Here is a 144,179-nt window from a genome sequence, read left to right as displayed (position 1 = left end):
CAAATTAGAAATGTGTTTAGTATCTTTGAGCAGGTGTTTAACTTCATTCTCCTCCAAGGTAATCACAAGCTTCTAAGAAACTTCCCCAGTTCCATTTTGAGACAGACATAGTGCTAACACTAGATATTTCTTTGCAAAATTTCATCATGAACTATTCGTGAGAAGACTGGCTGCTGAAAAGACTAATCTACCCCATAGTCCCCTCCCCGCCTTTTTTTTTTTTTTTAACAGGAAAGAGGTGAAGCCTTCTGTTTACTGTTGAGATGGCCTCTGCTAAATTCAGGACCAGTGATGGAGAGTATGCAATTGAGGTGTGTGAACAGTTACTTCTGTTAAGGTAAAGTGGCCCAATAGTGTCTATAGCTTTCTATATAACTAATTTCTGTGCATATATTTATGTATTGAGATAATATCTCTTGAATTTTCAATTTAACACTGAGTCATAAATATCCCCACTCCATAAAGTTATTTTATAAGCATTTTAATTGCTGAATGATATTTTACTATATAGATGTGCCATATTTTAACTTAATCATATCCCCGTTATTGTACATTTATACTGTTTACATTTGTATTTCTGTTATCAGAAATAACACACAAAGGTTATTACATCTGTGTATCAACATTTTCCCCATAAATCAAAACTCCAGTTCCAATACCCTTTTAAAAGAGTATAAGAATAGTTTTCTTCCCTTCTGACATCCTTGGATCTAGAGTAAACAAGTAGGCTGAGGCAATAAGAGTCACTTAAAAAATATATATTGAATGAATAAGCAGGTATTGAAAAGATGAGTTAGCCTCATTAAAAACAAATATATATATCACAAATGAAAGAGGAGAAATCACAACAGACACAGCAGAAATCAAAAGAATAATCAGAAACCACTATGAACAGTTATATGGAAACAAACTCAACAATGTAGAAGAGATGGACAAATTCCTACAACTCTATAATCACCCAAAGCTAGATAAAGAAATAGAACACCTAAATAGACCAATTACAAGCAGTGAAATTGAAATGGTAATCAAAATCCTCCCCTAAAGCAAAAGCCCCGGACCAGATGGATTTACAAATGAATTCTACCAAACATTCAGAAATGAATTAGTGCCTATCCTTCACAAACTCTTTCAAAAAATTGAGAAGGAAGGGATAATACCAAACATGTTCTATGAAGCCAACATTACACTAATACCAAAACTGAAAAAGGAGAACACAAAAAGCGAAAATGATAGGCTGATCTCCCTAATGAACCAATAGCATTTTAGCTCTCAGAATCCAACAATGTATCCATAAGATAATTCACCATAACCAAGTAGGATTTATTCTAGGGACACAAGGATGGTTCAACATCCGAAAATCCAACAATGTTATACAACATATCAACAAAAAGAAATATAAAAACCATGTGATAGATGCTGAGAAAGCATCAATAGATGCTGAGAAAGCTTTGTTCGACAAACTACAACTTTGTTCAACAAAGTACAACAACCATTTATGATAAAGGCCCTTGAAATTCTTGGGATACAAGGAACATACCTCAACATCATAAAGGCCATATATGACAAGCCCATAGCCAATATCATTCTCAATGGTGAAAAGCTGTAAGCATTTCCATTAAGATCTGGAACAAGATAAAGATGTCCACTCTCACCACTGCTTTTCAATATAATATTGGAAGTCCTAGCCAGAGCAATAAGACAAGAGAAAGACATATGAGGAATCCAAATAGAGAAGGAAGAAGTCAAACTATCACTATTCGCAGATGATATGATAATATACATAGAGAACCCAAAAACTCCACAGAAAAACTAATCAAACTCATCAATCAGTTTAGTAAAGTTGCAGGATACAAAATCAACACACAAAAACCAGTAGCCTTCCTATACACAAACAATAAATCTGAAGAAGAAGAAATCAAGAAAATCATCCCTTTTATTATTGAAACAAAAAAAAATCAAATACTTGGGAATAAACCTAACAAAAGAGGTAAAGGACCTATACAAAGAAAATTATAAAACTGTTAAAAGAAATAAAAGAAGAGGGCCTCCCCAGTGGCACAGCAGTTGAGCGCTGGGCTGCAAAGTTGCCTGCAGCCCCTGCAGTGCCAGTTCGATCCCCGGCCACCAGTGATCGTCCCACATGGTTCACAGATCTCTCCTGCCACCTGCTGCTCCCCTCAGCAGTGTGCTTCATCAGTCTGCCTGTTCTGCTCCCCGCTCTGGCTCTGGTGAATTCTCTCACCCTCCCACGCTTCTGACTGTACCAGTGCTTGTATAAATAAGTGAATAAATATTTTTTTAAAAAAAAGAAAGAAAGAAATAGAAGAAGACACAAAGAAATGGAAAGACATCCCCTGCCCATGGATTGGAAGAATTAACATTATCAAAATGGCCATCCTACCAAAAGCAATTTACAGATTCAGTGCTAGTCCAATAAAAATTTCAATGGCATTCTTCAAAGAAATAGGACAAATATTGATGAAATTCATATGGAGCCACCCAAAGCCCTGAATAGCCAAGGCTCTCCTGAAAATAAAAGAAGGGAATGGAGGCATCACACACCCAGATTTCAAACTATACTACAAATCCATAATTATCAAAACTGCATGGTATTGGAACAAGAACAGACACATGGACCAATGGAACCAAATAGAAAATCCAGAAATAAACCCTCAGATTTATGGCCAACTAATCTTTGACAAAGGAGCAAAGAATATGCAATGGAGCAAAGAAAGTTTGTTGAATAAATGGTGCTAGGAAAACTGGGTCGCTACATGCAAAAGAATGAAGCTTGACTACTACCTCACCCCATGCACAAAAACCAACACAAAATGGGTTAAAGAACTAGACATAAGACCTGAAACCATAAAATATATACAAGGAAATGTAGGTGAAACACTACATGACATACACCTCAGTAACATCTTTAAAGACTCATCTCCCAAAGCAGAGATAGCGAAGGCAAAGATGAACAGCTGGGACTACATCAAATTAAAGAGCTTCTGTACAGCAAGAGAGACAGTAACCAAAACAAAGAGACACCTCACCGTTTGGGAGAAAATTTTTGCACACAACTCTATTGATAAAAGACTGATCACAAAAATCTACAAAGAGCTGATGAGACTCAACAAAACAAAGTAAATAATCCAGTCAAAAAATGGGAAGAAGAGCTAAAAAGGAACTTCTCCAAAGAGGAAATGCGAATGGCCAACAGGCATATGAAAAAATGTTCAACATCACTTGTAATCAGGGAAACGTAACTCAAAACTACAATGAAATACCATCTTACACCTGCGAGAATGGTGCATATTAAAAAAAACTAGGTACAACAAATGTTGGCGAGGATGTGGAGGAAAAAGAACTATCTTGTACTGCTGGTGGGAGTGCAAACTGGTCCAACCAGTATGGAGAGCTGTGTGGCGATTCCTCACCCTGCTAAAGATGGAGCTTCCATATGATCCAGCAATTCCACTTGTAGGTATTTACCCAAAGGACACAGAAACATTAATTCAAAAGGGCACCTGCACCCCTATGTTTATAGCAACACTATTTCTATAGCTAAGCTATGGAAACAATCCAAATACCCAAAAATAGATGAGTAGATCAAGAATATGTGGTACATATACATAATGGAATATTACTCAGCAATCAAAAAAGATAAACTCATGCAATTTGCAGCAACATGGATGGATCTGGAAGGGATCATGCTCAAAGAAATAAACCAGAAAGAAAAAGAAAAATACCAAATGGTCTCACTCATAGCAGGAATTTAGAAGGCCTAAATAAGGGACCATGAAAAAGACTAATTATAATAAAGTAAAAATCAAAATCAACAAGCAGCTATAAACCAGAGACAAACTATGGGGGAAAAGGGGGAGAGGAATTAGGGTCAAAATAAGGGGGGAATTGTTTGGGGACTATAACCAAGATGAAAATGCATACATTGTGCAAAAATGAAAAATGATGCAAAAATATATATAAAATAAAAAAAAAAACAAGTACGTGTGAGAGACTTAGTAAATGTTCTCCTTGTCCTTGAACATAATAAGTAAAGAAGGTGTACAGAAAAAAAGGGGAAATTAAAAATAAATCTAGGAGTTAGAAAACTGTTCTTTGTTTCAATCGAACACTTCCATTACCCCAGGGAAAAGACTACGCTGAATTTGCTGCTTCCCTTTTAAGGCAAAAGCTGCAAGTTAGTGACTAAACCCTTTGCTTTTCTTCCTGGAAACACAGTTAGACTCTATCTCCCAGTTAATATGGTAGAGCACCCAAATGAAGATGCTTGAATTCCTGAATCTCTGCCTGTCTTCTGGATTATGGAAACCGGAAACTGAGGCTCATTCCCAACATGCAGATTTTCCACACATCCAACCTATCATTAAGTACTTAAATTTATCTCCTGCATGTATTGACTGTTCACTTCTTTTCAAACTCTCTACCAACACTTTAGTCCAACTTAACTCATCATCTTTTCCTAGGCCATTGGCATAGCTGTTTAATCTGCATCCATTCTGCCCCCCTTCTAGTCTTTCTCCAGGTCAAAGGGCATTTTGTCAAAGTACAAATCTGATAACATTACTTAGCTTGACATATTTAAATAGCTTCCCATTGCTCTAAGAATAAAGACTTAGATTCTTCAGTGGTGTTAATTTGGCTCCAGCTTTATCCACTATCAGGCTCAATGAGGTGCATGGCACATTCTCAGAGCCATCCACACTGGTAATTTCTTTTGCTTGGATTCCAGTCCACAAAATGCTCCCTTCTCCAAATGGCCTTTGCATATTCAGATTCCTTTCTGAATATTCCTCTTCTCTCTTTTGCATAGTTACCTCTCACCTATCTTAATGAGCTTTAGATACACTTTTTCAGGGAGACCTGAGGAGGTAACTTGATTTCCTTTTAATATAGGCTTTTGTAGCACCAGATGCCCTTTTTTGGGTAACATCTGTCACAATGGCAATTTCACATTGTTTTTGAGATTTATTAATTTGTTACAATAGGTGGTAAATTCTTGAGAGAAGGCACACTGTCTAAATAGCTATGTTGTCCATGCTTGTGGAAGAATGAAATAAAGAGAGAAATAAAGGAAGAGGGGAAAAGGGTTGAGAAAAGAAGAAATGAGTGGATGGAGTGAGGTTTGTCATCACACGATTCAGGATCTTAACTGATTAGTAGGAACTGTGGCTACTTAAGTTTATTGACTTTATCCCTTGGGTTTCCTTGGGTTTTATTTACTTTTTTGCCTTTGTTTGCAATACCTTCCATTCTTTATATGGAGAAACCGCATTCCACCTTCAGGTCAGCTTAGGTGTGTTTTCTTTGACTTTCCTCAGTCAGGGATAACTAGTCTCCCCTGTACTCCCCTTAGAACAAACTCAGGTTTTGGAGAAAGATGGGTCCTGTTTCCAATTTTGGCACTGGTCCTGCTTGATATTTGTTCCTAAACAAGTCATTGAATCTGCTTTTTCATTAGTAATGTTAAACTAATTGTGACAGGAGAAATTATATATGAGGAGAAATTATACAGGGCAGCAAGGGGCACTAAAACTGGCCAAGGACACTGCCCAAATAGTTTATTGGTCACCAAATGAGTTCTTCACCTGTGCGTGCAATTTCAAGACTACTCAGGTTCAGAAAAAAACAATAATGGGATTTATTTAACAAACTAGGGAAAACAAAGAGTTACCTCACCTGAAGCAGTGTCCACTGTTTTAAAGTCCTAAACACAAATGCTCCCAAGATAGTGTCTTCCTGCAACTGAGGCCTGGCACATGTGGCAGCCAGACTATAGGCCAGGTTCCAACTCATGAAGATAACAGAAGACACAATAGGAGATGCTCACCAGAGCTGCCGAGATGCCCCAGTGCAGCACCAGACAAGTGACACTGGAAACAGCAGTTGCAGGAGCCAAATGAACCATCACAGGGCCACACTCATGAAGCTTAGTGAGGTGCATGGCACTAGGTTTCTGCCTTCTCTGCTAGGCTATAACAGCAGCAAAAAAATTTTCAGTTGCTCGCCCACCTGTAAAGCTTCTGAACTTTTCCTCTGAAAGATTGGCTACTGGAAGCCTCTTCATGTTATTCAGAGGCCCACAATAGCCTTCTGGAAGATTGGCATGGTGGGGGCAGGAATCGCTGACCCCAGAATCACTGAAGATCAGAAAACACCGAAATCCCGAAAGCTGAATGCTGGGGGCTGCTTCTGTAGTGCCTTATACTTCTTATCAATCTCCATCCCCCCACCCCACAAATACTTTTTCGCATTTTCCCTGGAGCTGTCTATTTCACCAGCACCCCCTCCAGGGGCGCCACCCATAACTGTCTTTGGCTTCAGCCACCAGTTACAGAAATATAGATTGCCTTCAATCAGAAATACATACCTCATAAATAATAGGTGCTCAATAATAAATGTTGACTATTTAAAAAAAATCAACTCCAAAACATTATGCTTAATTTTCCAACCATATAACAAGTTCTTTGAGGCCAGGGACTAGTTTTTTTTTTCAAGTTTGTTTCCTGAGAATTTACCTTATTGCCCTGCACATGGTTTATTGAAGTGAATTACACTGGAATTGTAGGGCAGGATCCCAGAGCTGGGATGTAATCAAGGGTTTAGATAGGCTCAGATTGACCTCTCTGCCTTTTTATTAATAGGCATGCAATAGATCCAGGGGGAAATAAAGGCAGATAATTACTGCAAAGGAATAAATAAGGCAACAGGGTGTTGAAACTCTGCAAGAGCACATCTAAAGAGACCAAGTTTGAATTATATTTTTCAGCTTATGAACTTGAGTCAGAATTAAGCAATTATTAAATCTATAATTGATGTTAATATGATTACATAATGCCTTAGATGGTGGTGGTAATTTGAAATAAAGGGTCATCTCCTTTACCTGCAATGTGTAAATTTTTCCCCTTGCTATTCAAATATTTCAGGACTTAGATTGAATGTCCTCTTCTATTTGCACAAAAGCTCCACATATAATAGCTGCAGGGGTACTTTGCACAAAGAGATGTATCCAGGGTTTGAGCAAAGCTTATTCATAGTTGGGAGCTCATTTTAAGGGAAGGAATATAAAATTTAAAAAGCAAAATTAGACACAAAGATAATTTCCATTTAGAACGGCAAAAGAAATTCCAATAAATTACAAATTTTAAAAGCTGATAACATAAATTTGGGAAACTAGCACTAAAATTAATTAACGGCCTGAGACCGTCTTGTGAGATTTTTTCCCTACATTTTTGGCTGCATATTTTTTGGTAGCTATGGCAACAAATTTTTAACATTATTTTATGTACAGAGACTAGAACTATAACTCAATGTTTTTGCTAGAATAATTGAGAAATTTTAAAACTGATAATTTATAAAGGTATCTTTGGTTTCACAAGTCATTATTGATTACAATGTCATGCAAATATTTACGATTGTTGTCCATTTGGAAAAGCTTTATCAAATTTCTATTATACAAAATCTGTGCCTGTTCATATCACTCCAAATTTTCATGTGTAGAGACTTAATTACCCTTTGAAATGGTCTTACACATTTGAGTTGCTGCCCATGTTGTGGTAGTGTACTGTCAGTTTTTACGTTTTCCTTATTGATGTTAGTGTTGTATATTAGTGTTGCATATCAAAATAGTAGGACAATAAATCTTTTCCAAATGTATTCACATGATTCACTCCTTTTCATTAATATGATTAAACCAACAATATTAATTTCTTCTATTTGCAATTTATTTCTTCTCAATAAATTACAATTTTGGTTACTATTCCAAACAGAATTGTTTGCCAGTTGTTTACATAACTATGTAATTTTGGGAGTGTAACTTCATACCGCCATATGTACACATGCCTCACTTACCCTCCACCAAAACTGTAGTGCCAAAACCCTAACACCTTCCCTCCTCAAGACCCCTTTCCCTAAACTTGTTCTCTCTGGTAGTCAGTCCAGGAATTCTCATTTTGCTAGTTTCTTTGGTTTTATTTTCTAAAAAATGAGTGCAACCTCTATGGAAAATAGTATGGGAATTCCTTAAAGACACAAAAATGGAAATACCATATGATCCAAAAATAGGAATGTGTAATTGTCTTTCAATTTCCGAATTATTTTAACTTAGCACAATCACCTCAAGATTTATCTATTTTCCCCCCCAAAAGTACTAATTCATCTGATTGAGTAGCTGAGTACTATTTCATTGAGGTTATATTCACAATTGCTTTATCTGGTTGTCTGTCGATGGGCATTTAGTCTGGTTTCATGATGGCTTTTGTGAACATAGTGGTCCATAAATCTTTTGTATTACTGTTTTCATATTCTCTGGGTAAATACCTAGGAGGAGTATTGAAGGATCATATGGTGTTTCCATTTTTGTGTTTTTAAGGAATTCCCATACCTTTTTCCATAGAGGTTGCACTAAATTACATTGACACCAACAATAGATGAGTGTTCTCTTTCTCCTTGTCCTCACCAATATTTGCTATGTCCAGTCTTTTTGATAACGGCTGTTCTTACGGGGGGGGAGGTGATAACTCACAGTTTTGTTTTGCATTTCCCTTATAATAGATGATGTTAAATTTTATTCATGTGCCTGTATCCATCTATATGTCTTGCTTGGAAAAGTGTGTATTTAGGTCTTTTGTCCATTTTGGGGGGATTTTTTTTTTCCAAAGGGAAATTAACTCTTTGTGGGATGTGTGATGTGCAAATATTTTTTTCCCAGTGCATAGGTTACATTTTTGTTTTTGTGATGTTTTTCTAATGGTACAAAAGTTTTTTTTTTTTTTTTTTTTAGCTTGATTTAGTTCCATTTATTTACTTTTGCTTTTGTTTCCCTTGCTGTTGATTTTTCTTGCTTATTCATATGGGTCATGTTGCTATGTACTTCCCTCTTAATACTACTTTTAGTGCATCCCATAGAATCTGATAATTTGTCTCTTCATTTTTGTTTGTCTCCAGATAATACTTTTTACTGCTCTTTTGATTTCTTCAATAACCCAGGAATTATTCAAAAGCATTTTGTTTTGTCTCCATATGTTTGGGTTTTTTCCACTTTTTTTTAAAGATTTATTTATTTATGCATACAAGAGCTGGGGTACAGGCCAGAGATGTGGGGGGTGAGAGGATTCACCAGAAGCAGAGTGGGGAACAGAACAGGCAGATTGACCGAAGTACACTGCTGAGGGGAGCAGCGGGCGTGTCAGGAGAGGTCTGCTGCGCCATGTGGGTTTCTCCCTGGCTGGCCGGGGATCGACCTCGTCCTGCAGAGGCTGTGGATTCCTTCATAGTGTGGTGCTTAACCCCTTGTACCACCAGGGAGGCCCCCTCTACTTTTCTTTTTTATGATCTATTCATAAATAACCTTATACCATTGTGATAAAAAAGATATTTTGATATAAGTTCAATTTTGATATTTTTTTGAAACCTGTTTGGAGTCACATCAATGTTCATATTATTGACATATGAGATTTATTTGATTTCTGCTTGCTTTATCATTTTGTTGTTTCTTTTTCCTTGTTGCTATCTGCCACTTCATTTGGAAGTTCCAGGAATGGCTTTCCCTGATAGTTCTCTTCAGTTTCATTCCTTCTTCTAGGTGTCTCTATTGTAGGTTTTTGTTTTACGATTACCATTAGGGTTGAAGCAAACTTTCTGTATCTAAAATCGTTCTTTTTGTGCTAGGATGGTTTTCTTAATTTCTTCCTCTTGAGATTGTTTGCATATTTTTGTATTGATTTTGTAACCTGCTACATTACTGAACTGATTTATTGTTTTAGTTAGTTTTTTTGGTGGAGTTTTTAGGGTTCTCTCTATATATTATCATATCATCTGCAAATAATAATAGTTTTACTTCTTTCCCTATTTGGATTCCTTGAATGTCTCTCTTTTACCTACTTATGCTAGCTAGAACTTCCATTATTGCATTGAAAGCAATGGTGAGAGTGGACATCCTTGTTCCAGATCTTAAAAGCAAGGTTTTTCACCATTAAGAATATTAACTGTGGTTTTGTCGTATGTGGGTCAATGATGGCTCTTCACCTGGTATATTGTCCACATGGACCTCTGTCCTATTTCCCCTCCTACTGTCTTTCCTCTCCTTAAATAAAATAAAAGGTGTGTGTGTGGGAACATTTGTGTCTGCTGAATGTAACATACCACACTCTACAAAGCTCCTTTCAAGTTATACAAGAGCAGGATGCTTGATTGCCCTGGGGCAATGGGTATACATCACGAGGTATGACCAGGAATGGGAGACTTTGACTGATACACTTTGCATCCAGGAGACTGATCAGTGGACTACTTTGTTAATAAGATTGGAACCATGGGTGGAGGTTAGGATTATGATTTACCTGATCAGCCGACTCATGTTCCCTGAAGCCGTAAATATATAATCATATTTCCAATATGACCTACACCTTTCTCTTTGTTCTCCTATTAACAAAAAGGTCAGTATCTTGCTCTTTCAGCAGCATCCTGCATTGTACTGCTTGTTCCATTACTCCTATTTCTTTTCTTTATCGGTGTGGTGTTGCTGACACAAGTCATCTATGATTTTATCATGTTATGTTCCTTCTAGCCCTAGAATTTCAAGGGCCTTCATCATAAATGGATGTTGAACTTTATCAAATGCTCTCTCAGCATCTATTGATATGATCATATGGCTTTTATTTTTCTTTTTGTTGATGTGGTGGATTATATTAATTGATATATTCAGATGTTGAACCATCTTTGTGTCCCTGGAATAACTCCCACTTTGTCATAGTGTATTATCCCTTTGATGCATTGTTGGATTTGCTTGCTAATATTTTATTAAGGATTTTTGCATCTGTGTTCATTAGGGAGACTGTTCTGTAGTTTTCTTTTTTGCGTGTTGTCTTTGTTTGTTTTTGGTGTCAGTGTAATGTTGGCTTTGTAAAATGTATTTGGTAGTATTCTTTCTTTCTCAATTCTCTGAAATAGTTTTTATAGTGGACCTCCCTGGTGGCACAAGGGGTTAAGCACAGCACTATGAAGCTATCCACAGCCTCTACAGCACGAGTTCAATCCCTGGCCAGGGAGTAACCCATATGGCGCAGCAGACCCCTCCTGACTCACCCACTGCTCCCCTCAGCAGTGTATTTCAGTCAGTCTGCCTGTTCTGCACCCCACTCTGTCTCTGGTGAATCCTCTCACACCCTGCACCTCTGGCCTGTACCTCAGTTCTTGTATGCATAAATAAATAACTCTTAAAAAAAAAATAGTTTTTGTAGTATAGGTATTAGTTCAGCTTTGAATGTTTGGTAGAGCTCATTTGTGACATCTGGTCCTGGGCTTTTGTTTTTGGGGAGCGTTTGATTACTGTGCCAATTTCACTGCTTGTAATTGGTTTGTTTAAGTTTTCTATTTCTTCTTTGTTCAGCTTTGGGTGATTGTACAGTTCTAAGAATTTATCTATCTCAACTAGATTGTTTAAATTGTTTGCATAGAAATGTTCATAGTAATCTCCTTTTATCCTGGATTTCTGCTATGTCTGTTGTAGTTTCTCCTCTTTCATTTATGATTCTATTTACTTGAGCGTTCTCCTTTTTTCCTTTGTGAGCCTTGCTGGAAGTTTGTCTATTTTGTTTATTTTTTCAACAAACCAGATTTGCGTTTCATCGATCTTTTGGATTTTTTAAATTTCCATTTCATTTATTTCTGCTAGCATTTTTATTATTTTCTTTCTTCTACAGACTTCTTTTTTTGTTGTTCTTTTTCCAGTTCTTTGAAATGGAAGGTTAGGTTTATTTATTTATTTTTTGGAATTCTTTCTTATTTCTTGATGTGGGCCTGTATTGCAATATACATTCTTTTTATTACTGCATTTGTTATGTCCCATACATTCTGGAAATTTGTGTCCTCCTTGCCACTTGTCTCAATATTTTTTAAAAATTGTATTTATTTTTATTTAAAAGAACTGGGGTGTAGGTGAGAGGTACAGAGGGTGAGAGGCTTCACCAGAGACAGAATGGGGAGCAGAACAGGTGGATTTACTGAAATACATTGCTAAGGGGAGCAGCGGGTTAGACAGGAGGGTTCTGCTGTACCATATGTGGGTTAGCTCCCTGGCCTGCAATTAAACTCAGGCAGTCACAACGATAGCGTTGAGACTTAACCCCTAGGCCACCAGGGAGGCCCCTCAATGTATTTTTAAACTTTTTCTTTGATTTCCTCATTAATCCAGTGGTCTTTCAGTAGTTTATTATTCATTTTCCATGTAATGAGGGGTACTTTGCTTTCTTTTTGTATTTCATTTGTAGTTTGATGCCTTTATGGTCTGAGAAGATACTTGGTATGATTTTTCATCTTCATGTGTTTGTTGATATTTGTCTTATGACCTAATATGTGGTTGATCCTGGAGAATGATTCATGTGCATTTGAGAAAAATGTGTATTCAGATTTTGGGGAGATGCAATATCCTGTATCTATCTATTGGGTCCATGTGATCTATATCTTTATTTAGGGCTATGGTGTCCTTATTTAATTTCTGTCTTGTTGATCTATGTCTTGGTGAGAGTGGGGTGTTGAAGTCTCCTACCTCATGTGTACTCTCTCCAATGTCTGTTTTCAGAGCTGATAGTCATTGCCTAATGTATTTTGGTGCTCCCTCATTTGGTAGTATATATCGATGTTATGTCTTCCTGGTATATTGTCCCCTTGATCATAGTGTTCTTTGGTGTCTCTTGTCATCTTTTTTAGTTTGAAGTCTGTTTTATCTTCTATAAGTATGGCTAGGCCCTGCCTTCTTTTGGGGGCCATTTGCTTTCAGAATTGTTTTTCAACCCTTTACTTTCAATTTATGCTTATTTTAGAGCTCAAGTGTGCTTCCTGGAGGCAGCAATAGGTTGTATTCTTTTTTTTTTTTTATCCAGTATAGTACTCTATGTCTTTTTATTGGTGAGTTTAGTCCATCTACATTTCGGGTGATTATTAATACATGGAAGTCTGTACTTGCCATTTTGTTCATCATTTCAGTTCTCTCTATTCATTCCTCTGCTAGTTTGGATTTTAAGTCTTCTTGTAATATTTCTTGGAGAGGGGTTTTAGGAGAAGCAAATATCTGAAGATTTTATTCGTCTGATAAGGTCCTTATTTTTCAGTCCTAGAGGGATGAGAGCTTTGTAGCATAAAATATTCTTGTTTGGCACTTTTTGTCTGATATCAGCCTAATTGGTTTTTCTCTATAGGTTATCTGTTTCTTCCCCCATCGCCTTCATTATTTTTGCTTTGTTTTGGATTCTTAGTAGTTTTACTATTATGTGTCTTGTTGTAGTTTTCCTTTCTTATGGTAGTTTGGTGTCCTTCTGCTTCCTCTGTGTCTATTTTCGTTTCCTTCTTCAAGTTTGGGAAGTTCTCTTCAATTATTTCCTTGAATAGATTTTCAGTTCCGTGTCTCGCTCATCTCCTTCTAGGATTCCTATGACTCATATTTCCTTTCCTCAGGGTGTAAGATCTTAAAGTGTTTCTTCATTCTTTTGTATCTCTCTTTCCTTTTTTGGTTCTTTTATATCTGTATCTTTGACAGTACTAATTCATTCTTCCATTACAATTATTCTATTTTTGTCGCTTTTCCCAGAATTTTTTAATTCCTCCATTGATCCCTTAATACCCTTCAGTTCCTTTCTTTTCTTATTTAAAGATTCATTCTCATTAGTGTTGGGTGCAAAAATGTTCTCCCAGTTGGTGGGGTTTCTCTTTGTTTTTGTTATTGTCTCTTTTGCTGTGCAAAAGCTCTTTAATTTGATGTAGTCCCAGCTGTTTATCTTTGCCTTCACTAGCACTGCTTTGGGTGATGTGTCTGTAAAGATGTCTTTGATATGCAAATCACGTAGTGTTTCACCTATATTTCCTTATATGTATTTTATGGTTTCAGGTCTTATGTCTAGTTCTTTAATCCATTTTGAGTTGATTTTTTGTGTATGGTGTGAGGTAGTGGTCAAGCTTCATTCTTTTGCATGTAGCAACCCAGTTTTCCCAGCACCATTTATTGAACAAACTTTCTTTGCTCCAATGCATAGTCTTTGCTCCTTTGTCAAAGATTAGTTGACCATAAATCTGTGGGTTTATTTCTGGATTTTCTATTTGATTCCATTGGTCTGTATGTCTGTTCTTGTTCCAATACCATGCAGTTTTGATGATTATGGCTTTGTAGTATAGTTTGAAGTCTGGGAGTGTGATGCCTCCATTTCCTTCTTTTTTTTTCAGTAGAGCTTTGGCTATTCGGGGTTTTTGGTGATTCCATATGAATTTCATCAATAATTGTTCTATTTCTTTGAAGAATGACATTGAAATTTTGATTGGAATAGCATTGAATCGGTATATTGTTTTTGTTAGGATGGCCATTTTAATAATGTTTATTCTTCCAATCCATGAGCAGGGGATGTCTTTCCATTTCTTTGTGTCTTCTTCTATTTCTTTTAACAGTGTTTTATAATTTTCTTTGTATAGGTCCTTTACCTCTTTTGTTAGATTTATTCCCAAATATTTGATTTTTTTTGTTTTGATAATAAAAGGGATGGGTTTTTTTATTTCTTCTTCTTCAGATTTATTGTTTGTGTATAGGAAGGCTACTGACTTTTGCGTGTTGATTTTGTATCCTGCCACTTTACTGAACTGATTGATGAGTTGAATTAGTTTTTCTGTGGAGTTTTTGGGGTTCTCTATGTATATTATCATATCATCTGCAAATAGTGATAGTTGGACTTCTTCTTTTCCTATTTAGATTCCTTGTATGTCTTTCTATTGTCTTATTGCTCTGGCTAGGACTTCCAGTATTATATTGAAAAGCAGTGGTGAGAGTGGACATCCTTGTCTTGTTCCAGATCTTAATGGAATTGCTTTCAGCTTTTCACCATTGAGGATGATACTGGCTGTTAGCTTGTCATAGATGGCCTTTATGATGTTGAGGTATGTTCCTTGTATCCCAAGAATTTCAAGGGCTTTTATCATGACTGGGTGTTGCACTTTGTCGAAAGCTTTCTCAGCATCTATTGATATTATCATATGGTTTTTATATTTCTTTTTGTTGATGTGTTGGATAATGTTGATTGATTATCTGATGTTAAACCATCCTTGTGTCCCTGGAATGAATCCTACTTGGTCGTGGTGAATTATCTTATGGATACATTGTTGGATTCTGATAGCTAAAATTTTATTGAGGATTTTTGCATCAGTGTTCATTAGGGAGATTGGCCTGTAGTTTTCCTTTTTTGTTTTGTCCTTATTCGGTTTTGGTATTAGTGTAATGTTGGCTTCATAGAACGTGTTTGGTATTGTCCCTTCCTTCTCAATTTTTTGGAAGAGTTTGTGAAGGATAGGCACTAATTCGTCTCTGAATGTTTGGTAGAATTCATTTGTAAATCCATCAGGTCCACAAAAATCTGCAAAGAGCTGATGAGACTCAACAACAACAAAGAAAATAACCCAGTCAAAAAATGGGCAGAAGAGCTAAAAAGAAACTTCTCTGAAGAGGAAATGCAAATGGCCAACAGACATATGAAAAAATGTTCAACATCACTTGTAATCAGGGAAATGCAAATCAAAACTACAATGAGATACCATCTTACACCAGTGAGAATGGCACATATTAAAAAAACTAGCAACAACAAATGTTGGCGAGGGTGTGGAGAAAAAGGAACTCTTCCTGCACTGTTGGTGGGAATGCAAACTGGTCCAACCACTATGGAGAGCTGTGTGGAGATTTCTGGACCTACTAAACATAGAGCTTCCATATGATCCAGCAATTCCACTCCTAGGTATTTACCCAAAGGACACAGAAATATCAATTCCAAAGAACACCTCCACCCCTATGTTTATAGCAGCACTATTTACAATAGCTAAGCTTTGGAAACAGCCCAAATGCCCAAAAATAGATGACTGGATCAAGAATATGTGGTACATATATACCATGGAATATTACTCAGCATTCAAAAAAGATAAACACATGCAATTTGCAGCAACATGGATGGAGCTGGAAGGGATCATGCTCAGCGAAATAAGCCAAAAAGAAAAAGAAAAATACCGGATGGTCCTACTCATAGCAGGAATCTAGAAAACTTAAATAAGGGATCAGGAAAATGAATAACTATAAGAAAGTGAAAATCAAAATCAACAAAAAACTATGAACCAGAGATACTTTTTGGTGGGTAGGGGCCGGGAGGGGAGGGATTGGGGTCAGAATGGGGCATGTGCAGTTGTATGGGGGAATATAAAAATAAAATTTATTATTTAATAAAAAAAATAAAAGTTAACATTAGAAAGTGAAAAAAGAAAGATTCATTCTCTTTTCTTTCTGTGCCGATAGCGCTCTCACAAGCATGGTGAATGTTCCTAAAACCCGCTGGACCTTCTGTAAGAAGTGTGGCAAGCATCAGCCCCACAAAGTGACACAGTACAAGAAGGGCAACGATTCTCTCTCTGCCCAGGGAAAGCGGCAGTATGACAGGAAACAGAGTGGCTGTGATGGACAGACTGCCAATTTTACAGAAAAAGGCTAAAACTACAAAGAAGAATGTGCTGAGACTTCAATGTGTTGAGCCCAACTGCAGATCTAAGAGAATGTTGGCTATTGAGATGCAAGCATTTTGAACTGGGAGGAGATAAGAAGAGAAAGGGCCAGGTGATCCAGTTCTAAGCTTCATCTTTTATTATAAATAAAATCTTGAGAATTACATTTACTTAAAAAAAATAAAGATTCATTCTCATTCTTCCGTTTGTTGATTATGTTTCTCATAATTCTGTTCCTTTTCTGCTTCTTTTAGTTTTTTAATTAAGGTGATTCTGAATTCTTTATTTGTTAGGCAGAGAAATTCTTTATGTCAGTGTCATTAGGTTCCAGAAGCTGATTTTCTTTCTGTGGTGTATTGTTCCCAGTATGGCTTGCTTGGCCATTTGCATTTTTCATTCTTCACATCATTTGCTTTCAGATTGGTTGTATGCATTGGGCCACTATTCCAATTGTGCTGGCAGGCGTAACTTCTGGATGCTCTTACTGGGGTTGGATGTATCTTCCTTGTGCCTGGGCTGCTGTGGTGGGGCATGTGGCTTCTGGATGTCTGGTGCTAATGGCAGAGGTTTCAGGTGCTCCTGATGGTGCTGGAGATTGCCACTGCTGGTAGTGCTTGAGTGTGAGGGTTTTGCTCCTCTCCACCCTGGACATAGCTTCCTCATGGCTGGAGTCGAAGGGCAGGGTTTCCCAGTACTCCTGGTAAGTACTGGAGGTTGCCCCTACAGAGGGTTTGGGCACAGGGATTTCACTCTTCCCCCACCTGGTCTCAGAGCTTTGAGGTGGCTGGGGATGCAGGGCAGGGCTCACAGGTCACTGGTGATTCCTTTCTAAACCTAAAACAACTCCTCGCTGTATTTGCACATGGGCTAATACTTCATGGGACAAGTCTCTGGGCCTCAGCTTTCTTACCTCGAAGCCAAGTAGTAGTGCTGCTGAGTCTGTGGCAAGAGTGGCGCAAAGCAGGTGATGACTCTGATTTTATGTTCTTTTGTGTTTTCTTTCTATATAGAAGATCTTTCAACAGTTCTTTTTGGGTAGTTCTAGTGGTGGTAAAATTGATTAGCTTTTGTTTGTTTGGAAAAAACCTATTTCTTTATCATATTTGAATGATTATTTTACAGAATAGAATATTCTTGACTGACAATTTTTATCTTTTGGGATTGTGAATATGTCAATCTATTCTCTTTTAGCCTTGATGCATCTGTTAAAAAATATCCTGAGAGTGTAATTGAGGTGTCTTTACATACTATTCTTTTTTCCTAATGGAATTTAATATTTTTCTTTACCATTTTCTTTTGAAAATTTAACACTCATGTTTCTTGGTGAAGATGGTCTTGCATTTAGAAATTAAGGTGTTCTTCTGGCTTCATGAACACCTGTGTTTCTTTCTTTCTTAAGATTTAGGAAGTTCTCAGCTATTATTTTTTGAATCGGGTTTCTGCTCTCTTTCCTTACTTCACCTTCCAGAATACCCATTATTCTCATTTTTCCTCTCTTAATGGAGTCTGATATTTCTCATTGAGTTTCTTCATTTTCCCTAATTATTATTTCTCTCTCTTCTTTCACTTGGGTTATTTGTACATTTGTATCTTCAGTTTCTGAAATTTTCTATTCTCTCAGGTTAAGTGTACTTAAATATGTTTCCTATAGTTTCCTTCAATTCATTTAGCATCTCTGCTTGTGTTTTTAAAATATTTTCAATCTATTATTCATTCCTGGATCTCTTTTCTATGATTCTGTACCTGCCTTTGTATATTTTAATTGCTATGTCATGCTGAGTTTCTACAAAATTATTTTCTGGCTTTTATATATGTATATATATTTATTACCTCATCCTTCATTTTTGTACAATGTATGATTTCCCCATGAAGTTCCCACCATCAATTCATCTGTGCACCATTACCATAGTCCCTTGTGCTTTTCCCACTCCTGTCCTGATCCTTCTCCCTTCTCATCCCCTACAGAATGTCTCCCTTCTCATCCCCTACAGAATGTCTATGGTTGCCTGTTGATTTTGATTTTTACTTTATTATAGTTAATTTTTCCTGATGCCTTATTTGGTTCCTCTACATTCCTCTTACAAGTGAAACCATCCTATATTTTTCTTTTTTTTTTTTTACTTTTTCCTTTTTTTTTTATAGAGGCATGTTTTTTTTTATTTATTTATTTGTTTGTTTTGTTTATACATGCACTGGGTACAGTCAGAAACGCGGGAGGGTGAGAGGATTCGCCAGAGCGGGGAGCAGAGCAGGCAGAAGGACCGAAGTACACTGCTAAGGGGAGCAGCGGGCCGCAGGAGAGTCTGCGCGCCATGCGGGACCCTCCTCCAGTGACCGGGGAGCAGCCGGGGATTGAACCGGCGCTGCAGAGGCTGCGGGCAGCTTTGCAACCCAGCGCTCAACCGCTGCGCCACTGGGGAGGCCCCATCCTATATTTTTCTTTTTCTTTTTCTTTCTGGCTTATTTCGCTGAGCACAATCCCTTCCAACTCCAGCCATGTTGCTGCAAATGGCATGAGTTTATCCTTTTTGATTGTTGAGTAATATTCCATTGTATGTATATATACCACATTGTCTTGATCCAGTCATTTATTCTTGGGCATTTAGGTTGTTTCCATAGCTTACCTATTGTAAATAGTACAGCAATAAACATAGGAGTGCAAGTGTCCTTTTGAAGTAATGTTTTTGTGTCCTTTGGATAGATACCTACGAGTAGAATTGCTGGATAATATGGATTTAGTAGACTGAGGAACAGATAGACAGCTTTCCATAGTGGTTACACCAGTTTGCATTTCCACCAGCAGTGTAGGAGAGTTCCTTTTTCTCCACATCCTCACCAACATTTGTTGGTGCTAGTTTTTTGATATATGCTACTCTCATTGGTGTAAAATTGTGTAAAATGGTGTCTAATTGTGGTTTTTATTTGCATTTCCCTGATTATGAGAGATGTTGAACATTTTTTTCATATGCCTGTTGGCCATTTGCATTTCCTCTTTGGAGAAGTGTCTTTTTAGCTTTTCTGCCCATTTTTTGACTGGGTTGTTTACTTTGTTTTTGTTGAGTTTCCTCAGCTCTTTGTAGATCTTTGTGATCAGCCCCTTATCATTAGTATTGTGTGCAAAATTTTTCTCACAATCAGTGGGGTGTCTCTTTGTTTTGATTAATGTCTCTTTTGTTGTACAGAAGCTCTTTAATTTGATGCAGTCCCAGCTGCTTATCCTTTCCTTCACTGCCTTTGCTTTGGGTGATGTGTCTCTAAAGATGTTATTGAGGTATATGTCATGTTGTTTCTATAAAATTTTTCAAAAATCTTTGTCTATTCAGTCCTCAAAGTCTGTGTCCTTTATATACATCTCTGGAGTTCTATTCTCCTTTTACAACTTTTCTACCTTGTGTTCAGATGCCCTTGTCTCCTAGGCATGTGTGTTACCTTATTTGCATTTTCAATTGGGAAACTGTGTCTTTAATTAAGTTTGCTTATCTTCTTTGTTTAACTCTGAAACAGATGAGGAAGTGGGGGATGCTAGAGCCCAAAGACTTGGTTTCAGTCTTGGTGGAAAGGGAGGGTTATTTCAGGCAGAGAAATTATCATTTTCTCTTTCCCCCTTGCTCTGAAGAACAAAAATTCTAGGGCCCCACCTTCTTGCTGCTCCTCTCTGTGGCACAGGGCATGGAGAATGAGACAGTTCTGTCTCTGAGATATCCCAGTGGGGAAGGGGATAGGATATTCACTTCCATACTGCCTCCAGCCAGTTTCTCCATGACTGGATCAACAATTGTTCCAGTGCCCCTATGCAGTAGGTCTGTATACCCCACTCCTGGAAAAACATTCCCTGAGCACAATCTGTTTGCCCACACTTTCTGTGTCCATTCATTGGGTTGTTTGGTTGACTGTTGTGGCTGCTGCCTGGCCACAACTCCCTGACCATCTCCTTGTTCTGACCCTACAACAAGCTAACAACCTCAGAGCAAGATATCTGTGGCTCAGTCTCCCATTGCTGGTTGTGAACTCGTGAAATATCCAGAGAGTAAAGTATAATTTTTTAAATTTGCATTTTAAGGAAAGGTTTATCAGAACCTCCCTGTTCTGCCGTGCTGTGGTGGAGTGTCCAGAATATTTTTGGTGTTGTTACAATTCACTTCTCAGGGGCCTCCCTGGTGGCACAAGGGGTTAAGCACAGCACTATTAAGCAATTGCAGCCTCTACACATGAGTTTGATCCCCAGCCAAGCAGGGAGCAACCCACATGGTGCAGCAGATCTCTCCTGCTTCGCCCGCTGCTCCCCTTTGCAGTGTATGTCACCCAGTCTGCCTGTTATGTACCCCACTCTGTCTCTGGTGAATCCTCTCACCCCCCCACACCTCTGGCCTGTACCCCAGCTCTTGTATGCATAAATAAATAAATCTTTAGGATAAAAAAAATTCACTTCTCATTGTCAGAGTAATTTCTGCTGAGTTACATAAAAACATATGAAAATATTTTCATGGTATGGCTAATTTATAGTTGTATATGCATATATTATTTACATGCATAAATAAGCATAATCCTTTATAGGTATTGATTAAAAACCAAATCTTAGTATTTTATATCGCTGGTGAATTGAAGATTTTCAATTGATTAGCTTCTGGCAGTGCATATTAGAAAGCTTGGTACTGGATGCTGTAGGACTAATAGGACATATTATATTGGAAAGGACCCCTGGACTTGAACATTTGTTCATGATCTCAGATGAAGTCAACACAGAGAGTGGTAGGAATATTTATGGGAGTTATCCCTACACCAGTCAGGAATTGAAATTAGTTACATGTAGAAGTAACTGTTATCTATAGAAATATGTTCCACTAAATTCAAACTTAATATACCCTCCTAACTCAATTTCCATGGGTTGTATTAAAAAAAAAAGTTTATAACTCTAGTATCATAGTGTGACTATGGGTATATCTAAGAGGAATGAGCAATCTTAATTAAAATAGTATGAAATACATTACTTTTGCAAATTTTACAAATAACTTTACAAAAATAAACATGATTATGTAAACACATTGCTAGTGTTTTCAGCACCTTAAAAAAGAATTATGCAAGGGGAGGGCTCAGAAGCTCTAGCTCCACTAGCTTTGAAAATTCACTTTTGAAAAGCAACTAATTTTATATGGTACTTGCTAGCTGGTCTTGTGATATGCTCTGAAATCAGATGTGCTCTGAAATCAGATAGGCATGTAATAACTTATGTGTCTTTGCATGTAATTCAGTACCATGTGTTTTGGACATGACTTGTGCCTAACTTGCTGAGTGGGCAAAACTCATAGGAAAAGTAAACTAGAGTAGAAGTAAGAATGAAGAAGTGAGAAAAAAGATAGAGAACCAACAGGAGAAAGGTCAAGGAAGAGGTTCATGTGCTTCATTCTTCAGATTTACCTAGCATTTCACTGACCATAATAGATGTTGATGCTGTTCTATATCCCCTCAGCCACATGAGTTTGTTGGGGGCTACAGTAGAATTTCTGGGTAACTGACAGCATCCCATGTTAAGCCTCTGCCTGAAGAATTTTCCAGTGCCGGGAAACTTTACCTGCCGGCAGAGTAAGTGGGTGTGGTACTAGTACTCTTGGGGATAGTCCTCAGCATTGGGGTGGGTGTGGTCTAGGCATCTTTTCATGGGGTGCTTTTGTGTTAGTTCTACACAGTTTCTCAGAGGATCCCCGGGAAAACTGAGTGTCATTTGCCCACAGTGAGTGATCCACTCATTAACTCACTCATTTATTGGTCTTTCCCTATTTTGACTCAATTTCCTTGCTTCCTTGCCTGTGTTTTCTCAGTCCATCTCTCTAACTACTGACTCTCAATTCTTGTGTTAGGGTCTCTTTTGGGGTAACACAGGCCAAGACATCTAGTTGAAGTCATATGAAAGTAACTGTACCATTTAAAGAAGTAAAATCTAAATATTAAAATAGAAAAACATGGGACAGTTTTTAAAGGAAATAAATAATTTGGACATCCCAAACAACTCAACAAAATTATTTACTTGTGTTACATGTGACTGTTTAAAAATAATGCTGATTCTGTAGAAACTAATTTAGTTTCTATGGGCAGATAAAAAAGAACCGAAATATTGTATTCAGGTCCTTAAAATTCCCTTGCATTTATATTCCATCTCTGGCTTATTAAATGGGTCTGTGCTCTGTTAACATACACATGCACTCACAATATAAACAGCTTAACTAGACATCTGTGTTGACTATATATAAAAGGAAGTTAACATTTTTTTGCCTTGTTTCTGTTAAAAAATCTTGGTATTTTAGTCTGCTGGCCAGATGAAAGGAGATTGGATTTTTGGTACCAGATGTGTCACAGTTTGCATTTGTATTTTGCAGGTGCTCCCCCCAGCTGGGAAAATGGAAACTTGCCATCTTTCTGAGATGATGATTCAGGATAGAAATATAGCGTGTTAAAAATAATTCGACATATTAATGGAGGGTTTTGTCCCTTGTGGGCTTTTTATGTATAACATATGAACAGACCAGCAGCTGTTCTGTATTTTTAAAGAGTTTGAAAGTTAGAAGCATACATGACTTCTTAAGACATAAGCAACTGCTTAGAGTCACCATTTGTGAAAATCTCAAAAAATAATCCCACTGGGATGTGTGTTCAGGTGGTTTTAGGGTATTGAACAATGTTTCAATTTCCATCATTTGGATTTCCCTGTAGAGACAGAATGGTATATATGAATACACTTGTTACATATGGGAATTGGTTTTCTAGCTGATAGCCAATATTTATATTTCTAAATCACAATTAAAAAAAAACTCCTACTTATTGGCTTATCTTCACTTAAACACATTATGAAAGAACTGAAAGTCCCATGAAGGGCTAAATTCTTAATAAGATATAGTATTTTATCTTATTTAAGACCACTAATATGAGATTTATTTAGGCGATAATGTTCATTGTTTGCCCCTTCAAAATCACCTAGTGATTACTAGCCAATGCCAAGGAATGGCAGTAATCTCTACATTAACCCCTCACCTTACACCAAGGACTCTCTAAGCCAGTTTCTGCACCAGGAGTGTTAGCCCCATTCCATTGTCATCACTGTTGCTCTTACAATATATTTTTTCACTGCTTTAGCTAGGTTTAACTTACATACAGAAAGCTGCACATGCTTGCTTTATACAATTTAGTGAGCTTGGACCTATGCATACATCAGTGATACTATCACCACAATCGAGGTTATAAACATGTCCATCATTTCCAAAAATTGCTTCCTTGTGTTTCTTTTTTTTTTTTTATATTGTTATGGTAAGAACATATAACATGAGACCTACCTTCTTTTTTAAGTTAAATAATAGTTTATTCTTTTAATTGTGATAACATTGGGATTTGCTCTGTCAGTTATTGCCACAGCAGGGTACCCACCACCAAATCACCCACAGTCCACCATAGTAGTCCATTGTGCTTCCTTCCCTCTTTGTTCTTATTCCTTCCCTACTCCCTCCCCCTTTGGATACTTCAGTTCTATAGTCGGTTTTCAAGGGTTAGTTTTTAAGGTGAAATCTAGCCTCTTAACAATATTTATGCATTTTTAAATTTATATATATATATATATATTTTACACCATTGCTCATTTTTATACAATGTTTGCTTTCTCCTCTCAGGTGTAGTCCCCATAAAATTCCCACCACAGTTCACCTGTGCATCATCACCATAGACCCTTGTGCTCTTCCCTCCCCTGTGCCTCTTAACAATTTTTATGTGTACAGTTTTAATTTAAGCGATAGCTATGTTGTACAGTAAGCAGATCTCTAGAATTCATTCATCGTATATAATTCTAACATTTTGCCCTTTGAACATATCCTTATTTTTAATCTCTATGATATTTTTCCCCAGGTTTAACCATAAAAGTGATATAACATAGCTCTCCATTTGTGGGTTTATTCATTCTATAAAATTCCACTTATCCTCATTATTTTGTTGATACTATTTTATTGCTATTCTTGTATGTTATACAGTTCAAGTGCTATAAATCTATTTTCTGAGTTGTTTCTTGGAATCTCAGTGAAATCCACATAGGCAGGTACCATTATTCTTATTTTGTCCCCCTATAGAGATTTCCATTTGGATATTTAGTAATAGACTTTTTTATTTTGGAATTTGCTGTCCTTTCAAGTTTGGTAAAATCTTTGTGATTGGTTGGTCCTTGATTTCCAGCTTCTATCGTTCAGGGGTATTTTATGTAGCACAATTATTACTCGACTCTCTGATATTTTTTAAAGTGAACAAATCAGCTAAAGCTTTAAAGGGTAAATCAGAATCAGTGTATATCTGTTATTTCAGTGTGACTCCATGAGGTGCCAACTGGCTGTGGTAAGTAGCAAGGTTGGTTCACTATGTGGTGTGGGTATTTTGTAGGAAGCAGCTAGGGAGGACAGAGATTGCTTGTTGGTGATGAAATTTGGAGTAAAGCCAATGAAAAGAGCCTTGGTCTAAGTCATAAGACCTGCACTCTAGGCACAGAGCTCTTGCTTAACAAACAGCGATCTTGAGCAAGCCTTAAAAATAAGATGGTTTGACTAGGTGGCATCTAAATTTAGAATCCTATTATATTTAATAGAAGATTTTATGTTTGGAGAGGATGGAGGTTACAAGTTCAAAAAGAAACCAAGTTAAGAGGAAAACTTGGCGGTTTAAGGGAAGTTGTTCTCCTTTTGCGAAGTCGTAATAATCAAGAGGCCTTTCCTAACTACTGTCAGAAAGTAACTGTCTAGTCAGGGCCCAGTTTCAGGCATCAGAATGGTGAAATGATAGAAATGACTAATTCAGTCCTCAGTACTGATGCTTACAGAGGAAGTCATATGTATTTTCCTGGCAGCATATTCAGAAGTGAGAGAGCTCATGACTGTACCTTTTTCACAAGTAAAACAACTTTCAGTTTAACATGAGTAATCATATTTCAATTAGTATCAGTAAAAAGGAGCAAAAAATGCATTATTTAACAAAATACTAAAAAAATTTAGCGGGTTAAGGCCTATATGTAAATATTTTAGAGCAATTCCTAATTCTTACACAATCTCCTGTGGAGTTACAGATGAGATTTGCTTTCTTATATGAGTGAGAAATCTATAGGCTTTTTTTTGACTCTACCACTTCTAACTCTGACATGTGAACTGTGTCCATATGTAGAAAAAGCACCAGATTGATTAACACTAGAAAAGTTTAGATAAAGTTTTAATTTATCAGGTCTGTGAGTGATCATGTAGATGGGATGCAGGAACGCACTCAAGTATACTGGTATTGTGGCTGGTTGTGTGCTCTGCTTTTTTTTCTGGCCCTGTCATCACTGTCTATATTCCTTTTTAACTTTTAAAAAGTCCATCATCTGTTCTATTTACACAAGAAGTTTGTATTTTGTTCATTGTTTCTCTTGGTGAACTTTGTGATAATTACTGCATATTTATTCAACTCTCTGAGAAATGTTTGTTCAGTGTGAAGGCTCCCTGATACGAGGTTATTCATATATGCTTTGAAATTGGATGTAAGAGAAAACTGACTGCATCCTTTTTTTTTTTTTTTGGTGGCATGATTTTATGTCTTTTTGTTTTTTGTCTCCAAGATTACCTTTTAAAAAAATCAAATGGCTGTTTATGCTCTGGCAACTGTAATTAAGGTTTTCTTAGATGCAAAAATTGTATTGGCTGTCACTGGCTACATTAAAAACCAACCTCTTAATATTGAGTGATCCTCTAAAGAAATTATTTTAAAAAAATAGATCAAAGTGAAGCAGTTACATTTTAAACAAATAAGAGCACATAAAACCTTTTCATGGAATTTGGAGGGAGAGTGATTTGCTTTAGTTCACTGTCCCTCTGGATGCCAGGAAGAAGAACCAGCACAATTTCTTTCTCTGTGAATATTGATTACAAATATAAGAAATTTAGTTACAAGTTAGTAAAGTTTTTTAAATTTTATTGAGAAGTTAAAATTTCCTTAGTAAAATACGCTTTCTTCATTTTGTTCCACATCTTGTGGAAGTCCTGAACTGAGGGATACTATCACATTTACTGAATATTATGAAATTCTTATATTGCAATCCTAACTCCCAGTGTGATGGTAGAGCTGGCTCTCACCAGAACCTGGCCATCCTGGCACCCTAATCTTAGATTGCCAGTCTCTAAATTAGTCAATCTAAAGTATTTGTTTTAGCAGCTCAAACTGACTAAGACACTGAGTTTGCAATTTGGTTCAACTCCAGTGTGGTTTAGAAAGAATTTGTTTTCTCATCTCTTCCCTGTAGGTTTCAGAATATAATAATTTCCAAGGGGATAGCTTATTCATTTTGGGAATTTCTCTTTTTTTTTATAATAAATTTTATTTTTATATTCCCCATACAATTTCAACCCCCCCATTTTGACCCCAATCCCTCCCCTCTCTCCACCCCCCCCCAAAAGTGTCTCTGGTTCATAGATTTTTGTTGATTTTGATTTTCACTTTCTTATAGTTATTCATTTTCCTGGTCCCTTATTTAAGTTTTCTAGATTCCTGCTATGAGTGAGACCATCCGGTATTTTTCTTTTTCTTTCTGGCTTATTTTGCTGAGCATGATCCCTTCCAGCGCCATCCATGTTGCTGCAAATTGCATGTGTTTCTTAACTGTTCTTACATGACAATGAAAATTTCTGACAAAGCTGAAAATATCCTACAGAAACCAGTGTATTATAAAATGATTTATTACTATGTAATAAACAACCACATTTAGATTGCACATTAAAATAAAAACCAACACAAATATGGGAGCTCCTCATTTTCTAAGAAATATATATTTATTGACTTTTTCCATTTTCTTACAAAGCACTTAAAAAACACTTTTATGAAACTTGCATGCTATTCAATACTATAATCACTGACTCATGACACTTTCAGTGGAGCTGCAGTTAAGTTTCCTTAAGCGCCACAGAAGTAATCATTGCTTGGTCCCACTTTTACAGAAAAGAATCCAAGTTCCACCAGACAGAGTATGCTTAACTCTCTTGAAGAAGACCAGTTTAGTGTATTAATGTCTAAATTTACATATGGTTAGAAAGAAAAACTTTGAATCTTTACAGATTAAATACCCACTGTATACTGTGGTATAAATGTTTGATTAATTGGTGAGTGTACAGTATATAGATGTAGATGTACTAGATATATCTATAAATAAAATAGTAGTTTAAGGTAACAATATTCTTTGGCTGATTTAAATGCCTGTAGTGGACTCTTAAAAGACTAAAATGAGAATGGTCCCACTATTATTGTCAATCTTAACACTGAGCTTGTGCGGAAGGTCCCTATGCTGTTGACTGTTAACAACTCCAGGTCCACGATGTATTCTCTTGGTCCTGTTAGTGACTTCACCAGCACAAGCATTGCACTTACAGGACTTGTTTGCTAAAATAAAAGGAAAAAGAAGAAGAAAATAATTTTTCTTGGATGAGAGTTTTTATTATATGTGAATACACTTTCTGTATTTTGTGGGTGGGCTAGCAGTCACTAGTTAGTCCATTCTTGGCTTCAACACTTTTTGGGTCTTATTCCTTGTTCACACATAGTTATTAATTGCAACTTACAAGAACCTGTTTTTTTTTAATAATTCTTTGCTTTCTCTCTGTTAATATTTCCCTTTTACTGTTATGGAGTATTTCCAATCTTTATAGAAACTGTAGTTCATGTGAGATAACTTTTGAATTGGTAAACAGTTGTCACCTTTCACTTTTCAATATTGTACATATGTTCGCATTCTCTAGTAGGTGAAGATACTTATAAATAATAATAATACTTGTAAATAATACTTGTAATAAATAGTAGTTCTTCCTGAACTACTAACCAGTCTTTTCATTTCCATTCTTGCTCATCCCAATCCAGGCTCTATTGTGTACCCTTTCATCTATTTAACATGAAAATCTTTTAGCAACTCCTTCTACTTGAAACCTTAATAAGGTTTGTGAGGCACTGCATGATCTAGGCATGGCAGTTTCTCTCAAGGCACTTCACCGCTAGCATTTAGAATTTGAGAACAATTTATTTGCTTTATTTTCCTTCCATTTGCTATTCTGTGGTTTGTCCTTTGGTTTAAATCCACTTCTTCCAGGAGGCTTCCAGATCACGCCTGTCTTAATTAGGTTAACTTGTTATGCATTCATGAGCAACTTGCCATGCTCAGTGGTAATGCTCAGCATTCTTGTGAGAACTTATTCAATGACTTGATTATAAGCTTCACTGGGGCTGGGATTAATAATTGTTGTATCTCTGGGCTCTAATATGGTGCTTGTCCCATTAGCAATGGTTGTAGGTAACAGTAATACCTTGAAGGCATTGAATAAATAAATTAATTCATTCAAAATATTCTTTGAACATCTGCTTGTGTCAGGTACCATTTGATGGTTGTGGATAGAACAGACAGGTAAAGCATCTGCTCTTATTACACTTATGGTCCAGTGGGCAACACAGACCAGAGAAATCTATGCAAGGTGAAGCTAAGGACTGTGAAGAAAAATAAGACTCAGTAATGGAGGCTAGATCCTGGAAGGGGAATAGGAGCATGGTATTCTACCTTCAATTTCAGGTACTACTTCTTTACAATAAGTTCCCTTTTCTTTTTTTTTTTAAAGATTTATTTATTTATGCATACAAGAACTGGGGTACAGGCCAGAGTTGTGGGGGCAAAGGTGAGAAGGATTCACCAGAGACAGAGCGGGGAACAGAACAGGCAGACTGACTGAAATACACTGCTGAGGGGAACAGTGGGCGAGACAGTAGAGGTCTGCTGCACCATGTGGGTCACCTCCCTGGCTGGGGATTGAACTTGTGCTGCAGTGGCTGCAGATAGCTTCATAGTGCTGTGTCTTAACCCCATTGTGCCACCAGGGCGGCCCCATGTTCCCTTTTCTAAGGAAGATGATTTTCTTAGTCTTCTCCCAAAAGGAAAATAAATAGAATCCTATATTCCGCAGATCTTTTGAAAAATCAGGCTCAGTCTCATGGCCACCAAGAAACAATCCTTACTATTTCAGTCCACATTAATTCTTTGATCTCTTGGATCATGAAATTAAACACAAAATAATCTTTCTTATTTTTTCATAAATGTTAACTTCTGTCACATAGTAATATTTAAAACTTCTTGAAATAAGGAGCTGTGCATTACATACACTTAGAAAAGAGCTAAGCATATTGTAAGTGCTTAATTAAGAACTGCTGTTTGATTCTTTTGCCTTAAATGACATCTGCACAATTGGAATTTCAGTGAAGAAATGTAGGTTTTATCCTACTGTTTTTGAGTTATGAGATAAGACATAGTTAAAATATCTACTCATTTTAAATAGTTTTGTTTTAAATAATTTAATATTTAACTTTGGGATTATCAAAAATCAATAATTTTTAAATATAATTCATGATAAAAGAATATTTCATTTGAGAAAAATACTGTATTTATATATGAAAATATCAAGTTAATAAAATTGCACTGATATGAATCATAAAACTTTTAATGTGTCATGTTTATTAGAAAGAAAAAAACATTCTGGAGTTTTGTTTAACTATTTGTGAAATTCTGCTAGAAAATTTTATTTTCTTAAGGATTCAAAATGGAAATTATTTTTAAAGAAGATTTTGAGGTGAACTTAGTTTATTGCCATGGATTACAAATAATGTTTGGGATAGAATTACTACATTGGTATTATCGGAATGGTGTGAGCGAACTTCTGACAAGAATCTAGTACACCTCAAATTTAAAGTATCAAATGTTAAAGAAGTTTATTCTTAGTTATTAGAAAAAAGAGTGGTAGTAGATTTTATTTTGGGTTGGGTTCCTCTCTTTAGAAGTTGGTCATGAGAAATTAATCATTTCTAATTTACTGGCAAAGAAACAGCATCACATAACTCTGGAGTTGGAATGGAACTTAATCTATCAAAGAACAGAATAAATGTGTAAACATTAAAGATCTGTAAACTTTACCACAGGATGAATTTCCCAATTTACTTTTCATATTTCTCAAAATGAAATATTGACTTTAAAATCTGATTAAAAGTGAAGAGTGCCCAAAGGAGTTTTGAGAAAACTGTAACTGGATGAATAACATCCTTAGTGTGAAACAGTTACCGTAACCCTGCAAAATGTTTGGTGGAGTGCCATCACTTTCACATGAAGTGGTGAGCCGTATTTAAAATATGTTAGAATTTTAACCTAAAATGAACTTTCTGAGATTTTGCAAGGAGGGACTGGAAGGCTGTAGTCAGGGATATTTGCTTAGAAGGTCTGAAGGAACTAAGAAGGTGCTAAGAACCAGTTTAAAAGTTAGGCAGGGGCATGAGGAAGCAAAAATAACTCAGGAGACACTGTGAAGAAACAAAATCAGAGGAAGGTTTCATAAAGCCATTGAAAGCAAGGGAAAACACACCCAAAAGTGACCTTACATTATTTAGAAGTTTGCAAGAATGGCACAATTATTGACAAATGGTACAGGGGATTGGGATCATGGCTCATGGACTTCCAGGTTTCAGTTTTGGTGTGAATGTAAACAATCTTGTGAATGTAGCAATAAGGAATTCACAGTAACTTGAAAATTTTTCCAGTAATTATCTTTTAAAATTTTTTTTAAATTGAAGTAACACTGCATCATAACATAAATTTCAGGCGTGCATTGAGATCAGCATGTGTATTTATTACATTATGTTCACTGCTAATCTTTCCTATGTACAATGAAATAACTTACTGATTTGTAGTATCTATTTGGGGGGGTGTGTGTGTGTGTATGTGTGTGTGCACGCGCACATGTGCACAGGCAGGTGTGAACACATATAGGTTTGTGTTTTGATGGTCACATACAACACTGTAACTCTGTAACCCAGTATCTGAGTGACTTTAGAGACTTAATCTGCATCTCTTCCATAAAAATGTATATAATAATAATATCTATCAGATAGTGTTACCAAGAGGATTAAATGAGAAGATGTATACAATGTCTACACATAAAAACTCTTTGAATGTTAGCTTTCCCATTGCTTCTTAGCCTTTTGGCCAAGATCAAGTGTAAATATAGCTTTCCATATGAATATTACCAAATATCAACAATAACCAGCTTGTATCTTTCTCGACAGCTAAGGCTGCTCTAAGGATACTTACTCTTAGGTAGAACTCTCCATTTTCATTTCCAGACTTAATCCGAAAAGTATTGATAGTGTTGGCATAAATGGTTGTGGCCTGTATCTGGAAGATGTCTGATGGCACTGACCTATCAGATCGGATGCTCATGTACTTGTACACTATGGACTGGGGAAGTTCTCGGCACACAGCATTTGAGACTGGGCAAACACATCGGCTGCAGAAACAAAAGTATTCACCAGTTTAGTTTGGCAAGACCAAAAATTTCTCATTTTCAAAAGTTCTGGTTTCCTTACTTCTCTGATGTTAGGACGTAGGGCTCTTGACAAGGATTTCTTGGATAGCAACGGAAGCCGCCATGGTAATTCCAACACATTTCATCATCTCGACATTCATTTGTGGTCTCACATTCATTTATGTCTGTAAAGATGTATGGGTGAAGAGTTTACTGATCTAAGTAAATTGTGAAAGTGGCAGATTCAGGTTGGCAAGGAAGGAGGTGCATGGGAATCTGGAGTATTCAATTTGCCTTTAGATACAACTCAGTGAACCTGAGTTCACTGCATTTAATTCAGTACAGATGTAGCTGAGCTATTCTAGAAAGATTAATATGTGCCATTTCATATTTAATTAAGCATCTATTGTTCATGTGTTGAATTCAAAACCAAATGCTAGCCACTGAACCTGCCTATATAAACCACTTCTTGTCTCCAGGGAGAATATAATTTAGTTAGGAATATAGATATGATAATCAATAATTATAAAACAAAATGGATTTCAAAAAGAGATAGATTAGTGGACTGTAACATTAGAAGTAGGACTGATTAATTATGCTAGGGCGATTAGGAAAGGCTGAAGGAAGGAAAGGAGGCATCACAAATTGACCTTGAAGGTGATGGTTAGATGGGGTTTTTTTCTTGGTTGGGATAAGGAGGGCCTTCCAGGCTGAGAAAGCAGCAGAAAAACTATGGAGAGGGTAGTTTATTGCCTTGCTCAGGAGCTTGGGAGATATGTAAAGTTCAGAAGTGATTTCAATAAGCAGTAGCTTGTTGGTGGATAGTTGATGCTCTGGGATTGGCTTATACTCTCCAGAGGAAACACAAAACAAGAGGTGAAGTTATAAAGCATTCAACCTTGTAACATATAGTTATTTAAAGACTGTGGAAGAAGCACACTTAAGGAAGGAGCTGTCAGTGGTGAGAAGTAATCCAGGAAAAGACAGAACAAGGAAGTCAAAGGAGGAGAGCGTCTCAAGAAAAGAGGACTGTTGATTAACCAGGCTAGACAAAGGCTGATTTTACTTGAAAACTAGGAGCTCCAAGATGACATCTGATAGAACAGCTTCACTAAAGCTATTGCATTTACAATAACAAAATTTATGTTAATATCCAGATCCCTATCTATGTGTAGCTCCCGCATTTGAATAGTGATTTAGATTTTATTTAATATAGGCCTTTTCTCAATAGTTCTATTTCCCAACCCAAATCTGATCTTTTCATTCGTTAATTTACTCATTCTATAAGTAATTTATTGAATCCTTGCTACAAGTCAGGCATGATCTAGTTGGGATATAATATTTCCCACTGAATTCTGATATCTCACGCTCCTCTTCTTGGGCCTTTATTACTTTCTGCTTTGCTTTATTGAAATCTCTGTGTCTTTATTCTTCTATTAGCTTAAAGACTCCTTGGGGCAAAGACTAGAATACCCGTCTTTTTTTTTAATCTCTTTACCACCTACCATTAATGCACTGGGGACACCTGGCCTTTAAGAAATATTAAATTAAACTAAGTTCTTCCTTACACAAACCATGTAGAGGTAGGTGAGAAAGATCTTATCTCTATTTGACTTGGATGAAAAGCAAACAAAGGTTAAGTAGCCGGCCCAAGTTCATATAGTTAATGATAGGCATCTTTCCACTTCAAGGTACTACATCCTCTCAGTGAAGTAATTTCAGGCCTTGTATTTGGAGGGAAAAAAAATTCTCTTAGCTTCTAACCTGATTAAAGCTATCTGTAACTCAAGAGGAGACTAGAAAATATCTAGTTTCCAAGACACAAGAAGAGTCTTCTTTTGGACTGATTATAATTCAAGAAAGAGCTTAAGAATCTTCAGAAGAGTCACAACTGACTTATGCTTTCAATATTTTCACTTTTTTTTTTAAAAAATAAAGATGCTATTTAGTTTCAAGGAAAAATAAGATTGGCTTGTTATATGCAGGCCAACAGCAGCAAAAAGATATTTTATATAATAATTTATTTATTTATTTTTTTAAGCTGTACTGACCTCTTTTTTTTTTTAAATAATAAATTTTATTTTTATATTCCCCCAATGCAAACGCCCCATTCTGACCCCAATCCTTCCCCTCCCGCACCCCACCCCCCCAAAAAGTGTCTCTGGTTCATAGTTTTCTGTTGATTTTGATTTTCACTTTCTTATATTCATTTTCCTGGTCCCTTATTTAAGTTCTCTAGATTCCTGCTATGAGTGAGACCATCCGGTATTTTTCTTTTTCTTTTTGGCTTATTTCGCTGAGCATGATCCCTTCCAGCGCCATCCATGTTGCTGCAAATTGCATGTGTTTATCTTTTTTGAATGCTGAGTAATATTCCATGGTATATATGTACCACATCTTCTTGATCCAGTCATCTATTTTTGGGCATTTGGGCTGTTTCCAAAGCTTAGCTATTGTAAACAGTGCTGCTATAAACATAGGGGTGCAGGTGCTCTTTGGAATTGATGTTTCTGTGTCCTTTGGGTAAATACCTAGGAGTGGAATTGCTGGATCATATGGAAGCTCTATGTTTAGTAGGTCCAGATATCTCCACACAGCTCTCCATAGTGGTTGGACCAGTTTGCACTCCCACCAATAGTGCAGAAGAGTTCCTTTTTCTCCACACCCTCGCCAACATTTGTTGTTGCTAGTTATTTTAATATGTGCCATTCTCACTGGTGTGAGATGGTATCTCATGGTAGTTTTGATTTGCATTTCCCTGATGACAAGTGATGTTGAACATTTTTTCATATGCCTGTTGGCCATTTGCATTTCCTCTTCAGAGAAGTTTCTTTTTAGCTCTTCTGCCCATTTTTTGACTGGATTATTTTCCTGGTTGTTGCTGAGTCTCATCAGCTCTTTGCAGATTTTTGTGATCAGTCCTTTATCATTAGTGTTGGGTGCAAAAATGTTCTCCCAGTCGGTGGGGTTTCTCTTTGTTTTTGTTATTGTCTCTTTTGCTGTGCAGAAGCTCTTTCATTTGATGTAGTCCCAGCTGTTTATCTTTGCCTTCACTATCACTGCTTTGGGTGATGTGTCTGTAAAGATGTCTTTGATGTGCAGATCACGTAGTGTTTCGCCTATATTTCCTTCTATGTATTTTATGGTTTCAGGTCTTATGTCTAGTTCTTTAATCCATTTTGAGTTGATTTTTGTGTATGGTGTGAGGTAGTGGTCAAGCTTCATTCTTTTGCATGTAGCGACCCAGTTTTCCCAGCAACATTTATTGAACAAACTTTCTTTGCTCCAATGCATACTCTTTGCTCCTTTGTCAAAGATTATTGACCATGAATCTGTGGGTTTATTTCTGGATTTTCTATTCGATTCCATTGGTCTGTATGTCTGTTCTTGTTCCAATACCATGCAGTTTTGATGATTATGGCTTTGTAGTATAGTTTGAAGTCTGGGAGTGTGATGCCTCCATTTCCTTCTTTTTTTTTCAGTAGAGCTTTGGCTATTCGGGGTTTTTGGTGATTCCATATGAATTTCATCAATAATTGTTCTATTTCTTTGAAGAATGCCATTGAGATTTTGATTGGAATAGCATTGAATCTGTATATTGCTTTTGGTAGGATGGCCATTTTAATAATGTTTATTCTTCCAATCCACGAGCAGGGGATGTCTTTCCATTTCTTTGTGTCTTCTTCTGTTTCTTTTAACAGTGTTTTATAGTTTTCTTTGTATAGGTCCTTTACCTCTTTTGTTAGATTTATTCCCAAATATTTGATTTTTTTTGTTTCGATAATAAAAGGGATGTTTTTTTTTATTTCATCTTCTTCAGATTTATTGTTTGTGTATAGGAAGGCTACTGACTTTTGCGTGTTGATTTTGTATCCTGCCACTTTACTGAACTGATTGATGAGTTGAATTAGTTTTTCTGTGGAGATTTTGGGGTACTCTATGTATATTATCATATCATCTGAAAATAGTGATAGTTTGACTTCTTCTTTTCCTATTTGGATTCCTTGGATGTCTTTCTCTTGTCTTATTGCTCTGGCTAGGACTTCCAGTATTATATTGAAAAGCAGTGGTGAGAGTGGACATCCTTGTCTTGTTCCAGATCTTAATGGAATTGCTTTCAGCTTTTCACCATTGAGAATGATACTGGCTGTTGGCTTGTCATAGATGGCCTTTATGATGTTGAGGTATGTTCCTTGTATCCCAAGAATTTCAAAGGCTTTTATCATGAATGGGTGTTGCACTTTGTCGAAAGCTTTCTCAGCATCTATTGATATTATCATATGGTTTTTATATTTTTGTTGATGTGTTGGATAACGTTGATTGATTTTCGGATGTTAAACCATCCTTGTGCCCCTGGAATGAATCCAACTTGGTCGTGGTGAATTATCTTATGGATACATTGTTGGATTCTGATAGCTAAAATTTTATTGAGGATTTTTGCATCAGTGTTCATTAGGGAGATTGGCCTGTAGTTTTCCTTTTTTGTGTTGTCCTTATTCGGTTTTGGTATTAGTGTAATATTGGCTTCATAGAACGTGTTTGGTATTGTCCCTTCCTTCTCAATTTTTTGGAAGAGTTTGTGAAGGATAGGCACTAATTCGTCTCTGAATGTTTGGTAGAATTCATTTGTAAATCCATCAGGTCCTGGGCTTTTGTTTTTGGGGAGGTTTTTGATTACCATTTCAGTTTCGCTGCTTGTAATTGGTCTGTTTAGGTGTTCTATTTCTTCTTTATCTAGCTTTGGGTGATTGTAGAGTTGTAGGAATTTGTCCATCTCCTCTAGATTGTTGAACTTGTTTCCATATAACTGTTCATAGTAGTTACTGATTATTCTTTTGATTTCTGCTGTGTCCATTGTGATTTCTCCTCTTTCATTTATGATCCTGTGTATTTGTGCTTTCTCCCTTTTTTCCTTTGTGAGCCTGGCTAGGGGTTTGTCTATTTTATTGATTTTTTCAAAGAACCAGCTCTTGGTTTCATTGATCTTTTGGATTGTTTTTTTAGTTTCAATTTCATTTATTTCTGCTTTGGTTTTTATTATTTCTTTTCTTCTACTGGTTTTGGGGGTTTTTTTGTTGTTCTTTTTCTAGATCTTTGAGCTTCGAGATTAGGTTGTTTCTTTGAGTTCTTTCTTGTTTTCTGATGTGAGCTTCTATTGCTATATATTTTCCTCTTATTACTGCTTTTGCTGCATCCCATACATTTAGGATATTGGTGTCCTCCTTGTCATTCAATTCAAAGAATTTTTTAATTTCTTCTTGATCTCCTCGTTAGTCCAGTGGTCTTCCAGTAGTGTGGCTTTTAATCTCCATGAGGTAGGATAGTTCCTTGCCTTCTTTTTATGATTTATTTCTAGTTTGATGCCTTCGTGGTCAGAAAAGATGGTTGGTATGATTTCAATCTTGGTGTATCTGTTGATGTTTGTCTTGTGCCCCAGTATGTGATCGATCCTGGAGAATGATCCGTGTGCGCTTGAGAAAAATGTGTACTCCGTTTTTTTTGGATTTAGTGTTCTATAGATGTCTGTTAAGCCCAAATGCTCTAGGTCCTTATTTAGAGCTTTAGTTTCTTTACTTATTTTTTGTCTTGTTGATCTATCCATTGTTGATAGTGGTGTGTTGAAGTCTCCCACTACGTATGTGTTTTCTCTGATGTCTGTTTTCAGAGAGGCAACAGTTGTCTGATATATTTTGGTGCTCTTTCGTTTGGTGAGTATATGTTAATGAGTGTTATTTCTTCTTGAAGTATTGTCCCCTTAATCATAATGTAGTGACCATTGGGGTCTCTTTTTATTTTTTTGAGTTTGAAGTCTGTTTTAGCTGATATAAGTATAGCTGTTCCTGCTTTCTTTTTTGGCCCATTTGCTTGTAGGATTGTTTTGCATCCTTTGACTTTGAGCCTATTTTTATCTTTTGTAGCTAAATGTGTTTCCTGGAGACAGCAAAAGGTTGGGTTTTGTTTCTTAATCCAGGCTGCAACTCTGTGTCTTTTTATTGAAGAGTTTAGTCCATTTACATTTAGAGTTAATATTGATATTTTAGCATCTGTATTTGCCATTATGTTTGTCTTTCCTTTGATTTTATTTATTTATTCTTTTAATAACTTTTTTTTTTTTTTTGGTCTTCTTTCGTTGTTATTCGTCCCTCTGAGGTTCTGGCTTTAGGATTCCTTGTAGTATTTTTTGGAGTGGGGGTTTAGTCGTAATGAAATTCCGGAGTTTCTCTTTGTCTGGGAAGGTCCATATTCTTTCTTCATGGAGGAAAGAGAGCTTTGCGGGATAGAGTATTCTTGGTTGGCATCTGTTTTCTTGGAGTCTGTTGACTATGTCCCTCCACTCTCTCCTTGCCCGTAGTGTTTCTTCAGAGAAGTCTGATGTCAGCCTGATTGGTTTTCCTTTGAATGTTATCTGTTTATTCCCTCTTGTCAGCTTCATTATTTTTTCCTTGTCCTGGATTCTTGGGAGCTTTACTATTATGTGTCTTGCTGTGTTTTTCCTTTCGTCGTGGAAGTTTGGTGTTCTTCTTGCTTCTTGTATATCAATTTTCAGCTCCTTCTTCGCATTTGGGAAGTTCTCTTCAATTATATCCATGAATATTTTCTCTGTTCCTACATCTCTCTCCTCTCCTTCTGGAATTCCTATAACTCTTATATTTCCTTTCCTCATGGAGTCAGATAGTTCCCGAAGTCTTTCTTCATTCTTTTTCCTTCGTACTTCTCTTTCCTTTTCTGTTTTGGTTCTTTTTATTTCTGTGTCTTCAAGATTACTTATTCGTTCTTCCATTTCATCTATTCTGCTTTCATTGCTTTTCCCAGAGTTCTTTAGTTCCTCCATTAATTCTTTGATCTCCTGCATTTCTTTTACTTCCCTCTTTAGGGACTCAATTTCCTTCTTCTGATCTATCACTTTTTTAATCATGGCAATTTTAAATTCTCTTTCTGGAAGGCTCAGAAGTTCTTCCAAGTTGCTGTTGTTGCAATCTGGGGAGTGGTTTTCTTTTTGTGGTGTGCTTCTTTCCTGAGGAGTTTTTAGGTTGCGTGTGGTTCTTCTACTCCCTACTGTCTGTTTTCTAATTTGTCGTATGCGTTGGGACACTGTGTTGCTCAGACTGACTGGCATCTTGGGTGAACTTCTCCACTCCCCTCTGGCTCTTCCAGGAGCCATCTCTGTCTTCTGGGGGAGCTTTCTGCTGGTTTTAGGCAGTTTTTACTGAAGAAATGTCCCTGTTCTAAAATGGCGAAGCGGGATGCAGTCCCTGCGCCTCCGGTTTCAGGCACACTCTTCTGCGCACCCGGTCTGCCCCGGACTTGGGTGCCAGCTCCCTCTGTGGGCTCAGACTGCTGGTCGGAAGGGGCTTGGCGTGGTCTCACTTCCCGGCTGGCCACTGGGTCCTCCAGAAGCCTTCTGCCCTTTTCAAGCAGTCTTAAAAAATTTCCTGTTCTATGGGGTGTTAGTGACTTTTTTTCCCTGGTCGCTAGGTGGCGCCAGAGATCTCTCCTATTGTCCTTGGGGGGCTGTTTTTCGCCTCCCCCCACCCCGGGGACAGGGAACAGAGCGGGAATGGTAGGGTACACCTCAACAGCTTTGGGGTGCTGTGTCTGCCTTGTGCCCCACCGTCGTGGAGAACCCACGCCCCGAATTTTCGTGCCCCGGGTCTCAGTTCAAAGCCCTCAGTTCCAGGACGCGGGCTGTAGCCCAGTTCAGTGGCGCGGGAATGGCGCCTTTTGCACCCAGCTCCCGTGCCTGGGCGCCTGGTTCCTGCTTACTCAGGGAGGGACCTTCACCTCAGTGAGGACCTCCGCGCGTCTCCCCGCAAGCCTAGGTCGCAGGCGCGGGGACCTGGGCAGCCGGGATCCCGGTCTGCACTTGCTTTTCAAGCGCGCCCAGCGCGCCGCTTTTCTGCGCAAGCTTACCGGCAGCCCGGGCTGTGTGCGCGTCTCCCGGGGTCTTTGTTCTTCTCTAATGGCGCCAGGAGCCGTTCGCTCACCGCCGCGGCGAATCCTGCAGGGTTCGCCTCAGCTCCCGTTCACGGGGTGTGGTGGCTGCAATAGTTCCTTTCCACTCACAGTCCCGCTTGCTGCGTCGTTTGTTCTTGGTGGCCGTTTTGGTTTGTTGTTTTCCTCCTCTCTGCTGGTCGGAGAGTGCCGCCTCTGTGGGCGGGGGAGGGGAGCAGGGTTCTGCGCTTTCCTCCCTTCTAGTCCTTTTATGGCCACTTTCTTCTTCGTGTAGTTTGCTGGAGTCACCTGTTTATCTTCCGTGTCCCACTTCTCACTGGGACCTGCCGCTTTTCCTCCCTATTAACTTTTTTTAATGGGAGATCTTACTCGCAGCGTCTCCTCGCCGCCATGTTGCTCCCTGTACTTATATAATAATTTAATTTTTTACTTTCAATAATTTCAAGCCTAGCAAAATCAGCATCATAATCATTCTGGAAGGTTTTACAGAAATTAATAGTTTTAAAATATCTCATGATTTAGTTTCTGACTCTGTTTCTTACCCCCAGAATTTTAATTTTTTAGAACTGTGGAAATGAGAATGGTTATTTCATCCCCAAAATAAGCTTTTTGGAGGAATGCAAGAATCCAAACTGTTTTTTTTTTTTTAAAGATTTATTTATTTATTTATACAAGCACTGGGTACAGTCAGAAGTGTGGGAGGGTGAGAGAATTCACCAGAGCCAGAGCAGGGAGCAGAGCAGGCAGAAGGACCGAAGTACACTGCTGAAGGGAGCAGCGGGCGGCAGGAGAAGTCTGTGCGCCATGCGGGACCCTCCTCTGGTGGCCAGGGAGCAGCCGGGGATTGAACTGGCGCCGCAGAGGCTGTGGGCAGCTTCGCAACCCAGCGCTCAACTGCTGCGACACCAGGGAGGCCCAAGAATCCAAACTCTTTTGGGTTTATTTTAGCTTATAGACAAGGTTGAGAGGGATGATTTATATGCGAGAAACCAATTTCTTTGTGCCTTAAAAGAATGTTTCTTTCACAGAAAAGTTTTGACTTAAAGAGCCATTCTGAAGTTGTGTTATATTTATGAATCACCTATTTACAATTCCAATGCATTTCTACCTTTAATTATAACAGATATAGTTGCTTCTAGATATAAAGACTAGGAAGATAAGATGCCACTTTTTGTTAATTTGCTTCTGTCTTTTGACAAATATCAAATTAATTTATGATAAGAAATGCACAGACTATTTTCTTTCTTTCTTTTTTTTTAAGACTTCAGGGAAACTTGTTAAGATATCCCCTTGGCTAACATTTTCCTACATGTAATGTTCATGTTGAAAGTCTCAATTAGGGTTCAGAGTAAAACCATTGGAATGTAGTGCTTTTCAGCAATTAACATTACAGAGTCTCTAGTAACCTTGAAAGGGGTATCAAGATTGAGCATAAACATTCTGATTATGTTCATTTTTGTGACTGCAGTCTAGTTAAATGATCACATGCATACTATAAATCCTAGGTCACGGATGATCCTCTGAGTTAATATTTTCCCATAAAATCATTAGCCTGAGAATCCCCAATGTTGCCTTTCCTTGCTCCTTTCTTTTCTTAATAGACTTTTACTGTCTATTCTATTTATTGTCTTTTCTCAATGCTTATTCATAAGGACGCTTACAGAAGATTTGCTACTCATCATTTACATTGCTAGGCATATTTCATAAAAAATCTTGAACTGTACAGGCTTTATAGTTTACAAGTCATTATGGGGTATATTATTTTATTCCCATAATTCCCTTTTCTAAGTGCTAAGTCTCAGATAAGTTTGATAATTAGTCAAGATTGTACATTTAGAATACTGCATAAAACTTCAAACTATATTACAAAGCCATAATAATCAAAACTGCATGGTATTGTAACAAGAACAGACACATGGACCAATGGAACCAAATAGAAAATCCAGAAATAAACCCTCAGATTTATGGTCAACTACTCTTTAACAAAGGAGCAAAGAATATGCAAAGGAGCAAAGAAAGTTTGTTCAGTAAATGGTTCTGGGAACACTGGGTCACTACATGCAAAAGAATAAAACTTGAGTATCACCTCACACCATGCACAAAAAACAACTCAAAATGGATTAAAGAACTAGACATAAGACCTGAAACCATAAAATATATAGAAGAAAATATAGGCAAAACACTACATGACATACACCTTAGTAACATCTTTTTTTTTTTTAAAGATTTATTTTATTTATACAAGAGCCAGGGTACAGGCCAGATGTGCGGGAGGGTGAGTGGATTTACCAGAGACAGAGCAGGAATTGGAACAGGCAGAATGACGAAATACAGTTTGAGGGGATCAGTGGGTGAGACAGGAGAGGTCTGCTCACCATGTGGGTTGCTCCGAGGCCAGCAGAGATCGAACCAGCACTGCAGAGGCTGCAGACAGCCTCACAGTGCTGTGCTCAACCACCTGCGCCACCAGGGAGGCCCTCAGTAATATCTTTTAAGACACATCACCCAAAGCAGTGAGAGTGAAGGCAAAGATAAACAGCTGGGACTACATCAAATTAAAGAGCTTCTGTACAGCAAAAGAGACAATAACAAAACAAAGAGAAACCCTACCAACTGGGAGAAAATTTTTGCACACAACACTAATGATAAAGGACTGATCACAAAAATTTACAAAGCACTGACAAGACCAACAAAAACAAATAACCCAGTCAAAAAATGGGCAGGAGAGCTAAAAAGAAACTTCTCCAAAGAGGAAATGCAAATGGCCAACAGGCATATCAAAAAATGTTCAACATCACTTGTAATCAGAGAAATGTAACTCAAAACTACAATGAGATACCATCTCACACCAGTGAGAATGGTACATGTTAAAACAGCTAGCAACAACAAATGTTGTCGAGGATGTGGAGAAAAAGGAACTATCCTGTACTGCTGGTGGGAGTGCAAACTGGTCCAACCACTATGGAAAGCTGTGTGGAGATTCCTCAACCTGTTAAAGATGGAGCTTCCATATGATCCAGCAATTCCACTCCTAGGTATTTACCCAAAGGACACAGAAATTAATTCAAAAGGGCACCTGCAACCTTATGTTCATAGAAGCACTATTTACAATAGTTAAGCTTTGGAAACAACCCAAATGCCCAAAAATAGATGACTGGATCAAGACGATGTGGTATATATACACAATGGAATATTACTCAGCAATCAAAAAAGATAAACTCATGCAATTTGCAGCAACATGGATGGAGCTGGAAGAGATCATGCTCAGCGAAATAAGCCAGAAAGAAAAAGAAAAATACCGGATGGTCTCACTCATAGCAGGAATTTAGAAGACCTAAATAAGGGACCAGGAAAAAGACTAATTATAATAAAGTAAAAATCAAAAGCAACAAGCAACTATAAACCAGAGACACACTACAGGGAGGGGGAGAGAAGGGAGTAGGATCAAAACAAGGGGGTGGGAATTGTATGGGGACTATAACCAAGATGAAAATGCATACATTGTGCAAAAATGAAAAATGATGTAAAAAATATATAAATTAAAAAAATTAAAAAAAATAGAATACAGCATATTTAGGACTCGAACAGAGTCTCTATTGTCAAGTTCAGTGATTTTTTTTCATTCTCTCACTGATTTATGTAAATGAAAATGTTTGTACAATTTTTCCAGGATTACCTACATTTTTTTTTGTTTTAACAAAGCACTCTTTTTCTTGTTAAAGAAATTTTAAGTTACATGCAGGGAAGTGAGAGTACATGTTTTCAAATCTTTGGACAGAGTCTGTAACCATACATACCATGTGGAGAGCTGCTTCATCAACCTATGTAGAGGTGTGAAGATCACCTGAATGTTGTTTTTAAAACTGGACCCAAGGACAGCTATTTTTGGGTTGATACTTTGGGCAGATTTTCTCAGCACCTAAGTTATTATTCACCTTAAAATTTTGGTATTTTAGAGAATTAAGATTGGTTAAAAATAGGTCTAACTTACATATTAAACTATGGTCCACACCTAAACACATAGTGAAATATTTTAATAACTGAATCTTTTCTAGTAGATGATTAGAAATTATATTTTATAAAGATTATTTTGACTATATAGAGGAGATATCAATATTTTATTAAAGTGACACTTATATTTTAAGAAAGAAAAATCATTTTTTTAAATATAAAGGAAAGTCATTGTTTGAAAATACCTTCTTATGAGATGAGCACATCTCATGAAGAACAGGAAAAATAGAGCTCACTTTATATATTTCAGGTGGAAAACTGAAAGTCTGTGGTAGAAAGTTCTATAATTTCCTCCTTGCTCTTCCTGGTTAAAATGGAACACTTAACAGGTAAGAAAACAACAAACTTACCCTGACATGTTCTGCTTCTCACCACTTGATATCCTTGCGGGCACACACATGAGAATTTACCAGGTTCATTGACACATTGATATTGACAAAGGTAGCTAGAGGTTCTGCATTCATCAATATCTGTTGAATCAGACAAAAGCAAGGACACAGAGGTGAAAAACTTGTATATCACTGCTCTGGTAATGTTATTTTGGAGGCGAGAGAGTAAAAACACTTCAAACTCTGAAGCAGAAATACAGTACTTTATAAGAATCTCAGGGCAAACCTTTATAGTATCAGTTTACTTTTTCTAGAACTTCATAGCACAAAGAGTTTTTCTTGCCATCAGCTTTACTCAATTATTGCTGACCGTTTGGCAAATCCTGAGCCTAATCACACAAGCTGAGCAGGCAGAATGAATTGGTTTGTGGTTGATGCTCTTCACACTGGGATCTGCAAACCCACCCGTGATGAAGATTCATATTTGCCTCCTCATAAATTGGGTGGCTGTTACCAAATTCACCCAATTTTGAACTCCAAGTTCCATGCCTGTGCTAGCTTCCAGAGGTAGTATCCTGGCAAAGTCTGACTATCAGATGAAAACTTCTCTGCTCAGAAGGACAGAAGCTGCTGTCCAGAGTCAGCCCCATTTGGTTCTGAGCTGAGTGTCATGATGTCAGGCTGCTCTGGGTAGGGTATAAGCTTTGAAGCTCCAGGTATTAGCCGGGAGGACCCAGGAGGAAGAAAGGGACTTTGGTGTCAGTGGTGTCCTCCTTGGGATGTTTTTTGTAGTTTTAATTAACACAGTGGAATGTGTACATGGAATGGACTCTGAAGATCATCCCTCCAGTTAAACGACCCTCTTTTTATTTATGTGGAAAGTGAAACTGAGGCAACTTAAGAAATGTACCAAAGTCAAACGTGGCATGAACAAAGTTAGGGACCAGCTTTCTTAGGTTCTGTTCTAATGTTTTGACATGCAATCACCTCTTTTTAATTTGAATGTACATGCCAGTCAATGGACTTCTCGTTAGATGCAGAACCTGACTCAGTAGATCTGGTCTGGGGACTGAGGTTCTGCATTTCTCACAAACCTCCAGGAGGTGCCCATGCTATTGGCCATTGAATATAATGATAAGCAAGACACCAAAGCACCCTTTCTAATAATTAGAGCCAGACTGTATCTAACACTTCAGTTATTTTGTTTCCTGACCTTTCTCTTGATAATACACTAAAAAGTCATTTTTTACCACTGAACTAAATTAACTGAATTTCAGAACAGAATTTCTATATATGAAAATTTATTTTATAAACAGCTAAATAATCAGATAAAGCAGCAGAAATCATGTGAATTGGCTCTTATTACAAACTAATTGGAAAATATTTTACCTTCACAATTGATCCTGTCACTGCTTAGCTCATATCCTTGATTACACTGACAGATGAATGAACCAAGAATGTTGTAGCATTGCTGAGCACATTGATTGCTGGCATCACATTCATTTATGTCTAAAAAGAAAGGTTATATACATTTATATCTATATCTTTAAAATATCCTTACTCTTTTCTAACTATGTCATCTGATGATATGTGAGTAATTCCTTAGCTGGATACTTTGCTCTGCAGAACCTCTTTGGAGACCATCCATTCAGGTTTCATATTTGTTGGAAGAACTTCAAATGTTTGCCATATACTTCTTTTTAAAATACCAAAATTTTTTGGGCCTCCCTGGTGGCGCAGCGGTTGAGCGCTGGGTTGCGAATCTGCGCGCGGCCTCTGCGGCGCCGGTTCGATCCCCGGCTGCTCCCCGGCCACCGGAGGAGGAGGGTCCCACATGGCGTGCAGACCTCTCCTGCCGCCCGCTGCTCCCCTCAGCAGTGTACTTCGGTCCTTCTGCCTGCTCTGCTCCCCGCTCTGGCTCTGGTGAATTCTCTCACCCTCCCGCACTTCTGACTGTACCCAGTGCATGTATAAACAAAACAAACAAACAAACCAGCAAACAAATAAATAAAGCATGCCTCTATTAAAAAAAAAAAAAAGCAACTGGAAAATGCAACCTTTTAAAAAAAAAAAATACCAAAATTTTTTTTCCTGTGAGTTATGGTTAGTTTGGTGTTTGGTGAATCTCTCTAAAAGAATTTAATGGTTTTAATAAATACACAACTTGATATCTGTTTCTTTTGTTGTCACTCAGATGCAAAATGCCAAGTCTATAAATAATTGATATAAGATACTCATACTGATATGGTCTCTCAGCATGCTGTAACAAAGATTTATCTGTGCTATTTATTACTTTTTAAATGGGTTCTGTTAAATTCCATTACAATTATAACATAAGCCTTTGAGACCCATACAGAGTTTTGCAATGCTCTAAGGCACTGAAAATATTGTATAAAGGTATTTTCCTTGCACTAGATTCTTTCCATGTTATGCCAATCTTACAATTGTGTACCATGACATCGTAGTCTGAAAGAGGAGAAACAGCATGTAAAAATCAGATGCGCTTTCAGTGGAAAGTTTATGTATTTGAACATGCAGTAACCCTTTTGGCACCTTCAGCATTTATATCACACACTGTTGACTAACTGGTTCAGTTGATCTATAGTTTTTAAATTTTTGATATGCCACAGAGGAGAACTATAACCACAGTTTAAAAAGTTTTCCATTCACATCTTGATATATTTTAAGAAACAGATTGGTTATTGTCTTTTCAGTTTTATACAGGAAGTTAATGGAAACCAGTTCACTCAAGAACCTAGAAAACGAGATACTGTACCATGGCTTGGAGTTTGCTTTTTTTTTTAAAGACAGAAATCAGTAGCCAGAATGGCGGTTCACAAAAGGCTTACCTACACAGGTATAGTTGTTTGCTGCCAACTGAAACCCAGGACTGCACTGGCAATAAAACGATCCTTGTGTGTTCACACATCTTTGGTGACAATATGGAGGCACGGTGCATTCATCTATGTCTGGGTTATCAGGCAGACACACAAAGAGAATCAAATTATTGAATCTTTTCACAACTGTTTGCTCTTAATTTTCAGCAGAGCATTAGTAAAAACCTATCTGGAGAAAAACTGATTTTAAAAGTAGTTTTTTTAAAAATTAAAATGAAGGTTTATATGTTTTAAATTTACTTTGATCTGCATGCTACAGTTAACTGAGATGTTAAGAATCAAGACATCATAAATCTGGTTGGTGAGTTGAGATTTAAAGAGAGAAAAGTATTTAAGCCTATTTCGCCTATAAATGAGAATGTCAAATCTTTTTGGTAATGACAGAAGTGGGAGAATTGAGTGGTGCAATATAAAACGAAGAGAAAGGAGGAGTGGACTGCTGCTCAGCTGGTGGCCTTGGTGAAGTCCCTCACACATTCAGTATCATTTTTTCTTCAGTAAAATATGGATAATAATGTTGCTGTGCATATCTTAGGGAGTTTCTGTGAGAATTAAATGAGAGAAAGCTATGGAGGGAGTAGGATGCTGAACAAATTACCTCTAGGGAGTGTTCTTCTGACCCACTGATGAAGTATTCCAACCTGTCTTACTCATATTAATATTCCCACCTATGAAATGCTCAACTGAGAACTTTTAGAAACATAATACAATTAATTCACGAGTCTGTGCTTTGTGACAGCTCCACCATGGCATGTGTACTGCAAACAATTATGCATGTTATGAGCTAACATGTCATAGTGACACTATCTTATGGTATAAAACCAAACCAAACCAACTTATGCTGAGCTCTCCTGGTACTTTACTAACTAAAAGTGTGGGAGGCAGTGTGTTTCATGGGAATCTGAGAGTGACTCTCCCTTCTGGCAATTACTAACGTGGTCTTAACCTCGTGAGCTTCCATTTCATCTTTTATAAGTAATAACGTAGCAATGGGGTAGAATTTTCAGGCAGATCACATATAAGAAAACTTCTTCACGCAAAATTGGTTACAAATAAATGAGTTACTATTAATAAGCTGCAACATATATTTCATTTAATTTGAATATTGAAATGATTGATAATGATAATAATTGTTAATGATATTCACATGGCTTACCCCCTCATTATTTAGGTGGTTTGCTCAAATGTCATCTACACTACACCCACTTGAACATAAAGAGTGTTCGGTGTAAGTCTGTTAACTCATTGTGTAACAAGAACATACAACTGTTCAGCCCAAGATCAGGACTGTTTCTCCCACACATGCACTCCCGAAGCAGCAGTGAGTATTAAGGGAAAGAGTGAGATGCAGAGAATGTTACCTTCCCAAGGCCTCCAGGTACACCAGGGGCGGAACTGGGATTTGAACCTCACATCTGCCTTATAAATTATGCTATACAATGAACCAGTGAATGAACCTCATACCATCAATGTTTTACTTCTATGACCCTCAAAGAACTAATCAAAAATTATTTTCTTGGTTGTATTTGTGGCCACATTTATACACCAAATTTCTGCATCTGCTTCACCTAACATGTAAATAATACTTGGGTATCCAGACTGTGCTCAACCTTTAAGGTTCATTATTTCTTATTCATTTGGAAAACAAACTGGTAGTCTGTAAGAATAAGCAGTTGCTGGCAATTATTTTCCAAATAAATGAGTGCTTTGTTTTGAATGCGTGAAGCTTAAACATTAAAATGCTCAAAAGAAGTTCTCACTCACTACTTGCTGTACTTACCCACACACTGCTCTCCTCTCTTCTGATACCCGGGAGGGCACTGACAAGTGAAGGAGCCCCGTAAATTGATGCACACTTGATCGGCTCTGCAGTTGTGTGTCCCCGCAGTGCACTCATCGATGTCTGTAAGAAACATGCCAGGTAGAGTTTGAGTTTGTTGTGAAGATATTTTTCCACTATTTTGTCATCATACTTTCCTGAAAGAAACTAAGTTTCCATTTTATCCTTACAACATTAAAATACTGTTATATTATAAATGTTTTTATTTCAAATTTCAGAAAATAACTATAGATTCCAGTGCGTACCACTTAGGTTTAACAAATGCTGCCATTTTGTCATCCTCGCTCAGCTATCTTTATCTTGTTAAGCAATGGAACATTTCAGATATAGCTCAGGCCTCATTTTATCATCATCCCTGCCCTAGCAGTCATGAATCCTCCCCTGAGTATTGTAAATAAAATGTAAATAAATTGTATGATACTTCTTTTTTCCACCTGATGTATTATATTTGAGATAATTTCTATTGACAAATCTCTGAAAGTCTGTCCAAAACACAATATGAATCAGACCTTAGTATATTATGCATTCCACTACAGGGTAACATGAATGTATAAACCTGTCACTGAAAATTTCAAAGCACAATGGCTTCAATGTGATTCGATTTTTCTAGGAGAGATAGGCTGGTTCAAAATGTAAATAAGGGACCAGGAAAAAGACTAATTGCAATAAAGTAAAAGACTAATTGTAATAAAGTAAAAATCAAAATCAACAAGCAACTATAGTCTACTGTGGGGGCGGGGGGAGGAGAAGAGGGATTAGGGTCAGAATAAGGGGGTGGGAATTTGTATGAGGAATATAACCAAAATGAAAATGCATACATTATGCAAAAATGAAAAATGATGTAAGAATTAATAAATGATGTAAGAATAAAAATAAATGCAAACCCCCCCCCCAAAAAAAAAAGTAGTTCAAAATACAAGTTTTTCTAAAGCATTTCTCTTCTGGAGTTAATTTACTAAATGTGCCTTAAGGAGTTTAAAAATTATATTGTAGTTCTAGAAAAGTAAAAATGTTATGATAATATAGTGAACTTGTTACAAAGAATTCAGTTGGAACCCAAATGTGAAATGTAATGTCATCATGTATATGTGCATATTATAGTATTTATAAATGGAATTTTACTTTGTCTTGACTATATTATTTTTGCCTTTATTCAAATCATTCATCTAATAAGTTAGATAACACAGATGAAAACGTTAGGCAATTTTGACATTCTTCAACGACTTGTTCTGAACTTCATTAAAAAATATGATACTCCTAATTCCTAGATGACAATTTTGTATAAAAATAGAGACAAGCTTTGAAGGTCTGAGATCATCTGTGCAATTTACAGGGTGGTGCTTTGGAATACACAGAGGGCTAAGAATCAATTAAAAGAAAGATAGAGCCACCAGTAATTAGAATTTATTCCTCAAATCTTGCTTTCCCTTGTAAGAAGCTTGGAGAGTGGTCTCTAGTGTATTACTTTTCATCTTTCCATATTTCCAAGGAGAACTGCTGTACTTTCTCTACACAGTGTAATAATTTAGGAAGTTCAGGTTACAAGAGGATTGTCCTCAGATATCAGCTTTGATTAGCTGGGTGTGGAAATGATAAGATTCTTTCCAAAAGAAAGAGGGAGTGGTGATGAAAAATACTCAAGGGATATAAGGCTGTTTATTGGGTAATAACCTATAAAAGCATCTACTTACATAATTCTTTGAACCTGCTTTTATGTTTTGGCAAATACATTTTTGTTCTTGATTTTTAAACATTAAATTAAAATTTGAAATCATGTTTATAGAGGTAACACTGACTTACAATAGCATATATGTTTTAGGGGTATAGGTTCACACATCTACAAAGGTATATTATCACACTGAGCCTTCCATCAAAGCCCCAATAATCTACCACTTTGGTCCACTGGGTTCCCTCCCCCACTGCTCTCACCTCTTCACTCTCCCCTACTGGTGGCCTGACTTCTATAGTTGGATTTCAAGGGTTTTTATTTGTTTGTTTGACCTGTTCCTTGTTTTGTTTCTTAGTATTCTACATATGAGTAAAATCATTTCTCTTCCTGACTTATTACACTTAGCATAATGCCTCCAGTTCCATCCATGTTGTCACAAATGGTAAGATTTCATCTTTTTTTTTTTATTTTGATAGCTGAATAGTATTTCACTGTATGTATGCCACATCTGCTTAATCTATTCATCTGTCCTTGGGCACTTACATTGTTTCCATAGGTTAACCATTGTAAATACTGCTGAAATGAACATCGGAGTGCATATCTTCCTTCTCATTACTGCTTTTGTATTCTTCTGGTAGATACATACGAGAGGAATACAGCAGTGGATCCATTTTTAATGTTTTGAGAAACCTTTGTACTGTTTTCCATAAAGACAGGGCTACTCTACATTTCCACTAATATCAATGGGGATTCTTTTTTCCTACACTCTTGCCAACGATTTTTGTTCCTGGTCTTTTTGATATGGACCATTCTCACAGGCATGAGGTGGTATCTCATTGTGGTTCTGTTTTGCATTTCCCTGATAATAAGTAATGATGAGCATTTTTCATGTTGGTCATCTGTATGTATTTTTTTGGAGAAGTGTCTTAAATACTCTTCAGTCCATTTTTTAATGTTTTTTTAAAATTCTTTTTTAAATTTTATTTTATATAATTTTTACATCATTTTTCATTTTTGCACAATGCATGCATTTTCATCTTGGTTATATTCCCTATACAATTCCCACCCCCCCTTATTTTGACCCTAATGCCTCCCTGCCGCCCCTGTAGTGTATCTCTAGTTTATAGTTGCTTGTTGATTTTGCTTTTTACTTTATTATAATTAGTCTTTTTCCTGGTCCCTTATTTAGCTTTTCTAAATTCCTGCTATGAGTGAGACCATCCAGTATTTTTCTTTTTCTTTCTGGCTTATTTCACTGAGCATGGAGCTTCCATATGATTCAGCAATTCCACTCCTAGGTATTTACCCAAAGGTCACAGAAACATTAATTCAAAAGGGCACCTGCACCCCTATGTTCATAGCAGCACTATTTACAATAGCTAAGCTTTGGAAACAACCCAAATGCCCAAAAATAGATGACTGGATCAAGAAGATGTGGTACATATACACAATGGAATATTACTCAGCAATCAAAAAAGATAAATTCATGCAACTTGCAGCAACATGGATGGAGCTGGAAGGGATCATTATTTGATTGGGTTGTTTTCTTTGTTTTGAATTTTTGTTTTGAAATTTACTACTAATACTGCCACCATGATCCTTACTACTATCACTACTGCTGCTACTACTATTTTCAAATCACTGATTACAGCTCTTTCATTTTTAGGTAATATGAATATGGGCATGAATCTTGCTTTGAAATTATCTGCTCTTTATTGTGTCTTATTTTCTCATATGCACTTTATGAAAACACATCTACTAGGGTCTCTTTACAGCTTTCTGACTTGCTAATGCAGAAATGACAGCAGAATTCCTATTGTTTTATGTCAGGAACATTTGCCAGCATTTGCAGTGATAACAGCCCTGAGAGATACAGCAATCTGAGAGTCAGATGTGGCAAGTTTCCTTAGTACATGTTGGCAGAAGATCAAGGACTTGAGCTGGCTGCTACATTTTCTAAAGGAGGCCTCACCAGTGACTGCAGCTTTTCTTTCTGAGATATCTCTTATGAAAACCACCCCCACCCTACTACATTCCTGATCTCCTGCAATTCCCTTGCTACCTTCTTGTCGTTCAGTTCTAATTCTCTTTGATAAATAGATCACATTTTTAGTGGAATTAATATCATATTAAATAGGTTTTAAGTGAAAAAACATGCTAACTGGACCTATTCTTAAGAACCAGGTACTTTTGAGAAAAATTATTTTAATGAAAATACTAGGTGAGTTGAAATTATTTCATTAAAAAAGCAAATAAATATCACCACCTTCATTACCACTCTATATTTTTTTCTGTCTCTATGAAAAAACAAACAAAACTGTAATAGAACTCACCTTACCTAGGATTAATTGATTTTTAATACATGTTCTACTTATCTGGACTTAATTTATTTTTAATTCTTTCCAATGAGAAGTTTTCCACAACTCAATAAAATGCACTTTTATGAAATCTCCATCAAGAAATTATCTCAAAGTATTACCTTGGGCTGGATTTGTTAGTAAATTAACTGATTTATAGCTTTTCTAACTTGAGATTAGACTAGACTCTTCTGTACTCTGAGTAGGTTATCTAAAGCTAAAGGGTTTATGGACAGACTGGATTTCCTGGAACTATCTTCATTTTTACCATAAAATTGTAAGCTTATTTAAAGTGCATAATTTTATTATTTTGCAAGTTGTACTGTGAGATCCTGTTACTGTATATTGAGGCAAAATATAAAGTCATATAAGAATTGCTAAATTCTTCTATGCTTGTCTTTTCTTTCTTTCTTTTTTAAAGATTTATTTATTTATTTATACAAGTACTGAGGTGTAAGCCAAAAGTGTGAGGAGGTGAAAGGATTCACCAGAGAGACTAGGGAGCAGAACAGTAGGATCTTCTGAAATACACTGCTGAGGGGAGAAGCAGATGGGTCAGGAGGGGTCTGCTGCACCGTGTGGGTAGCTTCCTGGCCAGGGATCGAACTCATGCTGCAGTGGCTGGCAATAGTTTGATAGTGCTGTCATTAACCCCTGCGCCACCAGGGAGAAAAGACCTGTGCTGGTCTTTTCTTTTCTTTTTTTTATATTTTATTTTATATAATTCTTTCATCATTTTTCTTTTTTGCACAATGTATGCATTTTCATCTTGGTATTATTCCCCATACAATTCCCATCCCCCCTTATTTTGTCCCTCATCCCTTCTTTCTTCCCTCCTACCCTGTAGTGTCTCTGGTTTATAGTTACTTGTTGATTTTGATTTTTTCTTTATTGTAATTAGTCTTTTTCCTGGTCCCTTATTTAGTTTAGGTTTTCTAAATTCCTGCTATGAGTGAGACCATCTGGTATTTTTCTTTTTCTTTCTGGCTTATTTCACTGTGCATGATCCCTTCCAGCTCCATCCATGTTGCTGCAAATTGCATGAGTTTATCTTTTTTGATTGCTGAGTAATAGTCCATTGTGTATATGTACCAAATTAAAGAGCTTTTGTACAGTAAAAAAGACAATAACCAAAACAAACAGAAACCCCACCGACTGGGAGAAAATTTTTTCACACAACACTAATGATAAAGGACTGATCACAAAAATCTACAAAGAGCTGATAAGACTCAACAAAAACAAAGTAAATAATCCAGTCAAAAAATGGGCAGAAGAGCTAAAAAGAAACTTCTCCAAAGAGGAATTGCAAATGGCCAAGAGGCATATCAAAAAATGTTCAGTATCACTTGTAATCAGGGAACTGCAAATCAAAACTACAACGAGATACCATCTTACATCAGTGAGAATGACACATATTAAAACAACTAGCTACAACAAATATTGGCAAGGATATGGAGAAAAAGAAACTCTCCTGTACTGCTGATGGGAGTGCAAACTGGTCCAACCACTATGGAAAGCTGTGTGGAGATTCCTCAACCTGCTAAAGATGCAGCTTCCATATGATCCAGCAATTCCACTTCTAGGTATTTACCCAAAGGATACAGAATCATTAACACAAAAGGGCACCTGCACCCCTTTGTTTATAGCAGCACTGTTTACAATAGGTAAGCTATGGAAACAACCCAAATGACCAAAAATAGATGACTAGATCAAGGCAATATGGTACATATACACAATGGAATATTACTCAGCTTGTCTTTTCTATGTGCATTCATTTCTATTTAACTTAAATATCAGAAAGTTAAATGACTTTCTGTCAAGAAAGTGACTAGAAAATTGCTAAAATTTATAACTATATCAGACTATCCCAGATGTATTTATGAGAACTCTCTGTGGTCAGACTATAAAAAAAGCAATGTTTTTTTAATGAAAATTATTCAGGTCAACCATGAAATTCCTGATAACCTAGGAAAAGATACTCTGGGGAGAAGAGTTTTGTTTTATTTTTCAACTATCTATCATTCGTCCTTGATATTTTTGTTATTATTATTAATTTTATTTTTTTTAACATTTATTTTTTTCATTTTTTTAAACAATATTTGCTTCCCCCCACCCCCTCATATTGAGTCCCCATAGAATTCCCTTCCCCAACGCACCCGTGCACCATCACCACAGTTCCCTGTGCTCCTCCCTTCCTCCCTCTCTTCCCTCTCCCTCCTCCTCCCCTGCAGTATGTCTCTGACTAATAATTGTCCAATTTTGCTTTGTTGTGTTTTGTACTGTTACTATTTTTTTTACACTGATGTCTTATTTGGTTCCCCTATATTCCTGTTATAAGTGAAACCATCCAATATTTTTCTTTTTCCTTCTGGCTTATTTCACTGAGCATAATTCCTTCTAGCTCCATCCACGTTGCTGCGAATGGCATGAGTTTATCTTTTTTGATTGGTGAATAATATTCCATTGTGTATATATACCACATCTTCTTGATCCAGTCATCAATTTTTGGGCATTTGGGTTGTTTCCAGGTTTTACCTATTGTAAATAGTGCTGCAATAAACATAGGTGTACAGATGCTCTTTTGAATCACTGTTTTTGTTTCCTTTGAGTAGATCCCTAGTAGTGGAATTGCCAGATTTTATGGTAGCTTCATTTTTAGTAGACTGAGAAAACTCTAGACAGCTTTCCACAGTGATTGGACCAGTTTTCACTCCCACCAGCAATGCAGGAGAGTTCATTCGTCCTTGATATTAAGCTCACTGGGTTCTTAGGCAGCCAGTTAACACATTCCCTGGGCCCTGGACCCAAGTTCTTTGAGAATCAAAACTAACAAGATGTCAGCAAATGAAAATTGGACATAAAGCAAGAGTTGAGGAATGCAGAAACTATGAGGAAGAGGCAGCATGCTAGCTGCATTTTGCAGAAGGTGAGGTACGGATTTTATGGAAAAAGGAGGGTGTTTCTACACTGAAGCTATTACATAAGAAAACACTGATAAGACAAAAGTGGTTTGCATCGAGAGCATGGCAGAGAGAGAATCAGCATGGCTGGAGGGATTGTTTGTGAGGAACCTGGTGCAGTTACTGGTTGAAGGCAATCATAAAATGGTAGCTTAAACCATGAGCAAATTTAAGGCCTTAAAGGTAGGACTGGAGTTTGAAATGAACATCACAGGAGCAACTCCGTAGGCTATGTAGACATAGCCTCATGTAAACATCACCAAAGAACAAAATAATAGAAAATGCTCCCTAAAATATCACAACACATAAATCACTCATATTTCATTACTCTAGTGTATTAAGAATAGCTAATGGCAATACTTGGTGATTCCCTCATTTTTAAAAAATGTAACCAGGCTTTTCCTCCTAGTGGTTTGTACTATTGTAGGGCCCTCTCCTGCTGACTTTGGCAATATCAGTGCTTTAAATAATCCAGTCTGATCTTTCCTCAGGTCTCACTCCAAGCCTTTATCACACTGACCTCTCTCCAGTCTATGGGCGTACATATTTAGTTTTCTCTCAAAGTTAATGGAGGCAACTGTGTCCACATCTTTGTAGTACCCGTTAAGTCTATGCCTAGGCCATCCTCTATGTTTTTGACTCTTTTCCTTTATTCTGACTCATATTTCCCAAACCCCTGACTCATGCTGCTTTTTCTCTCTTATGCAACAGCTTAATCTCAGCAATGTTCTTTCCATAATTTGATAACTTACCACTGCATGGAGTCACTTCAGTGTTTTTTCATGGGCAAAAATGTTCTGTATTTTAGACAACTATTTAGACTTTTTCTAAATTTCTCTGCTTTATACTTAAAGAAAAATGCAGAACTACTTGGAATAAGCCACTGTTGACCGGTGATATGAATGCATGGAAATAGGTGGGAGGGGGGTTGAAATACTTTTATTTTGTTACTGCCTATGTGATAAAATGCCATGGCATCAATTCCTTACTGCTCTATTTCTCCATCTGTGAATATCCTTAATGGTAATACACAGACTAATGTATCTTTTTTGTTGTTGTTGTTGCCAGATCATACACCCTTATAATAAAATAACTGTATTTACCAGTTCTTTGGGGGATACTTGTGCATGCCTTGTAAAGTGCTATCCTTTGAACATTATTTTTTGGATTTAAACAGTATCATTTCTTCCCCAACCATACTGATCTAATTTCATAGAGTAAAATAGGGGGGGAACCCAAAGGATTCATGTTTGCTGTAAGGAAGAGCTACTTTATTCCTAATTTATTTCTTTTTAATATTCATAGCAATTTAAAAAGATAAGCATTGGCTGAGAATGATTGATCTTTTTGGTAACAGGATAATAAGTTAGTTATCAGCAAGTACTCTTCCTATACACTCTATAAAATTTTTAAATAAAAGGGAGTCACTTGCTAAAGATCCTATAGTTATTTTGGTTACTTATCTTATTTTTAATATAACCTTGGAAGGTAGGAACTACCTTAGCAAGAGCTGAGGGCATTGCTACTTTATAATGACTCATCCATTAATGGCTATTGATAATGATAACCTGAGTAATCAAGACTTAAAATTATGTTGATTGAAATTTAACTAAGAAGGCATATAATATTCATGTAATTTCATATACTAATTTGTTAAAATTCTACAATTAATTGGTATAAAATATGTAAATGCTTAGCAATGTTTAAGAATGCACTATTTATCTGATTATGAAATAATCAAATTATAGTCCTGTGGTATATAAGTGGACATATTATCTACAGTTTCTGGATGAGACAAGAGGATGTGACAGAAATGAAGACTGGTCCAGTAACTTGCCCAGACCATACAGAGCAGAAGTTCAAATCAAAGATTTCCCTTTTGCCTCTGTATACAGGTCTCCAGAAAGACTTGTTTCTTGAGAATCCTGGGTAACAGTTTTATTGTGTTTGTGTTATTTATATTTTATTTTTCATGGAATTAGAGAGGTTATTAATATGTAGTGCCTAATTCCTCCCTTGTAACTTGTATTAGAATAACATTCATAGCTCTCCAACTCTTCTCTTTTTCTCTACAGTCCTTAGCCAATTATCAACAATTTTTGTCAAAGACTTTCTATTTCCCTTGTTGCTTCCTTCATAGTACTGGAATCAGATTTATCTGGGCCAAATGCCCAGTTCCAGTTAGCTTTTTACCCTTCTGAATTTATCAGCTAGAAATCACACAAGCTAAGCAGTTCTTTTTTTTTTTTTTTTTTAATAGAGGCATATTTTATTTATTTATTTGTTTGTTTGTTTGCTTATACATGCACTGGGTACAGTCAGAAGCGCGGGAGGGTGAGAGAATTCACCAGAGCCAGAGCGGGGAGCAGAGCAGGCAGAAGGACCGAAGTACACTGCTGAGGGGAGCAGCGGGCGGCAGGAGAGGTCTGCGCACCATGTGGGATCCTCCTCTGGTGGCCGGGGAGCAGCCGGGGATCGAACCGGCGCCACAGAGGCTGCGGGCAGCTTCGCAACCCAGTGCTCAACCGCTGCGCCACGGGGGAGGCCCAAGCTAAGCAGTTCTATTGAAGAAAGTAAATACTGATTTTAAATAACAAAAGAGGACTGTCTTCATTGATGGCCAGCAGTAGATTTATAGTTTTAGATTCTTACCTTTTCTGGAAAAACAGATTGTTAGTAATTTGGTGTACTTTAAATGATAAACAAACCAAAAAAAACCACCAAAATCAACAAATGTCAGTCTCCCTGATAGCACATTTCTTTGTTTTAGAGAGTGGTAAGTTAAGTCTCCTGGAAATCCTTGGCATTGCATTGTGTTCTATCAGAACCTTGAAATATGCTGTTCCCCTGTGGAAAAATCACGTACTTGGAGTTTCTTTTTTTTTATTTAAATTTTATTTTTATATTCCCCATACAATTACAACCCCCATATTTTGACCCCAATCCCTCCTTTCCCCGCCCCCCACCCCCCATGGAGTGTCTCTGGTTCATAGTTGTTTGTTGATTTTGATATTTTCTTTCTTATAGTTATTCTCTTTCCTGGTCCCCTTATTTAAGTTTTCTAGATTCCTGCTATGAGTGAGACCATCCGGTATTTTTCTTTTTCTTTCTGGCTTATTTCGCTGAGCATGATCCCTTCCAGCTCCATCCATGTTGCTGCAAGTTGCATGTGTTTATCTTTTTTGAATGCTGAGTAATATTCCATGGTGTATATGTACCACATCTTCTTAATCCAGTCATCTATTTTTGGGCATTTGGGTTGTTTCCAAAGCTTAGCTATTGTAAACAGTGCTGCTATAAACATAAGTGTGCAGGTGCTCTTTGGAATTTATGTTTGTGTCCTTGGAGTTTCTATTTCAGCAATGATGATGGATTTACATTGCAAATTGACACTCTCTCACCTAATCTCCTCTGTGGTGCTTGTTCATCCGCAAGATTATTTGGTGCGGTTAGACATACAGTTCATTAACATGGGGAAACCAAATGGTTCATGTGAATGATCAACCCATGAACCATCTATACAAACAAACCAATTGAACCAATTGGTTATAGGCTGAAACAGAAGAACCAGCAAAGAAACAAAGGTCTTAATTCTCTCTCAACTCCTTTTGATAAATGGCAAAGTAAAGTTTATTACTTTCGGAAACTTAGAGAGACAACATTTGCAACTATTAAATGATTGCTAATTGTCATGGTTGTTCTCTGGCATTTCTGTGAGTATGTCATAGCCAGCCAAAATATTTTCTTCTTAAACTTATTTATACACTTTTTATCCAGTAAAAGAAAAGTTTGGAAAAAGATGACCCTAGTATTTGGGATGATATTACAACCAATTATTAACCTACACTATGTGGAAATAAAACTGTATTTTGAAATAAGTAGTACCATTATTCCAGGGTGGTTCAGTATCAGGAATAAAAGACCCTCTGTGTGAAAGTCCAAGCCCTTTCTACAAAATCTGGGGGGACCTGCTTCAAACTGGATAGCTTTTGGAGGAATTATGATCCCAACTTACTTTGCACTGACATTTCATTTATGCTTTTCTGATGTCCGAATGCTTCACTTTGCCCTTCCAACCCCTTACTTTCTCATCCCCAGACCCTTGAGATCAAACCCTTGGGGAGTGATGAACTGAATGAAGACAGTCTATATTCAACTGAGTCTAGCATACTCTGCCTGAGCACTGTGATTTGACTCCTGGCCTCTGTCCCTGAGGTCTCAGAACCAGATTAGTTAGTCTCCCTAGCCCCCCACACACTGCAGCCTTATTTCTCCGGCCAATCATGTCTTGAGGTCACATAAGTCCCTTGCTATAGTAATGCCAATTATAATAAGCATGACTTGGTGACCTCCTAATTGCATGATATGAATTATATTGTACTTGTTTATTCTACAATAAATAGCTTTTGTGTCCACTAAATGGAGTCATATTAGTAAATTGACTGATTATAGCTCAGTAATACTTTTCCAAATCATTAACTGCCTAAGGCATTTTAAATAAAGGCTATCTTTGTGCTTCTTGCCTTCAGAGTATGCTACCTTCATGAGTATATTTTCCTACCCATTTCACTATATCATATTTATGATATTTTTTTTGCAGTGTTTCCTCATATACCTCAAGGTCCTTATGTCTTTCTGAATTCCAAATGGAACAGAGTGGTAGGATGAAGAATTGGTGGTGATTCACCAAATTTCTACTAAAAGCCTTTTTATTTCTCTTTTTGATTCAAAATTTCTAGTAAAATAAAAAGCAACAAAGGATAGATATGTGGGTGAATCTAAATGAGTATCTGAATATTTATTCCATAGAACAACAATAGTAGAAGGTTTTTGTGATTTATAAAATATTTAGAATTAAAAGACTTGAGAATAATAGCACACGGATTAATGAATTTAAGTATTTTAGGGTCCTTACATTGCCTGGGAAGAGGTAAAACTACTAATTTACTTTAGAAGTCAATAGGTCAAGGATGCATGTTAAACTCCCTAGAATAAGAGTAAAGGAAAATGACTAAATGTTGGACTTAAGGAAGGCAAATATCCAAAACTGCATATACAGACCTTGTTCTCTAAGTAAAATACAAAAGCAAGAATGATGAAAACAAAGCTAGAAAAGTCCCTTTTTTTGGGAGAAGAAGACATACACATTAAAACAACTCTTGGTTTAAAGAAGATCACAAAATTGAAATTTGAGACTACTTCAAGCTGAATAAAAAAGAAAATATTAGCGTATCAAAACTTGTGGGGAAATAATTTCCATAATAATTCCCTCTCCTTCTCTGCTTATTCCTATCTTTTTTCCCATGCACTCAGTTTACAAGAGAAGAAAATATAGTAGAGTTTTGTACATGAAATAGTATGTTAGGAAATTGAACTAAAGGTTTGGAAGGGTTGCTTAGAGAAGAAGAAACATCTTGGCCATGACTTTCCAAGGGCAGACCTAGAATAAATGGGTCGAAATTCAAAGACAGCAGATTTTAATTCCGTGTAAGCCAAAATTGCTGTAGTCATTAGCTGTTTTGACATATTAAGAATTATGAAGTTTCTAGCACTGTAAATTTGCAACTATTGCAATATGGATCCCAGCAGTGGATGGGGATCTGTCATCTGTGTTTAAAAGTGTTGTTAATAAAAACCAATTCAAAATGGATAAAAGACTTGAATGTAAGACCTGCAAACATAAAATACATAGAAGAAAACATATGCACAACATCTCAATAACATATAAGAGGACTTACCCCAGAAGCAAAGAAAATGAAGGAAAAGATAAACAGCTGGGACTACATCAAACTAAAAAGCCTCTGTACAGCAAAAGAGACAATAACCAGTACACAGAGACACCCTACTCATTGGGAGAAAATATTTGCATTCCATACAACCAATAAGGGACCAATATCAAAGATCTACAGTGAGCTCATACAACTCAACAAAAGCACAGCAAACAGCCCAGTCAAAAAATGGGCAGAAGAATTAAAAAGACACTTCTCCAAAGAAGAAATGCAAATGGCCAACAGGCATATGAAAAAATGCTCAACATCACTTATGATGAGAGGAATGCAAGTCAAAACCACAATGAGATACCACTTCACACCAGTGAGTATGGCCCATATTTAAAAAAAAAAAAAATGGCAACAACAAATGCTGGTGAGGATACAGAGAAAAAGGAACTTTCTTACACTGCTGGTGGGAATGCAAACTGGCCACACCACTATGGAAAGTTGTGTGGAGGTTCTTCAAATTACTAAAAATGGAGATACCACATGACCCAGCAATTCTACTCCTAGGAATCTACCCAAAGGACACAAAAACATTAAAGGAAACCTGCACTCCTATTTACAATAGTTAAGATTTACAATAGTTAAGATATGAAAACAACCTAAATGCCCCAAAATAGATGACTGGATCAAGAAGATGTGGTATATATCTGGAATGGAATACGATTCAGCATTCAAAAAGATAAATTCATGCCATTTATAGTAAAATGGATGGAGCTGGAAGGGATTATGCTCAGTGAAGTAAGAAAGAAGAAAATAAGAAAAATATCAGATGGTTTCACCCATAGGAGGAACACAGGGAAACAGAACAAAGGGTCAAAAAAAAAAAAAGACAAAACTTGCAGGCAACTATAGATCTGAGGCAAATAGTAAGGGAGGGGGATGAAGAAAGATGAAAAGAGGGGAGGGAAGAGCACAAGGGACTATGGTGGTAGTTCACAGGTGACTTGGCGGTGGGAAATGTTCAGGACTACACCAGAGGGGAGAAATAAAATGTTGTAGAAAAATGAGCAACACAATAAGAAAAAATAAAAAGAATCAGAAAACAAATCTAATAACCATTTTAATATACTGAGAAAAAAATGGTGTTAAGGTGCTGCATGCAAAAGTGGAAGAATGTTAACAATTATAAAAACTGGATGGTGGATATTCAGTGTTTTTTGTATCATATGTTAAACTTTAAGTTTGAAAATGTTGATTAAAACAATTGAAAAATAGATGCAGCATCTATCCTAATATAGAAAGTGAGGATTTAGCAGAATTGAGTATCTGTACTTTTTCTCATTTGACACATGATGTACATATCTACATCGCTGGTTGTGAAGTTTACATTTTTGCTTTTATAATCTATCCTCCAATATAACGACAAACTTGTTTGACCGATAAAGTATAGCAAGGAAAGAGCTCATCATAAGTGGTCATTTATTCCCTCTCTCTTCCTTGAGCAAATAAGAAGTTAAGAAATCCTAGACTTATTCTTCCTCATCTTGTATTAGGGATTTTTCAGGAAGAAAGACTCTTTCGCAGTCTTCATCATATTAAGGTATAAGATTATTCAGTAAACAAATGTTGAATGAGAACCACCATCAGCTTGTGCCCAAATCTTTAATACACCACTAGGCCAAATGAGATTTGACATCTTGGTTTTTTTCCTACTTGATGGTATAGACCATTTTCCCCAAGTTATTTATGAGTTATCATGCATACTTGTATTTATTTATTTATTTTGTTGGTAAATTGTGTTTGACATGCATAGGTTACAGGAGTCCCCCCTCTCCCATGTTAAAACACTTTCAGTATTTTGAAGCCACAGCATTCAAATTCATTCAAGAAGTACCTAGAGGAAATAGGTAATAACAAAAGAAAATACTATTCAATAAAACTGCTGGCACTGTGAGTGGTTCAATTCTAAATGTTTCTCAAGCAAACAGTTTTTAAAGAGTTTGGGGGCATTTTACCTCACATTTCCACTTGAGGTAAAAATATATATATGGAAGGCTACTGACTTTTTCGTGTTGATTTTGTATTCTGCACAGAAAAAGAGACAATAACAAAAACAAAGAGAAACCCCACCAACGGGGAGAACATTTTTGCACCCAACACTAATGATAAAGGACTGATCACAAAAATCTGCAAAGAGCTGATGAGACTCAACAACAACAAAGTCAAAAAATGGGCAGAAGAGCTAAAAAGAAACTTCTCTGAAGAGGAAATGCAAATGGCCAACAGGCATATGAAAAAATGTTCAACATCACTTGCCATCAGGGAAATGCAAATCAAAACTACCATGAGATACCATCTTACACCAGTGAGAATGGCACATATTAAAAAAACTAGCAACAACAAATGTTGGCGAGGGTGTGGAGAAAAAGGAACTCTTCTGCACTGTTGGTGGGAGTGCAAACTGGTCCAACCACTGTGGAGATTTCTGGACCTACTAAACATAGAGCTTCCATATGATCCAGCAATGGCACTCCTAGGTATTTACCCAAAGGACACAGAAACATCAATTCCAAAGAACACCTCCACCCCTATGTTTATAGCAGCACTATTTACAATAGCTAAGCTTTGGAAACAACCCAAATGCCCAAAAATAGATGACTGGATCAAGAAGATGTGGTCCATATACACCATGGAATATTACTCAGCATTCAAAAAAGATAAACACATGCAATTTGCAGCAACATGGATGGCGCTGGAAGGGATCATGCTCAGCGAAATAAGCCAGAAAGAAAAAGAAAAATACCGGATGGTCTCACTCATAGCAGGAATCTAGAAAACTTAAATAAGGGACCAGGAAAATGAATAACTATAAGAAAGTGAAAATCAAAATCAACAAAAAACTATGAACCAGAGACACTTTTAGGGGGGCGGGGGCGGGAGGGGAGGGATTGGGGTCAGAATGGGGGGGGGGCTGCAATTGTATGGGGAATATAAAAATAAAATTTATTATTTAAAAAATATATATATATATATATGGGCTATATATCATCTGAGATCTCTTTCAGTTTTAAAAGTCTAAAATTAAAGCCCTCTCTGTTAAATTCCTGAATGCTGCTGTATTAATTTTCCAGCTCTTATGTCTTTCGTCCTTTCTAACTTGACTTCTTTCTCTTTGTAATCTACAGATTAGAATCAAAGGAAGGTCTTAAAATGGACTCATATTTCTGAACAGGATTAAATGGTTCTATTAGCTGAATGGAATGAATAGAAAGTTCTCTTCAATGTATAAGTGCACTACTTCATACCCGTAAAGTTACATACTTCTCAAGAATTTAGAGTAGCTTCATGCTTGTTTGGTAGTATAGAGTGAAAAAAACCTCATGGGGAAACATGCCCTGTACACAGTTTGTCTGTAGAGTACAAAGGGAGGTGGGTCAGCACCAGTTTTGCTGTTGATGTGCTAAAGGTAAGCACCAAACTCAGTCAGCTTTAAATAGAATTTCTTGTCATAAATAAACACAGAGGAAAAAACAGAAGGCCTATGCTCTTTTATCTGTTACATATACTTGAAGTAGTTACTGCATGGGGCAATCAGTGGAGTCTACCATATTCCAAGGTTTCATTTGGGAAGAAAATGGGAAAAATTGAGCAATTTATATTGTTAATTTTAAAATTAGCCTAGAATAATTTTCCCCTAGAAATGTAATAATTTGTTTATGGAACCCCTTAAATGAAAACCTCTAGCTTCAGGCACATATGTGGTTAATGTGGATAACCGTGAGCTTGCCAGAGAGGTGTAAGGAGGTCCCTTCAACCACAGATCTCTTTTCATGGTTTTCAGAATTAGAACAATCACACTATTTTCTCACTGCATAATGTATTAAAGTTCTATTAAAAATTTTTAGATTGTATTTTTCTTAGGTGCTTATACCAGCTTTTTTTCCAGTGTTCTTATATCTACAATTTATTGTGAGTTTGAGTTTAAAGGAGGACTTGATCTTTTTACAAAGTCTGAGAACCACAGAAGAAATTTTTTCTTATGCAACTCAATCACAAAAAAGAGAAGAAATATGACTGAGACAGAAGAGTTGGTAAGATCATGGGTTTTACAGTCAAATAGATAATCAGCATTTGAGCATCGCCATGTTTTGATTATGGTCTGGGGAAAGTTACTTAACCTTTTAAGTCTCACTGCCAAAATGCTATTGCGAGGACTAACTGAAAAGCTACATTCCTCTAGTAGACATTAAGTACTCACTAGATTGTATTTAACTGTGAAATGTCTACAAATTGTTGTGTTTCACTTTGGAACCTCTATTGTGTACAGATAGAAGGAAGAAAACTATAAAAGTCAGGGCACTTGATATAACTTCCTATATACTTTCATATAATTACACATTCTATCTTTTGTTTCCTTGTTCAGTGTCATGTTTTGAATGTGGCCCATCATGACTAAAATCATCCTATCAAGAGGACACCCTTAGCACCAAACTTCCTTGTGTTTGGCATATTCCAGATGAATGGATGCAAGAACAAGCAAAGTCAGCATTTTTTTCCTAAAAGTTATTTCTCTTTAAGGAAATTGCAAACATTCAAACAGAAGAGGTCTGGTAAAATGAAACAAATCCAGCATCTTTTGCATTTCATATTATTTGATCTGAAAGGAGAGTTGAGGGCTGTGAGACCCCCTACATGGCAAGGGGGAGTCATGTTCATAGACTACTTAGCAAATACACTTTTAACTGAAGCTTGAATTAGAACTATATATAACTCAGAGAGAGAATTTTTGGGTGAACATGGACTAGCTATGAAAAAAACCATGAAAGTATAAATTTTAAGAGCAACTTTAATTTATCATATTGGCCACATCAAGGGCATTATGGCCATCATGTTTCAGGGCAATGATGAAATTTTAAATAATAACTAGAGAACAGATGGGTATTTACAAATTTCAAATATAATGGAAATAACTTCAGGTAAACTCAGGACAAGTATTTCTGGTTATTTGTTCATGAGGGTAAGGCTCAGTGTTACTTTAAGATGAAAACAAAGGATACTTCTCAAATGAGCAGGTCTGAGGAATCTCTACAAAACAGAATGATGGTTAATGAAGCATTCATTCAGTCACATCACACAGGAGAGTTTGATTTGGAGCCAATTTTTGGTTTTTTAAATGCAATGCTAGTAATATGGTAAAACAATGGCACGTAGAAAAATACTCTTGAAAAATTAAATTTGAACAATCCAGGTTCAGGGGCGGAGCAACATGGCGGCGAGGAGACGCTGCGAGTAAGATCTCCCATTAAAAAAAGTTAATAGGGAGGAAAAGCGGCAGGTCCCAGTGAGAACTGGGACACGGAAGATAAACGGGTGACTCCAGCAAACTACCCGAAGAAGAAAGTGGCCATAAAAGAGGACTAGAAGGGAGGGAAGCGCAAAACCCTGCTCCCCTCCCCCGCCCACAGAGGCGGCACTCTCCGACCAGCAGAGAGGAGGAAGACAACAAACCAAAACGGCCACCAAGAACAAACGACGCGGGCCTCCCCGGTGGCGCAGCGGTTGAGCGCTGGGTTGCGAAGCTGCCCGCGGCCTCTGCGGCGCCGGTTCGATCCCCGGCTGCTCCCCGGCCACCGGAGGAGGGTCCCACATGGCGCGCAAACCTCTCCTGCCGCCCGCTGCTCCCCTCAGCAGTGTACTTTGGTCCTTCTGCCTGCTCTGCTCCCCGCTCTGGCTCTGGTGAATTCTCTCACCCTCCCGTGCTTCTGACTGTACCCAGTGCATGTATAAACAAAACAAACAAACAAATAAATAAATAAAACATGCCTCTATAAAAAAAAAATGTTTAAAAAAAAAAAAAAAGAACAAACGACGCAGCAAGCGGGACTGTGAGTGGAAAGGAACTATTGCAGCCACCACACCCCGTGAACGGGAGCTGAGGCGAACCCTGCAGGATTTGCCGCGGCGGTGAGCGAACGGCTCCGGGTGCCATTAGAGAAGAACAAAGACCCAGGGAGACGCGCACACAGCCCTGGTTGCCGGTAAGCTTGTGCGGATAGCTGCGCGCTGGGCGCGCTTGAAAAGCAAGTGCAGACCAGGATCGCGGCTGCCCAGGTCCCCGCGCCTGCGACCTAGGCTTGGGAGACGACCTAGGCTTGAGGGGAGACGCACGGAGGTCCTCACTGAGGTGAAGGTCCCTCCCTGAGTAAGCAGGAACCAGGCGCCCAGGCACGGGAGCTGGGTGCAAAAGGCGCCATTCCCGCGCCACTGAACTGGGCTACAGCCCGCGTCCTGGAACTGAGGACTTTGGAACTGAGACCCGGGGCACGAAATTAGGGGCGTGGGTTCCCCACGACGGTGGGGCACAAGGCAGACACAGCACCCCAAAGCCGTTGAGGTGTACCCTACCATCCCCACTTTGCTCCCTGTCCCACGGGGTGGAAAATCAGCTCCCCAAGGGCTCTAGGAGAGATCTTTGGCGCCACCTAGTGACTCGTAGCCAGCACAGGCTCCTGAAGGAGCTAGTGGCCAGCTGGGGAGTTAGCCCACACCCGGCCCCTTCCGAACAAGTAGTCTGAGCCCACAGGGAGAGCGAGCACCCACAGCCAGGGCAGACCAGGCACGCAGAAGAGTGTGCCTGACACCGGACGCGCAGGGAGTGTGTCCCACATCACCATTTTAGAACAGGGACATTTCTTCAGTAAAGACTACCTGCAGAAGGCTTCCTCAGGAGCCAGAGGTGAGCGGGGGTAGTTCGCCCACGCCAGACCCCCTCTGGCCTGCAGTCCAAGCCCAGAGGGGGAGCAGGAACCCACCGCCGGGGCAGACCAGGCGCACAGGGGAGTGTGTCCCCACATCGACATTTTAGGACAGGGACCTTTCTCCAATAAAGATTGCTTGAAACTGACAGATGACTCCTGGAGGAACCAGAGGGGAGAAGAGAAGCCCACCCAAGATGCCGGCCAGTCCCAACAACACAGTGTCCCAACGCATACGGCAAATTAGAAAACAGACGGTAGGGAGGAGAAGAACCACACGCAACCTAGCAACTCTCCTGAGAAAAAGCACACCACAAAAAGAAAACCAGCCCCCAGATTGCAACGACAGTAACTTGGAAGAACTTCTGAGCCTTCCAGAAAGAGAATTTAAAATTGCCGTGATTAAAAAACTGACAGAAGTCATAAAGGAAAACAATGATAAGGGAAAAATAATCAACGATCAGAAGAATGAAATTGAGTCCCTAAAGAGGGAAGTAAAAGAAATGCAGGAGATCAAAGAATTAGTGGAAGAACTAAAGAATTCTGGGAAAAGCAATGAAAGCAGAATTGATGAAATGAAAGAACGAATAAGTGCTCTTGAAGACACAGAAATAAAAAGAACCAAAACAGAAAAGGAAAGAGAAGTACGAAGGAAAAAGAATGAAGAAAGACTTCGGGAACTATCTGACTCCATGAGGAAAGGAAATATAAGAGTTATAGGAATACCAGAAGGAGAGGAGAGAGAAGTAGGAACAGAGAAAATATTCAAAGAGATAATTGAAGAGAACTTCCCAAATGTGAAGAAGGAGCTGAAAATTGATATACAAGAAGCAAGAAGAACACCAAACTTCCACGACGAAAGACAAAATACAGCAAGACACATAATAGTAAAGCTCCCAAGAATCCAAGACAAGGAAAAAATAATGAAGCTGGCAAGAGGGAAAAAACAGATAACATTCAAAGGAAAGCCAATCAGGCTGACATCAGACTTCTCCGAAGAAACACTACGGGCAAGGAGAGAGTGGAGGGACATAGTCAACAGACTCCAAGAAAACAGATGCCAACCAAGAATACTCTATCCCGCAAAGCTCTCCTTCCTCTTTGAAGAAAGAATATGGACCTTCCAAGACAAACAGAAACTCCGGAATTTCATTGCAACTAAACCCCCACTCCAAAAAATACTACAAGGAGTCCTAAAGCCAGAACCTCAGAGGGACGAATAACAATGAAAGAAGGCCAAAAAAAAAAAAAGTTATTAAAAGAATAAATAAATAAAATCAAAGGAAAGACAAACACAATGGCAAATTCATATGTTAACATATCAATATTAACTCTAAATGTAAATGGACTAAACTCTTCAATAAAAAGACACAGAGTTGCAGCCTGGATTAAGAAACAAAACCCAACCTTTTGCTGTCTCCAGGAAACACATTTAGCTACAAAAGACAAAAATAGGCTCAAAGTTAAAGGATGGAAAACAATCCTACAAGCAAATGGACCAAAAAAGAAAGCAGGAACAGCTATACTTATATCAGATAAAACAGATTTCAAACTCAAAAAGATAAAAAGAGACCCCAATGGTCACTACATTATGATCAAGGGGACAATACTTCAAGAAGAAATAACACTCATTAACATATACTCACCAAACGAAGGAGCACCAAAATATATCAGACAACTGTTGTCCTCTCTGAAAACAGACATCAGAGAAAACACATACGTAGTGGGAGACTCAACACACCACTATAAACAATGGATAGATCAACAAGACAAAAAATAAGTAAAGAAACCAAAGCTCTAAATAAGGACCTAGAGCAATTGGGCTTAACAGACATCTATAGAACACTAAACCCCAAAAAAACGGAGTACACATTTTTCTCAAGCGCACACGGATCATTCTCCAGGATCGATCACATACTGGGGCACAAGACAAACATCAACAGATACACCAAGATTGAAATCATATCAACCATCTTTTCTGACCATGAAGGCATCAAACTAGAAATAAACCATAAAAAGAAGGCAAGGAACTTTCCTACCTCATGGAGATTAAAAACCACACTACTGGAAGACCACTGGACTAATGAGGAGATCAAAGAAGAAATTAAAAAATTTTTTGAATTGAATGACAAGGAGGACACCAATATCCTAAATGTATGGGATGCAGCAAAAGCAGTAATAAGAGGAAAATATATAGCAATAGAAGCTCACATCAAGAAACAAGAAAGAACTCAAAGAAACAACCTAATCTCGAAGCTCAAAGATCTAGAAAAAGAACAACAAAAAAACCCCAAAACCAGTAGAAGAAAAGAAATAATAAAAACCAAAGCAGAAATAAATGAAATTGAAACTAAAAAAACAATCCAAAAGATCAATGAAACCAAGAGCTGGTTCTTTGAAAAAATCAATAAAATAGACAAACCCCTAGCCAGGCTCACAAAGGAAAAAAGGGAGAAAGCACAAATACACAGGATCATAAATGAAAGAGGAGAAATCACAATGGACACAGCAGAAATCAAAAGAATAATCAGTAACTACTATGAACAGTTATATGGAAACAAGTTTAATAATCTAGAGGAGATGGACAAATTCCTACAACTCTACAATCACCCAAAGCTAGATAAAGAAGAAATAGAACACCTAAACAGACCAATTACAATTAGCGAAATTGAAATGGTAATCAAAAACCTCCCCAAAAACAAAAGCCCAGGACCTGATGGATTTACAAATGAATTCTACCAAACATTCAGAGACGAATTAGTGCCTATCCTTCACAAACTCTTCCAAAAAATTGAGAAGGAAGGGACAATACCAAACACATTCTATGAAGCCAACATTACACTAATACCAAAACCGAACAAGGACAACACAAAAAAGGAAAACTACAGGCCAATCTCCCTAATGAACACTGATGCAAAAATCCTCAATAAAATTTTAGCCATCAGAATCCAACAATGTATCCATAAGATAATTCACCACGACCAAGTAGGATACATTCCAGGGGCACAAGGATGGTTTAACATCCGAAAATCAATCAACGTTATCCAACACATCAACAGAAAGAAATATAAAAACCATATGATAATATCAATAGATGCTGAGAAAGCTTTCGACAAAGTGCAACACCCATTCATGATAAAAGCCCTTGAAATTCTTGGGATAAAAGGAACATACCTCAACATCATAAAGGCCATCTATGACAAGCCAACAGCCAGTATCATTCTCAATGGTGAAAAGCTGAAAGCAATTCCATTAAGATCTGGAACAAGACAAGGATGTCCACTCTCACCACTGCTTTTCAATATAATACTGGAAGTCCTAGCCAGGGCAATAAGACAAGAGAAAGACATCCAAGGAATCCAAATAGGAAAAGAAGAAGTCAAACTATCACTATTTGCAGACGATATGATATTATACATAGAGAACCCCAAAAACTCCACAGAAAAGCTAATTCAACTCATCAATCAGTTCAGTAAAGTGGCAGGATACAAAATCAACACGCAAAAGTCAGTAGTCTTCCTATACACAAACAATAAATCTGAAGAAGAAGAAATCAAAAAAACCATCCCTTTTGTTATTGAAACAAAAAAAATCAAATATTTGGGAATAAATCTAACAAAAGAGGTAAAGGACCTATACAAAGAAAACTATAAAACACTGTTAAAAGAAATAGAAGAAGACACAAAGAAATGGAGAGACATCCCATGCTCGTGGATTGGAAGAATAAACATTATTAAAATGGCCATCCTTCCAAAAGCAATATACAGATTCAATGCTATTCCAATCAAAATTTCAATGTCATTCTTCAAAGAAATAGAACAATTATTGATGAAATTCATATGGAATCACAAAAAACCCCGAATAGCCAAAGCTCTCCTGAAAAAAAACGAAGGGAATGGAGGCATTACACTCCCAGACTTCAAACTATACTACAAAGCCATAATCATCAAAACTGCATGGTATTGGAACAAGAACAGACATACGGACCAATGGAATCGAATAGAAAATCCAGAAATAAACCCACAGATTTATGGTCAACTAATCTTTGACAAAGGAGCAAAGACTATGCATTGGAGCAAAGAAAGTTTGTTCAATAAATGGTGCTGGGAAAACTGGGTCGCTACATTCAAAAGAATGAAGCTTGACCACTACCTCACACCATACACAAAAATCAACTCAAAATGGATTAAAGAACTAGACATAAGACCTGAAACCATAAAATACATAGAAGGAAATATAGGCGAAACACTACGTGATCTGCACATCAAAGACATCTTTACAGACACATCACCCAAAGCAGTGATAGTGAAGGCAAAGATAAACAGCTGGGACTACATCAAATTAAAGAGCTTCTGCACAGCAAAAGAGACAATAACAAAAACAAAGAGAAACCCCACCAACGGGGAGAACATTTTTGCACACAACACTAATGATAAAGGACTGATCACAAAAATCTGCAAAGAGCTGATGAGACTCAACAACAACAAAGAAAATAATCCAGTCAAAAAATGGGCAGAAGAGCTAAAAAGAAACTTCTCTGAAGAGGAAATGCAAATGGCCAACAGGCATATGAAAAAATGTTCAACATCACTTGCCATCAGGGAAATGCAAATCAAAACTACCATGAGATACCATCTTACACCAGTGAGAATGGCACATATTAAAAAAACTAGCAACAACAAATGTTGGCGAGGGTGTGGAGAAAAAGGAACTCTTCTGCACTGTTGGTGGGAGTGCAAACTGGTCCAACCACTGTGGAGAGCTGTGTGGAGATTTCTGGACCTACTAAACATAGAGCTTCCATATGATCCAGCAATTCCACTCCTAGGTATTTACCCAAAGGACACAGAAACATCAATTCCAAAGAACACCTCCACCCCTATGTTTATAGCAGCACTGTTTACAATAGCTAAGCTTTGGAAACAACCCAAATGCCCAAAAATAGATGACTGGATCAAGAAGATGTGGTACATATATACCATGGAATATTACTCAGCATTCAAAAAAGATAAACACATGCAATTTGCAGCAACATGGATGGCGCTGGAAGGGATCATGCTCAGCGAAATAAGCCAGAAAGAAAAAGAAAAATACCGGATGGTCTCACTCATAGCAGGAATCTAGAAAACTTAAATAAGGGACCAGGAAAATGAATAACTATAAGAAAGTGAAAATCAAAATCAACAAAAAACTATGAACCAGAGACACTTTTATGGGGGCGGGGGCGGGAGGGGAGGGATTGGGGTCAGAATGGGGGGGCTGCAATTGTATGGGGAATATAACAATAAAATTTATAAAAAAAAAAATAAAGGACTTGAAGACAATTCTCCATAATTGAAAAAAAAAAATCCAAAAAAAAAAAAAAAAGAAAAAAAGAAAAATTAAATTTGGTTTCTTTCAACACCAACTGATCTCCTCCAAATGCTTTCATTATAGCCACAGGTAAATTATATGTGTGTAAATGACAGCCTCTCGTTCCTGTATTAAGGATGTAACAGAGAAAATGAACAGGAAGAATAAAAGAATTTAAAGCCTGAGGAAAAACACTATGTTTATAGTGACAGTGTGATAAATCAGCAGGAGTGAGTCTGATTTCTTTCTCTGTTGTCTTCCTATCCTACCTTCTCTATCCGTATTTCTTACTCCCTCCAATTTAAATATTCAGTTTTGCATTTGCCCTTTCTCACTTCACACTGATCAGACAGACTCTTCTTTTTCCTTTAGAAATCTTACTGCTACAGGGCCTCCCCTGGTGGCGCAGCGGTTGAGCGCTAGGCTGCCAGGCTGCCCGCAGCCTCTGCGGTAAGGGTTCATTCCCCCGCCATCGGCGAGGGTCCCACAAAAAAAAAAAAAAAAAAAAAAAGAAATCTTAATGCTACACATCAAGGTAGTGTGAAGATTATTACTAGTCCAAAGGCCTTGGGTACTGCTTCAGTGCTGGTTTGTGAGTATTGTTTTCCTGGCTCAGTGCTTAGGCCTTCCAGTTTACCCTTCAGGAGTGCTGGACACCCCCTGACATCTTCATCTCCTCAGTGAGGCTGGGCTGCTGCCTAGGCCCCCAGAGCTTGATTACCTGCCTGCTAATCTCATGACTATGCACACAGGTTTTGACAGAATACAAATAGTCCTGTATGATAGCTTTGAACCATTTTGCAAATTACGGGTGGTTCTATGTAAAAACTAGTTTTTTCCAGTCCCAACTAATCATTGTCATCTCACATGACCCTTATATGTGCCACGTGTAACACATGTTTCCACCTGTCTGCCTTTGTCAGTGAGTCTTTCTCCAACCTATATTTCACCCAACTTCAATACGGTGAGTCCCTTTTAATGTCTATCTCATGCCCACCTTCTTTATGACTCTTCCCCAGGTTCCTCTGGCCAATGTGAGATCACTCTATAGCTTGTCTGTCTGACCTTTGGGACTGATGTATCCACAATTATCCTTGTTAAACAAGGGGAGTAGCAGCAAACTTACTATCTCTGGAAAGTCAACTGCCTTGGAGACGTCTGAAATGGCTGTTTCCTACCTCGGATCAATACTTAGCTAGGGCTGTCTTGAGGAGGAACAGCTACCCCCCCATAATTTTTTTTCTGGTTCAGAGTCCTAAATAAGTTTATATCTGATTACTGGATTCTGGCATTCTCCATTAGGAAATTAGCTGGATAACCCTCGGCACACATCAGTGACCTATAAAATTTTATGGGTTGGAGGTACCAGTTGAGTTCCCATTAGATATCACACATATATTCTAGCACTTTTTCCTATACATTAGCAAAACACTTAAGATAAATAACATTCAGTGATTTAATAGTACATATGTAATTTTCATTTTTTTTTAAAGATTTATTAATTTATTTATTCAAGCACTGGGTACAGTCAGAAGCGCAGGAGGGTGAGAGAATTCACCAGAGCCAGAGCGGGGAGCAGAGCAGGCAGAAGGACCGAAGTACACTGCTGAGGGGAGCAGCAGGCGGCAGGAGAGGTCTGCGCGCCATGTGGGACCCTCCTTCGGTGGCCAGGGAGCAGCCGGGGGGCAGCCGGGGATAGAACCAGCGCTGCAGAGGCTACTGGCAGCTTTGCAACCTAGCGGTCAACTGCTGTGCCACTGGGGAGGCCCCCATATGTAATTATTTTGTCAATACTACAGGTGGTGGTGTTTTGTTTTGAAATAGGGGATGCTGTACCAAAATAAGGTGACTATGTTGAACCTCTTGAAGTTTCTGCAAAAAACTGAGTTACAGTTTTACTTTTAAACTAGTCTTATAAGTTTTAAGACAAAATTTAAGATGGAATAACCCCAAGTAGTAAAACTCCTCTAAGAGTTAGTTGTTTTTCCTCTATGATAAAATTTTAATTTCAGGCCATTTTTATAATGGCCTGAAACAATGTACTAAATGCTGAGTGACTTTTTAAGTGTGGATTTGAGTTTTTAAGTTTTTCTTTGAGCTAAAGTATTTTCACTACCATACTATATTTGGTAAAAATTTAAGCTTGTGAACAGAGCTGTGCTATTTTTAGAATGAAATCTTACTTTACTTTTGTAGCACTGCTATAGAGAATAGAATGGGACCTAATTAGTTAATAAAAATGTCTAACTGGGTTAATAAATTTAGATTTCTGAAATAAGTTTCAAATTGGTACAAGGCATCTTTGACTTACCGCAGAGGAAAGCTGATTATGTTACCTCCCACTATATTTAGGAGGAAATTCAAACTTTTAAAAATGACACTCACAGCCCTTCTTGCCTTACCTCATGCACTGCACACTGAATTACACAGAATAAGCAACCTTAGCAAATGCTGATCCTCTGCATAGAATGTTTTTCCTCCTTCTCTTGTCCCAACTCAACAAAGGCTGACTTCCACAACTTCCTTAAGATTGAGGCCTGGTATAACCTTTTTTGTGAAGCGTCTAAAATAGAACTCAAAATGCCATGTAGTTACTATCTACTTCTTCATAGACTGTGAGCTTCTTGAGGGCAGGCACTATTAGCTTTATCGTGGTTTTTTTTTTTTTTTTTTTTTTTTTTTTTTACTATTTATATATTTTTTACATCGTTGTTCATTCTCCTCTCAGGTATAATCTCCATAAAATTACCACCACAAAGACATCTGCGAACTGTCTAGAAATCTACCCAAAGGTCACAAAAACATTAATTCAAAAGAAAACCTGTACTTTTATGTTTATTGAAGCACTATTTACAATAGTTGAGATATGGAAACAACCTAAATGCCCAAAAACAGGTGACTGGATCAAGAAGATGTGGTATAGATACACAATGGAATACTATTCAGCAATCAAAAAAGATAGATCCATGCCATTCACAGCAACATGGATGGAGCTGGAAGGGATTATGCTCAGTGAAATAAGTCAGAAAGAAAGAGTAAAATACCAGATGGTTTCACTTGAACAAAGGGAAACCAATCAAGGGATCAGAAAAAAAAAAAAGATAAAACAGACAGGCAAACTATAAATCATAGCTTTATCTTTGTATACTCATCAGCTACTATGGTTTGCATACAGTAGTTACTCAACTCAGGCTTGTTGTATAATGTCATACTATGAAATTACACTTAAGGATCTAGCTACACGATACCTAGTCTGTAATCTTATGCCATCCTCCAAACTGTAAGTAATAAAGCAAATGTGGAAATTTCTTTCCCCATTTTATTATTCCCCAATCCAGTATCAAATTAAAAAAAAAAAAAGGAAATCCAGACAATTAACACATCATTTCCAGCAGACCCCCACACTTGAGAAGAAAAAAATACAGGCATTTCTATTATTTATAAAGGTGTTCCAGGATGGAAACTTAAATATATACATCAATAAATGAATAAACCTGGTGTTTTTATCATTGCAAAATGGTAGCTGCGATTAGATCTTCTAAAAATAAAATAAACCCAAGTGTCAACATTTAGTGAAATGAGCTCTAAATCCAATTAAAATTCCTGTAGATTTGTCTATAAATTTAAATATGTATTTTTACAGTCTTATATTCTCATTTTATCAGATTAACAGTCCAGCCTCCCCCTTACTCTCAAGCTGCTATTTCACAGTTTGTACCCCATTTAAATTCTCATTTTTGAACAAAGATAATTTTTAAGTGGAAAATGCTCTTTCCGAGATATATCGGGAGAACTTGTGCTCTCTTCTATATCTGACCAGATTAGTGCTTAGTTCGTGCTTTTTTCAAAACAGATGGTAGGGCACTTACAAGGGAAAATGGGCCTGCTGATAACTGCCTCATCATAATTTCCTGTAAGTGCAAAAACCTTGCTATAATCAGGGCATGACTGCTTAGATTGTGTTCATTCCATTTTGCAGCATCACAGCCTTAAAAATATTAAAATAAGAGTAACTGCTGTTAAAGGTCTATGTTTAGACATAGTTTGTGGTTAGAGACTTGCTACATATTCCTTCAGCCATATATTATAATTAATGAACATTCTACAGTTTAATGGATGTAGGCACAGGCATTAGAAAGGTTGATTGTTCAGGAGATCATTATGTGCTTATTTAACTCCTAATTGGTTATTTCATGGAGTGTGGGAGCTAAAATCTTATTAATTTGCAATTTGATGTTGTAATACCTATGAATAAATGTCATGCTAAACGATATTATAAATCCTACATGGAGTAGAACTTATTTAGAATCACATTTTTGTCTCAGGAAAAGCACTTGCATGCAAAAATGAATGTGTCTGTGAGAAAGTTTTTTTTTTTAAATGCGGTTATGTTGGTTTACATTGTTTGTATTTTGGAAGAATAGGACCTTCTCCTTCAAGTGTTATTACCATAGTGTACCCCGCCTCCAAAGCACCTATAGTCTACCATCTCATTTCATGGTGTGAGAAATAGGAAATAATTAACAAATCATTATGATCTTGTAAATAGTTCTTGTGGATCAAATTCCCTTTTTATGTCTCTTAAAGCATTGTTACTGTACACATAGTAATTGAAAGCAAAACAATTCTTGAGAAATTCACTTTTCAATAAATCAGACTGATATATGCCCTTTCTACCCCATTCCTTGCCCTACTCCTATTAGGATGATTTAAAACACTTGACCACAAAAATAATACTTCTTTTTCCTCTTCACACTACAACTATCTGGAGGTAGTGTTTTCATTATGTTACTCCTTGCTCAAAATCTCTCACTAGTTATGACAGTACTAAATCTAAATGACTTACCCAAGAATTCGGGGTTCTACAAAAACTATCTTCCAATGACTTTTACCATATTGTTTCCTGTTGCTTCCACAGTGAACCCACCTTTCCCTTATTCCAAACAGTGACACAATACTGTCACAATTATTCTGAATACAGGTGTCCACTCAGCAAAGGCTGCCCTTGCTCTTCTCAGGTTTATTCACATTCGGTGCATCTTTCATGACCCACGTCATCCCCTCACTCACAAGTTCTAACTGACCCCTGGTTGTATTGATCAGTCCCTCTTCTGGACTTGTCAGTGCTTTTTGGTAACCACCACTTGCCATTGACTATACGGGGACTGAGGCTTTCAACTGGGTTTTTTTGGACTTGAACTATTGAGCTAAATTATTTGGATCATTTATTTTTAGATCTCTGCTCTTATCCTACCTCTTCAGATAGACTTAAAAGTTCTTGCAAGAAAGGTGGTGTGTCTAGACACTTACTGCATCTTGAACACATATTAACTGAACATATTAATGAATAAATGACTAAAATGAACAAATGAATGCATGGTTTTGAAGATTTAAGGGTACACATGAAAAAAATGTATCCAAATTTTGGGGTCTAGGTAGGGAAAGAAAGACAGACCTCTCAAAAGTCAAGGTTCTTGATATTTAAATTACCTTTTACTTCCTATAGCTGCACAAAAAGTAATGGGTCCAGCAAACATGGCCCAGAAACAGCCTTTTTGATTCCGTGATCCTTCAGTTGAAAATGTTTGAGAATTTAAGATTAGCATAATGTTCTGGTGACAATCTGGTCACACAATGTCCCCCTTGCTTTCTTCCCAAGGAGGGATCATGCCATCATTCTCTGAGAGATAGACTCTTCTCCCAAAGCACTCAAGGACTTGCTCTCTGAAGGATTAAATGAGATGGTTGCAGGATACAACCACTCTTACTCAGAGAACATTCACGAGCAGTGGGGGGAAAAAAATCATTGCTGAATTTTATACTTTTTTTTTCTTCTGAAGCTTTGAAAAGATCTGCTCTGTTTTCAGTTTTAATTTTTTTTTTTCTCAAAAGAAACCTACATGGCCACTTCTTCAAATTCGTTCCAGATGGATTTAGTCATAGAATGATTGATTATCCACTCAGTTGTGAGCTATGTGGCTAAGCTCAGAAACCTATAACAAACTGGTTTGGAGCTGTGTTTCATGGTAAATGGCAGAAAGGATAATCCTTAAACTGTCACTTTAAGAGTTAGTGATGAGGAAAGAGGAATTTAGTGGGGCTACTTATGTCAAGAGAATGTATTAGCAAATGGATGGCTGAATATGAGGAAACCTTATGAGCATAATTTTTTTTTCCTCTCTGGATTTCATGGGAAAGGGAACTAGATCTGACTGGTGCCCCGCCCCCGCCCACCCCGCAAGGGCTGCCTTAGCTCTCCCTCTCTCTCATGTGGATCAGATCAGCCTCCCAGGGATGCTCCAGGCCCGAGGCCAGAGGCTAACCTTTACCTGGCTATCAAGACACCCATTTATCCTACTATCCACTCAAAAAGGCCCACAGGGGTTTTTATGCATCAGAGACACCTTGAGCAAATCTGGAAAATAATTCTGAGGGAGACTGAACTAAGGAGAAAAGTACTGCACTACACACATACAGCAATTTAAGAACATTTGGTCCTTTTCCATTTTCTTTAAGGAAAAAAAAAAAAACCTGTCTTTGGATTTTAGTTACTTCTTTTAGTAGTCACATTTGCTTTTTCTCTATTTTTTTTTTTTTTTTCCTTCCTGGTTAATTTGCAATCTGGCTACTAGGATATTTCTACAGGGGACACTGGATGTGGCTGGTGACTTTCCCTATTTGATTTTATAGGTCCTCCTATCCTATTCATTGTTTAATTTCTTGGTTTTCACCTTCACTGATTATTCTGTTTTTGCTCACCAATCTTCCTCTTTTCTCTTCCCATTAGAGTGCTACACTACTTCATCACTGGCTTATTACTGAAAAAAATAAGCTACTATTCTGCATTTTATCAAGATATTTACTCCTTAGAATCCCAAAAAAAGTTCATATTGGATTTTATGCTCATTTTTTTTTTTTACTCTTACTCAACCTATTTATTGTAACCTTAGGTTGTGCTCTACACATCTCCTACTAGACATTTGTGGCAAAAAAAAAAGAAGATATAAACATATATAAACATGAAAACGATGACTCTAGAAGCAGGTTTTTAAATAAGCTGTAGGAAGAAAAATGTAACCAAAACAGACAGAGGTTTCTATGGTAGAGAAGAACATTTTCCATGATTCCCTAACAAACAACAAACAACAATGACTCCGACAAAAGTTAACAGGAAGTAAGAGAGTGTTTAATATTAAATTTCTTTTATGTAACAGACATGTGGGTACCTGTTAATTTGAGAAATTAAAGGGAATTTTTGTGTTTGCTCACAAAGTTTATGTTCATGGATTTGGTTTATTTGTAGAGTGGAGTAAAGGAGGATTCTAATTTTAAAAAGTTTAAAAATCAAAGCACATTGTTATAATGATTTAGGGCTGGTTTTTGGAGAAGATTGATAGCATTTTAGAAGTCTCAAGTTCATGACAAAGAGAGGAGTATATTCACTTAAAAGGCGACTCTTGTTGCCTAAAGTAAGTTTTAGAAGCAGTGAGGTCCTTCTTTTGTATAGTACTTTGCCTATTTCAACCACACCCAGCAGGCACATAGCTGAATGAGTCATCCAGTCTCCTGCACTACTGGGGAAGTGAGTGCATTTTGTCTTTAACTCCTATTTTGTTTTAAAAAACCATTTAAAATTTTAGATTATACTCTAAAAGTTTAGTTGGAGCCAATTCAGAGAGAATTTTAATTACAGATGTGGTAAGCAGTTTCTGACACAGCTCCGTATGATCCCAGACTTCTGGCACTTATGCCTTTCAGTGTGGGTTGGTCCTAGGGACTTTTCCTAATGAATATAGAAGGGAAAAGGGATGAGGTGTTTCTTGGGTGATTTAGTTACAAAGGATTGTGACTTCAAGCTTGTCAGCATTTTCTTTCACTGACACCCTCTCTTGCTCCTTCACTTGCTTATGCTGATAAAAACTATCCAGTTGTAATATGTTCTATATAGAGGTGTATATGGCAAGGAATTGAAGGAGGAAGAACTCACAAGGAATGAGGCAGGAAGTAAATCCTGCCAGAAAACACTGCTGAGTGAACTAGGTAGATCCTTCTCAGTCCAGCCTGGAGGTGGCTAAGCCCCAGAACCCAGCTACCCCCAACCTTGATTTCTAACCCAGAGGAAGATGAGATAATAAATGTTTGTTATTTTAAAACCCCTAAATTTGAGGGTAATTTGCTACATAGCAACAGATTACTAGCACAGAGATGTCCTTTGGTTTTTGTGTGATGGGTAGTAATACATAAACTCAGGCAAGACTGATTACTTTGGTTGTAAGCCTGATTTGAGTATGAGGCTAAAAATTTCTCCAAATGTGAAATGAATAAACTTGTAGGATTTAAACAGATTGCTGTTTGCTGAAAGGTACTCATGTCCCCCAGAAAGGCAGGATTCTTAATTCAAAACAGTGACATTTACTGTTGGCACCCTTACACTTTAAAGGAGTTTATATTAATGCATGAAGAAGTTGTATTTACTGTGTACCAAACTGAAAATCTCTCCTTTCCAAGCTAGATTGAAATGGAATCTTGAACTGTGGCATGAACCACACTAATTACCCATGTCAGTGCCTGGGGAAAAGACTGTAGTGATCTAGCTTTGAAAGCTTCAGTGACTTAGTCCAGACTTTTAACAAACAGCCAGTACTAGGTGTGAACTGTTTTGTCAATAAAGCTTCAGGTCATTAGAACTGTCTGGTTTTTTGTTTCTGAGTCATTAATGCTTTTATAATCATAGAAAGCACCTGCATACTTTCAGGGGCAGATTTTAACTTGCTCTGGTATGTTTTCCTGATGAAAATGCCATCCTAAAGGCAAAGAAGTCCTATCAATAGAAATAGTTTAAATGCCAGGCATATATCAATCAAAATCATGTAATTACCACAACTTCAAGACTTGTAATCTACACAAAATGAACTATTTCTGCCTCTCTCTCTTTCATTCTTTAAAATTATTTTAAATAAGAGTTAGAAAGGACAATCGTTAATTTTAGCAGCTCAGAAAAAGAGGCGCAGAGAAGTTACATGACTTAATACAGTCATTTAGGGGAAGACCCAAATGGGAACCTTTGTCTCCTCCTTAGTTTCATGAGGTTTATAGTACATTTTTGCTACTAAGGACTAGTTTCTGGGATCCTCTGGGGCATTCCAGCATAAAAACACTTACTAAGGACAAAGTTCTATTAATTAATAAGCCAGGGAAATATCTGTGTTTTATAGCTGTAGCTGTTACAATGGGATTTACATTGGAGCATCTAACTAGAGGATAGAAATATCTTGTTAAAAAGGTACTTTATTGAAGTAACACTGTATTTATAACATTATATATGTTACAGGTGTGTGTCATTATAAATCACCTTCTGTATATACTACTTCAAGTTCACCACTGAAAACCTAATTCTGTCCTTCATCAAAAAATACATTTTTAAAAATATCCAGCACATATTACCTGATTCTAGCCAAACTGTGTCCCATTTTTCTGACAGCAGAAAATGGAGAATGAAGAATACTCAACATTATCAGCTTCTTGCTAGGAAGCACAAATCATCAGTTACTGGAAGACAGGCTCTATATACATCAACAAAATCTGGTAGCTTACTAGGAATGTGAAATCTCTAGTCTGACCCAGTTGACTGAATCAGAATCTTCATTTTAATATAAACCATGAGTAATTTGTATGTTCATTAAGATTAAGAAGCACCGGTTTATTACACATAGCATTTAGGAGATTCCCAAAAATAGATTAGATAAGTAAATCCCAAACTTCAGCCTCCCTTAGCCAATTTTATAAAAACAGCAAGACTGATTTATTTAGGTACCATCGTTTCTTTTTCTCTTCATTAGTCTTTTCAGGAAAAAATGCATTAATCCATATCTGTAGGTGGAAAGTGGATGAATATAATGCTATACTATCTTGCTGTTTTTATCTCCCTCCCATTCCATTCCATATTTCTTTCTTTCTGCATCTCATTCCTCTTTCTTTCTGCATATCATTCCTCATTCCTCTGCATCTCATTCCTCTTGTTGTCCAGGGTATAACCAGATTTTCCAACAATTTTTAAACCTATTAGAACCTAACACTGTTTGTAGCTGGGTTTTATAATGACTACTAGATAGCCCAAGTTCTTTTTCTAATTGAGTGATATTCTGATAGTCTATTTGGGGCATTAACCATCTGTGATAGTTTATTGAAAACTATTGCTGTGGCATGCTTACACAATCCAATTTTCTGTTTAAATTGAAAAATCAATGAAAAGTCTTTTTTAGTTACTTAAGAGTTGAATCTAATTTTTAATGGTTTTGCTATTTAACATATTTTTGAAATGAGCTATCATTTAACAATCGTTCCTAGTTTTTCAGAACTATCATTAGCGACTTAAATTGCACCACAATTAAATTTCCTCTTGTAATTTACCTTCTTTATATTACTAGCTTATTTTTTTTATTCACTAAATAAAGCAGGCCATACAACAAAAGTTCAGAACAAAGCCCTGCATCTTAACTAGCTTGTGTGGGAGGACTTTTTTCCTTTGGCTACCTCCCCAGATTAGGGTTCTTCAGATTAGCCAGGTCATGAACTATTTTTCAAAAAGGGCCTACAGCTCTTACTGGGAAGTTTAATTAATCATGAATGATTGGAATTTTATGCCTGTTTGTTGAGTCGAGTTTTATTCCAGGATACCTCTGAAGTATGAAAGATCTTGGGAATTCAGTGTCAGTCCCAGTTGTTATTTTTATTTTTTTTTTATTTTTAATTTTTTTAAAGATTTATTTATTTATACAAGAACTGGGGTACAGGCCAGATGTGTTGGAGGGTGAGAGGATTCACCAGAGACAGAGCAGGGAACAGTACAGGCAACCAACAAAATACACTGCTGAGGGGAGCAGTGGGCGAGACAGAAGAGGTCTGCCGTGCCATGTGGGATTCTCACCTGCCAGCCAGGATCGAACCCACACTGCAGAGGCTATTGACAGCCTCACAGTGCGGTGCTCAACCACCTGCACCACCAGGGAGACCCAGTTGTTATTTTTTAAATCCAGTCTATGCTGGCCTATCTAAAAAGTTAATTTTTTTAAAACTTTGAATTGCTCACTATATTCTGCAAAGGTGGGTCAGCATGGAATCCAGGTAAAGCATAAAAATAAAACAAAAAAAATTAAAAAAAAAGAAAATAAATTATCAGGATGCTGCAGAAGTGCAAGACAACATAGCTTTCAGAGGTTCTACCTTCACATTTTTGATCAGTTTTGTTGACCTTTCGTATACTCCATCTAACAAAATTCCTTGTTGATTCAATTGTATAGTAGCTGTCCAAGGTGCCCTATTTTCTTGTGATATATAAACGCATGCATTTTTAGAAAGCAGTTTTCCAACGATGATTTTATGGGAGTAATGAGAGAGAGCTATGTTCTGAGTAGCTTAGCTCTGATCAGCTGTGATCATTTTGATTTAGGCCCATGTTATTTTCCTACCAAATATAATGGTATAATTCATGTATATGTTTGTGTATGTGGGTATGCAAGGGCATGAACTGGAGTGGCTGTGTGCATGTGTGTTCATGTGTGAGTGGAATATACTAAGCCTAGACAAGAAAGTGGACATTTAATCTGCATAGTAGGTTTCTAAGATATTGTTTAACAATTTCTGTTGGAATGCTCTTTTCTTTTTTAAATGAGCCATCTTCTTTCATCACTATCTACTCAGGAAAGATCATGGATAAGGCAGAGAAAAATCATCTTACACAACAATATCTCTTTAGGCCTCAAATTATAAAATGTACTGATTAGAAAAAAGTTTATTGGTGGGTTTTACAAAATTCAATGATATCAGCTACCTACTATGTTCACATATTTTGGGAGAATGATTAAAGTTGCACTATTTCTCTAAGAAACCTCTTCAATAACAGTTTGAAGGATTCAACAGCAGACTCTGATAAACAGACTAATACTGTTCATCACAATTTTGGTATATTAAAAAATTTCGGAATATTTAAATTTTTTAGTGAGTAGTAAGAATGTCAAGGACAATTTAATGGCATATTCCTTTTGTGAATGTATGCATGAGAGAAGGACATTGCTACAAACTACTTTACAAATGAAATCTAGCAAGTTACCATAAAAAAAACCTCTTCCCTAATCTAGGTTGTAATAGACCTGGTCTCCACTATGGGCACTGAATATAACCTCCCACTGCCATGTGGGATTGTGTTCAATACCTCCACTTGGGAGAATAGGATTAAATTCCTTGTATCACACATAACTGTTCAGCATGCAAAACTTATTTCATCACAGTCCCTGGAGCTTCTTGAGGATCAATTGTATGTTCAAAGGTCGTTCCAATTCCTGTTATGATTCTTACTTTACCCGGGAACACAGAAAGCTACACAAAGCTTTCATGGTAGTTTCTAGCTCCATTTCCTAAGCAACTCTTATTTCACTTGCACTTCAATTGTCAAGGGATCTTCAGTCTGCTGGATTCTTTCTTCCTGGGCCCCTAGGATCCACGAATTTCCTTCTTCCCAGCATTTTAGTTCTTCTAGTTTGGGACCAGATCTGAACTGAGATTCTTCAAAGTCACTTCCACCCAGCTAAATGGATTTTACTCTTGAACAAAGAGTAGATTCCTGGATTCTACTCTTGAGCAAAGTAGATTTAAAAAGGATAATACTGGGCCTTCCTGGTGGCGCAGCGGTTGAGCGCTGGGTTGCGAAGCTGCCCGCTGCATCTGCGGTGCCGGTTCGATCCCCGGCTGCTCCCCGGCCACCGGAGGAGGGTCCCACATGGCGCGCAGACCCCTCCTGCCGCCCGCTGCTCCCCTCAGCAGTGTACTTCGGTCCTTCTGCCTGCTCTGCTCCCCTCTCTGGCTCTGGTGAATTCTCTCACCCTCCCGCGCTTCTGACTGTACCCAGTGCTTGTATAAATAAATAAATAAAATAATAAATAAATGAATAAATCTTTTTTTTTAAACTTTTTTTTTTTATAGAGGCATGTTTTTATTTATTTATTATATTTGTTTGTCTGTTTTGTTTATACATGCGCTGGGTACAGTCAGAAGCGCGGGAGGGTGAGAGAATTCACCAGAGCCAGAGTGGGGAGCAGAGCAGGCAGAGGGACTGAAGTACACTGCTGAGGGGAGCAGCGGGTGGCAGGAGAGGTCTGCGCACCATGTGGGATCCTCCTCCGGTGGCCGGGGAGCAGCCGGGGATCGAACCGGCGCCGCAGAGGCCGCAGGCAGCTTCGCAACCCAGCGCTCAACCGCTGCGCCACCGGGGAGGCCCAAATGAATAAATCTTTAAAAAAATAAATAAAAAGGATAACACTGACCTCATTCCAGAGAAGTAATCTATCCAAGATAGATTGCTCTGAATCTTTTTTCCCATATATATGCTACATAGTGCACACTTTTATTAATTAAAGGTACAAATGAAATCACTCCTTTACTTCTTACTCCTCTTTCTAGAGCTGCAATAAATTTGTTGAGTTGCTTCTCAATATCAGAGAGCTCATATACTTTTCAGCCATATGATAATCTCACTTCAAATATTGTTAAGTATTAACATTTCCTCAACTCACCTGTATTTTCATTATTCACCATTGGGTTTCTGAGTAAGAATATAATTTCTTAATAGTTTACCATCATTTAAATAACTACATAATTTCAAGAGTACAGTTTCACACTTCAACATGTGCACATGCTTCACTCACCACAAAGCCCCAGTGCACACACTGTCATATTGTTCCCTCCGTCTCTGCTTCTCGCCACCTTCCCGTATATCTCTGGTAACCCCGAGGAGGGATATATTTGATAAAGTGGTGCATTAACTGGTTAAATGACTTTCTAGAAAGTAAAAAGAATTTTAGTATTTCCAGTTACTAGTCTTGCTCTAGGAATAACAGCATATATTTATTCATCAATATTTATTAAAAGACAACAATCCAGGATATATAGAATAAATTTTTAGCTCCTCTCACAGCTTAAACTTAAATGGGAAGAAGGTATCTAAGATCTCCATTATTAATGAAATGGAACAGCCTCTTTTGATACCATTCAAGGACCACACTGAAATTTGATTAAAAATATAGTTGGGAGGGCCTCCCCGGTGGCGCAGCGGTTGAGTACTGGGTTGCGAAGCTGCCCGCAGCCTCTGCATCGCCGGTTCGATCCCCGGCTGCTCCCCGGCCACCGGAGGAGGGTCCCACATGGCGCACAGACTTCTCCTGCTGCCCGCTGCTCCCCTCAGCAGTGTGCTTCGGTCCTTCTGCCTGCTCTGCTCCCCGCTCTGGCTCTGGTGAATTCTCTCACCCTCCCGCGCTTCTGACTGTACCCAGTGCTTGTATAAATAGATAAATAAATCTTTAAAAAAAAAAAAATATATAGTTGGGAAATATCCCTTAAACACAGATAGTGCTCAATTCTCTTTTTCAAGAATAGTTTTAGGGGCCTCCCCCGTGGCACAGCAGTTGAGCGCTGGGCTGCGAGGCTGCCCGCAGCCTCTGCAGCGCAGGTTCGATCCCCAGCCACCGGGCGAGGGTCCCACACGGCGCGCAGACCTCTCCTGCCACCCACTGCTCCCCTCAGCAGTGTACTTCGTCAGTCTGCCTGTTCTGCTCTCTGCTCTGTCTCTGGTGAATTCTCTCGCCCTCCCGTGCTTCTGACTGTACCCAGTGCTTGTATAAATAAATAAATAAATCTTAAAAAAAGAAAAAAGAATAGTTTTAGACCTCAGAGTAAACTTTAAGCCTGAGTTCCTGAATAATTAAAAAACATTCATTTATTCAAACACACACACACATAATTTGCTTAGCACCTATTTAATAATAAGTAAAACAAGGCACAGTTTGGGGAGATACTTAGGCAGAGCTAGAGGGAAGACATTAGTATTTTGCTGGGAGAGTTACTGAGGATGGAATCAATAATATGTATTTGCTGTGCATTGATGCAGCTTCACATATGCTTTCTGATTTGGTTTTCCTCTACTGCTGCTTCCCTTCCTTCCCCATTAGCATTCCTCCCAGCAGCATACTACTTCACTGCTTCTGGGAAACCACACTAGACAGAAAGAGCATGGTTGCAATGCTGCTTCTCGCTCATTCTCCTTGGCAAATGGTAAGGAAACTGGTATCATGCACTGATTTTATTTCTATTTTTGACAATTTGTCATGTTCTTCTTGTGATGTCTCATGTTTTACTTTACTGAACTGTTACTTTCTTCTTTAATTTGCTAACTCACAGGTCAATGATGCCACATTCTGTAAAGACGTGATGACTCCTTTCTTCTGTTTTGATTCTTTCAGTGTCATATCAATACAATGGAAAGTGGTTCTCAAACTTGACTGAATTTATTGAACACAAACCAAATGGCTTTGCCATCTCTTTGATCAGTTTCACTTGTGATAACACTGGTTATTATACTATTATAGTTGTACACTTATTTGAACATTGAGACCAGTTCTCAAGTTTGTTAGTCTATTTAGTGCACATTTACATAAGATAGACTCATTGTCTCTGCTTTTAATCTGTGATCAGAAGAAATTGAAGAGCAAATGAGCTCTTCCTGCTGCTGCTAGAATCATGGCATTCAGCCCTGTTTTCATGTCATTTCTCCACTTCATCTTTATTAAGTATTTACAAATTGTTTGTATTCAAGCTACAAGGCTGCAATTGTGGCAAACTGCTTGCAATGACAGCTGTTTTCTTCTGCCAATACTTGAATACAGTTTACTTGATCAATTGTTTTTTTTTAATTTTTAAAGATTTATTTATTTATGCATACAAGAGCTGGGGTGTAGGTCAGAGGTTCATGGGGTGAGAGGATTCACCAGAGACAGAGTGGGGAACAGAACAGGAAGACTGACTGAAAAGCTGAGGGGAGCAGCAGTCGAGACAGGGGAGGTCTGCTGCGCCTTGATCAGTTTTATTTTTGAGTGTACAGTTTGTAGTTACATCTTGGAGAAAGAAACATGATAATGCATTTCAGATGTGCATGAATTACTTATTTGTACATTCATGCAAAATCAAACACATTTGGGCTAAAGTTTGTTTACTCTTTGGTTTCAAAGAAAAATGTTGTGCCAGTAATTCAACAAGTGCAAAGGCAATCCTTACAAATGGGGCAACTTGTTTTCAAAGAATATAGTTTGGGACTTTCTGATGTAGAAAGAAATGATGTAGTGCACATTCCTAAAGTTACCCAGGTTTGCAATTCTACCCTAATCTGCTTCTTTTTGCTTCTACAGGGCAAGGAAAATTCATTCCACAGATTGTGTTAACTAGTTTTAACAAGAATTCTCTTGTCTGTGATGGGATGTAAATCTTTGATCAGGCTTAAATTGCGCATAAGACAACTTAAGTGAATGCTTTTTTAATATCTGATGATATTCAGAGTCTAAATAGAATGAAGTGTCAGCTGTGCATCTGGGTATTGGAAGGCTCTCCTCTCACTTTGGAATTGAAAAGATGCTTTAAGCCCATATTCAGAGCCAACCTCCTTCTCTTTCATGACTCTACATGATCTGAATGTCCAAAGAACATTGTCTCATCTGACAAATTTGTGCTATGAGAGTAAGGGGGATGCCCACAGAAGATATGGGTATCAATTGTTACCATGAGCAAAACTTAACTTAGGGCTTCACTTCTGACAATTTTAGAGCAGCTAGAATATTTTCACATAGTTTTATAGAGAGATGCAAGATCTTTTTCCCTTGTTAAGATACCCCCTTTGCCTCTAAATGGTAAATATAATGTCTGGTTCAGAGATATAGTCTCATGACCTCAGGACTCAGAACCATTCATGTTTAGGGCTTGGAATACTGGTGATGACAGTAACAAAAGACAAAGAAGTAAAACAAATATTATTTTATCCCAGAAGCAGGTGCACATTTTTGATGTTTTCCCTTCACTGCTTCCTATGTAAAGTATTGTGGTCCTGTTGCTGATTTTTGTAGCCTAAGGCAGCTTCCTGAAATTAAGGTTAAATTAGGACATTGGTTCTCAAATCTAAGCAGCAATTTAAATTATGGAGTTATGAAAACACAGATTTCTGGGCCCCTCTCCAAAATGTTTTATTTAGTGAATCTGATAGTGGTCAGGGATTTACATTTCTACATTGCTGGAAGATGCTACTGTTTCTGGACTAAGACCACCTTGATTATCACTGAATCAGGGGGTTTACAGCATAGTCCTTTGTTACAAAAGTGAGCACATGTACCTCTTTCATCCTTCCACATCAGATAGTTATTATTTCTTTTTTATGAAGGAATTTTAAAGATACCTCTGCCTATACATTAATGAACAACCCATATGTACAGTTTATAAATATATGTTAAAATTAGTCTTACATAAATTAGAAATTCTGTGACTACAGTATTTGGAAAAATGAATTATGAAACACAGATTTTTTCAGGGAAAAAAAATCAATCACTCTTTTACACTGCCTTAACTTATTTTAAAGGTAATAAAGTTTTCTGATAAACTCAAATTTTCAGATTCTCAAAGGTAATTAACAACTGGAAATAATGAACAGAAAACAGGCTAAATAACCATTTTACTTTCTGCTTGAAGTATTTATTCCTTTTCTGTTAACATCATAATTTACTCAATTGTCATATTCCTTTGATAAAATATGTATTTTCTGAGATCAAAGCTTGTCACTAGATTATATAATTATATAGAACAAAAATCAGGTATTTGCTCACAAAAATCACCGAAGCAACCAGAGACCCTAATGACTTTCGTGAAGATCATCAAAAGGGTAGTGTTTGAAAATTGTTTAGTAATGACAATGCCAGGTATGCTGAGCCACTTGATTACACTATAATTTATAAATCCTCTTTGGCTATGAGATTATTTAAGTTTTTAATGAAAGAAATCAAAGAAAGACATCCCTTGCATCTGAGAAGGAGACATGTTAGTTCAAGTTTCTTTTTTTTTAAAGTAGATGTATAGGTAATAACTCCTTTCCTTTTCAAAATAATATTTTGGTTGTTGTTACATTTATAAAGAAATGTACAGAAGATAATAGACTATCTTCCAAGAGTAGAGCTTTTGAACCCTGAGGTTAATTTGTTTTTTCCTTTTGGCTTTATAAGAGGTGTTGTTTTTTTGTTTTTAGCTTTTTAGTTACTCTTGTGTCACAGGTAGTACTGACAAAAATAAAATAAAGTGATTGAAAATACAACTGAATATTTAAAAAATAAAACTTTTGGCAAACAACATGTATAGTTGAAACATAGTATTTAATTTGAATATTTGGTAACATTTCCTCCAGCACAAATTGGAAAGGTGAGCTACCTGTGGTATGACATGTATCTAAGTATGTAGGTGCTCATGTTTAAGTATTCTATACCTGCAAAATCTAGAACATGGGAACCAGCTCATTGACAAACTTACAAGTGAGAACCTGACAATCGCATAGAAAGGCTCTGTCCAGATATTTAAAAATGAATGCAGTTCAGTTTTTAGAATTTTAAAACAAATTGAAAAGAATAGTTTCACTGGACAAAAATCTGTAAAAATAATCTTAATATTGAAAAATGGTTCCAATGTTGGGACTTTCTCACTCCTGGCTGTGAAGCGCGGGATTGGATGAGGAAGATGTACTAGGGTGACCAGCCATCCCATTTGTTCAGGAACTGAGGTATTTTTCAGAGATGTGAGACTTGCAAATGAGGGAAGTGTCAGGTAGACAAGCCAGTTGGACGCCCTACTGTATGGTCACCCCTCTCTCGGTTATACCTTATATGAGCAAATAGGCACAACATAATCCACTTCATTTGGTATTTGTATTGGGTTCGTAGTTTCTTTAGCAAATTAGCAATGATACCTGTAAATCCTGACTGAGTTTAGTGATGACTTTAACAGCTATACAAATATTCTTATGTTTAACTTAAAAAAAAATTCATCAAAGTGAACAAATTCCCTAAAATTGGGCAAATGATTCTTTTTCTTACTGGTTAGTTCCCAATTAACTTTTTCCTATAAGAATGGGGATCTTAGAAAGTTATCTATAATAAAAAAAAATCTTTTTCAACTTGCACTTTCTCAACCCCATCTCCTTTGAGGAGTATTACACACAGGTTATGTAATAAAGATGTAGAAAAATAAAATGAATCATCAATGGATTATAATATACTCCCCATTCATCCAACTTCCTTTTGGAGCAGATGAATTATCTGTTTTCTTTGAGGTAGATGCTATGATATGGAGAAACAATTTCTAAAACTTTATACATGACTCCAGGTACATTACACTGAAATTATTTTCATGTGGTTTTATAGCTGCCAGGGTGGCACCAGTCACTTGAAATTCTTAGTGCAAATGTCTTCCTAAGTATCTCCTTTAGCTGGCTAAATTTACCTGAAGAAACCCTCTTACTGTGGATTATATGGATGTTGCATTTTAAACCTTTCATTTTTGCACAAAATTGAAAAACTCTGGACAAATCCATGAGAAGTACAAGACCATGTTTTACTAAATGTCAAAACACAGACAACTACTTAAAAATATATTTATAAAGTAGAATACAGTTAAGGTATCTAATGGTATTTAAATTAGTAGGCACCATCTGCAGTTGGTAATAGTGCATTAAAAAAGCACAACTGACTTTAACAACTGAAATACAGTACAGATTTCAATCATTACATAAAAATGTCCTTTGCTTTAGGTTATATAATAATAAATGGTACCTGTTGAAAAATGTATGTGGAAAAAAGAAATAATTTTAATACAAATATGACTCATCTGTAGGCATTCATTTATCCCAATCCAGAGACTATGGTAAATGTGTTTGGATTGCTGGGCATAAGTATGAAACATTTAAAAGGGAGTGGAGATCTTTATTAAAACAGAAGGCTCCTCAAACTCCACAATGATGTCAGTAATATAGGTCCTTGGAGCACATTATTGTTTTAAGCAGAGGTCCCCACACTTTCACATTGGTTATAAAACATTATTTTGTGCTGCTGGTGGAATGAGACTGTCATACATCTGCAGACAATTAGAAGAAGCTGGACTGCATGTTTGATTAGCTCAATAATAAACGGGCAAAAGTGTGACTCGACGTATCTTAGTCAGATTCCCTAGACAGATTATCTTGTTATTATCATATGAAATAAGCCCCCTTTTATCAACAATTAAGTAAATCCACATTTATAGGCACTTTGCAAAATTGTGAGGTGGGAAGAAATCCAACTTAAGCCTTAAGTCATCCAAAAAACTTTTAACCATGCTTGCAATGACACAGACCCCAACTCCAAGTTTTAGAAATTGGTTGAATTATGTAGAATAACTCAAGTTGAAAGTACCCTGTGTGTACACAAGCAATAAGAATAAGTATGTATTTAGCATCTATTATAAACAAGGTATTTAATAGTTTTAATGTATAACTAAAAAAAATTTCCCCGGGCCTCCCCGGTGGCGCAGCAGTTGAGTGCTGGGTTGCGAAGCTGCCCGCGGCCTCTGCGGCGCCGGTTCGATCCCCGGCTGCTACCCGGCCACCGGAGGAGGGTCCCACATGGCGCGCAGACCCCTCCTGCCGCCCACTGCTCCCCTCAGCAGTGTACTTCGGTCCTTCTGCCTGCTCTGCTCCCCCCTCTGGCTCCGGTGAATTCTCTCACCCTCCCACGCTTCTGACTGTACCCAGTGCATGTATAAACGAAACAAACAAATAAATAAAAAAAAAAAGCCTCTATTAAAAAAAAAATTCCCCAAGAAGTATTAGAAATACTTTGATATGTGAAAAATAACGTACTTTGTAAAACAGCCTAAATATTTTTTTAAAAATTAAACGGGATTTCATTTTTATTATTCACATTTTCTTGCACAGCTTCGACTGCAGCCAATGCATGTTGTAAAACTTAAATATGTTTTATTCTAACATATTCATGCATTCTAGGCATTTTCTTGGATTTGACCACAACCATCAATGATGAACTATAAAATATTTTGAGAAATGATGCATACATTTATTTTTTTCTTATCCTAAGTACACTAAAACATACATTGGAAGTGTGAAGAGTAATTCATTATATGAAAGTAAATAATTTAAAAAATTTCAGCAAAACTTTCAGTTACACAATAATTAACACCAAACTTTCCAATCTAATTATATATTTAAATAACACAATGAAACTTAATGTCTTAAATAAAGTCAAGGTACTTTTTATCAATTGCCATTCATACACACATACACATAAACACACATATACATGTACATATATATATATATATATATATATACACGCATACACATATATATGTGAAATACCCTTATGAGGTTATCTCCTTGACATAATCCTCAAATTAAACATCAGAATATCAAGCAGATGCTGAAGCATTCATCATCAGTATTGGAATTCTGACTCATGACAGTAACACGAAACAGATGTTAATACAATGCACCCTCTGAAAAGTGACACCATCACAGCATGAGTTAGCTCTTGATGTGGGGTACTTATATTTTGAACACAAAATATAAAATAATAAAAGCCAGAACATGATAGATTTCATTACTTCATTTATAAGTCATTTAAAAATCTACTATCTTTACACAGAAGATAAAACTCAATACTGGAGGATAAGGGTCAATTATGCAGGGGTTCAGAAGATGCTTTTTTTACTTAATACAGCAGTTAGGTGTTAGTTGAACCCCTCAGTGTTGAGGGAGTAAGATGGTCTCTTCCTCACTCATGAGCAGGTGAAAGGTAAGAATTCCTGAGCCCTTTCCATTAGCCAATCAATGTACACCAGGCACTTATGGCATAAGATGGGATCTACCCAGTCAGCCCCTGGCAGTGAAAAAGGAGTCTGGGGCTCCTGTGACCCTCTCAGTAACACTCCACACCAGGAAGATCTGAAAGGGTTTGCTAAACAGGAAAAGGGAAACAAAACCCCTGAGCACAGAGCAGCTAGCTACTATCCTACCTGTCTTCAAAGCTCAAGATTCTTATTGCTTTGCTAGCACGACTCTAGAGCTATTTCTAGAATACACAGCAATGTGTACTCTGAAAATAAACAGCAAAACCTAGGCAGGCAGTACCACGGTGCATGTGACATAGTGAAATGTGCTCAAATGAGAGTTTTTTTTTTTTTTTTAAGATTTATTTATTTATTTATTTATTTATTTATTTATTTATTTATTTATACAAGCACTAGGTACAGTCAGAAGCGCGGGAGGGTGAGAGAATTCACCAGAGCCAGAGTGGGGAGCAGAGCAGGCAGAAAGAACGAAGCACACTGCTGAGGGGAGCAGCGGGCGGCAGGAGAGGTCTGCACGCCATGTGGGACCCTCCTCCGGTGGTCGGGGAGCAGCCAGGGATTGAACGGGTGCTGCAGAGGCTGCGGGCAGCTTCGCAACCCGGCGCTCAACTGCTGCGCCACCGGGGAGGCCCTCAAATGAGAGTTTTAAAGAGAGAGAAATGTCAATGAGAGATAGTTCTTCAAAGGTAATAATAAGCCCCTTTATTTATTCTTCAAAGAGGCAAATAAATCAGTGGCAAGTTCAATAAGAAAACTTTAGAAACCAAAGGGCAATATGCTTAGAGTAGCTTACCAAGCAATTTCAAATTCCAAATGAATAACTCAACTACTGCTTCTGATAGCTAGGATTCTGGCTCTGCCCACCTGGGTTTGAAAGCTGACTGCACTTACCACCTGTGTGCTCCTGGATTCTCAAACTTGACAGCACACTGGAATGACATGAGAAGCTTTAAAAAGGTACTGAGCCTGGAAGTCACTCCTAGAGACTGCTTTTTAATTGGACTGGGGTGTGACTCAGACATTGACAAGTTTTAAAGTCTCCCAAATGACTCTAAATATGGGTAGTTATAACACTCATCAACATATATTCACCAAATGAAGGGGCACCAAAGTATATTAGATAATTATTATCAGCTCTGAAATGATATTAAAGAAAATACACATATAGTGGGAGACTTCAACACCCCACTCTCACCAATGGACAGATCAACGAGACAAAAAATAAAGACACTAGCACCCTAAATAAAGACATAGAACGCATGGACTTAACAGACATCTATAGGACAGTGCACCCCAAAAAAGCCGAGTACACATTTTTCTCAAGTGCACATGGATCATTCTCCAGAATTAATGACATACTGGGCCACAAGACAAACATCAACAGATACATGAAGATCAAAATCATTCCGACTATCTTCTCCAATCATAAAAGCATCAAGCTAGAAATAAATCATGAAAAGAAAACAAGGAACCCTCCCACTTCATGGAGATTGAAATCCACACTACTAGAAGACCACCGGACCAATGAGGAGATCAAAAAAGAAATTAAAAAATACTATGAGTTGAATGACAAGGAGGACACTACTTTCCAGAATGTGTGGGATCCAGCAAAAGCAAAATAAGAGGAAAATACATAGCAATATAGGCTCACATTAACAAATAAGAAAGAACTCAAAGAAACAACATAATCTCACATCTCAAAGAACAAGAAAAAGAACAACAACAAAAAAACCCTAAAGCCAGTAGAGGAAAGGAAATAATAAAAATCAAGGCAGAAATAAACTAATTGGAAATTAAAAGAAAATCCAAAAGATCAATGAAACCAAAAGTTGGTTTTTGAAAAAATAAACAAAATAGACAAACCCCTAGCAAGGCTCACAAAGAAAAAACGGGAGAAAACAAATATAAATAGGATTATAAATGAAAGAGGAGAAATCACAACAGACTCAGTAGAAATCAAAAGAATAATCAGAGATTACTATGAACATTTATATGCAAACAAATTCAACAACCTAGAACAGATGGACTAATTCCTAGAATGATATAATCATCCAAAGCTGGACAAAGAAGAAATAGAACAACTAAACTGACCAATTACAAGCTTCGAAATTGAGGCAGTAATCAAAGCACCCCCCCAAAACAAAAGTCCAGGACCAGACAGCTTCACAAATGAATTCTACCAAATGTTCAGCAGTGAATTAGTGCCTATCCTACACAAACTCTTTCAAAAAACTGATAAAGAAGGAATACTACCAAATACGTTCTATGAAGCCAACATTACACTAATACCAAAACCAAACAAAGACAGCACAAAAAAAGAAAAATACAAGCCAATCTCCCTAATGAACACTGATGCAAAAATCCTCAACAAAATCCTTGCCAAAAGAATCCAACAATGCATCCATAAGATAATTCACCATGACCAAATAGGATTTAGTCCAGGAACACAAGGATGATCCAACATCCGAAAATCAATCAATGTAATCCAACACATCAACAAAAAGAAACATAAAAACCATATGATAATATCCATAGATGCTGAGAAAGCATTCAACAAAGTACAACGCCCATTTATGATAAAGGCCCTTGAAATTCTCAGGATACAAGGAACATACCTCAACATCATAATGGCCATATATGACAAGCCCACAGCCAATATCATTCTCAATGGTGAAAAGCTGAAATCATTCCCATTAAGATATGGAACAAGACAAGGATATCCACTCTCACCACTGCTTTTCAAAATAATATTGGAAGTCCTAGCCAGAGCAATAAGACAAGCGAAAGACATACAAGGAATACAAATAGGGAAGAAAGAAGTCAAACTATCACAATTCGTGGATAATATGATAATATACATAGAGAACCCCAAAAACTCCACAGAAAAACTAATTAAACTAATCAATAGTTTAGTAAAGTAGCAGGATACAAAATCAACACATAAAAATCAGTAGCCTTCTTATACACAAACAATAAATCTGAAGAAGAAATCAACAAAACCATCCCTTTTATTATTGAAACAAAAAAATCAAATACTTGGGAATAAACCTAACAAAAGAGATAAAGGACCTATACAAAGAAAACTATAAAACACTGTTAAAAGAAATAGAAGAAGACACAAAGAAATGGAAAGACATCCCCTGCTCATGGATTGGAAGAATTAACATTATGAAAATGGCCATCCTACCAAAAGCAATTTACAGATTCAGTGCTATTCCAATTAAAATTTCAATGACATTCTTCAAAGAAATAGAAAAAATATTGATGAAGTTCTTATGGAGCCACCAAAAACCTCGAATAGCCAAAACCCTCCTGAAAAAAAAAAAAAAGAAGGGAATGGAAGCATCACTTGCCCAGATTCCAATACTACAAAGCCATAATAATCAAAACTGCATGGTATTGGAACAAGAACAAACATACAGACCAATGGAACCAAATAGAAAACCCAGAAATAAATCCACATATTTATGGTCAACTAATCTTTGACAAAGGAGCAAAGAATATGTGCCGTAGCAAAGAAAGTTTGTTCAATAAAAGGTGCTGAGAAAACTAGGTCGCTACATGCAAAAGAATGAAGGTTAAGTACTACTTCACACCATGCACAAAAACCAACTCAAAATGGATTAAAGAACTAGACATAAGACCTGAAACCATAAAATATATAGAAGGAAATATGGGCGAAACACTACATGACATGCACCTCAAAGACATCTTTGAGACACATCACCCAAAGCAGTGATAGTGAAGGCAAAGATAAACAGCTGGGACTACATCAAATTAAAGAACTTTTGCACAGCAAAAGAGACAATAACAAAAACAAAGAAAAACCCCACTGACTGGGAGAACATTTTTGCACTCAACACTAATGATAAAGGACTGACCACAAAAATCTACAAAGAACTGATGAGACTCAACAAAAACAGAAAATAATCCAGTCAAAAAATGGGCAAAAGAGCTAAAAAGAAACTTCTCCAATGAGGAAATGCAAATGGCCAACAGGCATATGAAAAAATGTTCAACATCACTTGTAATAAGGGAAATGCTAATCAAAATTACAATGAGATTACCATCTTACACCAGTGAGAATGGCATATATTAAAAAAGCTAGCAAGAACAAATGTTGGTGAAGATGTGGAGAAAAAGGAACTCTCCTGCACTGTTGGTGGGAATGCAAACTGGTGCAATCACTATGGAAAGCTGTGTGGAGATTCCTCAATCTGCTAAAGATGGAGCTTCCATATGATCCAGCAATTCTACTCCTAGGTATTTACCCAAAGGACACAGAAACATTAATTCCAAAGGGCACCTGCACCCCTATGCTTATAGGAGCACAATTTACAATGGCTAAGCTTTGGAAACAACCCAAATGCCCAAAAATAGATGACTGGATCAAGACAATGTGGTATGGAATATTACTCAGCAATCAAAAAAGATAAAATTATGCAATTTGCAGCAACATGGATGGAGCTGGAAGGGATCATGCTTAGTGAAATAAGCCAGAAAGAAAAAGAAAAATACCGGATGGTCTCACTCATAGCAGGAATCTAGAAAACCTAAATAAGGGACCAGGAAAAAGAATAACTATAAGAAAGAAAAAATCAAAATCAACAAACAACTATAAACCAGAGACACACTATGGGGTGGGGGCGGGGAAAGGAGGGAAGGGGTTCGGGGAAAGGAGGGAAGGGGGTCAAAATAAGGAGGGTGCAATTGCATGGGGAATATAAAAATTAAAAAAAATTAAATAAAATAAATCTTTAAAAAAAATATGGGTAGCTAATGTTGAGAACCACTGATGAACTCTCTGAGCCAGTTTCTTGATTTGTAACATGATGACTATAATGGCAGTAACAACCTTTTAAAGATTATTGCCATGATTAAGTATGATAATCTAGGCAAAGCACTAAGCACAACATCTGGTGTTGGGGAAACTCTCAATAAATGTGCAGTTATCATCTTCACCATGAAGTGCAGTTGGGCAAAAAACTTTCTGATTAGCATAATAAGTCATGCTTACCTTGGCACACATTATGTTCACTCTGCTCATAGCCTGTTGCACACTGGATCCGGTGAGAAGGGTTGGAAGGAATACGCTGAGGGTCAGCTGGGTTCCTCCTGATGACAAAGTTATTTCGGCCAGTCTGCACTTCAGGGCCTGCAACTGCAGCAGCACTGGCAACAAAACCGCCCCCAGGCATCACACCACTGGCTGCCATGCCACTGGCTGCTACGCCCCCAGGGGTTGCACCTGAGGTTGCAGCTGCATTTGCAGCTGCACCTACAGTTTCGGCTGCTGGTGTTTCTTGCTGAGGTTGTTCATTATTGACAATAATCTGGGCAGTTTTAGGAAGGCAGAGGTATCCTCCATAGTGGTTGACGCATTTCATCCCACCTTTGCAAGCGTCTGGGACAATGTCACATTCATCAATATCTATAGTCAGTAACAAAATAAGTCAGAAGTCTTTTAGAGGGAAAGCAAAATAGGTAAATATATGCTCATGCCTTTTTGGTATAATACAAAACAGGACAGAAAGAGTAACATATGAAGTAGAGACAGAGAGCTATGTTCAGATGGGAAATCTTTGAAATTGGCTTACCTTTGCACTGCTGTCTTACAGGATCCCACTCATAGCCATCTGTGCATTGCTGTGAAAAAACATCAAAGACGAGGCTAGGAGTCAGTTAATTGGTATAGCTATTCCTTAATAAGTCACTCTAAAATCTTCATTATTTTAAAGATTTATTTATTTATACATACAAGAACTGGGGGACAGGCCAGATGTGCGGGAGGGTGAGAGGATTCACCACAGACAGAGCAGGGAACAGAACAGGTGGACTGACTGAAATAACTGCTGAGGGGAGCAGCGGCTGGGACAGGAGACGTCTGCTGCGCCATGTGGGATTCTCGCCCACCAGCCGGGATCGAACCCACACTGCAGAGGCTGCGGACAGCTTCACAGCGCTGCACTCAACCCGCTGCGCCACCGGGGAGGCCCTGATTGCTCTTTTTTTTTTTTGTTTTATTTGCTGCTTCTTCCGCATTGTAAATTATATCAAAAACAATCAACTGAGGGTTTTTTTTTTTTTTTTTTTTGGTTCTTGACTCTTCCCTTTCTTTTTAATTCCTCTTAGAGCATTTCAGCACCTAACTTCCTTATCATTCCCTCATAAACCCCATGCCTCCCGCTACACCCTGGCATGCTTCTTCACTTCAGTTGGTCTTGCATCCACTCACTGAACAAACCATCTATTGAGTACTTTCTCACACCATGCACCACCCTAGTCCCAGCGCATGCAAAAATCAAGAAGACCTGGTTCCTATCCTCAAGCAGCTCACAGACTAGAAGAGGAGACTGAGCCAGGCACACAAGTTGGAGCAAGATGTCAGGTGCCATGACACAAGCATGGATATGGAAGGAGCCAGTCTTTGCCTGGGCCTGTGGGATGGACATGGCAGGGTGGAAGGGAAGGTTTTTTGGGGGAGACCACACAGGAACTGAGTTTTATAGGATGAGCAGGTTTTTCCATGGAGATGCAAAAAATCTAGGATGAGGGGACCATGTGTGCAAAGGTGTAAAACTATTAAAGAGAGAAGGAGCTGCGAGGAGTCCTGGGTGGGTAGAGATGGGGTAGAGATGAGGTAGAGAGGTAGCAGGGCCAAAACTGGGAAGCCTGTGTTTGGGACCGGTAGGAATTGAATTCTATCTTGAAGGTCAGTGAATCTTAAGTTTTATTTTGCTCAAGAATTACCCAGAGTTCTTATAAAATGTAGACATCTGGGTCTGCCCAAATGATCAGGCATCTGGGTCTGATGCTGTAGTCTGTCTGATCTTATTACTTCCTGGATTCGACTTCATCCTGTTCACATCTTTGATTATCCCACTTTCTCTGATACAGGTACCTTTTCAATCTTCCTAGATTTATCTAAATTCATTATCATTTCCCTCAAGAATCAGCACAGAGTCCTGCCTCCTCCATTATGCTATTACTGACATTAATTACCTCCTTGCTTTTCTATTTATTTAGCAAGTTGCCTTATCTGTGTAGTAATATTATTCGTACTTGCTTAGAAACTTTAGTTTTCAACAGCATTTTTCCAAGGTGAATTCGCTGAGGTTAAAGTCTGATTTTTCTTAGTAAACAAATTCTTTTGATAGTGGTTAGAACTGCTTATGCATACAGTAGATACCTGACAAGTAAATAGATGAATGAACTTAATCTCTAACATGAAAGTGGAATATTAAGACTATCTTGTGGATATGAGCCCATCCTTCTGAAAGTATCTTTCAAGTCAGGCAAATTGACAGCTCACTAGAACAATCTTTTTGCTAGAGAAAGCAAACTTGCCATTTGTTTTGGTATTTAGTTCTAGTACATTTAATCTACTATTAAACAAGACTAGACTGATTTAGCTTTACTCCTTGCTGACTGTGTAGACTTAAATCAGCAGAAGGAAGATGATGCCACTTACTTCATATTTTGCTGTGAAAATAAAAGAATTTCCACCGTGAAATACTCAAAAAATTGTTACATCTTGTCTTTAAACCATGAATTATAAACCTATAATCTATGGAAAACAGACCTTGTCTTAGAATAAAAAGGGTGTTACACATGGGAAATCTGTTTTAAAAAATCCCTAAAATTATAGTTTTTATTACATAGGGATTTTTTTTCTGTAAAAGATGAGTAAGATTTAGGTGATTAATAAAGGGGGTATCAGGATAGGCACTTATGAAAGCAATAAAATCTTTTATTATATGTAATATGAAAGTGGGTAGCTAATTTAGTCTTGGTTTCCTAAGAAGGTAATAAGTTTAGCTTGAATAACAAAACATATTAATTTGAAGATAAACAACACATGCATTCATTTTTCTTGCTTTATTTATCATCACCAGAGGAAGCAACTACGTTTACCATTAAGTGAACAAAATATTTATATTAAAAGCTATTTGATTTATAGTGTATCTGAACAACCACTAGGTCATTTGCCAGATGAAGGCAAACATTCTGGGGATAATCTGATACCAAAAAGTGAGATAGTATTTATTAACAGCAATTGACATTAGGACCTCCCTGGTGGTGCAAGGGGTTAAGACACAACCTATGAAGCTGTCTGCAGCCTCTGCAGCAAGAGTTCATTCCCTCGGCCAGCCAGGGAGCTACCCACATGGCGCAGCACATCTCTCCTGACTTGCCTGCTGCTCTCCTCAGCAGTGTACTTCGGTCAATCTGCCTGTTCTGTTCCCCACACTCTGTCTCTGGTGAATCCTCTCACCGCCCCCCCCACCCCCGCCAACTCAGGCCTGTACTCCAGCTCTTGTATGGATAAATAAATAAATCTTTGAAGAAAAAAACAGTAACTGACATTAGCTCACATCTAAGAGTTTTATTTTCAATTTTTTTCACACTATTTTGAGTAGGATTACTTAATTTCGAATTTGGAGCAAGTAGAAAAATATGTTTTTCATATTCTGATCCAGGACAAATGTCATTTGCCTCACAGCACTGATTAAACACTAGAAAACACAACGAAGGTGTAAAGAAACTCACCCGAAGTGAAGTCAGTACTGTTCTCTGTTCTCACCAATCTATTCCTGGCAGTAGGGGATGGGGTTGTCAGATTATAGTTTGAATATTTTATAAAACTTTGGTTATGCCCATGCAATTAACTAATTAAACAACTATTATTTGGAAATATCAGATATACTAATTAGAACGTGCAAAACCAAGTATTACACACTGCATTTAAAAGCCACTTGGAAAATACCACATGCTGATAACATGTAAAGTCTATCAGAGAGGTATGCATATGAACTGTCAATTATACTATAAATGAATATATAGCCTTTATAAATTCCATAAAGACTACTTAGGTCAGCATATAAGCACATGCACAAATGAGGTGATGTTTAATATTCTTATCTGACTTGAGCCTTTCTCTGCAAGTTTTGGTTTATATGCATATATATAGGAATCCAGGCTTTCCAATTCCTTACACCCATTAATTTACTGGATGTGTTAAAAATATGTTACTTATTTTTTTTGTTTTAAAAGGGTTCCCCTTTTTAAACCTTGAGCAAATCATTACATTTTGGTGTCCATCTCAATTGACCATCTAAATGAACTTTTGAAAGAATCACGGGCAATTTACAATTAATCTGAAAAGTGATACATACTAAAGTATTGATTAATGTATTGTCCTCCACAGACTATAGTCCACATACACAGGCAGGAGAAGTTAAAGTCTCCCTGGAGTCACAAAATCCCGCTGAAGCATATTATCTCAAATTCCATCACCCCTTACCGTGTACGTGATGGTTTCTTCCGTGTCCTGTGACTTGACCAGCGCCAGAGTCAGCATTGTTAGGAAAATGGCTCTTAACATTGTGAATCTCAAAGAAAACATAGGGCAAATGGAAGCTTAGTATCTGCTGGGGGTCAACAGCTTAGTATCTGCTGGGGGTCAACAGCTTAGTATCTGCTGGAGGCAGGGATACAAGTTCTTAGCTATAACATAATGCAAGAAAGGAAGGGCAGGGGGCCTAAGACTCCACCATACCCAACTTCCAATCTACTTTCTCGCCTCCCTTCCACCTCAGCTTTTCACTTGGGCAAAGGAGGCACCAAAGCCCATAAAAGGGCTGCAGAACGGTGTTTCACTTCACCCATTCAGTTGCACTGAATGCATGCAATGGACATTCAGCATGCACTTCATACTGCACCTACACAACAGGCTCCAGAAAGGGCAAGCTCCAAGAGTAGTTCATTTCAAAGGAGATGGTGCTTATGCTCCTTTTTGTAAGGGTGTAAGTGGGCAGCAACCTTCATATTCCCCTGAAGATTAAGGTTTTCCCTACAAGCTCACCTCCTGTTAGTTAAGGTCCTCGCACTGCTGAGCAGAATACCTGAGAACCAATATGAATCACTTTGGCCTCAAACTTTTTTTTTTTTTGAAACAAAACACCAAAACAGAAACTAGGGGAGCAATCACCTCCAGTTATCATAGAATACCTGCTCCTCACGGTTCCTCCTCACCTCCCCCAGCACAAACTCTGAAAGTGCTATTTCCACGCTGTTCTCCGCACGCAGCTTTGTTTAAAAATTCCAGGTTGTGTGAAGGAGCAGCCAAAAGTGTTCGGTTCCCCTATCAAGTCCCCTGTCTCCCGCATGCTACCTTCACAATCCTGGCTGCTAGGGCCAGAATCCGGGCACCACAGGGCAACCCCAGGTATTACTCCGGTAGCCACAGGGCTGGCCAAGGACCCCCAGGAAGGTGAGACCCTTTTTCTTAACCATAAACCAACAGGCGCGGTGCCCGGAAACCGCACCGCGCTCCAATTTCTAACCAGCTCCTGCGGAGTCCAGGTGCGTCTCGGCTCTCGCACATGCCGCCCCGAGACAGCCCGCCGGGCGCTCGCGGCTGGGTCTCGCGGGCCGCTCGCCGGCGCGCACATGCCACCCCGGAGATGCCACCCGGGAAATGCCACCCGGGAGATGCCACCCCGGCACCGCACGCGCTGGCGTCGCGCACCTTCGCCGCACTCTGTGCCCGAGATGCTGCACATTCCCGGGGAGCTCCTGGGGACACCCCTCAGGTCGCCCCACTTAGCACCCCGGAGCGCTGCCGGATGACCCCGGCGAGCCGGCCCGACCCCGCGTCTGCGGTTCCTACCTGCGCGGCGGCGCCGCAGCCACCGGCCCGGCAGCGAGAGGAGCGCGGGGAGGGCAGCCCGGCGGGTCTGCACTGGCGAGGTCTGGCAGCGGCGGCTGCAGCGGGAGAGGGGGGGGGAGGGCAAGGGGGGGGGAGGGGAGGAGGGAGGAGGAGGAGGAGGAGGAGGAGAAGGGGGCGGGAGGGGCAGGGAGGGGAGCGCGAGGGAGGCGCCGTGGGCTGAGCCCGACGCCTCCCGCCGCGGCGGGAGAGCAAATTGCAGCGTTAGGTCCCGGCCCCTCCAGCTCCCTCCTGCTCGCCCCTGATTCCCGGGGAGCCTGGAGCCGGAGGCCGCGGACGGCGCGGTGGGCGACCGTCGGGTGTTCGCCCAGCCTCGGTGAGCTCCCGTCTCCGGGCCAGCTGTCCTTGCCCCGCGGAGACATCGCTCCTGAGTTTCTGAGGGTCCTGAGAAATTGCTTAAGTTTTTTTCCCCCAAGAAGTGAACTCTTAGGAGAGTAAATTAACCCCTATAATAGAAATGGTTCCTTGGCTTTTTTTTTCTGGAGCCTTTTTTTGGGGGCGGGGGGTGGGGGAGAGGAGGAGGAGGAGGAAGTCTGCTTGCAAAATGTGTGGAGAAAAGAGCCTTCATTCAACTAAGTGTGACCCTCTGTGTGCCAGGAGCTGGAGATGGGCAAAGTGAAATTCACACTCGCGAAATTAAGAGGTTAGGTTTGTTCTGTCTCTCAAACCTCTCTCTCTTCGGCCCCCCCTTTTCTCATCTACTGCTTTTTTCCTCTCTTGTCCACTTGCTGGAATTCCCAATCCTTGCCTTTCAACGTTGGACATTTCACTCTCACCTTTTATTCTAATGCGGAATTTCAGGAATCCGGGGAGAGAAAAATTTTCTTCCAGTCATACCACACAGTTTGCTAACTTTATCGTTGAAGGCTCCAGCTCTCTTAGATGAATAGTTTGCTTCCAAGGAAGTCATGTGTTCTAAGAAACAAACTTCCAAATACAATTCCGTGAATGAGACAATGTGCAATTGACGGTATTAAGGACTTTGACCCAAACTGGGAGGCAGAAGAGCAGCAGCCTTCTCTTCCCTGTGGACCACAGCCCTGGGCCGTGAGTTGGTAGAGTGCACAAGAGAAAGAGGCTGTCAGGTCAAAGCCTCTTTCCTTATCTATGGGGCATGCCTTGGATTACCTAGAACTTGACAGTTTGGTAGCAAGTCACACAATATCAGACAAAATCAGAGGAGCTTCATGATCCTGCACTTTCCTCAAATATGTGCTGTTTTGCTAGTAGTATTGGAGATTTTTGCTACCAAAAAATTCAAACTAATCTGCTTTGCCAGCTATTACTGACATCCAAACTTAAAAAAAAAAGCATCTTTCCTGCTTTTCTTTTTGAACTCATTCTACCTCAGCCTTTCCCCCCAGAAAAATGGGTAAAAAAATCCCAAATTCCTATCTCAGCCCGGAAATCTTCCTGTGTTTCCATCTGCTGTCTTGTTATTTTCATCTGAACACTTGTGCAGCTATGGGAATGAATGTTTCCCCAAATTGAGGAGGTAGTTTGAATACAAAGAACAAAGAAGACATGTCCGTTAATAACAAATGATGTTTATTAAGAACAACTTATATACAGGGATCCTCAGCCCAGCAGCTGTGGACAGGATTTCCAGTCGAGGCAGGATCCATACCATCCACCCAGACAGAGGTCTTCTTATACCCTGCTTAGTACATGAGTACATGTGATCATTCCCGTGTAAGACTGATGATGGCAAATGTGGGGGGGGGGGAGAGGGAGATGTCACACTCATTGTTGTGCTACTATTGTTATAGGACAGGGAGAGGGGCAGCCCAAACCCCACAAACCTGCCTATTCTACATGGGTTCTGCCATCCGCCGCATCAACACAAAACATAGGAGACTTTAATGGGAAGAAACTTTAATACAACTAGAAAACAATACAGGTAAGGCAAAGAGTCTAGTTTCTAAATGAAGCATCCAGAGTTACCCGTCCCCTTGTGGGTAAAAGTCCATCCAAATGGGATTGGCCCAGAGCAAGGCCCCAAAGCCTGCTACAAGTCTAAAGCATCTTCCAGTGGGGACCCACAGAAAAGGGTCACAAACAACTGGACAAGCCCGGAAGGAAAAGAGCAAAATCAACATTAAGATAAAAGCTGCCATGGTCACCTCCCCACGGGTCTCACCCACATCTGTGTCACCCAGTCCACGACCAAAAGACAAGCACAGTTTCTTTACGTGTCTCTAGGCTCCATGCGCCTCCTCCAGGTCTCCTTCTGGCTCCAGCCAGCTTCCTTCCTCAGTCTCTTCTGCAGCTTCTCCTCTTCCTGCTCAGCTCCACCCTCCCTTGGGTGGGGCAGGGAACCTCCCCCTTTCCTGGGGACCACCCTGTTACACTATGATTAATAGAATTATGTGTGATAGTGAGTATAGGTTAACACATGTGATGGAAACAGTGGGGACATTGGCTGTCTTCCCAGGATAGGGCAATTACTGGTCATGGGCCTAATGTGGGATCCATATGATGCAGTCACTTTGGTTTTCCTACAGCACCTTATGGACATTTCAAGCTAAACGTGTCTGTTCATTCTCACTTTTTCCCCCAACCTACTCCATTCAGCTGCTTTCAACTGCATTCACCATCTAAATAGCAATTTCATCATTGTATTTGCTCACGTCCAAGATCATAGAGTTGTTGTTTTTCTTTTACATACAACATTCTTTTATCTGGAAATCCCTCTTGACTTCATTTTCAAAATACATCCGGAGTCAGACCACTTCTCATCTTTTCTTTTGGTCTAAGCCACTGCAACAGTACACCCTTACTTCTCTGTAGCCTCTTTTCAGCAGACATTCATATAAATGGAACCCTAGAGTACGTGTACTTTCTTGTCTGTTTTCTTTCACTCAGCAAACTTTTGAAATGCATCCTTGTTAAGCGTAACATAAGTTCATTTCTTTTCATTGCCGAGTTGTACTCCCTTGTATGGATATACCTTGATTTGTTTATCTGTTCATCTTTGATGGATAATCAGCTGGAAGGAGAAAGATAAATACCAGATGGTATCACTTATAAATGGAATATAGAGAAACCAAACAAAGAGTCTGACAAAGACAAACTTAAAAACCAGGCCTTAAAAGCTAACCAAAGATCTGTGACTTTCAAAGGGGAAGGGAGAGAGGGAAGAAAGATAAAGGGGCCTTGGGGGGAGAGCACAGTGGATTATGGTAGAGGACAACAGGTGCTTTGGTGGTGGGAATTATATGGTGACTACGCCTGAGGGGGGAAATCCTGTACTGTCAAAACACAAGCAAAGATATAAAACAGTGGTAATTCAATAGCAATTAAAAATAAGTAAGTAATGACTTGTTTATAAATAAAGTTGTAAAGGGCATTAATGTAGAAATCATTGTTTGGACATATGTTTTCCTTTTTTTTAGGTAAATACTTAGTAATGGAACCACTGAGTCATATGTTAGGGCTATATTTCACTTAATAAGAAAATCCCAAGTTGTTTCCCAAAGTTACTGTATCATTTTACAATCCTACCAGTATTATGTGAGATTCCATTTGCTCCACATCCTTGCCAACACCTGGTATTGCCAGTCACTTATGATGCTAGCTACTATGGACAATGTATAAGTGGTATCTCATTGTAGTTTTATATTTCTTTGCTGTCTTGTGATGTTGAGTATACTTATTATCCATTAAAATATCATCTTTCTTTTTTTAAAATTTTATATATTTTTTACCTCATTTTACATTTTTGCACAAAGTATGCATTTTCATCTTGGTTATAGTTCCCATACAATTCCCACCCCCCTTGTTTTGATCCTTTTCCCTCCACCCCACCCCCCCCAGTATGTCTCTGGTTTATAGTTGCGTGTTGATTTTGATTTTTACTTTATTATAATTAGTCTTTTTCCTGGTCCCTTATTTAGGTTTTCTAAATTCCTGCTATGAGTGAGACCTATGTTTATAGCAGCATATTTACACTAGCTAAACAATGGAAACAACCCAAATGGCCAAAAATAGATGACTGGATCAAGAATGTGTGGTATATATACACAATGGAATATTAATTACTCAGCAATCAAAAAAGATAAACTCATGCAATTTGCAGCAAGTACTTTGTCAGATATACATGTATATTAAAATGTTTTATCCCAATATTTGCCTTGCCTTTTCATTGTATTAATACCATTTTTTTTTAATCTACCATCATCCCTTATGCCCTTTTGTCTACTACTCCTTCCTCTCTCCCTCAACCTTGAAAAGCTCACTTGGTTTAATATAACCTGCTAGTTTCCCCCCCCCCCTTTTTAGGGGAGAGTGTGAATGCAGTCCTCCAATACCACAAATTATGCAGTCGAGTTTCCCACATTTGGGGAAATCACAGGAGTCAGCACATCCGGAGTGCAATGGATAAGCCTCGCCCTGGGAAAACCACCTTTGGGATCATGGCAGCTCCCCTGCCAGGTAAGTACATAACCTGCTAGTTTTTATAAGTATCTTGCTTTGTTGAATTGAATACTATGTAAATGTCCAATGTTTGTCCTTGTCATTCTGACTTGCTTCATTAGACATGATTCCTTTGAAGTCCTTCCATTTTTCTGTAAATGGTAATATTTCATATTTCCTTATGACTGAATAGTACACCATTGTGTGAATATACTACTTCTCCTTGGTCCAGTCCTCTGTTAGTGGGCATATAGGTTGTTTCTTTGTAGAGCTATTGTAAATAATGCTGCAATAAATATTTTAGGGCATGTAATTTTTTGAGTTGACAGTTTCATGTTCTTCTGATAGATTAGAATTTTTGGGTCATATAGTATTTCCATTTTCGATTTTTTTTTTAAGATTTATTTATTTATACCAGCACTGGGTACGGTCAGAAGCACGGGAGGGTGAGAGAATTCACCAGAGCCAGAGCAGGTTGCCGAACAGGCAGAAGGATCAAGGTACACTGCTGAGGGGAGCAGCGGGCGGCAGGAGAGGTCTGCGCGCCATGTGGGACCGTCACCCAGCGGCTGGGGATCGGACCAGCGCTGCAGACGCTGCGGGCAGCTTCGCAACCCAGCGCTCAACCGCTGCACCGGGGAGGCCCTGCATTTCTGATTTCTTAAGGTAAATAGAGATTGCTTTCCAAAATAGTTGCATCATTATTCATATGCCCATCAACATTTAATGAAGAGATTCCTTTTTCTCTGTGTTCTCCTCAGCTTGGAGGTCTTTTTAATATGTGCCATTTTCATAGAGGTTTTTGATCTACATCTAACTTATTAAAAGTGATGATGAACATTTTTCCATATGTCTACTGGCCTTCTGGATATCCTCTCTGCTGAATTGTCCATTCAAATTTGCTGCCCATTTATTAACTGGGTTGTTTATTTATTGTTAAATTGCATAAATTTTAAAAATATTCATTGCATATTAACCGCTTATAAGTTGTGTGATATGTAAATATCTTCTCCCATTCAGTGGGATGCCTTTTCAATTTACTTATATTTTCTTTTGTTATGTAAAAGCTTTTTAATTTGAGGAATCCCAATTGTTTATTTTTGCTTTTATTTCCCTTGCCTTACTGGCTGTGTCTAAAAAATCTTTATCATTGATGTCATGAAAAGTATCACCAATGTTTTCTTCTATATATTTTTGTTGTTGCATATATTATATATGTCTTTAATTCATTTTGAATTTACTTTTGTACATGGAGTGAGAGAATTATCCAATTTCATTCTTTTACATGTGGCCATCTGGTTTTCCTAGCACCATTTGTTAAGGAAACTCTCCCCATTGTATAGTCATGACTCCTTTACCATGAATTACATATTGATATGTATGTAAATTACTTCTTAACTTTTGATTCTGTTACAGTGATCCACATGTCTGTTTTTATGCCAATACTATATTGTTTTCATTGCTGCTGCTTTATAGTATAACATCAGTTAATGTGCTGCCTGTTTCTCTCCTTTTTTCCTCAGAATTATTTTTACTATCAGAGATCTTCTATGTTTTCACATAAATTAATTTTTTTTTTTGTCCAGTGCTTTTGAAGAATGCAGTAGGCATTTTGTTGGGAATTGGGTAAAATTTATATTTTGCTTTTGGCAGAATAATCATTTTGACTATATTGTTTCTCATTTTTGAGCATGGAATGTCTTTCTATTTCCTTATGTCATAATCTAAATACTTTAGTTACTTCTTATAGTTTTCATTATATAAATCCTTTACCTCCTTGAGTAAGTCCATTCTGAGGTGTATGATTCTTTATGAAGTGATCATGAATGGAATTATTTTCCTTTCCTGGCTGATTCTTACTGTCCTTGAATCTAGAGTCATAGTTTAGCATACATCATTACTAGCCCATAGCACTTGCATGGAACTTGTATTTTCTCTCACTCTGTGGAAGAACATGTGACTTAGATTCTGCCAGTCAAAATATTAGATCTCCTATAGTTACAGTGATGGGTTCAGAAATGATAGATATACTCAACGAAAACCCCCAGTGAGGGGATAGTAGAGTGTAGAACTTGGATCAAGAGAGTCTGGGTATTAATCCTGACAGTACCACTCACTGATTATGTGAACTTGGGAAGGTTATTTTTTTTCTTTAGGTCTCAGTTTCTCATATATAAAATGGTGAGATTAGTAATTCTTATTTCTTAGAACTTTTAATGGGTATTAAATAAAAAAAAATTAGCATCCCATACTTATATCACTGTGGTTCAGTTCTAAGAAGTGATTGATTAAGGTGTAGGCTAGCTGTATCCAATATTAACCCACAATGAGTATTTCTGGCCTTCTAAATATTAAGAAATGAATAACAGAATTAGCCTACTTTTTCAGTCCATGTAGTCAAACCAGGCAATATATATTCCCTTATGAAGCTATTGAAGGAGAAGTCAGTACTGGAGCAAAATTGACTGTATAAAGTCTCTGCCTTTCATAGAACGAGTTCTTCTGTTAAATACTAATATTTTTAGTGACATGATCAAAACTGATCACTGACTACTGATAGCCTGACAACATACTTCTGTGAGAATAATGTTGATTCAATCATTTATTTTCTTGGACTGCTTTCTTATTAATGCTTAAAAGTTCAATATTTTTGAATAGTTAAGTTTAACATTATTGTCCATGAAAATATTGTCAAGGTGTATATACACATATGGGTTTCTGATTTACTTACCACTGTTGAAACAAATCCTTCTTCCAGAGAGAGCCTCTAATAGTGTTTTTGTGCTAAAATTCTTTGATTCTGTCTCATTTTTGTCACCAAATTGGAGTCAACAATGCACCAAGAGAAAAGGGGTGAACCTTCAGCAGATCCTAAGTCTATTCTGGTAGATGCATATGCATGCATGCACATGTATACATACACACACATATATATGATTGAAAATTTGTATGCAGAAGATAATGTGTATTTATTAGGTTGATTGTTAAAATACCCCCAAATATTAACCCATGGCCTGTGTTTTAGAAAAGTTGTCAGTGAAATACATGGAGGTTGGAATGCAGCTTTGACCATAAAGAACACTGGCAAATTTGCATTTATGTGACATTAATTTGCCTCAAGTATGTCATTGATGAGTTCCTTGTTTTAGTGAGTGCCAGATGTACTCTTAAGAATATATTTGGTGAAGCTCTTTTTCTGAATGCCAAACAGACATGAGAAAACTTTCAGTCATCTGGAGCTTGTAAATTGTTCTGAAATTTTTGGAATTTTATTGATGGCTTGACTTCATCACAGAACAGAAAATACCTTGGATGAATAAAAAGCACATCAATATGAAATGATTGGAGCCAGTAATTAGAATTTCCCTGGAAAGAAAATGTATGATGTAAATCCACTGCCTTGCAAAAAATATTGCTTTCTAACAAGTTATCAGATCTTGCAGAGCAACTTCAGATGTAGACACAGATGTGAAACTATATTGTGTTTTGGGTTACAAGTCTGGATCCCCCCCCCGCCTCCCCCTGCTTCAAACTTAGTTTTTCTGGAAATTTCATTTGGCTAATGAAGGCTGATGGATTTTCAAGACAATTGTATTATGAAACATGAAATTAGAAATAATACCCCCCTCAAAATTAGTAATTTTATTTCAATATGTAATTTAAAGTAATGGATCATTGTTTTCCCACTTTTGCTAGTTTGGAATCATTCCATAATATTTTGTTGACTTTTTAGAATTTTCTATGTTCTATTTTCCACTTTGTTTTACCTTACTTAAATTACTTTTTCCCCTTCATTTTTTGATTTTTATAAAATAGAAAATCCTCCTCATCTTTTGTGAGTACTTAATGTTATATCTTGAAATTGATTGTAGATAACAAAATGGGTTTTAAAATCTCTGAAAATATTTAGATTAACTTACTTTAGCAAACAATGGTTCAAGCACAATTATAGAGACCTTAAATATGTTGAAATTTAGAAATGAGAAATGTGTAATAGCATTAGTAATACTTTATCTCCCCTTAGTGCTTTATATCCTTTACAAATGTTGAGACCGAAGTCTAAAATGGAATGGATGTTATTAATTTTTCTCTGTTCTTAGAAGAATTTTAAGGCATAAACTACTCATTTTGATAAACTAACTTTAACTTCTTTTTCAGTAGAATGTAAAAAGACTGAACAAGAAAAATGCAACTCCTTTCAACTTGGAATTTACAATAATTTGCTAAGTGAAAAACTATACAGAGTGACATATCTGACTTTTATTGCTGATTGAATAGAACAAGTGCAGAAACGCTATTCAAGGTAAAAGGTTAAAAGTTTACATATCCACAAGGGAGATATTGCAAGGATATTGCTTAGATTTAAGTGCGTGTGTTTATTTTCTTTTAAAAATGGCTCTGTTCAAGTAGATGCCTCAATTGTAATTCATTTTTTAAAGGGTCAGGAATTATAAAACACTGTTGAATTTGTTCAGTTCAGTTGGAAGAATAATAAGGTCAGAAAAGAGTTTCCAATCTCATTTAGGAATGAATGAATGAACTTTACAATGAAAAGGAAAAAGGAAGAAAGGGTGGATCTTAGCAACCATTTGCCACTTATGAAACCCAGAGCTTAGGTGACTTGTCCACATTAACTCTAGTTAGTGGCACAGCTAAGGACTAGATCCAGGTGTCTTTTAATTTTTTTCTTTTTCATTTTCTTTTATTTATATATTTTTATATCATTGTTCATTTTTGTACAATGTTTGATTTCTTCTCTCAGGTGTTGTCCCCATAAAATTACCACCACTGTGAGCGGTCACCGGTGACTCTTGTGTAGAATCAGGTGTCTTGATTCCATGAGTCTGGATCTCTTTACTTCCTTGTCCTATCTCTTTGTCTATGGCTTCCTTTGTCTATTTGATATAATAGACAAAGTCTATTATCTATTATCTACCTATACAACACAAATTGAACAATTGACTAGGCATGTTTCCAGGCTTAGGGAGTTCTTGAGTGGAGCCAACATATACAGAATGAACTGGGTATTATCTCTCTTTTCTGCTAATTTGTGATCTTCTTGAAGGCAGGGACTGGGTTTGTCCACCTCGCTTTCATGCTTTAGGGAGCTTTATGCAGAGTACACTTTGCCTCAGAAAATGTCTCCACCTCTCTCTAATTCTCTCTTCTGTTTTGATCTGTGTTTCATTGCCGCCTGCTAAGCGTCCTCATCTCAGCCAGCATCCTTGGGGCTGACAATTCACTTGGTCAGTCTGACTTTGATTTTGTCTTTTTCCCAGAGATGATATCTTATATTATTTTTGTTTAATACTATACTGGCAAACCTTGGGCAAGTCACTCCTTATGTGTCCCTGTGGCAAATGCCTAGGGCACTGCCTCCAGCCCATACTAATGCACCAGCCCTACCTGTCCAGGAGCTGAAAGTGATGGTCTTTGCATTGCTGATGAAACATAGATAATCTGGCACTTGGTAGATAGTCAACATATATTTGTTGAACAAATAGTAAGGTCACTTCATAGTGTCTCCTTTATCAATATTCTCATCTTTTTATTGAACACTTTAGCTTGGAGAGATGGTGTTAAGCACTGTGTGTGACATAAAATGGCTCATGGTTCAATTGATCACTCTCAGACACATAAATAAAACCTGTTCTTAATCTTGAATCTGTAGATAGCTGGCTTAACTACTGAAAAATTCTGGTTATTTTTTGCCTCCTCTAATATTGTGAAGACTTAGTGTGGATATGTTTGTGCTAGATTACTTTCTCTTCTCAGGAGCAAGCTAAGCAGTGAAGAAAGTAGGATTGTCTTTTATACACAGGCTGAGTTTCTATCACTTACTCTTTCAGACACTTTCAGAAGCTCTAAGCTGGAACGACTAACTGAAAACTAGTAATTTGAAAATAATGTATGAGTCATCTGTATTTTAGACAAAATAGTACTTATGTTTATATACCAGAAGCGTATTAAAGAAAGGAGTACAGCAATAGGCTTAAAATCACAATCTTGATTAGAACTTATTTTCAGTGATTTTCTAACATTTTAAAGTGAACTTGTTCTTAAATATTCTGTGGTTTCCTTCTTCCTTATGACTCTTTTGGGCAACAGCATTTGTTTATTTTTCTAACTCTAAAGTAATGTATACTCAATGTAAACATATTAAAGTACTAGCGACTCAAAATAAGAAAATTTAAACCTGTAAATTGAAATCATCCAAAATGAGAGTGACTTAAATATTGTTACTCTGAGGTTACCATTTGGTTGTATTTCTTTCCAGATTTGACTATATGCTCTCGCACTCTCTTCCCCCATATTTATTCTAAATATAGATGCAAACATAGATAATGTTGTTACTTTGAAGCATATACTTTACACATGTGTATAAGACCTCGTATATTGTTTTATTCTTTCTTCGATATTAATATATTTTAAATATGTCCCCATTTTGTGTAATATTTTTTCAACTTCTCTTTGATTTTCTCTATAAACCACCTTTAACCTTGGATTTTGGTAATTACTGAATTAGATTGCTATAATTTCATGAATAATAATCATGATCACTTTAGTTAATTGAAAATGTTTTCATGGAAATATTATCCATTACTCTATATGACCCTTACAGATTGAGTTAAACACCTGTTTACACTGTAACAGCACATTGTGAATTTTCCTTCTCATTACTTTGGCCTGCAGTCTATAATTTCCACTTCTATGTGCCTCTCTCTTCCCTATGGGGCTGAAAGACCTTTGAAAGATCAGGGTATATTAATCTTGATATCCTCAGGACTCAATGGAGTGACTCTAGTTGGTCCTACACATATGTATATTAAAGAAAAATGAAGAAATATAGGTCCAGAGACATTGATTAAGCTTTTCCAGAGAGCAGGATTAATCTAGGCCTATTTGTTAGAGGGCAGGGTTGGTCTCCTTAGTTTTCTTGTTACTGAAGTTAATGTGGGCCACAGCAGGGCCACATTAAGAAGATTCTGCTTTCTGATCTTTGTGTCTTTTTTTTTTTTAATTGAAGTGACATTGCATCATAATATTATATATGTTTTAAGGGTATATCATGAAAAATCAACAGGTGTATATACCACTTTAAGTTCAACAGTGAAATCTGATTCTACCCTTTGCCATGCAATTGACAGCTTTTACCCAAATTTGTATGATTTTTTAATTGCAGGGCCTCCTGGGTGGGTCAGGCCTGAGGGGTCCCACATGGGCCCATGAATGCTGCCTTTTCACTTCTGCTGACAGCTGAGGGCTACAGAGCCTGCGAGATGATATGACTCTCCTGTGGGATGCCCTCTGAGGTAATCCACTGGAAACTGTCACTCCCATGGCTGGAGCCTCCAATGCGCTGTAACCACCCTGGACCCATGCCGAAATGAAGGCAATGTCTCGTCCCTCTCTATTCCCCAGCTGCAATTTGTCACATGGACATCAAAGTGCCATTGCACTGAACATCAGTATTTACAAAGTCAATAGCTGAAACAGTTTCTTGAGTCTATTCTTTCTAGGACTCAGAATACAAGACTTTGGACAATGGGACAAAGCTGAGCGACAATACTACCCTTGGGTCATTTTGCTACTCTTTTCTCTTTCTTTCCAACAATGGTGTCTTTGTTACTGAATCAAGCTTGTGTTCTCCTTAGGAGGGTCCTCAGTCTCCCACCAGCTCACCTTCCAGCAGGCCGACTTGACCAACTGACCAGAAAAACTCATATGTCTGCACTTCAGTGGAGAACACAGCATGTGTATCTCTATATCAAATTATACTTTAGTCTGCATGGGTGATCTGTTGGTTGGTAGTGAAAATAAAAAGTGTTTTTGGGCCTCCCTGATGGCACAGCGGGTTGAGCTCTGGGCTGTAAAGCTAACTGCAGTCTCTGCAGCATGGGTTCAATTCCTAGCCGGCAAAGGAGATACCCACATGGCGTGGCAGACCTCTCCTGCCTCACCCTCTGCTCCCCTTAGCAGTGTCTTTGGTCTGTCTGCCTGTTCTGCTCCCAGCTCTGAATAATTGAGATTGAGAATTGAGACTGAGATTTGGAATTGAGAATTCTCTGGTGAATTCTCTCATCCTCCTGTGCCTCTGGCCTATAACCCAGTTCTTGTATAAATAAATAAAAAAATCTTTTAAAATAAAAGTGTTTTGAACTTCCACCACAAAGTGAAGAATCTTTGAATATTTGTTAATTCTAAACTTCCTTTTGGGTTTTCCCTGGAGGTTTTTTTATTCTTCCTACATGCTGGCTTATATTTGCTATGCCCAATTATTATTACCTTTCTTTTCCTCCCCCATAGCATCTGCAGTGTGTCTTTCTTCCCTTATAGATTTTAGCCCCTCATTTATTTTTCTATTAGTCACTGAAGAAAACCAGATTTCTTAAACCAACATCATCGCGTTGACATGGGTTAGGTAATAACTGAGTCATAAAAAATAAGGGGACCCTTGTCCCTTTCTTACTTTTTTTTTTCTATCAGTAACCTTGAAACAGGAGTTGAACAAGACGTAACTCAGGCATTTCAGAATCGTGTAAAAGGAAATGGACTCCTGTCTTCTATATTTCAATTCGAGGTTCATTGCTCAGACCCTTTTTATTTGACATTCTCATATTTTTCAAAGATCCTGCACATTAAACTGAAACTAGAGCTTTGATTCTTTGACCTTCTAATCTATTCATATTTTTTTATGTGATTAGACTTCAGACTTGGAGGTTTAATTCCACTCTTCTACTGTATAGAGGAAGAAATTTATTTGAAAACGGACATGCACACTCCTTTAATAGCAGAGCTGGTTTTGAAATCTTACGTTCTTGATTCTTAGCCTGTATCCTGTATTCATTCCTTCATTCCCTCTTAAAGAAATTTTGATTGCTTGCTATGTACCAGGCTTCGGGTTAGGTGTCAGGGATACAAAGAAAAAGTCCAGTTGTCAAGTTTCTGACTTACTCTTATTTAGTAGAGGAAAGAGATTATGCTTAATCCTTTGTGGAAGAGTCAAAAGTATTTTTTTTTTTGAGACACATAATACATGTTTATAAGATAATTATCCAGGTCTGGGAATTTAAAGGTTTGTACTGGAATAGAAGTTGAGGGATTCAATTTCTTTTTTTTGAAGTAATAAGCTGTTGTCAAACATTCATTACATGTGAATCTAAGCTCCATGAGGGCAGGAACTATTTTTGCCTATCCACATATGGGTCAATCCTTGCCATGGAATATGTTCTTAATAAAAATGTATTGAATTTGAATTAATAGTTTTCTCTTGGAAGCTGTGATTTAGTTGAAGAATATCACAGAACATCATGGGGTAATCAAGAATACGATTTCTACCCCGCTAAAGAATGGTTGGCTTCAACAAATGTTTATCAACTTGCCTTTATGATTGATGACCATTTTCTTTGGAATATTGAAACATCTAAAGAAACTGCTTGCTTAATGAACTTGGCATTATAGAATTAATAATTTATGGAGGGGCTTCCCCGGTGGCGCAGCGGTTGAGCGCTGGGTTGCAAAGCTGCCCGCAGCCTCTGCAGCGCCGGTTCAAACCCTGGCTGCTCCCCGGCCACCGGAGGAGGGTCCCACATGGCAAGCAGACCTCTCCTGCCGCCCGCTGCTCCCCTCAGCAGTGTACTTTGGTCCTTCTGCCTGTTCTGCTCCCCGCTCTGGCTCTGGTGAATTCTCTCACCCTCCAACGCTTCTGACTGTACCCAGTGCTTGTATAAATAAATAAATAAATCTTTAAAGAAAAAAAAATAATTTATGTATATTTTAGTCTTTTCAACTAGATTCTTAAAGTGCAGATTTGTAAAAGTTCATGTTTTGTCTTTAATTCACTATTTTATTTTGACAATAGTGAGATTTTAAAATACTTAGAATGTCTAAGATACACCTGAACTTAAAAGTCCTTTGTAAATATAGTGAATATGTATTTCCATTATTTGTAGGAAGTAGTACATTAAGTATAACTAATTTCTAATTTTTGGAAATAAAATTTGCATGAGAAAGCACTTCATCATCAATTTGAAATTGATTAATAGACTGCTCCTAAATTATTAAATCACTAGAAAGCCTGTGACTGTATGATCTTCAAGTAGCCTGTTCAGTCAGTAAATTCTGTGAAGAATAACTTAATAATCAAACTATTTCTAAGCAATAATATTAATCAAAAATAAATTACTGGGCCTCCCCGGTGGCGCAGCAGTTGACGCTGGGTTGCGAAGCTGCCCGTGGCCTCTGCGGCACCGGTTCGATCCCCGGCTGCTACCCGGCCACCAGAGGAGGGTCCCACATGGTGCGCAGACCTCTCCTGCCACCCGCTGCTCCCCTCAGCAGTGTACTTCTGTCCTTCTGCCTGCTCTGCTCCCTACTCTGGCTCTGGTGAATTCTCTCACCCTCCTGCGCTTCTGACTGTACCCAGTGCTTGTATAAACAAACAAACAAATAAATTAATAAATAAATAAATCATGCCTCTATTAAAAAAATAAATAAATAAATTACTGGTTTTACTACCATACAGAGATACCACCTTTTCATTTGGTTATTAGAGTTAATTAGATGATTATGTGCTGACTGATTGGTAATGCATTCTATTTGAAATTTATTAAATATATTTGGTTGTTATAATTGAATCTTATAGAAAGTAAAGCAGCCAAATGTCTATGTAAACTCATCTGAATGGTTTGCCTGCATGGATGTGTGTTATTTATTTTTAAAATAGTTTGCTTTTTAAATTTGCATTGGTCCCTCAGCTTTTCTACAGATATTTGTAAAATACACAGTATGTGCTAAGCACTGGGTTTATCACTTTGCCCCTAAAGATATTATATTCTGGAAAGATGTTAAACATCCAAGCAGGCAACTGTAACAAAATATGATGGGGCAGCACAGCTTTCCGGGAAGAGAAATCAATCCTACTTTGACGGAAGGCTATCTAAGGTCTGGAGGGTAAGTCCAGTTTGCCAGGGTAAAGGAGGAAATAGCCCTTTACAAAGGCTCAGAGAGCCTCCAGGAGAGCTGTAGTCAGTTTATTATAAGTGGAGGAGAGACATCAAGGATAAAAAAAAAGGGAGTTGAAGCTGGAAAGGGATTTGGCTGTGGACACTTGTTTATCAGACTATTTGAAATTTGGGTTGCATGTTGCTGTGTAAAGTGAGTTTCAAGTATGTTTGTCTTGAATTGAAAAGCATTAACTGGATTTGGAAACAGAGGTCATATTTGACTTCAAAAAGAGCAGTTTAATGGGACAGGTGGGAGTTAAAACCAGACTACAGCAGGTCTGAAGAGTTCATAAAAAAAGATGGAGGGCCTCCCCGGTGGCACAGCGGTTTAGCGCTGGGCTGTGAAGCTGCCTGCAGCCTTTGCAGTGACTGTTCGATCCCCAGCCGGCTGGCGAGGGTCCCACATGGTGCACAGACTTTCCTGCCATGCCCGCTGCTCCCCTCAGCAGTGTATTTCGTCAGTCTGCCTGTTCTGCTGCCCGCTCTGGCTCTGGTGAATTCTCTGACCCTCCTGTGCTTCTGACTGTACCCAGTGCTTGTATAAATAAATAAATAAATCTTAAAAAAAAAAAAAAACGATGGAGTAGAGACAGTGGTTGCTGTCTATCAAGAAGTTAATTTGATTTGTGAAACAACAGCAACAATAACAATAACTGGTTTACCATCACATGCCTCCTAAAGAGTATTGTGAAAAAAACAATGTTAGACAATTAAAACCTTTCCTCCAAAAAGAAGTAGCTTTTTATGATTAAAGTTAAATGTCTTCTACTTAAGAATTATGGTGCAGACTACCTGAAACTAAAAAGCTTCTGTACAATGAAAGGCAATAATCAAAACAAAGAGACATACTACTAAATGGGAGAAAATATTCACATACCATGCAAGAGATATAGTACTGATATCAAAGATCTACCAAGAACTTACACAACTCAACAAAAACAAAGCAAACCACCCAGTCAAAAAATGGGCAAAAGAATTAAAAAGAAACTTCTCCAATGAAGAAATTCAAATGGCCAGTAAACATATGAAAAAAATGTTCAACATCAGTAGTTATCAGGGAAATGCAAATTATTATTTTTTTGGGAAATGCAAATTAAACCTGCAATGAGATACTACGTCACCCTAGTAAGAATAGCCCACATTAAAAAACAAAATAAAACACCAAAAACAACAAATGCTGGAGAGGATGTGGAGATAAAGGAACACTCTTACACTGCTGGTGGGAATGTAAACTGGTCCAGCCACTATGGAAATGTGTGTGGAGTTTCCTCAGAACACTAAAAATGGATCTACCATATGATCCAGCAATTCCACTTTTAGGAATCTACCCAAAGGACACAAAAACACTAATTTGAAAAGAAACCTGCATTCCTGTGTTTATTGCTGCCCTATTTATAATAGCTGAGATGTGGAAACAACCCAAATGTCCCAAAATAGATGAATGGATCAAAAATTGTGGTATATTTGTACAATGGAATATTATTCAGTGAACAAAAAGGACAAATTCGTGCCATTTGTGACAACATGGATGTAGCTGGAAAGAATTATGCTAGCTGGAATTAGAAGGAAAAAGATAAATACTGGATGGTCTCACTTATATGTGGAATATAGAGAAACCAAACAAAATCTCAAGAAAAAATCAAAACTAGCAGCTGACCCTGGAACTGAGGCATACAGCAAAGAAGAGGGCAGGAGGGGGTGCAAAAAAGGGAGGGAGGAACACAAGGTGATGATTCATTGGTGGTAGAGTGGTACAAGAACTATGGGGACTGCACTGATGTGAAAAGGAAAAAAAAGAATGATGGTTCATCTGAGATTTAATAAATTTCTACAAAGTTCTATGTCATAGTGGCTAACTGAACTTAAAAGTAGGTACTGTATAAACAAAGAAGATCCTAAGAATCTAATTTTTGAAAAAAGCTTTTACATTTCATGCAATCATTTTTTGAGGTAAATTGGTTTACAACACAACATCTATTTTAGGAGCATAGGTTCATTCTTCATATGTATGTTACTGCACCAAAATAACAATAACCTTCCACCACAGCCAGTAGTGCCCCTTCCATTCTTTGCTCCAATTACCCTTCCACCTCTGGTAGTGTCAGTTCTGCAATCAGAATGCAAGAGTCTGGCTAGGTTTGGTTGTGTCTGTTCCTTTGTTCTGTTTCTCTATATTCCACCTATGATTTCACTCATACCAGATGATTTGTCTTTCTGCTTCTCACTTATTTTGCTTAGCATAATCCCATCCAGAATAATCCCATATTGTCGCAAATGGCAAGAATTCAATTTTTTTTGTATAGATTAGTTTTCCATTCATATAAGAATTCTTGACATTTAAAAAAAAACTGCCTATAGGATTCCTTTGGCACTTCTATACATGTAAAAATATTTAACAAGAATCTGCTTTCATAATCTTATACAAAGCAGTCAACCTCTACTGTAAGTACCATGTTGCCTACTTTTGTGTACCATTTTTTTCAGACTATAGAGATTAAAATTGAAACTATTATGTGATATTTCTAATTTTAAAATTGCTATTGGTGATAGATTTGCCATTAAGTCAATGAAACCTTAGATATTCCTTACTTGTACAGTCTTCTACTTAATTTTGTATCAGATTTTCCTTTATGGTCCCTTTGATTGTTGGTTTAACTTCTGACATCCTTTCCCTTGACCGCTTCAACTCAATATTAGATTTATTTATTCACGCAACTAACATCTACTGTGTATGTTGTGTATTTATTTCAGCAAAAGAAAAAAGGAAGAATATATATGGGAATTTTTTATATCTTTGTGTAATTTTAAAAAACACAGTGGGATTAGGTGTGTGTGTTTTTTACTTAATTAGAATATTTCCAGTGTTTTTATGAATTCATCTATATAGGTATGTATATATGTGTATTTTTACTCCCTTTTTTAAACTTTGTACCACTTTTATATTCATAATTTCATATTCCTAAAAAGCATCATCAAATTGTATAAATTTCAAATCATCGAAAATCTGGGTCTGCCCTGAACTCTATAATAGATAATCCCTAGATAACAATTTCAATATAAATATTGAAAACTACCATTTTGAACTTTATCAAGAAAACTGGAGAAACAGACCACTGTCAGGAGAAATATGCACACTTCAATTTTGAACAGTTGTTAATAAGTACAAAATATTCCTGAGAACCGACAAAGCAAAAAATTCCTACAATTAAATACTTTCATTTCTACTTGTGGCTTTGTTAGATAGCAAGATTTCACAATTTTTGAGGCTTACTGTGAGATAGGCTTAAATTAATCTTCACAGTAATGCTATAACATAGGGCCCATTATACAGCAGAGGAAACTGAGACCTAGAAGCTAAGACACTGATGTGGGACTAATGCATTGTTAAGGATTCATTTAATTTTTCCATATATTGTCAAATGGTCAGCATGTACTGTTAAAATGGTTGGGTTTGTCTGCTTGATACCTGAACAAATTTAATTATTTTCAGAGAAATACATCTAAAAGCATATACCTTTAGTTATATGGGAATTATTAGAGGCCATAACTGGGTCAATGCATCTTCATAACCACACAGAAGAGAAGCTCTAAGCATATGTGCCTTCAAGAGTGAGTCTGTCTGTGGCATCAATGGCATATACAAATGATGGTTATTATTTTGGCTTATTTTTAGATAACTGTTCTAAATAAGGTATTCTATTGCTTTTCCACCCCAGCAGTACTCCAAGCTTACTGACTGTCCTTTGAGTGGCTATCTGGACATTGACTTTGTAAGAAAGGAGTGGTAAATATATATATTCTGACAAAATAAAATGAAAGAGATGGGCCTAAATTAGCTATAGTCATAGGGAAAAAGAAGCATTTAATATAGGGGCTCTGGTGGCACAAGGGGTTAAGTCTCAGCACTATGAAGCTATCAGCAGCTACTGCAGTGTGAGTTCAATCCCCAGCCAGGGAGCTAACCCACATGGCGCAGCAGCTCTCTCCTGCCTCGCCTGCTGCTCACCTCAGCAGTGTATTTCAGTAGATCTGCCTGTTGTGCTCCCTACTCTGTTTCTGGTGAATCTTCTTGCCCCCACATGTCTGGCCTGTACTCCAGTTCTTGTATGCATAGATAAATAAATCTTTTTTAAAAAATTTAATTAAAAAACCTCTTACATCATTTCTTATATGACCCAGATAGCTGTAGTCACACAAGTAGCCTATTTATTTTGTCACTAAAATACTCAGTGTGCGTGGGCTTGTGGTATCAACAATCAGGAATCTCATTTATCCTAAGTCATCCAGTAGCTGAAGAACAGATCACCCCATTTTTTTTCCTGTCCAGTTGGCAAAGTATTTAAATTATCCAAGTAGAGTCATGTCATTCCGTATATCTAACACTGTGTTTAATTGGATTGTTCTGTGGTAATTGTGTTTTTCGGTTGGTTTCTCATCTTCAGTTATTCTCTGGAAGCCTGAAAAGTGTTTAGTTGTTTATTACAGGCATTTTCCAGACTAGTAAAACCTCCCTTACTACCCTCCCACCCTTGCTTCTAGTAATATTTTATTTTTAAAGACTATCTAGTACTCTGAGCATGGTTTATTTTCACCTTTCAAACCTAAAATCTTGGTTTTTTTGGGGGGGAAACTATAACAGTTGGGATAGGATAAAATCTACTTAGTTTTGGAAACATCTTTCTTTTAAGTAGTTTTAGATAATCTTGTCTTTTTCCTTATTCTTTTCTGATTATAAAATTTTCTTTGGAAGTTTGAAAGGAAAGGGGGCTGAAATTCACTACAAGTGAGTCTTTGAGGGCTCTTAATCACTCTACAGTGTGACTATATCACACTTTTTATGGTCTCTGTATTTGGGAAGTCACACACAAAAAAGCTCCTGTTAGAGAAATACCAGATTAGTATATACTTGAAAGAGCTGCTTCTGAAGGTTATATTTAACTTAAATAGCTGACAGATTTATCCTTCCAATAACCTCCTACCTCTGCCCCTCTAACCCCGTATCTATTAATTTTGTCTTATTTAGTCATGAATAAATAACATTTATGATTATAGTTTGTGATGGCTCTTGGGAACTGTGAGATGCTCTCAATTGGAATTTAAATTTCTACAAGCAATAATCCAATTTGTCAGATTTTGGGATCTTAGCCATGTATACTTAGCATTATTCACTCACCAGAGTCATCTCTAGGGAAGAATGGGTTTTGCCACATAAATTCAGTCTCTGAATGGAAGCCAGTATGAGTCAAAGATACAACTAATGGGTCTTCCCTATAAAGAACTTAAAGAACAATTGTTAGCAAGTTGTGGCACAGTTGTTCATTCAATGATAGAAAACTATTAGGAAAATGCTTTGCTTTGAAAATATAAAATATTTGAGTAGGGAATACTTATTGGGAGGCGTGCATTGGAAGTTTAAGCCATGCATTTAAATGTAACAGAAATCTTGGACTTTTGATGTGAGAGTATAAATTTAAAATATTTTGGACTAATCAAATCTGTCTTCTAATTAAGTCTGATTTACTATGTTAAATGAAAACTTACAAGCACTTGTGTGAAAGTTCGAGCTGGATGATTTTACTGGCAATTTAAGCCACCTTTATCCTGAATTTTTCACTCTTTCATTTCCTCTTCTCATACATGCATGGCTATTTAAAGAATGGTTAAAAATCAGGGTTGATCTTTAATTTTTACAGTGTTTATGGGGTCATAGAAATACCACCTCGGTGGGAAGCTCTTCAGATTGAATGCTTTTTCTCCAAGAAAGGGGGACCATGCATCCATTGGGAATAAAGTGTAGGTTATAATTCTTAGTCATTTGTTGATATAGGCTAAATTCCAGACAATGAACCAGAGGTGAAAGTCCCTAGGTCCTATTACTAATCCCCATAGCCTCTTAGGTTCCTTTTGTTTTTCTTCTCATTACTTTATTAACCGTATAATGTCAGGAGATACATCAAACTCTCACAATAAAAGCAGAAAGTATAAACAATTTATAACTTAGAAAATTCCTCATCCTAAGTGTAGGATTCTCATATTTAATGTATTCATCTTTGAACTCTAGCTAACATTTTAAAATTTGTGAAATCTCTGTAGATTTTTAAATTTCTTCTGTTACTGGATTTTAGTTTTTATGACTACCTTACTCTGTTATATTACTTTGTGGCCACATTACAATAGGGTATTTAGAAATCCTTGCAGTAGTGACTTAAGTTCTGTAGCTGAATAATCTCATGCTGGATTCCAGAGTACTTCTTGAACATCAGCATCTTTCTCTTGAAGTGATTGAATTTATCATAAAGGAGAAGGTGAAATCTTAAAAGTCGTAATAGTATTATCTCTGGCACCATTGACACATAAGATTTTCTAAGTAGTAATTTATTAGTTATAGTTTAAAATTAGTAAGTACTACTAATAAGTATGAAATAATTATTTATTTTAAAAATTCATTATACATGTCATTATTGTAAAAAATGACAAGCAGAAAACCCAGTCACTTCAAATCTTATCATCCAAGAAGTAGCAAGTGTTAACATTTTCATTTTGATATATATCTTTAATATTTCATTTGATGTATAGACTTTAATTTGATATACAGATATATACATATATATTAAATGAAGTTATACCATGCCTATTTATATTAAAGCTTTTATTCATTTAATATTATCAATGCATTTTCTTATCCATAATTAAATAATCATATTATCAACTGGTAGCTGTTTAATGTGATGTTGTATAAATTGCTATAATTTCTTTCTTTAGCTAGTTCCTAGTTATTGGACATTTAAATTGTTTCCAAGTGTATGTTGTTATAAAGTATTTTCCAATTAGATAAATCTTGTACATTTGACTAACTACTTTCTTAGGATGAATTTCTAAAATTGTACTTCTAGGCTAAAGGGTAAGTACATATAAAGACTTTGATATCTGTTGCCAAATTGTTTCCTGAAATATTACATCAATATGTAACCTTTCCTATTGAATATGATTAATCTTTTATTATATACTATCACTCTCTTTTTAATCTTTGGCATTCTCATAGTAGAAAATGGCATTACTTACATGGTTATTCTCATTTGTTTCATTAATTGCTAGTGAGGTTGAATGTCATTTTATATATTTACATGTACATCTCTAATGTTTTTAATGGATTGTCTGCTTCAGTGTTTAAACTATTTTTCTATTAAATCTATTTGTTAGATCTGGGGTACAGGCCAGATGTGCGGAAGGGTGAGAGGATTCACGAGAGACAGAGTGGGGAGCAGAACAGGCAGATCTACTGAAATACACTGCTGAAGGGAGCAGCAGGTGCAACAGGAGAGGTCTGCCGTGCCATGTGGGATTCTCGCCTGCAGGCAGGGATCGAACCCGCACTGCAGAGGCTGTGGACAGCTTCACAGCGTTGCACTCAACCGCCTGCACCACCAGGGGAGCCCTATTTGTTAGATTTAAAAAATGCAATAACTAAGTTTATTAGACAAGATATTTTTGTCATTTACATTTTAATGTTTGTGATATTTTTGATATAGTTTAAACCTTTGACTTTTGTTTTAAAAATTAAATATATTATTTGTACAAATGAGCATATAAATACTATAAATATACTGTTTAATAAAAATAACAACAACTGAGTAACCCTGTACTTTAATCCAAAACTTTAAAGATTAAGCTCATATATTGTATTTCCTCTTCTCTCCACAGGTTAGCAGTTTCCTTCAATTTAATTCTTATTTTTGTCATAGTTTTATCACAAATGGACAATTCCTAAACAACATGTTATTTAAAATTTTGCACATTTTGGAACAATGTATAGCAAGAATCAGACTAAATTCTTTTGTGCCTTCCTTTTTTTTTTCTTTTTTTATATTAACTTTTTTATTTTTTTACATCACTGTTCATTTTTAAACAATATTTGCTTTTCCTCACCCCCTCAGGTATAGTCCCCATAGCGTTTCCTTCACCAGTGCACCCATGTACCATCACCTCAGTCCCTTATGCTCCTCCCTCCGTCCCTCTGATCTCTCTCCCTCCACCTCCCCTGCAGTATGTCTCTGATTTATAATTGCCCGTTTTTGCTTTGTTGTGTTTTGTACTGTTATTATTTTTTTAAACTGATGTCTTATTTGATTCCCCATAAGTGAAACCATCCAATATTTTCCTTTTTCCTTCTGTGTGCCTTCTTTTTTTAAAAACTAAACATTATCCATGGAGAATCATTCATGCTGATACTTCTTTTAATGTATGAATAGTATTTCACTACATAGCCATATCATAATTTATTTATTCAGTCTTTTGTTGGTTCTAGGTTTTTACTATTACTATAAACGTTCTTATGCATATCTCTGACTACTTATGTGCAAAAAATGTATTCGTGGTATTGGAATCTCTGGGTCATAGGCTAGGCATATCTTCTGCTTTAAAAAAAGTCAGTTTGTTTTCCAAAGACTTACTATTTTGTACTCCACCACTGGTATTTAAGAGCATCTATTGTGCCACATTGTTCTTTTCTTTTTTAAAGATGTATTTATTTATGCATAGAAGAACTGGGGTGGTATAGACCAGAGGTGTGGGAGTAAGAGGTTTCACCAGACACAGAGTGGGAAGCAGAACAGGCAGATCTACTGAAATACATTGCTGAGGGGAGCAGCAAGCTAGACAGGAGAGGTCTGCTGCACCAGGTGGGTTAGATCCCTGGGTGGGGATGGAACTCATGTTGCAGTGGCTGGCAGCAGCTTGACAGCTCTGTGTCTTTAACCCCTGTGCCACCAGGGAGGCCCAATTGTGCCACATTGTTTTTAACATTTTATATTACCAGATTTTAAAATCACTTTTGGTTGTAGAATGCTATCTTTTGTGGTTTTATTTTACATTTCTCTGATTGTTAACGAGGTAAGCATTTTTTTTCATATATTTATTGGTCATTTATGGATACTCTTCGAGCAAGGTCTTTATAAGTCTTTTGACCATTTTTCTATTGGATTGTCTTCCTCCCTTCATCTATTCCAAGGTATTCCTTATTTATTCTGGATACTGATCTTAGTTTTACGTGTGAAATGTCTTCTCTCGTTTGCGACTTTTTTTTCACTGCCTTTTATAGTAACATCTGAAATTGATTTTTGTGAATCACATGCTGTGGTAGGTTGCATTATTGGGCCTAATTCTTCACCATTCCCTGGATGCCTGCCCTTTGCTATGTGGTTTCAAGTTCTTCCCACAAAATAGGATAGTATTTCCTCAGATCTTGATTTTTGGATCAGTTATGGGGCTTGTTTTGGCCAAAACAATGAGTGGAGGAGACATCATTTTCAAGCCTAGGCCTTAAGAGGTCAGTGGGTTTCTTCCTCTTCCATTTGTATATGAAAAACATTTCCTGATAGTCCCATAGACCCCAGAGGAGGACAGTTATTCCAGCCAAGTAGCCTGAGCTAAGTCCAGTTGATTTCAACTGAATCTCAGTGACTCAAAGACTGTCAGTGGTAACAAAACCATTGCTGCTTTGAACCACTGAGTTTCAGGTGTTTAGTTCCATAATAATAGCTAACTGATACATGTGCTGATCCAATTTTATTCTATTTTTTTCTGTATGAAAGCAATAATCTCTGTTAGCATTATAAGTAATGTCTCTAGTTTTTTTTTTATTGTCTTATGTTAGTTTTTGCCTAATATGCTCTTTTCCCATCATTTTATTTTCAGTTGTGTGGTTCTTATCTTTTATTTTTAAATTCCAGCCCAACAATTTGTTCTTTGAAAGAGTTTGGACATTTTCACTGACAGTGATTATTGTTACTTTTGAATTCATATTTACCATCTTAACTTTCATTTTCTTTTTGTCTTACTTTTTCTATATTCTTTTTTCTTCATTCTTGACTTGTAATTATACTTTTTTCCTCAATGTACTTTTTTTTCTAGTGTTTAGTTACGTGTGTAACTAACTTTATGCATACTATTAAAATTATAGTATTTCTATTACTTGTCATCTTAAAACTTTTAGTATGGGTATTACACTTAAAAATGTTGAAAGGTGAGCCTCCCTGGTGGCACAAGGAGTTAAGCACAGAACTGTGAAGCTATCCACAGCCTCTGCAGCATGAGTTCCATCCCCTACAGGCCAGGGGGCTACCCACATTGTGCAGCAGATCTCTCCTGCCTCTTCTACTGCTCCCCTCAGCAGTGTATTTCCGTAGATCTGGCTGTTCTGCTCTCCACTCTGTCTCTGGTGACTCCTTTCACCCTATCACACCTCCAGCCGGGTACCCCAGTTCTTATATGCGTAAATAAATCTTTGAAAAAAATGTTAAAAAGTAATCACTGTCTTTACTTTGTACAATATAAGCTCCTTGGAACACTTTAATTTTGACAGCCATAGGATTTCCTTTTATTTTTATCTTTTTAAAAATTACACAAATTAGACATTATTATCAACCACAGTCAATGTTTATTAAATTTGTCAACATGTTTAGTATATTTTCTCCCAGTATTTCAGATTTTCTAAAAATCTTTGTTCTAAAGTGTTTTCTTTATTAGTTCTTTTAGTGAGCATCCATTGGTGGTAAACTCTCTTCATTTTTGTTTATCTGAAAATGTCTTCATCATATTGAACTTGAGAGATGCCTTTGCAGGTATACAATTTGAGACTGAGAATTATTATTATTTTTCATATTAGACATGTAAAAGTTATTATTCCATATCTTCTAGCTTTTATGGTTGCTCTCAAGATGTCAGCATTCTTTTAATTGTTAATTTGTAGATAATCTCTCTTCTCCCTGGCTTCTGTTAAGGCCATTGTGAATAGGTATGCTGCAGTTTCTCATGATATGTCTAGGTCAGGACTTATTTTCACCTGTCCTTGGCATGTTGTATTCTTGAATCTGAGGCTTTATGCCTTTCCACAATTCTAACAATTTTCTTCTATCTCCTCGATTTCTTTATTATTGTCCTTCTTTATTATTGTCCTTTCATCCTATTATCCTATTAAGACATATCACTATCTTCTCTCTCCTCCAAGTTTTTTTTTTTTTGTTGCCTCTTTTTTACATGTCAGTTTTTTATCTTCTTTGCTGCAGATGGGTAATCAGGTTTATTTTCTGATTCACTGATTTTCTCTTCAGCTCTGTGCAATCTGATGATTAACCTGAAAATTAAATTTCTAATCTTAGTTATTAGAGATTTCATTCATAGAAGTAACTTTTTTTCAAGCTTGTCCTTTCTTATAGTCTTTTCATAATTTATATTCTCCTTGTAATTTTAAAGGTGTCTTTTCTTTAAACACATTAAACTAATATTTTAAAAATTTAATATCTGTACATTCCAATAACCAACAAATTTTAGTCTGATTGATTTGCTTGGTTGTTCTGCTGACTCTTGTTCATGGTGGTTTGATTCAATATTCATTTTATGAAATTTATTCGTGAGCTCACAACTGTTGGAACTCTGTTTGTGAGACCAGGATTATTTTTACATTTGCTTCTCAAAGCAACTTGGGGCACTATAAAATCAAGAATCGCTTTAGCCTACTTTTGTCTTTAAATTATTTTCAGACTGCATAGATAAGTTCTGTTACAAAGCCAAGTGAAAGTTAACTTGGGTTTATGATTTTTAAAGATTCTCTTCTTTCCTTTATGTGGAATTTCAGAATCAGAGGCCTCTCTCTGTGGGGTGAGGGGCAAGTTTTATTTTGTTTGCTTTTTTTCAGTTTTCCTTTTTCACTGAGACTCTCTCCTCTCATAATTTCAGCTTTCTGGAAATGTCTTAATCTTAATTTCTGACTTAACTTAACCCTGTCTCCTTTCTTCATTAAAATTGAAACCTTTAATTACAAAGGCCACATATGCTAAACCCATAGCCAATGTCATACTTAATGGGGAATAAGTTGAAGGCTTTTCCTCTAAAATCAGGAACAAGACAGGGATGCTTCCTCCCACCACCATCATTTAGCATAGTATTGGAAGTCCAGCAGAACAATTAGGCAAGAAAAGGACACAAAAGGTATCTAGATTGAGAAGGAATAAGTAAAATTATATGCAGATGACATGTTATACACAGGAACACCTAAAGATTCCACCCCCCCAAAAAAACCTATAAGAAACAATAAACAAATACAGTAAAGTTAAGGGCTATAAAATCAATATACAAAAAAATCTGTTGTGTTTCCATATGTAAACAACAGAAATGAAAAAAATAAAAAGTATAAAATAGCTAGGAATAAATTGAACCAAGGAAGAATGCATACACTATAAAATACTTTTGGAAAAAATTGAAGAAGACACGAAGAAATGGAAAGACATTACATGCTTATGAATTGGAAGAATCAATATTGCCCAAATTGCAAATCCACCTAATACAATATACAGATTCAGTGCAATCTCTATTAAGTTCCCAATGGCATTCTTCACAACAATAGAACAAAACAAGTCCTAAAATTTGTAGAGATCTATAAAATACCTTGAACAGCCAAATTAATCCTGAAAAAAGAACAAAAATTGAAGGTAGCATACTCCCTGATTTCAAAATATACTGCAAAGCTACCATAATCATAGTAGTATTATATTGGAATAAAAACAGACACTGTTTTAATGATTACTAAAATAGAACTGAGAGTCCAAAAATGAAACCACATATATGGGCAACTAATTTATGAAAAAGAAGCCAAGTGCATACTATGGAGAAAGAAAAATCTCATCAATAAATGGTGCTGGAAAAAAAACTGACAGCCACATGCAAAAGAATGAAAGTAGTCACTATCTTATACCATATACTAAAATCAAATCAGAATGGATTAAAGGGCCACCCCTGGTGGCGTAGCAGTTGCGAGCTGGGCTGCAAAGCTGCCCGCAGCCTCCGCAGCACCGGTTCGATCCCCGGCCAATGTCGAGGATCCCACAAGGCGCGCAGACCTCTCCTGGCATGCCCGCTGCTCCCTTCAGCAGTGTCCTCCATCTGTCTGCCTGTTCTGCTCCCCGCTCTGGCTCTGGTGAATTCTCTCACCCTCCCATGCTTCTGACTGTACCCAGTGCTTGTATAAATAAATAAATAAATAAATCTTTAAAAAAAAGAATGGATTAAAGATGACTATAAAATTAATGATTTGAACATAAGAAACCATGAAACACATAGAAGAAGGCGTAGGTAAAAAGCTGTCTGACATTCGTGTTAGTGATGTCTTTGTGGATTTGTCTCCAACAGCAAGAAAAATAAAAGAGAATATAAATAATATATTTATATTTTGGTTAACATCCAAAATATGTAAATAATTCAAACAACTCAACAATAACAAAAAGTATAGCCTGACTAACAAATGGGCAGAGGATTTAAATAGCCATTTCATCAAAAGAAGCTATATAGATAGCCAACAGACACAGGAATATGTATTCTACATTTTCACCTCATCCTGGTTAGAATGATTTTTATCAAAAAGTCAAGAAATAATAAATGTTGGTAAGGATGTGGAGAAAAAGAAACCCTTGTCCACCTTGGTAGGAATTTAACTTTGGTGTGGCCATTATGAAAACAATGTGGACATTCCTCAGAATATTGAAAATAGAACCACCATATGATCCAGTAATTCTACTTCTGTGTATTTACCCAAAGAATATGAAAACACTAACTTGAAGAGACATAGGTACCTCTATGTTCATTGTAACACTATTTACAAAAGCCAAACTATTGAAACAACCCAAGTGCCCAATGATGGGTGAAAAGATAAAGATGTAGTATGTCTACTCAAACACAAACAAAATGATGAAATCTTGCATCTGCAACAAGATGGATGGACTGTGAGGGGTTTGTGCTAAGTAAACTATGACAGAAGGAGAAAGACAAATACTGTATGATCTGTTTGCGGAATATAAAGGGAAAAAAACCTCAAAAACAAACCCTTAGACTCTTGACGGCAGCATGATGGTTCCTAGAAGGAAGAAGGGGGAGAAGCTGGGTAAAAGTGCCAGTTGGTTGGTGGTGAATGGTGAATGGACATTTGGTGGTGGGTGTGGTGAGAAAAAGGAATTTTTTTTTTTTTAATATTTATTTATTCCAGCACTGGGTACAGTCAGAAGTGTGGGAGGGTGAGAGAATGCACCAGAGCCAGAGCAGGGAACAGTACAGGCGGAAGGACTGAAGTACACTGCTGAGGGGAGCAGCGGGCGGCAGATGAGGTCTGCGCACCATGTGGGCCTCTCGCCAGTGGCCGGGGATCCAACCGGCACTGCAGAGGCTGCGGGCAGCTTTGCAGCCCAGCTCGCAACTGCTGCGCCACCAGGGGAGGCCCAGAAAAAGGAATCTTGAAACCTATACAGAGTTGTAAACTAATGTTACCTTAAAAACAAACAAATAAATTGAAATCTTCACCTACCAGAGATTAAAAAATATCAAACGTTCCAGGTAACTTCACTTTAGTGAATGATTAACTTTCTAGATTCTATCTTTTAAGTCATTTTTGCTTCTGAAGAATTACCTTATTTTCTTGCCATTGAAGCTATGTCTTTAAATGTATCTTAAATTGTTTTCTTCAGAATTTTTAGGTATTTTGTATAGAAACAGTACTTGGTATATTTTGGGAATATAAACCGAGAAATTAAAAAATTTAATGTAACCAAATATCAATGTTTCCTTTATGGATTGTTCTTGGTGTTATTTTTGTTTTGCAATTTTTTGTTTTAGTTAATTCATTTTGAATTTATCGTGATGAAATATGAGAATTAGAAATTTTATTTTTTCTCTTATAATTAACTTGTCCCAGCATCTAGGAATTTATTAAAAAATAAAAATATGAAAGAATAAATGTTGAAGTTATTATCACTAATTAAAAGGGTTTCATTTGAATAAAAGTTATAAGCATACTTATTAGTTGCTTGATATGAACAATCTATTATGAAAACAAGTTGTTTTGTGTTTTTAAAACTAACTTAATTTCCTTTTTATTTTTGGAAAAAGGATGAGCTTTTAATTCCTTGGTTTTATTTGAAGTTACTACTTCAAAAATTCCCAGGGCATTCTAAGGTATTATTCTAAGATATTCTAAGGGCATTAAAACAGGAAACCCTGGGGAGCTAAACATTTTGCTGACTTCATGGATATATTCTGTTTTTCTAAAGTCAGAATCTTTCATATATTGAATTTCTCCATTGTGACACAATTGTTGGTGGTCTAGTAGAGAAAGAGAAACAGAAACTCATTGATTTGGGAGGGAAAAATGGAACTTTCTTATATCTCCAGGGATGTAAACCTGAGGATTGAGAGAGAATGGGTGCAAAATCTCTATAGAAGAGTTTTAGGCTCTTCTTCATAGACTAATTGTGCTTTCTAGTAAAGTGTCCTTGTATCCTTAGAATTACTTCCCTGAAAACTAGAAATTCCGTATCCTGAGAAGTAAAATTAGACCTTTAGTTGCAACTTGTAGCTCACATGTTCCCAGACTTGTATGGGAATAACATGAGATTTGCATTATGTACAAACTCAATCATTCAGCAATTATTTGTTAACCTTTTGACAGCCCAGGCGGGGCCTAGTATAGGATAAGAAAATGCTTCAGTTATTTAAATGTGGGAAAATAGATTCTTTTTATTAATAGAACATATAAATCATTAGTCATATTTTTAAAAAGTCAAATAATAGAAATACATTTGAAACTAAAAGCAGATGAAAGATACTTGACGATGTTTCTAGGTTTAGTGTTTTCCAGTTCCTTTCAGTGCATTGGCTTTACCCCCGTGGTTAGAGGTGAACAAAGCAGTTAGAGATTGAACCAGGGTGATTTCTCTCTCTCTCTTTTTTTTTTTTAAATTCAAAATAGTTTTTTTAAATAAATTTTATTTTTGTATTCTCCATACAATTGCAACCCCCATATTTTGACCCCAACCCTCCCCTCCCCGCCCCCCAACCCCCATGGAGTGTCTCTGGTTCATAGTTGTTTGTTGATTTTGATTTTCACTTTCTTATAGTTATTCCTTTTCCTGGTCCCTTATTTAAGTTTTCTAGATTCCTGCTATGAGTGAGACCATCCGGTATTTTTCTTTTTCTTTCTGGCTTATTTCGCTGAGCATGATCCCTTCCAGCGCCATCCATGTTGCTGCAAATTGCATGTGTTTAACATTTTGAATGCTGAGTAGTATTCCATGGTGTATATGTACCACATCTTCTTGATCCAGTCATCCATTTTTGGGCATTTGGGTTGTTTCCAAAGCTTAGCTATTGTAAATAGTGCTGCTATAAACATAGGGGTGCAGGTGCTCTTTGGAATTGATGTTTCTGTGTCCTTTGGGTAAATACCTAGGAGTGGAATTGCTGGATCATATGGAAGCTCTATGTTTAGTAGGTCCAGAAATCTCCACACAGCTCTCCATAGTGGTTGGACCAGTTTGCACTCCCACCAACAGTGCAGGAGTGTTCCTATTTCTCCACAACCTTGCCAACATTTGTTGTTGCTGGTTTTTTTAATATGTGCCATTCTCACTGGTGTAAGATGGTATCTCATGGTAGTTTTGATTTGCATTTCCCTGATGGCAAGTGATGTTGAACATTTTTTCATATGCCTGTTGGCCATTTGCATTTCCTCTTCAGAGGATTTTCTTTTTAGCTCTTCTGCTCATTTTTTGACTGGATTGTTTTCTTTGTTGTTGTTGAGTCTCATCAGCTCTTTGCAGATTTTTGTGATCAGTTCTTTATCATTAGTGTTGTGTGCAAAAATGTTCTCCCAGTTGGTGGGGTTTCTCTTTGTTTTGGTTATTGTCTCTTTTGCTGTGCAGAAGCTCTTTAATTTGATGTAGTCCCAGCTGTTGATCTTTGCCTTCACTATCACTGCTTTGGGTGATGTGTCTGTAAAGATGTCTTTGAGGTGCATGTCACGTAGTGTTTCGCCTATATTTCCTTCTATGTATTTTATGGTTTCAGGTCTTATGTCTAGTTCTTTCATCCATTTTGAGTTGGTTTTGTGTATGGTGTGAGTTAGTAGTCCAGCTTCATTCTTTTGCATGTAGTGAACCAGTTTTCCCAGCACCATTTATTGAACAAACTTTCTTTGCTCCAATGCATAGTCTTTGCTCCTTTGTCAAAGATTAGTTGACCATAAATCTGTGGGTTTATTTCTGGATTTTCTATTTGATTCCATTGGTCTGTGTGTCTGTTCTTGTTCCAATACCATGCAGTTTTGATGATTATGGCTTTGTAGTATAGCCTGAAATCTGGGAGTGTGATGCCTCCATTCCCTTCTTTTTTTTTCAGGAGAGCTTTGACTATTCGGGGTTTTTTTGTGATTCCATATGAATTTCATCAATAATTGTTCTATTTCTTTGAAGAATGACATTGAAATTTTGATTGGAATAGCATTGAATCTGTATATTGCTTTTGGAAGGATGGCCATTGTAATAATGTTTATTCTTCCAATCCATGAGCAGGGGATGTCTTTCCATTTCTTTGTGTCTTCTTCTATTTCTTTCAACAGTGTTTTATAGTTTTCTTTGTATAGGTCCTTTACCTCTTTTGTTAGATTTATTCCCAAGTATTTAACTTTTTTTGTTTCAATAATAAAAGTGATGGTTTTTTTGATTTCTTCTTCTTCAGATTTATTGTTTGTATATAGGAAGGCTACTGACTTTTGCATGTTGATTTTGTATCCTGCCACTTTACTGAACTGATTGATGAGTTGAATTAGTTTTTCTGTGGAGTTTTTGGGGTTCTCTATGTATATTATCATATCATCTGCAAATAGTGATAGTTTGACTTCTTCTTTTCCTATTTGGATTCCTTGTATGTCTTTCTCTTGTCTTATTGCTCTGGCTAGGACTTTCAGTATTATATTTAAAAGCAGTGGTGAGAGTGGACATCCTTGTCTCGTTCCAGATCTTAATGGAATTGCTTTCAGCTTTTCGCCATTGAGAATGATACTGGCTGTTGGCTTGTCATATATGGCCTTTATGATGTTGAGGTATGTTCCTTGTATTCCAAAAATTTCAAGGGATTTTATCATGAATGGGTGAATCAGGATGATTTTTGATTGTGGAAACTGCTTTGTGGACAACATTTTTTACTTGCTTTTTTTTTCCTCGTAAAAGATAATGTATACAATTCTAAGCAATATTTGTCACATATTTCATATGCCCACATCATCTAACATAAAGTTAGGAACATAGTAGGCCTTCAATAAACACCTATAATTACTGAAATGGGTGCATAGAAAAACATCACCCTATTTATTTCAACTTTCTGCTTGATTGCATTCTAGATAAATGACAGTTTATTGCAGAGAGAAAAACAGGACCTGATGGAATCTAGGAAAGATGTGGAAAGAGAAGGTTGGCCAGCAAGTCAGGGAATGTGAACCCGTTGTCAAGAATTCTGAATGTTTTGCCTGTTCTATGTTGTGAGGTGCTTACCCATCATTAGTTTTAGTTTGTTTTTATGTGAGCTTAAGCTTTGGGTGATTTCTTGACTAGCACTTTTTAATCTAACATCAGGGGTTTTCTTTTAATGATTTGCATTTCGTTTCACAAGTTTCCCAAAATATCCTTGCAAAAGGAATGCTGTGTTCACCTTCAATACTTAAAAATCACTTGGAGGGAGTTCAATTGAGCATGAGTGTGTGTTTACAAGAAAGTAAAACATAACCAAAATGAGTAACCTCTGTTCTCTGAGGCTTATTGCATATCATTTATGCTTGAAAAAACAGAGTGAATTTATTTGTTTTTATGTCCCAAAACTTTGACCCAAGAGTTAAAAAGGAGCTCACTGACCAACACAGAAAAAAATAGCAGCAAACTTACTTTTTAACTGGGATGATATTTAACCTTACATCTCTTTATTACAGAACATGTTGAAAACAGTCTGAAATAATTTTCTAGTGTCAGAAGCACATTTAGAATGTCTACTCTGGTAACATCAAGTGTAGGTCAGCCAAATTATCTGAATAACTCAGGTCCCAAAACCCACCCTGGAAATAAACAAGAGTTATTTTTTTAGTTTAAATTATCCAAATAGCTTATCTTTATAATCCCGTGACACTCAGTAATTGCTCAATCTTCACCAGATCCCTGCTGCCTTGTGGACAGAGTTATATTAATAAAATGAAAGGACTTAAGAAAAGAGTGTATCAAGAATCAGCCACAAAAGGCTCATTTTACTTTAAAAATGTTGTTTTAAAATTAGAGATGACACATGATAATTTAGTTCAACCCGAAGAATTTCTGATTAATCTCCTCACATATCCATATTTTGTTGATTAACCCTGGGAGATTTTTTTCTGTTGTTTTCTATTTTCCCTAAATGAGTCGGTGAGTCTTTACTTGATTTGATGGTCCTTCCCAAGCCACTAATAAAGGCAGGCCTCTTTCCCAAATGATTTTTTTTATTATCTTTCTAGAAAAATGCTGATGAAAATGTCTTTTTTTATTACCCTTTATACTGAGCTTGGAAACGGTCAATTATTTAATATTTAATGAATAATTTTGGGTCAAACAAAGGCCTTTCCTCTCCTGGCAGTCATTTTACAGCCATAAGTATATCACAGAAAGCACAATAAAGAATAGGAAACTCTGACCTTTCTTTCTTTTTTTATTATTATTTATATATTTTTTACATCATTGTTCATTTTTAAACAATGTTTGCTTCCCCACTCCTCCCACAGGTGTAATCCCCATAGAATTTCCTTCACCAATGCACCTGTGCACCATCACCTCAGTCCCCTGTGCTCCTACCTCCCTCCCTCCCTCTGATCCCTCTCTCTCCTCCTCTCCTGCAGGATGTCTCTGATTTATAATTGTCTATTATTGTTTTGTTCTGTTTTGAATTGTTATTTCCCCTCCGACGTCTTATTTGGTTCCCCTATATTCCTCCTATAAGTGAAACCATCCGATAATTTTCTTTTTCCTTCTGACTTATTTCACTGAGCATAATTCCTTCTAGCTCCATCCATGTTGCTGTGAATGGCACGAGCTTATCTTTTTTTTTTTAAGATTTATTTATTTATACAAGCACTGGGTACAGTCAGAAGCGCGGGAGGGCGAGAGAATTCACCAGAGCCAGAGCAGGGAGCAGAGTAGGCAGAAAGACCGAAGTATACTGCTGAGGGGAGCAGCGGGCGGCAGGAGAGGTCTGCGCACCATGTGGGACCCTCACCCGGTGGCCGGGGAGTGAACCGGCGCTGCAGAGGCTGCGGGCAGCTTCGCAACCCAGCACTCAATCGCTGTGCCACCTGGGAGGCCCGAGCTTATCTTTTTTGATTGCTGAATAGTATTCCATTGTGTATATATACCACATCTTCTTGATCTAGTCATCTATTTTTGGGCATTTGGGTAGATTTCTTTTAAACTCTGAGTTTGATTATAGGGAAAATGACATTGATAAAATGACCTGCAATAATTAAACATTTTCCTTTGCCATGTTATTCTGCCACATATATTGTGGTATAAAAACTTAAGATATGATTACTGTCACCAACTTACAGTCTAGTTGAGGTGATCATATTTATATCAGAACATGTGGCATTTAAATAGTGGATTAACACTGCATACCACTGTCAAAATAAGTAGTATTGTCAGCAAATATTCTAAGGACATTGGACAGTAAGTGGTCATATCTACTTTGGGGCTAGGTGCTTAAGTCAATATACAATATAAAAATGATGTGAAGTCAATATCCTGAAAAGTGTTTTTCCTTCACTGTATAAAGAAAAAGAAACTGACTTAATCCTCACACAGGAAGATCAGCCTCAGCATCATGAGTTGCTTATATTGCAAGGGGTGCATGGGGAGCAGACCTGTGGCACTAGTTATTCTTTACTCCTTTAATGGAATAGTGAACAGAACTGTCCACATGTCACAGTTCTTTCTGTCTCAGCTTCTCCTTTCTATGAAGTTTCTAGAGGGGACATTACTTAAGTTAAAGTCTGATGTGTTCCTTTGTATATAAGTTATATATACTCTTCCCATATCTCTATCTGTAAATGGTAAATTCTGATTTGTTTTTTTTTTTAATTTTTTTTTTCTTTTATAGAGGCATGTTTTTATTTATTTATTTGTTTGTTCGTTTGTTTCGTTTATACATGCATTGGGTACAGTCAGAAGCGCGGGAGGGTGAGAGAATTCACCAGAGCCAGAGCAGGGAGCAGAGCAGGCAGAAGGACCGAAGTACACTGCTGAGGGGAGCAGCGGGCGGCAGGAGAGGTCTGCGCACCATGTGGGACCCTCCTCTGGTGGCCGGGGAGCAGCCGGGAATCGAACCGGCGCTGCAGAGGCTGCGGGCAGCTTCGCAACCCAGCGCGCAACCGCTGCGCCACCGGGGAGGCCCCAAATTCTGATTTGTTTTTATATGGGTAAATTTAACTTCTGTGTGGGACACTTAGCTTAATACATTATTTTCCCATGACTTTCTATTTAATAAATTTGACACATTACATTTCATAAATTTAAGGTTTATGGTATATTACTTTGATACATTTATATTAAAATGATTCCAATTGAAACAATATTTATTACATCATTATAGTATAAGATTATAGTATTTATTATCCTGTACATTAGATCTTTGGGTTTATTTACTACTTGTTACTAGTTTGTACTCTAAAACACCATCCATCGTCTGGATCCACTGCTTGACTCTCTCTCTTTCTTTTAATAGTTTTTTTTTTTTTTAGAGTCCACTTTCAAGTGATATCATGCAATACTTGTATTTTTCTCTCTGACTTATCTCACATAGCATAATGTGCTCAAGGTCGAGCTATGTTTTTCTAAGATTGACGCTCTCTTAGGACCTTTGTATTCTTCTCTAGCATTTTCCTAAATAATCCTTCCCATCCTTGTAGTTTAGTGGGAGGAAATATACCCTATCTTCCTACAGCTAAAACTATCATGTTGCCTGAGTTCAATTCCTTTTCATTTTCTCCAGGATCCATCCTCTAAAAGTTTTCCCAATTAGTAAATACAAGGAACACCTACTATGGTACAAAATATTAGTCTGAATTTTGGAAAAGAAGCTTTGAAATGAATCAGAAAGGAAAACACCCTGTTGTAAATGCCAAGCTGGTGATCTAGAAGGTAAGTGCCATGAATATGGCAGAGGAAGGAGACATTCATGGCCTAAAGTAAGGTGCCTGAATAAAATCTAAGGTGAAATTAGAATTGAGTTAAGCCCTGAACCTTGGGTGGTTGGAGAGTGTATTTATAATCATATCTATTCAGGCTGAGAGAAATGAGTACTATCTGGTACTAGTCCTCTCTGAGTTACAGCTTAGTGATGGACACAGAAAAGTAAAGGGTAAATTTTAACATGATGTGGTAAATGTGCTTGTGTAGAAATTGAAACAAAAACCTGTGCAGGCAGAGGGACTCTGTTGGGTTCTGATGGGAGATAAGGAAGGAGAGCTCATTTGAAACTGCACTTTAAAGATAGGTAGAGGCTTACCAGACACAGAATGGAGAAAATCACATTAAAGAAAACATTCTAGGCATAGCTCTGGAAAGATCTAAAAGCCCACCATGGAAGAAAGAAAATGCTGGAGGTAAGGGGGGGGGCACATATGGAAGCAGTTTGTCAAAGGTCTCTTGTAATTAGGGGTGAATTTACA

General features: G+C 37.4%; 1 protein-coding gene and 1 pseudogene across 2 annotated transcripts; one reads left to right on the top strand and one right to left on the bottom strand.

Annotated features, from left to right (window-relative positions):
* The first annotated feature begins 16,320 nt into the window (after positions 1 to 16,320).
* Positions 16,321 to 16,654, top strand: LOC311171471 (large ribosomal subunit protein eL42-like; annotated as a pseudogene). Its single transcript has one exon. The product of its transcript is annotated as a large ribosomal subunit protein eL42-like (transcript).
* An 11,129-nt stretch (positions 16,655 to 27,783) lies between these two features.
* On the bottom strand, positions 27,784 to 106,252 carry EFEMP1 (EGF containing fibulin extracellular matrix protein 1; the record flags this gene model as incomplete). The annotated part of the gene is made up of 11 exons (XM_084235063.1): positions 106,152 to 106,252; positions 104,784 to 104,871; positions 101,077 to 101,125; positions 100,497 to 100,910; positions 48,860 to 48,982; positions 47,032 to 47,151; positions 45,572 to 45,691; positions 44,204 to 44,323; positions 31,951 to 32,074; positions 31,676 to 31,871; positions 27,784 to 27,945 (listed from the first exon to the last, which is right to left on the bottom strand). Exons 2-11 carry the CDS (start codon positions 104,862 to 104,864, stop codon positions 27,784 to 27,786), a joined length of 1,509 nt encoding a protein of 502 aa, XP_084091189.1. The 5' UTR covers positions 104,865 to 104,871; positions 106,152 to 106,252.
* Positions 106,253 to 144,179: the final 37,927 nt, after the last annotated feature.

Source organism: Talpa europaea (assembly GCF_964194135.1).
Source record: "Talpa europaea genome assembly, chromosome: 6".
NCBI classification, from domain to species: Eukaryota; Metazoa; Chordata; class Mammalia; order Eulipotyphla; family Talpidae; genus Talpa; species Talpa europaea.
This window is presented reverse-complemented; position numbering and strand designations above follow the sequence as displayed.